At 33.5% G+C, this 123,134-nt stretch overlaps 9 protein-coding genes and 4 non-coding genes across 13 annotated transcripts; 6 read left to right on the forward strand and 7 right to left on the reverse strand.

Moving 5' to 3' along the window:
• The first annotated feature begins 25,979 nt into the window (after positions 1–25,979).
• On the forward strand, positions 25,980–26,086 carry LOC121206381 (small nucleolar RNA R71). The gene has a single exon (XR_005901444.1). It is a non-coding gene; the product is annotated as a small nucleolar RNA R71 (small nucleolar RNA).
• Positions 26,087–31,169: 5,083 nt separating this feature from the next.
• On the forward strand, positions 31,170–32,763 carry LOC107917012 (UDP-glycosyltransferase 73C6). The gene has a single exon (XM_016846398.2). It carries the CDS (start codon positions 31,206–31,208, stop codon positions 32,700–32,702), a length of 1,497 nt encoding a protein of 498 aa, XP_016701887.2. The 5' UTR covers positions 31,170–31,205; the 3' UTR covers positions 32,703–32,763.
• Positions 32,764–36,237: 3,474 nt separating this feature from the next.
• On the reverse strand, positions 36,238–39,005 carry LOC107917013 (probable serine/threonine-protein kinase PBL23). The gene is made up of 5 exons (XM_016846399.2): positions 38,459–39,005; positions 37,859–38,037; positions 37,574–37,766; positions 37,039–37,430; positions 36,238–36,952 (listed from the first exon to the last, which is right to left on the reverse strand). Exons 1-5 carry the CDS (start codon positions 38,604–38,606, stop codon positions 36,695–36,697), a joined length of 1,170 nt encoding a protein of 389 aa, XP_016701888.1. The 5' UTR covers positions 38,607–39,005; the 3' UTR covers positions 36,238–36,694.
• Positions 39,006–58,577: 19,572 nt separating this feature from the next.
• On the reverse strand, positions 58,578–58,654 carry LOC121207110 (small nucleolar RNA R21). The gene has a single exon (XR_005902269.1). It is a non-coding gene; the product is annotated as a small nucleolar RNA R21 (small nucleolar RNA).
• A 499-nt stretch (positions 58,655–59,153) lies between these two features.
• Positions 59,154–59,238, reverse strand: LOC121207121 (small nucleolar RNA R21). The gene has a single exon (XR_005902271.1). It is a non-coding gene; the product is annotated as a small nucleolar RNA R21 (small nucleolar RNA).
• Positions 59,239–72,984: 13,746 nt separating this feature from the next.
• On the forward strand, positions 72,985–75,211 carry LOC107916669 (uncharacterized). Its single transcript, XM_016845997.2, has 2 exons — positions 72,985–73,254; positions 74,718–75,211. The coding sequence occupies exons 1-2, from the start codon at positions 73,098–73,100 to the stop codon at positions 75,014–75,016; spliced, it is 456 nt and encodes a 151-aa protein (XP_016701486.1). The 5' UTR covers positions 72,985–73,097; the 3' UTR covers positions 75,017–75,211.
• Positions 75,212–75,770: 559 nt separating this feature from the next.
• TRNAM-CAU (transfer RNA methionine (anticodon CAU)) lies at positions 75,771–75,842 on the reverse strand. Its single transcript has one exon. It is a non-coding gene; the product is annotated as a tRNA-Met (tRNA).
• Positions 75,843–75,881: 39 nt separating this feature from the next.
• On the forward strand, positions 75,882–77,911 carry LOC107916747 (vacuolar protein sorting-associated protein 22 homolog 1). Its single transcript, XM_016846114.2, has 7 exons — positions 75,882–76,017; positions 76,141–76,251; positions 76,334–76,469; positions 76,834–76,988; positions 77,279–77,386; positions 77,468–77,557; positions 77,645–77,911. The coding sequence occupies exons 1-7, from the start codon at positions 75,967–75,969 to the stop codon at positions 77,741–77,743; spliced, it is 750 nt and encodes a 249-aa protein (XP_016701603.2). The 5' UTR covers positions 75,882–75,966; the 3' UTR covers positions 77,744–77,911.
• A 48-nt stretch (positions 77,912–77,959) lies between these two features.
• On the reverse strand, positions 77,960–78,962 carry LOC107916746 (fatty acid desaturase 4, chloroplastic). The gene has a single exon (XM_016846113.2). It carries the CDS (start codon positions 78,960–78,962, stop codon positions 78,027–78,029), a length of 936 nt encoding a protein of 311 aa, XP_016701602.2. The 3' UTR covers positions 77,960–78,026.
• Positions 78,963–85,030: 6,068 nt separating this feature from the next.
• LOC107918066 (uncharacterized) lies at positions 85,031–89,003 on the forward strand. The gene is made up of 7 exons (XM_016847570.2): positions 85,031–85,601; positions 86,090–86,230; positions 86,322–86,687; positions 86,903–87,148; positions 87,713–87,805; positions 88,073–88,273; positions 88,379–89,003. The coding sequence occupies exons 1-7, from the start codon at positions 85,266–85,268 to the stop codon at positions 88,592–88,594; spliced, it is 1,599 nt and encodes a 532-aa protein (XP_016703059.1). The 5' UTR covers positions 85,031–85,265; the 3' UTR covers positions 88,595–89,003.
• Positions 89,004–92,809: 3,806 nt separating this feature from the next.
• Positions 92,810–95,093, reverse strand: LOC107918223 (cytochrome P450 716B1). The gene is made up of 4 exons (XM_016847761.2): positions 94,394–95,093; positions 93,875–94,313; positions 93,574–93,761; positions 92,810–93,461 (listed from the first exon to the last, which is right to left on the reverse strand). The coding sequence occupies exons 1-4, from the start codon at positions 94,883–94,885 to the stop codon at positions 93,156–93,158; spliced, it is 1,425 nt and encodes a 474-aa protein (XP_016703250.2). The 5' UTR covers positions 94,886–95,093; the 3' UTR covers positions 92,810–93,155.
• Positions 95,094–95,337: 244 nt separating this feature from the next.
• On the reverse strand, positions 95,338–97,352 carry LOC107918224 (protein FATTY ACID EXPORT 5). Its single transcript, XM_016847762.2, has 3 exons — positions 96,905–97,352; positions 96,170–96,257; positions 95,338–95,650 (listed from the first exon to the last, which is right to left on the reverse strand). Exons 1-3 carry the CDS (start codon positions 97,020–97,022, stop codon positions 95,578–95,580), a joined length of 279 nt encoding a protein of 92 aa, XP_016703251.1. The 5' UTR covers positions 97,023–97,352; the 3' UTR covers positions 95,338–95,577.
• Positions 97,353–98,280: 928 nt separating this feature from the next.
• LOC107917799 (polyadenylate-binding protein RBP45C) lies at positions 98,281–102,489 on the forward strand. The gene is made up of 7 exons (XM_016847117.2): positions 98,281–98,714; positions 98,944–99,418; positions 101,352–101,407; positions 101,485–101,615; positions 101,698–101,794; positions 101,883–102,044; positions 102,219–102,489. Exons 1-7 carry the CDS (start codon positions 98,397–98,399, stop codon positions 102,219–102,221), a joined length of 1,242 nt encoding a protein of 413 aa, XP_016702606.1. The 5' UTR covers positions 98,281–98,396; the 3' UTR covers positions 102,222–102,489.
• The last annotated feature ends 20,645 nt before the right edge of the window (positions 102,490–123,134 follow it).

Here is a 123,134-nt window from a genome sequence, read left to right on the forward strand (position 1 = left end):
ACTAGTGTTTACCTATTATAATATGAGGCTTCAGATAAGGCATCAAAAAAGAATCAGCAGTGATGATATAAACGCTAGTTTTAATCCTATCAGCCTTGATCATATCTTTGAAGATGTTGATCCACTATCAGAATGGCTTCATGAGAAAGAGAATCCACTATTAGATAGTGAAAATATCGGTGTGTTGCCTGTGGATACCTCTGATGATGAAATAGATGTTGATCAATCTCAACCACAAAATTTGTCTCATTCAAGTTCTAGTTCAACGCCCAGTCAAAATGGCGATGGACTCGATGGTGTTGGTTTAAGTCCCATTGATGAGGATGATGGATATAGTGGTGATAGAGGTGAAATTAAGTCTTCTAGTCAGTATGGAGGAGAATATGGGGTTGGTACCGCTAGTGTACATTTCCATGATAGATTAGAGTTTGATGGAAATATGTTTCCTGAACCTAGGAGAGATAGAAGTGAACCTAGAGCTCCATCAAAAGGAAAAGGCAAGAAGCATACTTCTATAGGCTCTTCATCTGGTAGGAGATCGAGTTCTAGTAACCTTGGGTATAGTGATTCATCTACTAGCATACCTTCATATTTTCAACCTTCACATGGTTATCCACAACCATATGGTTCTTATCCACCATTTCCTAATTATGGTGTGCCATACCAGCCTCAAATGCATCCTCCACCACCAATGTATCACCCACCTCCATCTCTCATGTATCTGCCTCCTCAAATATGTCCTCCATATCAATTATATGAAAACCAAGGTGAAAATATTTATTTTTTTGGATATATTTTTAGACAAAGGCCAACAGAATTAAGTCAAGAACGCTCTCAAAGTGAAGGTGAAAGATCTGATCCTCCTCATCATTCCACTAATTGGTGAAAACTAAATCCTACCACTCGTCCACTACATTATTTGTAAGGTATGTTTTTTTTAAAGAAAACTTTTGTTAATGTTCTTAATTTTGATGATATTAAAACATTTAAAATATATCTTTATATAAATGAATGAAGTATATTTTATGAAAAGATAATTAAGAATCGAAGCATGTTAAACTATATATGAAAGTAGAATGAGAGTGAGAATAAGTGGTAGGAAATAGGAATAATTAATAAGAATCTATACATTTAACTTTTCTTTTTTTTTCCTTTTGCAGCCTAGAATGTTTATATCTTCACCATTTTCAAAGCTGTCAAGAAATATTAAAGACATCTCTTAGGTATGAATTTTCAATTATTTTATCTATAAAAACTTTCAAACTTATTAAATATGATAAATGTTTAATATTTCCTATTTTTTTACTTTGTTATTAGTCAATATAACATTATCAGAAAATTCGTAAATAAATATAAGAATAATTAATGATTATAAAAGTTGTGTTCTCATATCATATTAATAAAAGTTCATAAGTGTTAGAAAACACTCTAAAAATCATTAAAAGTGACTTTTTTTATAATTATAATTATAATTATAATTATTATGTTTTAAAATAAGTTGTGTGAATTTTAAAAAATTCACAACCGCGATACCTGTAGTGACCACAATAGCATCCATTATGTCCGTAACCGCGATAAACGCAACGCTACCGAAAACGTGACCGCAACCGCAATTTAAATCCCTGGTATGTTGAATGAAGTAGCAAAAGTGGGTATTTATAGGTGGAAGTGGCTGCTAAAAATAGAAAATAATTAGCAGCCATACACTCCCCTTGGCTGGCCACACATGGAGTAAATTTTGAATGTTTCAAACTTTGCTAAATTTAGCTAGGGCAAATCTTTAAAAGCACAAAAAGTGGAGGGGTTTGAATGGAGTTTAGGGAAACTTTGAGGGTTGTTCTGAATGGAGTTTAGGGAAACTTTGAGGGTTGTTCTGCAAGCATAAAAATTATAAAAAATCAACTGATTGGTTTAGCTTATTGGGCAGTTTTGGGCTGCCAATTTGCTTGGTGGATCAGTCTTCTCTTCTTAGCATACTAGGTCACTTTCTCCTTCAGACTTTGTAATAATTTTTAACCCAATTAACTGTGGATAAAAATTAAATATAAAGTATATAAAATAATCATAATTTGGACTGTCCTTGGCTAAAAAAAATATTCAGCATTGCTCTTGGTTCAGTCGAAGCAAAAATTTCTCCAACGGTTCAAGTCTTTCGAGGTATCTGCTGAACTAGTTTTCACCTTTTGTGCAAAACTGTTGAAAATAAACTAAATTTGTGAAATTTTATTATAAAAAAATTAAAATTCAATATGTTAATAATTTAAGTTCAAATTAATTATTTTATAATTAAAGTGTAAATTTTGACAAAATTTACTACGAAACTACATGAATTAGAGCTCAAAAGGTGCTGAAAAATCTATATATTTTTGTGTTTCCACACCCCCAAACTTAATTCATTGCTCGTCCCGAGTAATGCACAAATTAAAAAGAGGAAGTGCTTGAGATCATCATTGAAAAATGCCTTTAGAATACATCTCCCCCACAATTATGAGTTTAGTTATGCTCAAAAACAAGAATTTTGCAATTATGCAACTCAAGTATACATATAGTTCGAATTATTCTCAATTGTTATCATGGTAGCAAGAATAGACTAAATGTTTTCTTAATAAAGACATGCTAACTCTTACCACTTAATTTTTATTCCCTTACTTGAGACTAAATTGCAATCACTGAGTTTAACTTATGTATTCATATGTTGACCTTAGCAATTTTCTTTACTAATGTAGGCAGCATCGAAATTTGAATTGAAAAGTCTTTTAAATAGGTCGTAATGTGACTAGGCTAGAGGTAGGTAAAAGATAGATAAATCTAAGGTAAAAACCCTAGACTCATCTTGTATCGGACCTTCGGAATAAGTACCTTTAATACACCAACTCATTTTGCTTTCACATACTATTTTGTACATATGCTCTTTCTTCTTTTTCTTCTCATTTTTTTTCAATACGAGCATTTTATTATGATAAGTCGTAATTTATACATGTTTTTATCCCATGCTTAGCACATTTTTGGATGAATTATCATTAGATTTGTGAAATTCCATGCTCCTAATCCTTTAATTTCATGTTTTATTCTTAGGTGAACATAGAAGAGTAAAAAGAGCGAGAAACGGGCCAAAAATGGAGAAAATGGGTCAACGTGGGAAATCAACACGGCCTGGACTTCCCTACACAGGTAGACCGCACGCCCGTGTCTATTTAGCAGACTCTAACATGGCCTAAGCCACCCCACACGTGCATGTCACACGGGCGTGTCCCTGTTAGGCCCAAGCCTAGTTCTATTTGGAAAAAGCCACTTTTGAGGGTTTAGAAGCATTCTAAAGCCTATATAAACACCCAAGGGGGCACCTAGAGAAAACACACGAAGTAGGAGGCAAGGAATTACTCGAAGAAAGCCGATTGATCTATCTCAGAAGCCGAATTCTCCTTCAAGACTGAAGATCTCCTTTCAATTTCCTCCAGGGGTTTTTGGGATTCTTTATGTTTTGTTATTATTATTCTTCTGAGATGTTTTCTATTAGACATATGAACTAAATCCCCTAAAAATACCTAAGGGGAATGAAACCTAAGACAAGTCTTGTTACTATTTTCTGAATTATATGATAAATACTTGATTTGTTCTTAATTATGTGTTCTTAATTCTTGCTTTAATATTCCAGGATATTGATTCAAGTATTGATGTGCTTATTCAGAGGAGCAAAGTCACTGTCTAAGAGTAGATCTAGCATAATTAAGCGGAGTTGATTGCACCCCTAGACATAGGGCGACATAAATTTGCCGGATTTGGGTCAAACCTAATAAGGGACTCTATAGATCGAGTTAATGCAACACTAAGGGTTTTAATTAGAAAGAGATTTCAATTAATTAACCTAGGGTTAGACGTTGTTAGTCTCGAGAGGGATAATAATATACATTAGGGATTTTTACAGATCGAGTCAAGTGAATAAATCATCTAATTCAGAGTCAAATACCAAGTAAAGTCTAGGTGGATTCTTCCTTGGTTATTGTCTAAATCAATCAGTTTTTCCAAAAGTATTTTCCCAATTTACTTCCTGCGCGTTTGTAGTTTAGTTAATTAGTTTAGATAAAGGAAATCCCCTTATTTTTAGGCTAGATAATAAAAAGAAGGTTAATACTAGTACTTTTAGTTCCTGTGGGTTCGACATTCTGGTCTTGCTATAAGCTATACTACTGTTCGATAGGTGCGCTTGCCTTTATCGTGATAATAATTAGTCTTCAAATACGATCAATCATAATTATAAAACTTATCACGCACATCATATTATATGTACTATAATTTTTTTGAGCATTTGATGCTTCTTTTCAACTCCCCCAAACTTATTTTCAAAGAATATTCTGGATAGACTAAGTTTAGTGTTTGAGACAATTTAAATATAATTATGAGAGAAGTGATGGCTAAATATTGTAAAGGTTCAAATAAAATTAGGCCATATAGTCTTAAAGTTGGGTTTCAAGGGATAAATATTTATTAAAGTTGGCTTGAAAGGCTCAAACGGTCCAAACAAAAGTTTGCCTAAGTCATTTTTAAAATTCAATAAATTACTAAGTCAATTCTAGAGACTTGAACTTTCATGCATGTCTAGCTCTCCTAAATAATTAAAAATTTTATGGTATGATTTGTAAACTTTATTAAGAGTAACATTATGTCATAATTCAACTATCATAGCAATTATTAAAATAATAGAACTTTATTTATACTCAGAAGTTAGCATAATTGACAAAAATTCAAATTTTGGAACAAAATATAACTTAATCATAATTATAAGAATAATGTATCTTGAAAAAAATTTCAATTTTTGGACCTCCTACTTAAGATGTACAATATCCCCATTGTTAAAAACAATAGCGAGAATGGAAATATAGAAGTAAATAGATATTGTACACCAGGTAGGACCCTAGTAAAAGGAGGTGAGTCAAGTGTGACTGCTTAAATACTAAGCTTTTCCAAGGCAAATCCAATCCTAGGCATGTACATCTCTATTGATACACTTCTTATTTTGTATTTTGTTTAATTTTATTGACTATTTTCACCTCTTATTTTATTATGTGAGAAATAAAAATCCTAATAGAACCTAATCTTAAAACTTTAAATATCCTAAGAAAGAAATAAAATAAAGTAAAGATCTTCTATTTTTATTTATTTGTAAATCCCTCAAAATCCGATTCATCTTTTGCTTCATTGTCTTTGATTTTGCATGAATCGCTTAGTTCCCTCTTCGATGTTGGACTCCATGGTTCAAATATAAAATAAGGAAACTCAGGCACAAAAATAAACGGGTCATGAAATATTTTCGTAAAACTACTTCTCATTGAGTCATCTCGTATTTTTTTAATATCTCTAATAAACTTGTTGTTGCCACTGCATATGTTGCATTAGGTCCATCAACTTTGATAGCTCATCACGAAGATTTGGTCAAGGCGAATGAGTTCTAAACGTTGGGGTCGCCATGTTAGGTTCGGTCATTGGTTCAATTGGTTTTGCCTTATCAGGGATTTCAGCTGACTGCATTGGTTCGATCTTTATGGGATCTTCTTCTTCTTCTTCGGGATCCTTGCTCGATTCAACTTGTTGTTATAGAACAAAACCTCCAGCTACTCGGCAGAGGTCCCAATCTGTGATTGTGCCTTGGCTATAACCTGTTTTCTTTATGTTTGCAAGAATTTTAACTTCCAAGTACAAAATTGTTATTGTAAAGGGAAAGTATGTTGGGCCAGAACGATTAACGGCACGATTCTGAATTTCTCTCAGAATGATTTTTCCCACATCAATGGTGTTTGATGCTAAAATCAAGTATAACAAGACCATTTGCTCTAATGAAATTGTGGTCCCATGTGAAATAGGCATAAGGCTGAACCGAATGAAATAGAACCATACCTTCGCTAGTGGTGTCAAATATTCTCTGCGACAAGTGTGAGTCCCATGCTTTGACACAATCCACTTAGAACCTAAAACTATAAGTTCCTTAAGAATTTCTTGCAATTTTTCAGCCTCAATATTTTTCATTAAGGAAGAATATTCCTTGTCTTCAAAATCAGGTAAATCAAAAAATTCATTAATAGTACTTGAATTTATTGGTACGTTGATTCCTCAGATTGAGACTTCTGTTAATTCGCTTGAGGTCAAATTTGCATAAAATTCATGAACTAACTGTTCATCTGCACTTGGTCTTTTCTCACAAAACACTTTCCAATTTAAAGCTTCAACAACTTGTCGAATGCTTGCCATGAAATTAGCATAGTTGTTTTCTTTCAGTGTAAAGCCTTTTTTTGGAAGCATTTGTTGATTTTTGAAAATACTATTGTATCTCGCTTTGGCTTCTTCACAGTAGAATTTATTTTGTGATTCTTCAACTTGACAGAGGCACAAGTTCTTTTGCAAGGCATGATTTAACCTGAAAAAAAGATGGATCAAATATTTTCTGAAAAATTCAATTAGTATAAAATATTAATAATTCAATAAATTGAAAAATTAAATAATTAAATAGAATTGAAATTTAGGAAAAAAAATTTCTTACCATCTTTGTATAAAAATTAATAACTAAAAAATAAAATTAATATGAAGCTAATAGAGTTGGTTTAGGGTTGGTTGGAGGGTAATTGCTTGGTAGCTAGTTGTGATTGAGGTGTGGTGTTAAGGAGACAAGGGGTGTGCAGCTAGCAAGTGGAAACATCAATGTGCGATGGCTAGGGGTGTGAGCAGTAATGGCTTGCGGAATTAGCAATAGCAGCGCATGAGAAGGGGCTAGTGCGCAGGTCTCCAGGCGTGCGAGCGGTGCAGAAGCAGCTAGGTGATTCAGCTGCTGATAGGCACAGGGGGCAGTTGCCGATGCTGCTGTTGACAGCTTGGAGATGCGGCACTTGAAATGTGGAGCTGCTACTAGGGGTATGTGATGCTAGGAGATTTGGAGGGTGAGAGATGCTAGATTTGATGTAAAAGAAAGAGTATGTGAGTGTAGTATTTAAAGTGTGAGCATGGGAGAGTTCAACTTGAATTCTTAGAACAAATTAATAATAAAATATCCTAAGTCCTAATGTCATATAAAGTTAATAACAATTAATAAAAAATATAATATATATTAATGTATTATTTTTTATTACTTTATTTATTGAAATAAAATCTCTTAACTAAAATATGATAAAATTTAAACCAATTCTAATTCTATACAAAGTTGATAATAATTAATATACATTATAATAAATATAATTATATATTAGTTACTATCATCTTATTTATTAAAAATTAAATTAAAAACTTTTATTTTAGCTGCCTTTAAATATATTTACAAAAAGAGACAATTAATTTTAATATTTACAGAAAGAACAACCAATTAAAATTCAATTAAGTACCTAAACTTAAAGAAAATTTAAAAATTGAGTTGCAATTAAAACTTAGATCAAAATTAACCCTTTTATTTGAAAAACTAAAAATTTATTTTGCCATTTAGGGAATAATTTCTCGAAAGATTATGTTAAAATCAATTCCCAAGAAAGATTGGAGGGGTCACAAGCGGTTCCGCTTAAGTTCCAATCTCCTACACATAATTTATTTTAACATACTAATCCAGAAAATATACCTTAAGTCATTTATTTAAAAGAAAACAAGAAAAATTAAGTATCCGATAAAATGAACGAGACTTTATCCTGTTCAATTTTATCCTCAAAGTAATGTTTTAAGCGTTGAGCATTAACTTGAAAATTATCTCCCGTACCTTGAAGTTAGAAAACTCCATATGGAAAAACTTGGTGAATAGTAAATGGATCAGACCAACGTGATTTTACCTTACTTGGAAAAAACCTTAATCTGAATTGAACAATAAAACTTGTTGACTTGCTTCAAATTCTCAAACTCGGATGTGCTTATAATGCCATCTCTTTAATCTCTCATTGAATAACTGGCATTTTCATATGAGAAAGTGCGAAATTCTTCTAACTCGTTAAGTTGAAGTATTAGTTTCTCTTTGGCAAGCTTGGGATCCAAATTGAGCTGTTGGAGATCCCAGTAAGCTTTATGTTCTGACTCCAAGGGCAAATGTGAGGTTTTCCCAAAAACCAACCGATGAGGAGAAATCCCTAAATGTGTCTTTTATGCTATCCTGTAGGCCTATAAAGCATCATCTAGTCTTTTGGACCAGTCTCGTTGATTTGGACAAACTACCTTCTTGAGTATGCCTTTTATCTCTTTGTTTGCCAGTTCAGCTTGTCCATTCATTTACAGATGATAAGCTGTAGCAACTTTGTGCTTCACTCTGTGTTTATTGAGCAACTATTTCAACCATTTGTTCTCAAAATGGGACTCCTCATCACTAATGATAGCCTTAGGAGTTCCAAACCTTATGAAGACATGCTTCTGCAAAAATTTAATCAGGCCCTTGGCATCTTTTGTCGGATATGTCTCGACCTCAACCTACTTAGATACATAATCTACTGCTGCCAATATGTACTTGTGACCAAAAGACGGAGGGAATGGACCAAGGAAGTCAATACCCCAAACATCGAATAATTCAACCTCAATGATGTTTGTTCGGGGCATCTCATTTCTATTGGTGATGTTTCCAACACTCTAGCATCTTATAACTCTTTACGTAGGCGTACGCATCTTTGAATAGCGTTGGCCAAAAGAATTCGGCTAGCAAGACTTTGGCAATATTACGTGTACCTCTAAAGTGTCCTCCACTCGAAGCTGTGCAAAAATGATATAAAATCTTATGTACCTTATTTTCTTCCACACATCTCCTGATCATTTGACCTGTGCACTTTTTGAATAAGTATGGCTCTTCCCAGAAATAATACTTCATATCATGAAGAAACTTTTTCTTTTTGATATGTCTTATCAATCGACATCAAACCACAAGCTAAATAGTTAGCAAAATTAGCAAACTAAGGGGTATTATAGACATGATTTACCTTAAGTATGTGCTCGTTTGGAAATGTCTCCTGAATGGGTATAAGTGGATAATTTCCTTTTCGCAGCTCTAATTTGGATAAGTGATCTACTACTTGATTTTTTTACCCTTTTTCGATCTTGAATTTCTAGATCGAACTTTTAGAGTAGAAGTACCCATCGGATCAATCTCGGCTTGGCATTTTTTTGACAAATAAATATGTAATTGCCAAATGATCCGTATAAACAGTTACTTTGGTACCTACAAGATAAGATCAAAACTTTTTAAAAGTAAATACAATAGCAAGTAACTCTTTCTCTGTTACCGTATAATTCAATTGAGATCCAATCAGAGTCTGACTTGCATAGTAGATGCGATGAAGAACTTTGTTCCTTCGTTGGCCCATCACAGCTCCTATTGCAAAGTCACTTGCGTAACACATCAATTCAAATGGCAAATCTCAATCCGGTGTGAGGACAATGGGTGCTGAAACTAACCGATTCTTCAGATCATTAAATGCTTTCAAACATTCTTTATCAAAGTTAAATATCGTGTCCCTTTCCAATAATTTGCCTAAGGGTTTAGCAATTTTGGAGAAGTCCTTGATAAATCTTCTATAGAATCCGGCATGTCCCAAAAAACTCCTAACACCCTGTACAGATGTTAGACGTGGGAGTTTCTCGATAACATATATCTTTGCTTTATCTACCTAGACTCCATGTCTCGTTATTCGGTGCCCCAGAATAATACCTTCTCGTACCACGAAATGGCACTTTTCCCAGTTGAGTATGAGGTTTGTTTCTTTGCACCACCTTAGTACTTAGGCTAGATTGGCTAAGCAATCATCATAAGTGTCTCCAAACACTAAAAAATAGGCCATAAACACTTCCAAATACGTCTCAATCATGTCAGTAAAAATAGCCATCATATATCTTTGAAATGTAGTAGGTGCATTACATAAACCAAATGACATGCGTCTAAATGCAAATGTACTGTACGGGCATGAGAATGTTGTTTTGTGTTGATCCTCCTGTGCTACTGTGATCTGATTGTACCTTGAGTATCCATCGAGAAAACAACAATAGTCTCACCGCACGAGTCTATCCAACATCTGGTCTAAGAACGACAAAGGAAAATGATATTTCATAGTCGCCTTGTTCAACTTCCGGTAATCTATGCAAATTCTCCATCCTGTAACCATTCTGGTCGGTATTAATTCATTTCTTTCGTTTTCAATGATCGGGACTAAATAGGTAAAACGTTGAAGTATGCTTGGTTTTATTGTGAATTTTTGAAATTTAAGGGCTGTACCAAGATGGTTTAAAACTCGATTACATGGATATAGAATTTAATTGTGGAAATAAACTTGTTTCGGTTTAAGGATTAAATTGTATAATGTGTAAAAGTTTGAGGCAAATGTGTAAAAATTGTAAATAGGAAATTATATGTATTAAATTGAATAGAATGTGAAATTGAGGCTAATAATTGAAATAAATTATATTATAGATCAGGATCAAGTTGATAATCGTGGAAAAGGGAATATTGCTTATTAGTCTCTGAACTTTGGTTGTTTCTGCAGTTTAACACTAGTAAGTTTGTAGTCTGAAACTTAGTCTTTTTATTAATAATTTATTTAATTGATAATTAGATGTTTCTTAAATACTGGATATACAATCTTATGTTCATATTGGAAAGATAATATTAATTAATGAATGAGGAAATTGTGAAAATGAATAACTATTTATTCGTCGATTTATCCGTCTAGCGCTGGGCAGAAATATCGTTGGTAAATCCAACTAGAGCTGGAATTACTATTTATTCGTTGGTTAATCCGACTTGCGCTGGGTGCAACTTCCTTCAGTTTATCTGACTAGTACTGGGTACACATTTTTCGGTTCATCTGACTAGCACTGCAAACTCTTTCGCAGTTTATCCGCTAGACACTAGGTGTCGTGTATCAATTGGATTATACAACAAGGTTATATGAACCATTGAAAAGGTTGGTTATAGGTATTACTAAGGAAGAATTATATTTACTTATGTGTATATATATGTATTCATTAGGAGATATGATTTATTTCTTGAATTGGACTGTTAAAGTTGTCAATTAAATTCAAATGCTTTAGATATATTTATGGGTATTTGAATAAGTGAAACTTACTTAATGTGGATTGGTTTCCATGTTTACAGGTAGGTAAATAGTAGACTCAGACTCAACATCCTACAAAAATCCTGTACTCAATGTCATTGATGTTCTCTTTTGTGTTTTTGGCATGTACCTGGGGGTATTAGTTAACTAAAATCTTTTGATTATAGATAGTTTGTATAGGACGTTTTGTAGTGGTATCTTGTGAATATGTTAATGGAGTTTTGGTATATATATGTTTTGAAGTTTGTATTTGGTTTGGTGAACCATAACACTTCACTAAGTTATGTCATTTTGGTACGTTAAAATGTTTGTAAATGAAATACTCTTGGTATGTTGATGATAGTTTGGAAATGAGGCAATATTGGCATGTTTTGATAGTTGAAGTTTTAGTCCAATTGTGGTGCCTCTGAATGACATATTGGTTAGGTGATTTAGATTGTTTGAAATGGCATGTTTAAGTATGTTTGGATGATATTCGAACCCCTTGAAGATATACCCAAATTGTATGAATGGTTAGGTAGGATTTGGTTTTGGAATGGCTTGATTTTAAGTAAATTTTGAGTTCACACGGGCTGTCACACAGCTATGTGAGGCACACGGCCTAGTGACACAGGCGTGTGTCATCTGAGGATTTTCTTAAAGTTCAAGTCAGTGAGTTACACTGCCTTGGCACACGAGCGTGTGACACGGCTGTGTGACCCTACTCAGTGAGCTATACGGGTGAGGATACAAACTGAGACATGACCGTGTGTCTCTTATTCGGAAGTTACACGACCTGGGGCTATGTCACACGGTTGTGTGACCCATTTTTTGTAATTTTTGTATCCTTTTCTTAAACTTTCTGTTTTGTTTCAATTTAGTCCCGAACTGCTTCTATGATATTTTTAGGGCCTCAAAGGCTCGATCTAGGGAAAAAGTGCATGTGATTGGATGGATTATGATATGTTTAATCTATTTGAATAATATAATGTTAAATGTTTTAGATTGTACGAAAATGCTTCGTAACCTTAATCTGGCAATGGAAACAGGTTAGGGGTGTTACACTACTCATTTTGTAATCATTTGAATTCAACATGGTGAATTATCTTCTCATTTACCCGTGGTTTTTTTCTCAAAAGGGTTTCCACGTAAAAATCTGTGTGTTCTTTATTTTTCTTTCTCTTGTCTTTGCGATACATTGTCATTATTGACGTACTATTTTTCACAATTAAATATGAAATTGTTCCTATATTTCCATAACAACTTGTAGAGAATTACAAATTGGGTTGGCCAATTTCTACCATTCTCCAACAACACTGCATGGGATTCCAAATTGTTGGAAAGCTACAAATGCAAATCTGATGAGAAGAAAGAATTATATACCAAAATAGGAACCATTGGCTTCCACACTATCTTTGAAAAACCACAATCCCGAAGGGCATGCAAACTAGTCTCTAAAGGTTGCCCACATCGAACACAATGACCTTCATCATACATATGACGGCGAACCTGATCCCCATTAATCAGAATCCTATCATGCCACACTAACCCTTCTTCATCTTGAATGGCAATTGCGTTGAGTTGCTCCCTTGGGGTTAAATTTAGTGTTGTTTGGCAGGCTACCTTATGGTCGTTCGGAAATCAATTTGGTGAGCTGTCCAATCTGAGTTTCGAGCCCCTAGATTGATTCTTGCTGATTTTTGAATGCCGTCTCGGTATTTTGAAAATGAGTCTCTGACACTGAGATGAATTTGGTTAGCATCTCTTCAAGGTTCGGCTTTTTCTCCTGCTGGTATGGTGGTTGCTGAAATCCTAGAAGGGTGGTGGTTTTTGATTTCCTTAGCCTCCCCATTAAAAATTTGGGTGATTCATCCGCTATAAGGATTGTTTTGAGATCGAGGACAATTACCCATGCAATTTAACTGCTCGTTCTCCATATTGTGGCCATAAGGTGGGTATTCTGAATTGCTCGATCCACCTCCATTTACTTCGCATTACATTACTGGGTGAACCTGTGAAGAACTAAGAAAACCATCAATTTTTTTATTCAAGAGTTCTACCTCATTAGAGAGCATGGTGACCAAATCAATGTTATAAACACCAGCTGTTTTCGTTGGCTTTATCCTCATGACTTGCCATTGATAGTTATTCAGTAACATCTCCTCTATAAATTCATAGGCATCTTCAGGTGTTTTATTATTGATGGTTCTACCAGCAGCTGTGTCAACCGTTTGTCAAGTCGAAGAATTCAGGTCATTACGAAAAGTTTGAACCTGTAGCCAGAGTGGTAACCCATGGTAAGGGCATCTTCGCAAAAGGTCCTTATATCTCTCCCATGCATCATAGAGTATTTCTAAATCCAACTGTGTAAGAAATATCATTACGTAATTTAGCTGTTTTAGCTGGCAGAAAATATTTTAGTAAAAACTTTTTGGTCATTTGTTCCCAAGTAGTGATTGACCCCCGTGGTAACGAATTCAACCACTGTTTAGTTTTGTTTCTCAAAGAAAAAGGGAATAACCGAAAGCGGATGGCGTCATCAGAAACACCATTACTTTTAAATGTATCGCATAGTTATAAAAAGTTTGCTAAGTGAGTCTTAGGATCTTCGTCCTGCAAACCATCAAACTGAACAAATTGTTGTATCATTTGAATTGTGTTAGGTTTCAGTTCAAAAATATTTGCAGCTACAACAGGTCTAACTATGCTCAATTCAGTTCCTGTTAAATAAGGTTTAGCATAGTCATATATAGTGTGCAGAACAGGATTTTGATTAACAGCAATCGCAGGAGGTAGCAGATTTTCTTGGTTTTCAGTCATCTCCTCGGTGGTGGTTGAAGTATCTTCCTCTTGCTCTTCTGTGTAACGTAAGCTTCGCCTTATTTCTCTTCGGTTTCTACAAACTGTGTGATCGATCTCACTATCAAACAGTAATGGTCCTGATGGTTTTCTCCTGGTCATAAACTAGAAAAACCTGTCAGAAGAAAATAAATGAAGAGTTAGAAAAGAAAATAAAAATCTAAATTGTAATAGAAGTAAAATGGCTAAAGTAATAAAAAATGTGTGTTCCTAATATCTTAGCTCCCCGGCAACGGCGCCAAAAACTTGATACGTGATATTCGTGACAGGTTTTAGATATTTATAATGAATCGTTCTTGAAACTAACTATTATCACGATGAAGGCAAGTGTACCTATCGAACAGTAGTATAGTTTTAGCAAGACCAGATTATCGAATCTAAAAGAACTAAAAGTACTAGTATCAACTTTCTTTTTATTATCTAGCCTAAAAAAATAAAAGGGTTTTGTTTATCTAACTAATTAATTAAACTAAGAAATCACAGAAAAGAAATTTGGGGAAAACACTTTTTGGAAAACTCAATTGATTGAGACAATACCTAAGGAAAAATCCACCTAGACTTCACTTGTTATTTGACTTTGAATCGGACGATTTATTCATTCAACTTGTTTCGTAGAGATCCCTAAGTTATATTATTATCTCTCTCGAGACTAACAATGTCTAACCCTAAATTGAATAATTGAAATCTCTTTATAATTAACGCCCTAGGGTTGTATTAACTCGATCTATGGATCTCCTTATTAAGTTTCACCCTAATCCGAAAAAATCTTGTCACCCTATCTCTGGCGCGCAATCAACTCCGCTTAATTATGACAAAATTACTCTTAGACACGGTCTATTCCTCCTCTGAATAAGAGCTTAACTTGAATCAATATCCTGAAATATCAAAACAAGAATTAAGAACACATAATTAAGAACAAGTCAAATATTTATCATACAATTCAGATAATGATAACAAGATCCGTCTTAGGTTTCATTCCCCTTAGGTATTTCGGGGTTTTAGTTCATACTAATGAAAGAAAACATCTTAAAAGAACAAAAATAACAAAACATAAGAAAACCCAAAACTCCTGAGGGAATTTGAAGGGAGATCTTTAGTCTTGATGGTGAATCCGGCCTTTGAGATGGATCGATCAACTTTCCTTGAGCAATTCATTGCTTCCTCTAGTACGTCCCTCGTCTAAGTGCCTCCTCAGGTGTTTAAATAGGCTTTGGAATGCCTAAGACCCTTAAAATTGACCTTTTCCGAATTGGACTAAACCTGGGCTCGGTAGGGACACGCCAGTGTGCGATTGCTTAAGGCAGTGGTCAAGGCTGTTAAATAGGCACGCGTGTGTGATCTACCCGTGTAAATTGTGCTTTGACCTATCTAAAGGGACATGGTCGTATGACACGCCCGTGTGAGGAAGTCCAGGCCGTGTTGTTTTCTCATGTAGGTCCATTTTCTCCATTTTCGACCCGTTTCTCGCTCTTTTTATTCTCCTATGCTCACCTAAGTATAAAACATGAAATTAAAGGATTAGGAACATCGAATTCACCAATTCTAAGGAGAAACCATCCATAAAATGTGTTAAGCATGGGGTAAAAATATGTAAAAATTACGGTTTATCGGTGCCATGCTAAAATCTGCCTTATGGACTTCTTCCTCAGACACATCTCTTAATAAAACCTCTCAGTCAACAAAGGAGATTGGAGGAAACATACCGTAACAAGGAAAAGAACCTGCAGTCCTAGAGCCAACTGTATAATGATCCTAAAAAAATTCCACAGCATGTTGCTGTATCCTGCCATTCTCAAAGCACCAACCATCATCACTAATAATTAACCCTTCAATTCTATTGGTTTTCCTTCTAGCTCTCGTATGACTACGAAAATACTTGGTGTTCTGTTACCATTTTTCAACCAAACTGATCAATATTTCTGGAACCAAAGTAGTTCTTCATGTTTAAGAACAACATCAATTTCCTTCCGAATCTCAACTTCTCTAGAGCTCAAATGTGAAGAAGTTCGAAATTCTAAAATTCTCTGAACACAGTTCAGCTCCATAATAAGTTCCTTCTTCTTAACAAGAATATTCCCATAAACTTTTTTACTCCAGACTTGTAACACAGACTTCAAATTCTCCAAACTTGAAAATACCTCAAGATTCAGATTCCAATTTTTCTAAATAAGGTCCCTGAATTCCGTATGGAGTAGCCAGATAGCTAAAAAATGGAAGGGTCATTGGTTACTGTTGGAAAATTTTAGGCTAGACGCAATCAAAATTGGCCAATAATCTGATTTTAATCTGTGCAAATGTCTAACGGAATAGTTCAAGGTAGCTATCTCCCACATGGAATTATAGATAGCACGATTAAGTTTTTGAAAAAGCATGCCCTTGTTCCAAGTAAACAGTGGACTTGAAAAACACATATCTCGGAGACTAAACTTATAGATAAAGTTCTTAAACAACTCACAACCGAGGCCCCTTCTACTTGCCCCCATTGTCTCTCCGAACCATCTAATATGGAATTAAAATCACCTACTAGAATCCATGCTTCACAAACATAATAAGAAAAATCATAAAAAAACTTTCCATAATTCAAGCCTTTTTTGAAGGCTCGCACAAACTGCAGAACAAAGGAAGGCAGAAGAACCCTTAGTAATTCTCATATGGACAACCGGAAGGTGAAATTTAACAATATCAATGGTAATATTATCATTTCAAAGAAGCCAAATTCCCCACGAGAACCCTAAAACTTCCAATCTAAAAGAGTTTTGAAATCCTAATCTACCAAGAATTCCATCAGCTCTATATCTACTAATGCGAGTTTCAAATAGGCAAAATAAATCCGAAGAAAAATCTCTACTATACTCCCTTACAAAATTATGGAACCTAGGATGACCAACACATTGACAGTTCCAAAAGAACATTTTTAACTTTATAAGAAAATAAAAAGAGATTGTCAAACAGACCCAGAAAAAAAAACAAAACAGGTTAGCAATCCGCCTGAAAGACGCCCGTTACCTCCGCATCAACTCCCTCCATTTCCATAAAAATCCCATCTGACGAACACCCCAGTTCAGATTCCTGGTCAATAGTAGAGGCAATCCCTTTTATCACCTATTCTATTTCCACCAAATTCTGTTGTGAATGTCCATTTGCAAACTTCGTAGGTCGAAGCATTTCGAGGTCCTTCATCTCTGATGGTCGTTGACCAATATTTTCCTCAATAAAAAATGCACCATTTTCCTTACGAATACAGCTAGTACTACATTTCTCCATGACTTGTGTCTGTTTTTTCAACTAAAACTGTTTGACAGCTCTATGTTTGGTTTTATCCAAACCCCTTGAAATCTGAATTGATTGAAAGCAAAAAGGTTCTTCAACACCAACCCAACTCGACGGCCGATGACTGACCCATCATTAAAACTTTCAGACCTCCGTTCGTTACCTCTATTCACAGTCTTTAGAATATTAGTACTCTTTCTAGGCCCAGATCCAATTGCAACTCCTTTGCATTTGGTTTTCAACCTATTTCTCATCTGAGTTGTAGCTAATTTAAGGTTTTCCCTTTAACAGAGTCATTCAAATTTTCTTTGTCCACTGTAGAGTCACTTACCATGTTTAAGCTGATCTCCTCATATCCTCCTTGATTCACGCCCAGAGCTTCAAATCTGGAACCATTGTTCTCTGTTCCAAGTAAACATTGGACCTAAAAAACACATATCTCGGAGACCAAACTTATAGATAAATTTCTTAAACAACTTACAATCGAGGCCCTCGCTACTTGCCCCCTTGTCTCTCAGAACCATCCAATATGGAATTAAAATCACTTGCTAGAATCCATAGTTCAAAAACATAATAAGCAAAATCATCAAGAGCTTTCCACAGTTCACGCCTTTTTTGAACTTGAGGGCTCACATAAACTGCAGAACAAAAAAAGGCAGAAAAACCCTAAATAGTTCTCACATAGACAACCTGAGGGTGAACCTTAACAATATCAACAATAATATTATCATTCCAAAGAAGCCAAATTCCCCCCGAGAACCCCAAAGCTTCCAATCTAAAAGAGTTTTGAAATCATAATCTAGCAAGAATTCCATCTGCTCTATACCTGCAATGTGCGTTTCAAACAGATAAAATAAATCCGGAGAAGAATCTCTACTATACTCTCATACGAAATTATGGAATCTAGGATAACCAATACATTGACAGTTCCAAAAGCACATTTTTACCTTCATAAAAAATAAAAAAAGATTGACAAACAGACCTAGAAGAAACAAAATAGATTAGCAATCCGCCTGATAGATGCCTATTTCCTTCATATCAAATCCCTCAATTTCCATAAAAATCCCACCTGACGAACACCCCAGTTCAGATTCCTGGTCAACAGTAGAGACAATCCCTTTTATCGCCTATTCTATTTCCACCAAATTCTGTTGTGAATGTCCATTTGCATACTCCGTAGGTCGAAGCATTTTGAGGTCCTTCATCTTTGACAGTCGTTGGCCAGTATTTTCCCCAGTCAAAAACGCACCATCTTCCTTCCGAATACAGCTCGTACTACCTTTCTCCATAACTTGCATATGTTTTTTCAACTGAAACTGCTTGACAGCTCTATGTTTAGTTCTATCCAAACCCCTAGAAATCTGAATTGATTGAAAGCAAAAAGGTTTTTCAACGCCAACCTAACACTACGGCCCATGACTGAGCCATTGATACGTGATATTCGTGATAGGTTTTAAATATTTATAATGAATCGTTCTTGAAACTAATTATTATCACGATGAAGGTAAGTGTACCTATCAAACAGTAGTATAGCTTTAGCAAGATCGGATTATCGAACCCAAAAGAACTAAAAGTACTGGTATCAACTTTCTTTTTATTATCTAGCCTAAAAAATAAAAGGGTTTTGTTTATCTAACTAATTAATTAACTAAGAAATCACAGAAAAGAAATTTAGGGAAAATACTTTTTGGAAAACTCGATTGATTGAGACAATACCTAAGGAAAAATCCACCTTGACTTCACTTGTTATTTGACTCCGAATCGGATGATGTATTCATTCAACTTATTCTATAGAGATCTCTAAGTTATATTATTATCTCTCTCGAGACTAACAACGTCTAACCCGAGAATGAATAATTGAAATCCCTTTCTAATTAACACCCTAGGTTGCATTAACTCGATCTATGGATCCCCTTATTAGGTTTTACCTTAATCCGATAAAATCTTGTCACCCTATCTCAAGGCGCGCAATCAACTCCACTTAATTATGACAAATATACTTTAGAAAGGGTCTATTCCTCCTCTAAATAAGAGCTTAACTTGAATCAATATCCTGGAATATCAAAGTAAAAAATAAGAAGAAGTTAAATATTTATCATATAATTCAGATAATAATAACAAGATCCGTCTTAGGTTTCATTCCCCTTAGGTATTTAGGGGTTTTAGTTCATACTAATGAAAGAAAACATCTCAAAAGAATAAAAATAACAAAACATAAGAAAACCCAAAACTCCTGAAAGAATTTGAAGGGAGATCTTCAGTCTTGATGGTGAATCCAGTTTCTGAGATGGATCGATCGGCTTTCCTTGAGCAATTCATTGCTTTCTCCTGTGCGTCCCCTGTCTAAGTGCCTCCTCAGGTGTTTAAATAGGCTTTGGAATGCTTAAGAGCCCTCAAAATTGGCCTTTTCTGAAATAGACTAAACTTGGGCTCGGCAGGGACATGCCCGTGTGCGATTGCTTAAGGTCGTGGTCAAGGCTGTTAAATGGGCACGGGCGTGTGATTTGCCCGTGTAAATCGTGCTTTAACCTTGCCAAAGGGACACGGCCGTGTGGTCTGCCCGTGTGAGGAAATCTAGGCCGTGTTGATTTCGTACGTTGGCCCATGTTCTCCGTTTTTGGCCCGTTTCTTGTTCCTTTCACTCTCCTATGCTCACCTAAGTATAAAACATGAAATTAAGGCATTAGGAGCATCGAATTCACCAAATTTAAGGAAAAATCATCCATAAAATGCGCTAAGCATGGGATAGAAATATGTATAAATTACGGTTTATCAAATACCCCCACACTTAAGCATTTGCTTGTCCTCAAGCAAAATCCTCAACTCATAATCAAAATAAATTCTTCTCAACTTATAATTTCTATCGATAATATCTCAAAATAATCCATAGGTAATCATACATTGAAAATTCAACTGAAATAACATCAAAGTTTCAAACATTCCAAGTTGAGCATTTTATTATGAAAACATAGGTGTCTCCCCTCATCTAAGTAATTACCTTTGATTCAAAATATCACAGAGTTTCACATCCTCACTAAAGATTCACTCAAATCACTCGAGGTGTTTAAGTATAATAAATGAAGGCACTCAATAGTCAATAATGAAAAGTCATTACCATACGCTTGCATGAAAATCAAATCTCCTCCACTATAATTTGAGATGAAAAATCAATCAAAAGGTCTTTAGAGGGTTGTAACGTGGCTTTGGTTAGAGAGTGTAGTCACAAGCTGAAAGAAAATGTTAGAATCGAGATTGAATTGAAAAATTGCCTAACTAGAAAAATGACTAGTCATCAATTGCGTACAACAGAGCTTTTTCTCACAATATGGAATTTAACTTCTTTAGCTCAGAAGATCACTACTACTAATATGTACACATGTAATTTTTTTTAAGAACAAATAAAATTACAAAATAGAATAAAACATAACTAAGCAACTATTCCAACTCAGATCTCAACAAAAATAGGGATTAAATTAATTTAGGGGATTTTAACAATAATGGGTTAAAGGTTAATATTAAGGGTAATACAAGAAATGGCTTGTTAGGTTCAAAGGGGTTCAGTAGGGGTTAATTGTGGAGGTATGAGTAGGTTAATCCTAAGTGCCTTAATCATTTTGACATATCAAATCAAATGGTGTGGTCTCAACATGCATAATCAAGCAAGTTCTAGAATAACAGTTCAATACTGATGCACTCAAAGAAATAATAAAAATGAGCATGAAAGAATTAATAGATGCTCAAAAGGCTCAAAAATCTCACAAAAATTATGGCTTTTTTATGTTTAAAACATGTGAATCCCAACTCAAAGTAACACATAAACTTTAGGGAAACAACCTAAGATTTAAATTCTTAAAAATCAACTTATCATGCTTGATTCTCTAATGTCTTGAGGTTTAAACAATCAATGCATAAATGCCTATGTTTTAATTCAAGATATATCAATCAAAATCATAAATCAATCAAAATTTATCCTAAATATGATATGAGAGCTTTTTAAGAGAACAAGGCAGTCATTCAGATATTTTTCTGATAATAAATAAATACCCCCCACACTTAAGATGTACATTGCCCTCAATGTACAAAGATAGATATTAAAGTATAAAAATAAGATAGGGAGAGAAGTGAAACTTTCTGTATAATGAATTCCTCGAACTAGAGTTCTGGAGAGTAATCGGTTCGAGAGTAGAGGAGGATACTCCGGCGGTCGTAGAGGTTCATTAGGCCATAAGTCCTGCGCCAAAAGGATATTATCTCTATTGGTAGCTATGGTCGTGGGTGAACAGGATATGGTAGTCGTGGAGAACCTTTCCTAGTGGAGTTTTAGTTCCTATGTGAAGATGAGCTTAAGAGCTCTATATAACTGTGATAAAATTAGGAACTTTTTAGGGGATATTAGGAAGAATAATTACTCAAAAAGAAATAACCAAAATTAATAATTAAAAATAAAATTTCTAAAATCTAATAAAAATAAAAAGTAGTTTTAATAAAAATTAAAAACATAAAATAATAAATAAATATTTTTAAACATCTTCATCGCTGGATGGTTCGGGAGGTGGGACTGACGATGAGATGTGGAGGTGTTAACAAATCTGCTGTAGAGTAGCATCAATGTTCTCAAATCGTTGAAAACACTACTGCTCGAATCGAGTGAGGCACTCAGAGATGTCAGCATATGAAGCCACCGCATTCATCGTGTTGTGGGGGGACATCATCAGGAATGTCCTCGTAGGCCTCCTCCTCGGTAGATTGGGCGAGACGATACTGGGAAGGATAGGTTCCTCGGCAGCTCTCGATCATCCTCATGCTAAGCATGCTCGAGATGCCTTCTGGAGACATCTGGCCGATGAGGGTGAGGGATAATTCTTGGGCCGCGGTGTTGAAAACCCCGAAGTGTCGCGCCAGTCAAGTCACATAGGGGCCAATAGAGATGACCCCCTTCCGATGTCGCTCCGTCTGGTGCTGAATCGTTAGGGCAATGAAATAGGCAAGGTCGATAACGTGCCCATGAAACATGCACCATAAAAAGTAGGTGTCGTAAGTGTTGACGACGCCAGTGCTCTTTCGCCTCCCTATAATCGTGTGAGCCAAAATGGCGTGTAAGTACCTCAGGGATGGTGACAGAATTGATGCCTTGGAACGGCTAGGATTGTAGGAGGCTGCGCTAGGGGCTAAAGTATGCCAGAACTTCGAGGGAGAGAAATGTATGCAGCGAGTGAGAGTATCAAAGTCATTCTCTTCCTTGAACTCCTCTATATATAAACCTAATGCTGTACCGAATTCTGAGATGCTGAGCTGGCGGACTAATCTGCCTAAGCGAAATTGCACCGTGCTGAGATCATTGTAGTTCGTCATTACGGTCTGGAGATAGAACGTTAAGCATAGTTCCATTGTGAGCTCGAGGTATGTTGGTTCAATGATCCTAAAGAATAGCTCCTAAGGGTCGGTGGTTAAGAGGGCCCGAATCGCATCAACCAACTAAACTTATTCTACGGCGGCCCAATCGATGCAGCGGCCCACAATTAAAGGTCGAGCCTGAAGTATCTGGAAAAGTTCTTCCTGAGGCCCATTGGGAAACTTTAGGAGGGGGTGACGAATTTTCGCGGTTAGACCCACAGAAGATGACGTTCCCTTCCGTTTCTTGAAAGTAGGGACAACAGCCTTTTTACCACGTGAAGATGACATGGTACCTGCGATTAGAATCATCAAGTCATCTTGATGAGTGGTCAAAGTAAAACGAAGACAAATCTTAAAAATCATAATTTCAAGCCTCAACTACTAAAACTAACTAAAAACGATAAGTTTAATGGTATACTTTTGTGACACTAGCATGGTGATATAAGTAAAATGGCAAAGAATGGAATGCACATTACTATATGAATAAATAGAAATGTCAATACAAAAGGCATAATTATTTCAACTGTCCTAACCATGGATATTCATTTCTAACTAATTAAATGGAGTAGATAAATCATGTAATGAGTAGGAATTTGAACATGAAAAAGATGATGACTTGTATCATAAATGAAATTTGTGTGACAAAGAGATAAAAATGACATGAAAAATATAGACTACTAAGATAAATAGCATTATAAATGAGTATAATTAAAGGGAAAAGAGTAAACAAACGCTAGAAAGGAGAGAATGTACGTCAAAAATAAAGTTGGAGACGGCGCACGGGCGTGGCAGGGAGGCCGTGTGAACTTGCAGCAGCAAGGGTTAGGGTTTTTAAATGGGGAAGAAAGTGAATAGTGCAAGGTATTTATAGATTTTGGGCCACACGGCCATGGCACACGCCCGTGCTCCCCAATTTATGCCCGTGTGTTTCGCGTTTTTCCTATTTGGGCGCGTCTAAAATTCGCCCCACGCTCGTGTACCTTAGGTATGTGGGTTTACACGGTCTTGTCGCACGATCGTGTCTAGCTTTATTCACTTCTCTCACGCCCATGTGTGCACGCCCCACGCCGATGTTAATTTTACAGGTTCGACCACGGGTGTTAGACACGGGCGCGTCGCACGCCCGTACTAGTTTCTCAGTTTCAACCACGAGTCTTCCACATGGGTATGTCACATGCCCGTGTAGTTTTGATAGGCTTGACCATGGTCATGTCGCACAGTCGTGGCGTTTTATTGTAGCCCGTGTTTAGGGAATTCCTTGCCCTGTTTTCACACGGCCATAAACACGCCCGTGTGCTTGGCCATGTCTCTATGGAAAACTTATATTCAAGAGCTCCGTTAGTAAGTTAGGTGTTGAAGACTAAATTTTAAAAGAAATTAATACAGTTAGTGCTCGGGTTGCTTCCCGAAAAGCACTTATTATAGTCTAAGCTCGACTTACCTCTCCGTTGAATGATCATGGTGGTTCGAACAGTTTATACTCCTCATTCCTGCTATCAATCTTAAAATAAGGTTTTAACGGGTGTTGTTTACCTTAAAAGTGCAGAACTTGGGATGACTCACCTCCACTGTATCGAATGGAAAAATATTGAGTATCGTAAGAGGGATTTCTTCATTCGGTGTGGTAGTAACAATGTGGGGATCTGCGGCATCTAATAAGACTTTATCTCCAACTGTAAGTTGATTTGGAGAGGTATCAAGCTCGTTCTGGTGTAGTTTCGGTTTATCGTATGTTCTCGGTTTATGTGTTCGCCATTTATCTAGCTCATCTATTTTCAGCCTTCGTTCTTCTGGAATAGATCATTTACTATTGTTTGAGAGTGGTTCATGTACTTCCTTCAGACTTATCTCCTGCAAAGTGGGTTGTATCCTGTGGTCAGTTTTAATAGAATGGTTTCGACGATCACATTCAATTTCCAATGTGTTGTCAGAATTGCGAGCTTGAAGGGTGAGTGTTTCGTCTCCTACGCGAAGCGTGAGCTCACCTGTACCAACATCAATAATTGTTTTAGCAGTTGCTAAAAAGGGCCTTCCTAGATTTAAAGGACTGTTGCTATCCTCCTCTATGTCTAAAACAATAAAGTCAACGGGAAATATTAATTTATCGATTTTGACTAGCACATCTTCAATAATACCCTTAGGAAATCTTATAGTTTTATCTGCTAGTTGAATGCTCATCCTAGTCTGTTTAGGTTTCCCGAAACCTAGTTGCTTAAACATTTTATAAGGCATGACATTGATACTAGCCCCTAAATCAGCTAATGCATTATTAACATCTAAACTACCAATTAAGTAAGGAATCGTAAAACTCCCTGGATCTTTTAGTTTGTTCGGTAGCTTATTTTTTAGAATAGCTGAGCACACTGCGTTTAGCTCCACATGCGACGCCTCGTCCAACTTCCGCTTATTTACTAAAAGCTCATTTAAAAATTTCATTGCGTTTGGCATCTGCGATAAGGCTTCAATAAACGATAAGTTAATATGTAATTTTTTAAAAGTTTAAGGAATTTACCAAATTGTTCATCTGAGTGATCTTTCTTTGTCACGTTGAGGTATGGCATACAAGGTTTATATTCGACATTCACTGTTTTGTTTTTATTGTTATCTACCTCACCTTAACCTTTGCTTACCATAGTTTCTTGCCTCGGTTCTAGTTCAGGCTCAACAACTCCTTCTTCATCTTGAATATTAATTGCGTTGAGTTGCTCCCTTGGGTTAGGTTCAGTATTACTTGGCAAGCTACCTTGTAGTTGTTCGGAGATTAATTTGGAAAGCTGTCCTATTTGAGTTTTGAGCCCTTGGATCGACGCTTGTTGATTTTTAAGTGCTGTCTCGGTGTTCTGAAAACGAGTTTCTAACACAAACATAAAATTTGAGAGCATCTCTTCAAGGTTCGGCTTCTTTTCCTGTTGGTAGGGTGGTTGTTGGTAACCTGGAGGTGGTTGTGGTCTTTGATTTCCTTGACCGCTCCACGAGAAATTGGGGTGGTTCCTTCAACATGCATTGTAAGTGTTACTATATGGATTGTTTTGAGGTCGAGGATTACTACCCATGTAGTTTAATTGCTCGTTATCCATGTTGTGGCCATAAGGTTGGTATTTCGAATAGCTTGTTCCACCTACACTTGCTTCGCACTACATTACTGGGTGAACCTATGAAGAACTAAGAAAACCATCAATCTTTTTATTTAAAAGTTCTACCTGATTAGAGAGCATGGTGACCGAATCGACATTTTAAACGTGAGCTGTTTTCGTTGGCTTTGTCCTCATGACTTACCACTGATAGTTATTCAGTGACATCTCCTCAATAAACTCATAGGCATCTTCAGGTGTTTTATTATTGATGGTTCCGCCAACAGCTGCGTCATCCATTTGTTGAGTCGAAGGATTTAGACCATTGTGGAATGTTTGTACTTGGAGCCAAAGCGGTAACCCATGGTGAGGACACCTTCTCAAAAGGTCCTTGTATCTCTCCCATTCATCGTAGAGTGTTTCTAAATCCATCTGCACAAAAGAAGAGATATCATTACGTAATTTAGCCGTTTTAACCGACGGAAAATATTTTAGTAAAAAATTTTCGGTCATTTGTTCCCAAGTAGTAATTGACCCTCGTGGTAACGAGTTTAACCACTATTTAGCTTTGTTTCTCAATGAAAAAGAGAATAACTGAAGACGAATGACATCATCAGAAACACCATTAATTTTAAATGTATCACATAGTTCTAAGAAGTTGGCTAAATGAGAGTTGGGATCCTCATCCTACAAACCATCAAACTGAACAAACTGTTGTATAATTTGAATAGTGTTAGGTTTTAATTCAAAAGTATTTGCAGCTACAGCAGGTCTAACTATGCTCGATTCAGTTCCTCTTAAAAAAGGTTTAGCATAATCATACATAGTGTGTGGAGCAGGATTTTGATTAATCGCAATTGCAGGAGGTAGCTGATTGCCTTGGTTTTCAGCCATATCTTCGGTTGGGGGTTGAGTATCATCTTCTTACTCGTTCTCTGTGTTCGTAAGCTTCGCCTTTTTTCTCTTTGATTTCTGCGAACTGTACGATCGATTTCTTCGTCAAAAAGTAATAGTCCTGACGGGTTTCTTCTAGTCATAAACTATAAAAACCTTCCAAGAGAAGGAAAAAGTAAATTAATAAATAATAATAAAATTAAATTAAATTTCAAGAAAAATAAATGGCTAAAGTAATAAAAATTGAGCGTTCCTAATATCTTAGTTCCCCGGCAACGGCGCCAAAAACTTAATCGCGTGATTCCGTGATAGATTTTAAATATTTATAATTACTCATTCTTGAACTAACTATTATCGCGATGTAGGCAAATGTACCTATCGAACAGTAGTATAGTTTTAGCAAGACCGGATTGTCGAACCCAAAGGAACTAAAAGTACTAGTAATTACTGTCTTTTTTTATTATCTAGCCTAAGAATAAAGAGGTTTTGTTTTAATTAACTAATTATCTAAACTAAAAATGCATAGAGAATAGAATTGGGAATTGCTTTCGGGAAAATCGATTGAATGGAGACAATACCTAAGGAAAAATCCACCTAGACTGTACTTGTTATTCTCGCTCTGAATCGGACGATTTATTCATTTAACTTGTTCCGTAGAGATCCCTAAGTTATGTTATTATCCCTATTCAAGACTAATAACATCTAATCTCTAGATTGAATAACCGAGACTTTTCTCTAATTAACACTTTAGGGTTGCATTAACTCGATCTATGGATCCCCTTATTAGGTTTCACCTAATCTGGCAAAATCTTGTCACCCTATGTCTAGGCGCGCAATCAACTCCACTTAATTATGAAAAATGTACTCTTAGACAGGGTCTATTCCTCCTCTAAATAAGAGCTTATCTTGAATCAGTATCCTGGGATATCAAAACAAGATTTAAGAACACATAATTAAGAACAAGTTAAATATTTATCATACGATTCAGAAAATAATAACAAGATTCATCTTAGGTTTCATTCCCCTTAGGTATTTAGGGGATTTAGTTCATAACTAAATAAGAAAACATCTCAGAATAATAAAGAATACAAAACATAAAGAAAACTCAAAACTCCTGAAGGGGAATTGAGGAGAGTTCTTTAGTCTAGATGATGAATTCGACTTCTGAGAAGAATCAATCGACTTTCTTGGAGTAATTCCTTACCCCCTACTCCTTCTCTCCTTTTCGTCCTCCTCTAGGGTGTATTTATAGACTTTGGAATGCCTAAAAGCCCTCAAAATTAGCCATTTCCGAATTGGACTCAACTTGGGCTCCGCAGGGACACGCCCGTGTGACACGCCCACATGCGATTACTTCAGGCCATGCTCGAGCCTGCCAAATTGACACGACTGTGTGGTCTACCCGTGTGAGGAGGTCTAGGCCGTGTTGATTTCGTACTTTGGCCTATTTTCTCCGTTTTTGGCCCGTTTCTCGTTCCTTTTGCTCTCCTATACTCTCCTAAGTGTAAAACATGAAATTAAAGCATTAGGAGCATCGAATTCACCAATTCTAATGAAAAATCATCCATAAAATGCATTAAACATGGGGTAAAAATATGTATAAATTACGCTTTATCATTATTCTAACTAATGTTTTAAACATAAAATGCTATGCTAGAGTTGTGCTCTTATGGTTGAGCCACACTGGTAAGAAGGTTTTCAAAGAACTCTTTGCACATTAAATAAGACATGATAAAAATTTTGAAAATAGTAAAAACAAAATTAAGATGGTAAAAAAACCAAATTACAACCTGTTGTTGAATTGAAATAATTGCTTCTTGACATTGTGCTATTCAAATGTATTATGGGGTAAGGGACAGGACTGAGAACAAAAACCAATTTGCATAGTAATGTACAATTCTATTTCTTTTGGGTTATAATTGAATGTATAGAGCCATGTCCCTGGTATGATGCTTAGATTGTTTCCTTCTTGTATGTGAATAGTGAACCTGACCCGGTTTAGCTAAGGCATTAGAATGGTGGTATTAACTGATTTAAAGCTTTCTCTTTATAGGCGCTAATAACATAAAATATGCTGAATGCAAAATTCTTGGTTTTTTTTTCTTTTAATTGCAAATTCTATTTAAAGAAAGCATAACGACTGCCTTCTTAGATGATAATCATCTAATACAAAATGTTTTCTTCATTTTTATTTTTACTTACTTTTTTTTGTTGGGGGGCTTTTAGGATCTACTTGCAGCTGTGTAGAAGATCAACTCAAGTTTGAACAAGAAAGAAAAAAACAAAAGGTTATAATTACTTTTACCAAGATAAAATTGAAGCCCTGGGCTTAGGTAATGCACCGCATCCTACTATTTGTCTGTAGTTTGATTATATTTTATTATATTCCTACGGCTTTAGGTGTAACATTGAACATGGATTTCCGTCTGGCATGATATATTCAGTTTCTTTTTCAAGATTTTCATATACTTAGATGGGTTTTAAGAGGATCATGTCCAGATACGTGTCTTGGGAGGATTATTTACTTATACCCATATTTGAATATGCATTGGATGCATGTGCCAGATACAGATATTTCAAGAAAAATGTAAAGTTAGAAGCCACATAATCAGCATATTCCATTGGTTTAATCGGGGAACACTTATTGCACTGGCAAGTTATGTTGTTAGAAGTTAGAACAAAGCATGTCCTAGATTAATTATTTGCAATCCGGATATATCCTCAACCAAAGATGGCCAATTCATTATGTCTAAACGTCAAACATAGCATGTAAATGGTTAACATCTAAAACCCGAGTTGACAAGTTCTGATTGGTGCATACAGGGCCTAAAGGACGAGCTTACTTGCTGCGATTGATGCGCATGAATCATCTTATTGTGGAGACCACTAATGGGCGGATTTCTTACTGGGTGTTGTGAATTAGAACCAACCTGTTGTGAATTAGTTATTTTGTTAATAAAATTCATTGTTAAACAATGATGGGAGGTAATATTCAAGGTTCAATTAATTTTTATTTAAAAAAAAATTTAAATCTAATTTTTCATTTTATGGAAAAAATATTTTTAAAAACGATAAATGGGTAATTGAAAATATAAATTTTCAATCTTAATCATCATTTAATTCCACATTATTAAAAAAAAGCACAAATTGATGGAATATTTAATAAAAATATTAATTTTAACTTTTATTTATCTTATAAAGGTTAATTTGTACATTTTTTTAATATTAAATGTAAAATGCAATGTAGATTGTAATTATTAAATCGTTGGTAGTGATTTTGCACTTGAAGGAGTGACGCGACAGTGAGCACTTTTCTAACTCCAAATCTGAAAATTGAAAACACAAAAAACATAAGAATTGTTTACACAATTCGGTTTCTCTATGTTTGCGAAACTTAATTTAGTGAGAAATATTCACTCTCTCTAACAGTTACAACAAGTAAACCTAATCTATCACATATTTCGTGATAATTCTTCTCACTTTCGAATCTTGAAGAACAATACTTTCACCATTAAGTTTACCCCTGTGAATTCAACAAGTAAAATTACAACACAACCGATTTTACTAACAATTTGTGCTCTAAGAAAAGTTCCCTAACATAAATAAAATAAATGCTAAAAATTCTCAGCACAAAAACCTATACAAATCTCCCTTAAATAGATCTATGTTTGAAACTTACTAACGTAAAAGGTATATAACAATTCCATTTAAACAATAATATAATAATATATTTAGAATAATAGAGAATAAACTAAATATTGACTCTTGGTAACTAATCTCATAGTGTGTCAATTCAATCCAAATTTCTATATTACAAGAGATTGTCTCAGGAGATTTAATTCGATCTAATAATATTTTAGCATATTAAATATGTATTGCAGTTTAAAAATAATAAAGTAGATTATATATTTTTATAGTATTATATATTTTGATGTTTTTAATTCATATAATAATAATTATATTAAGAATGTTATTAAATTATATTTTTTATTAAATTATATTTAATACTAATTATGTTAAAATATGATTAAATTATTTATTATTTTTATTAAATTATTTTCAATAGTAATCTTATTAAAATTTAATAACAATAACAATAGTTATCTAACTAAAAAAATTTTGCTAAGGGTATTCTAATTATTTTAGTTTTTTGCCTTATGCTATTACAATATTATTCTATTCAACCAAACACAAGAATACTCTTACAGACAGTGAACCAAACGTAGCGCTATTTTTTAAATTTTACTTTTTAAAGAATTACTTTTTACTAGACAAACTAGGTCAAAAATTTAAAATTCCTGCCAAATAATTATTTTATAGTGTTGATTAATAAGCGAAAAAAGAAATAATTCTTGAATCCTTGAACTCCAAGTACTACCGGATCTTCCACCACTTGGACTCCAAGTAATATTAATTATTAAATATTCTATTTGGATCTTTGATTTTGATGTTTTGCCACTGCCCTTCTCTTTCACAAATAACTCTGAATGGACTTTACTTGATACCCACATAATTATATATGCTCTTTCCACAGAATAAACAAATCATATGCTTATGTATGCTCTTGCATCAGCAGCCTACTGTACCTTTCTCAAATGATCGGACTCCACACTTGGCTGTATATATAACAGATGTTGGTACGCTAGTCTTGCCATTCACTTCAGTTTTCCTTCTTTCTACTCATATTCCTATGGGTTCCCAAACCCAGCAGCCTCACTTTGTGCTGTTCCCTTCCATGGCCCAAGGCCACTTGATCCCCATGGTAGATATCGGTCGATTGTTAGCGCAGCGTAACGTGATTGTTACTGTAGTTACGACACCTCATAATGCAAGCAGAGTCCAGAAAACGATTGATCGAGCTGTTGAATCAGGCCTCGCTATCCGTTTAGTGCAGCTCCGTTTTCCAGGCAAAGAAGCAGGGTTACCAGACGGGGTTGAAAATATAGACATGATATCTTCAATGGAGGACTTGTTCAAATTCTTCACTGCAGCAAACAGTACGGACAAAGCAGTGCAGGAATTATTTGAGAAGCTAACACCACGCCCCATTTGTATTATTTCGGACATGTTTCTGCATTACACCCTCAAAATTGCTACCAAGTTTCAGGTCCCAAGGATATCGTTTCATGGAATTTGCTGCTTCTGTTATCTTTGTGTGCACAATCTGAAGTCCTCCAAGATACTAGACAACATAACATCTGATTATGAATGCTTCAAGGTGCCAGGCTTGGCTGAAAAGGTCGAATTTACTAAACCCCAGTTGCCGCTTAACCTTGATGAATCCTGGAAGGACATTTTTGATACAACAACAAAAGCTGACGAAGCATCATATGGAGTTGTCATAAATAGTTTCGAAGAGCTGGAATCACCATACGTGAAAGAGTACAGGAAGATAACAAAAGCTTGGTGCATTGGTCCAGTTTCTCTGAGCCACAAAAATGAGTTGGAGAAGGCTGAAAGAGGTAAGAAGGCTTCAATCAATGAGCAGCAATGTTTGAAGTGGCTTGATTCTCAAGAACCCAACTCTGTAATTTATGCTTGTCTTGGGAGCATGAGCACCATGAAATCTCCCGAACTGATAGAGTTGGGTTTGGGCTTGGAGGCCTCGAACAAACCATTCATTTGGATCTTAAGAGGAAATAATAACGCATCGAACCAAGTGATGAAGTGGATTGAAGAGGATGGATTTGAGGAAAGAATAAAAGGAAGAGGATTTGTAGTTGTGGGATGGGCTCCCCAAGTGCTCATTTTATCACATCCTGCAATAGGAGGTTTCCTAACTCATTGTGGATGGAATTCAACAATCGAAGGCATTTCTGCTGGCGTTCCATTATTAACATTGCCACTTTTTGCAGATCAGTTTACCAATGAGAGACTTGTAGTACAAATACTAAAAATCGGAGTGAGCGTTGGGGCCAATGAACCTACGGCCTGGGGAGTTGAAAAATCTGGGTTCATGTTGAAGAAAGAACATGTTAAAAACGCAATAGACCAATTGATGAATGAAGGAAACGAAAGCATAGAGAGAAGAAAACGAGCTAAAGAGTTCGGAGAGAAGGCAAATAAAGCTGTTGAAGTAGGTGGATCTTCTTATCTTAATATGACACTATTAATCCAAGATATAATCCAACAATCTTCACAGATGGGTGTGGATATGATTCCAACCTCAGATCCCCATGAGAATTAAGGAGATATAATAAGAGCGAGGCTCTATCTAATAAGAAAACCGAGATAACCTCAAAGAGTGATTTATTTAGTTGTAGTTTTTTTTTGTGTGTGTTTCCTATTATTATCATTTAGGGCTAGTTTGGATGGACGGTGTGTTTACCTCCGGTGAGGTTAAAAACAGCAGTGACGGTGAGATTAGTTACTGTAGCGGTGAGATTGGGTACTGTAGCGGTGAGATTAGAAACAATGGTGGAGTGTGTGTTTGGATTCAAACGTAGCTGTAGCGGTGAGGTAAGAATAAAAAATGACTATTAAGGACATTAGATTAGAATTGATATATAATAGAAGTTTTTTTAAATTATTTTACTTTTTTAAAATTATTAAAATATATGAATTTATAAATTAATTTAATAAAATATTAAAATGTATCTTTCAATATTTTAATGAATTATATAATTAATTTAAATTATTTATTAGATAAAATGATAATTATTTTTAATTTTTATATTAAATATTTTTTATAACAATGATAAATATTATTTTCACAAATAGTAACATTATACTTGGATCAAATTTTGAAGTATCTAAAATGATAATTTTTAATTAAAAAATATAATAACATAAGACATAACAAGTTTCATTATTACTAGAAATTAGGTTTTTAATTATATATTTATTCATATAAAATTATTTATTTTATTGTCAAATTTTAAAAAAGAAAATGATAATCTAATCGTATAAAAAAATAGGAAAGAGCGTTGATTAAAAGAAAAGAAAAGGAAAGGGTAAGAAAGAAAATTGAATTGTTAAACGCAGTTTTAAATCTCCACTAGCCCTTAAAGTAGCAGTGGGAAAAATGAACTGCGTTGTGATGAGATTTTTGCACCATTGTTATCCAAACAACGGGGAGAGCTGCGATTGCACGATTAACCGAGCAAATCTCACCGGAACGCAGGTGCGGTGGAATCCAAAGGCAGACTTAGTGTCTTGCAGAAAACCACCTTTTGGTTTAATGAAATAATTACGGTTTTTCAATTGTCATTACTTAACAGTATTGATTTTTTTTTTCTATTTTTTTTCTCCTTTTCTAAATTGATGGTCGACTCTCAATCATCGAACTCCTCATGATCCCAAACCCCAAATGTTAGGCATATTCATAGTGCCATAGTTTCCAACTGAACGTACTTTGCAAATGTGAAGATTAGCTTCTCCGTAGTGTCATAGTTGCCACCATTTCCCTTGAGAATCTTTTGTTAGAATTATAACACATTAATATAAACATAATAAATCATGATTTGTCTTGTCAGATCGTTAATAATAAAAACGAGATGCAAAAACATATATGAATCCGTCGATATGTTGTTATCTTTGAATCATGTAGTTTCGATCTTTCAAATTAATATACAAAAAGTGACTTTTTTTTTCTAAATATGGGATGTCAGAAAGTGTAATTTGGAGACTATAACACTAATATAAATTTTTTGCACATTCACCCCATCATTAATTAGAAATTAGTTACTAGATTATCTACACATATTTGATCAATACTTCATTTCATTCAATAACTTAATCCCAATAAGCCTTAACTGTAACAGTTCGATTTTCAACGGTGTTATAAAAAGCAATTTCAAAATCTCATTTTCATTAATTGAGTCCGTAAATATTAAATATGAATATTTACGGAGTTAGTATAAAAGAATATTAATGTTTGATCCTTCAATTTTGTCTATTAATTGTTTAATTAGGATATATTAACTAAATTATAAAAGTTTTTAATTAACCAAAGACTTAGGGACTTATATTACAATTAGTCAAAAGTCCAAAATGATAAATAAAAAATTTTATAATATGTAATAGTAGATGGTGATGTGAACTTCCACTCATTTTTATTAATGGTGATTCAGTTTAATTAGTTAAGGTGTAATTAAGTTAAATATAAGTAATTAAATATTTAATTAAATTATATGAGGCAAATTTTAGTGGGTTTTTTTTTATTTTTTTCATTTCACCTAACTGGACATGCTTTTAAAACCTAAGAACAATCATTTTTCAAGCTCACGCTATTGGTCCCTGATTGATCAAAAATTAGATCAAACTGAATATAAATGGGAAAAAGAAAAAATTGTCGATTAGTCCCTATTTGTTGTTTAGATCAGACAAGTTCATATGATATTTATTTATATAGGTTGTTGTATATTTGATTTGTAATTATATATGTGTTTAGTTGTGAATTGATTTAAAATGAAAGATTTGGACTAAATTGAAAAGTGATGATTATATGTGAAATTGATGCATGTGTGAACTTAGTAAAGGTTAGAATACGATTGGTATGCCAATAGGATTTTGTGCTCACTTGTATAGGATTAATTACAGATGTTACCAAGATTCAATATTTGTTGTTGATACTCAAATACATATGACAAAGATTTAGCTCAGACGAGTAACTTGATATCGTTTTAAAGGTTTAGCCTAAACGGGTAACTTAACACGAATATATTCAGCTCAGACGAGCAACTGGTGTGATATAGATACCTATGTATCCGAGTTCGTTTACTAGGGTTCATCAAGCAAAATACTTTATTTGAAACGAGAACTGGAAATGAGATTAAATGAATTTAAAGTTCAAATGAATGAATATTGAATGAATTAAGTATAACGCCTTTGATCATGTGTGTGAACATATTACTCTTGAATTGAGTGAGTTGTGTCACATTCTAAAAATTGGGTTAGAAGATATGAGGTTAGTAAAACTGAGAGTGATCACGTTCTGGATTTTCAGTTAAGGCTATGAAAATTATGTTAAGTGTGTTAATCTGGTTTAGTGGATAGATGTTGTGCTTATGTGTGTGAGGTTCTAAGTTTGAATCTTTTCTTTGAATTTTTGTTATTTATGCCTTTACTTCTATTTCTAATCCTCTAGCATAAATAATATTTTTGTTCAATTGATGACAAGAATGAGTTTGTTGATTCAATAGTAGAGTAATAATTTACTTTTTAGTTTTGTGTTTGAATCCTCACAAATGCAATTGGAAATAATTTTATGTCAATTTCGGTGTCGTCTCTGTGAACGAGTTTGGTTTTTATTAAAACTCCTTAAAGTTTAGTTAGTTAGAAATGGAATAAGATTTGAATTCTTTTGATTATAAATAAGTTTTTAATTATCTCAATGCCTTTTATTTTTTTTATTATATTACTAATTGATGTTAGAATAATATATTTTTATTATTAAAATTTAAATATTAAAAATTATTTTAATAAATCTTGAATTGCACTTTGTATTCAAGTTAAAAAACACTTTTACTATAATTTAAATTATTAAATGTTGAGTTATACTTTACTTATATTGCAAGATTTTCTTTCAAATAATAGTTAAAAGTTCTCAAAAAATTCAATTGTCATTATTATTTTTAGGCTAAAATTATGGGTTGAATTTTTATTATTATTATAATTTACTTTAAAAAATAATATATTTAAATTATATTCAATAATTTGAATAAAATTATGTCCCGTAAAAACAAATTATCTAATGAATTATAAAAAGGAAACACTTGAAATTATGTTATAATACAGGGAAGCTTTTGGTCATTTTAATATTGTCTAAATAAATTTCTTTCTGTCTAACCTGTTAAAAAAAACTAAAAATACTCGAGTTTCACAAATTTTCAGCACATGAAACCCCAAAGGAACAAAAACAAAGTTGAGTTGATGGATTGCACATTGTAAGCCTCGGCAGTAACATGGTTAAAGCTCCATGAAATTGAAAGATGTCATTGCCATGAGCTGAGCTTTTATCAGAGACTTTTTCTTTCCAAGTACCCTCTTAGAAAACAGGCCATGAAAGGACTCTAAAAGAAATGAGATTTTGAGTACTGAGTCCATGGCTTTGCAGCTCAGCTGCATCATGAAAATGCAAGAGTTTTGTCCAGATCCATTAACCCTCCTCATCTTCTTGTCCCTTCACCTTTCTTTAGAGGTTTCCGACGTCTTCACTGCCATGCCTACTTTAATTTCTCAACTACTCTTCTTTTTTTCTTCATCCTCTTCTTCTTCATCATCGTCTTCTTCTTCTCCTTCTGGTCCTCCGCCATTAGTTAAGTATTCTAGAGCGGTTACCACATCACTCATCGCAGGCCGAGCGGCTGCATCGTCTTGCAGACACATTGCTGCAACTGCAAGTGCTTGGTGGAGACCCTTACTGGGATAATTCCCTTTTAACAATGGATCAGCCATTAATTGGAAATTCCTTCTATCTTTGAACAAAGGTGTTGCCTGCATAAAGGGATACTCAGAAGTTAGAGATGTATTAAGTGACTGTTTCATGATTGTTTAGAACAAATAGAACATTGCAGACTTGCCCAATTGACAAGATTTTGTTCTTCTGTTGGTCTTGAATTGTCTATTACTCTTCTTCCCGTGATCATTTCCAGAAACACAACTCCGAAACTGTAAACATCGGATTTCGCAGTCAATTGGCCTGTAAGTGCATACTCGGGTGCACAATAGCCATAGGTTCCCATAACCCTGGTGGAGACATGCGACTTATCTCCAGTTGGACCAATCTTTGCAAGCCCAAAATCCGAGAGCTTTGGATTGAAATCTTGGTTCAACAATATGTTTGATGCTTTAAAGTCACGGTATATCACAGGGGGGTCAGCTGTTTCATGCAAGTATTCAAGGCCTTTAGCCGCACCTATTGCAACTTGTATCCTGGTATTCCAGTCCAATGGCTTCTTGTCTGGGGGTATATCTGAGGGCATAATTACAAACAACTGAATATATTCACCAAAACAAAATCCCATTTTACAAATGGAAATTCTACAACACTTCAAAAACTTCCTTTTTTTTCACTTCAAAAACTTCTAAAAGACAACTTAGATGTTAAAAGCATACCTAGAAGGTGACTCTCCAAGGAGCCATTAGCCATGTATTCATAGACCAAAATCCTTTGATCCCCATCGGCACAATATCCAACCAAAGTTACAAGGTTAGGATGGTTAAGTAAACTCAACATCAAGACCTCAACCAAGAATTCCCTGTTTCCTTGATATCCGTTCCTGTCAAGTTGCTTGATAGCAACAACTTGCTATAATGGAGCAACAATATGAAAATTACTCACTATATGTGAATATCATACGTACTGTAAATGAATGCAGATAAAATATGTTAAAATTTTACCAGATTTGGTTCAACCTGCCCTTTGTAGACCCTCCCAAAACCCCCTTCACCAAGCTGATTCTCCGGGTTGAAGTTGTTAGTGGCAGTGCATAGGTCACGGTAATTAAAAGTCTTTGCAGTTATATTGCTTTTACCCCTTTTCAGTATTTCCTCGCTTATGTATCTCTTTCTGCTTGCGTCTGCCAAAATAAGAATTTTTGTTTTAACATCAATCAATCAACCACCTTTAGGCCCTGTCTTTCAACTATGTTACTCCTCGTGTGTGAGTATCTAACACCAATATGTATATGATACGGATATTTCTTTATATATTTAGAAGATTATATTTCCATACTCATATCATAAATGTATTCGAATCAAAGAGGTGAATGACAGAGATGAGCATAGCTTGGCAAGGGCAACAATTAACATCTACTCCAAATACCCATTTCATCAATAGAAAATTGAACCACGCCATACATCCCATTCATGAATTGAATTTCAGAAGAACAGGGTCAACAACTATAAACATGATGCTGATGACAAAATAGAGAAATTATGCAAATTCTCAAATAAAGTCATGGTTTGTTTAAAGATTGAAATGCAGGATGAAAATTGTACCACTCTTGAAAGAAATATTGGCGAATGAAGGCATAGCCACAGTTTTGGCTTCATTGGCGTCGAATTCATTGGTACCGCTCTTCTCCAATGATGCCGACCTTTTGCTGTTTATTTTCTCTTCTGACATACAACACGAAAAGCAATTCATTGTTTGGTCTTCCCAGCTATGATATTAACAACAAAAAGATTTTCCCGGAAAACCCAACTTTGTAAAATGTAGGAGAAAAGTGAAAAGGTCTGTTCACAACAACAAATTCCTTAAATAAAATTTATAAGATGATCCAAGTAGGAAGAAAATTCACAGCTGAGCTGTGAATTTTCTTAAATTTTCTCAGGACCTTCAAGAGATCACACGGAATTGTTTTCTCATAACATTTGTTTTGCCTTCTGTTACTTTCCCAAATCCATTAACCCCATATTTGCCAAAAATGGGTTTGATTTTCTAAAAGAAGCTAACAAACAGCAGAAAATTTCTTAAAAACCATTCTGGTTTTCTATTATCAGCTGTTCTATTATAACCTCATCCAATATTTACAGAGTTTTTCTTGAAAGAAATGCATTGATAAATTGTGTTATATACCTTCCAAGATTATTTTAATACATAATTATTTTTTATTCTTTTCTATAATATGTTTTATTTAATAGCTATAAAAGGGAAATTGGGTGGGAAATTGGTTTTAATACATGAAATTGAATGAACCAATGAAGGGAAATGATAAGTTGAGTGGCAAAGAGAAATTTTATTTAGTCACGAAATTATATTATATTTTTTATAATAAAAATATAATTTTATAATTTTAATAGTTTATATCTTTATAATTTTTAAATAATTAAATTAATTTTTTATCATTACTAATTTAAAATTTTATAAATAATAAAAAACCCTAAATGAAAAACTTTTCATTAGGAGGCGGAGCCCATACCAACTTTCCTGACTTCGCCTCTGATCAAATTTTGTATAATATAACTTAGTGACAAAAGCTGAGAGATGCTTCAAATTATATATTAGATAAATACCTACAATTTACTTTAACTTGAATCGCTAATTTTTAATGAAAAATAAAGTAAAATAATTTAAAGGTTTAAATCGAAATCACATGAAAATTATATATAAATAAATTTATTAATGTGTCAAAATTTGTATTAAATATAATATATATGATTATGATTATTGACAAAAAAATTAATACGAAAAAAAATTATCACGAGAAATTTTGAGGTATTGCAATAATTTCAATTTTGCTATATTAATGTATTCATTTTTTTATACCATGTTTATATTTTTGTATTTGGTGTTTTTTTAAGAACATCATAAACATATCATTACATGGGGATAATTTGTTTTATATAGATTTTAATGTGGTTTTTTATGCAAGTCATGTTTATGTTATTTTTATTTTATAATGTATTTTGCATAGACTATTATAAATAATCTATTTAGAGAATAATTTATGTGTTCGTATTATATTGCTTCTAAATTTATTTTATATTTAGATAATTTTCAATAATGATTCAACTTAATGAAAATATATATATTTGTATTCTACTTGTGCTTTTTTTTTCATGTTAATGATTTTATATGTAAGCTCGAACATATTTGTTTGTATCGTTTTCATGTTATGTTGTGCTTTTAACTATTCTACGTTGTTTTCATAATATTTTTAAATTTATTTCATATTTTGTATAATTTATTATATTTAATTTTTGAGAAATAAATAATGCTTAGATGTTAAAAAGACATAATGGTAATTTTGGCTCTTAATATTTATTTTATTTGTCAATTTGATCGTTATTTTTTAGTTAAATTTGACCACTAACATTTCTGAAAGAGTCAAATAATTTCTTTATGAAAATGCTAATTAAAACATTGATTTTTTTAATAATGTTAATGTGATAACTTGCGTGGCAACCTACATGACATTATTTGTCTTATACGTCACATCAATAAATAATTTGAAATTTATAAAAATATTAAAAGAAATCATCATGAAGTACATATGTATTACCATGCAGACTATATGTTTAAAAATTTAAGATTTTAGTAAGTATTCCCTTAAAAAAATTAGACTCTTTTTAAAAAATTGATGATTAAAATTGAATTTTTTTTTAAGAAAAAAGTTAAAGGCCAAATTTAATTAAAAATAATAATAGTTAAAATAACAAAAAAATATAAATATTAAAAGTTAATTTTATTAGTATGACTATTAAAAAACCTTAAATTATAGTAGCTTATCTAAATAATTAATTTTAATTAATAGTTATTGTTTGATGACATAAATTTTAAATTGACAAAATTACATGTAAGCTATTTGTTTACTTGAATACACTCGTAAGTCCTTTTTGTACATAACAAACTCATAAATTAAAAGAAACAAAAAAATTTATTTTTTTGTTAACCTTAGTGTCTGGCCCATTCGCCAAGAATGTTCAACTCATGATCATTTTTTGGGTTCGAGTTGTGTGTATTGCATATCTGATAGTGATTTACTCTTAATTGTGAGTAAGTGTACCAAAATAAACTTTTATCCTTTTATTTTATTTTATCACAATTATATTGATTGTAAAAGATTTATTTGATCTTAGATTTCATATTGAATGTCAATTGCAAAGCCCAAAAGGTAGTGGTGTCGAAAAAATACGGTTTCCAGACCCTATTTTCGTAAATCAGACTCTAAATATTTACGAAGTTATATTATAGGTGAATTAAAATTTGTTATACGACTGTTACTCACTAAGTTCTATAGAACTTACAAATGGCATCCTTTATTGTAGGATAAAATTGTCACCCGAAAAATCAAATGGAGGGCTAAGCCAGACATCACCAAATTAAGTAAAAATGGGACAATAGTCATAATATACATATAGAGGGGCACTCCAAGAGGTTATATGTAACAGCCCGATTTCAGTAGTGTCGAAAACTGTGGTTTCGGGACCATAATTCCGATGAGTGAATAAATATTTTAATGTTTATTTAATATTTATAGAGTTACACTAGTGTCATATTAAATTTCAGTTAAGAAATTTTGAAGTTTAGATAGTTAATTAATTTAAAAGGATTAAATGGAAAAAGGTACAAAAGTTGATCTGTTTTGTTAAAAGGCTAATTGGATGTGAAATCTTTAATGAAGGGATTTAAATGGTAAAAATACCATAGATATGTGTGTTACTGGAATTTGGTGGCTTGGTGTTTGTGTAAAATTTTATATTTTTAAAGGCTAAAATGGTAAATAAATAATTATTAAATATAACAAAAGTTGATAAAATGTATCATCTTCTTAATTCCACCTCTTCCACTGATTTTCCTAGCCAAAGAACCCCATTTTCATGCTTTAAAGTTTGGGATATTCAAGGGCTTGCATGGTAAGGTTTTTGAGTTCCATTTTTAATGATTCTATGTTTTTAAGCTCGTTTTAGCTTAACCTAGCTTATCCCGAGGGTTAAATTGTAAAGTTGTAAAAATTTTAGGTTTTTTCATACATGAGTTAATAGTGTTTTTGGATTTGTTTGATAGATTATTAAGTTTAATTGTTAGGTAAACATGTTTTGTTAAATAATTTTTGATGAATTTAAAGTTTAAGGACTTAATGGTGAAAATAACAAAATTCATGGTTAATGTTATGATTTAGTGAAAGTTAGGGGCTGTATGGAACCTTAAGAATAGTTGAAATTATGATATTTTATTCTTATTGGTTAAATTATAAGATTTAAATTTAGGGGCTAAATGGTAAAAAAAATTAAAATGTTAGGGATAATTTTGTAATTTCACATTAATAAGAATTATAGGTTTGAATTGAATAATTGTAGTCAATTGAAATATTTAATTAAGTTAAATTATTATTTAGATCAAGAAAAGAATCATCCAAACTTGAATCGAGGAAAAGTGAAAGTCTCGGATTAGTTCTCGACTTTTGTTGATACAACCATTGTGGTTGAGGTAAGTTCGTATAGATTTTATGTTTATTAAATGTTATTTTGGTTGATTAATCATTAATTTTATGTTATTTATAATTGATTCAGTAATAAATCGATATTTGAATACTTAACGGCAAAAGCCTCATTTGAACCTAGAGAATGCTTAAGATACAAATGACATGTCATCAGGGGTTATATGTTTTAGGCACTGGTCTTGGATGTCCTACTGATGGCTGAGGTCCTGCATTTGTTGTGGATTCTCCACAACTCGTGTAAACAATATCGTGTAGCTAACGTCCCGACCCACAGCTTGTGTGAGCATGCCCATTTCACAACTCATGTGAGCATTATTGAAAAGGTTATGGTTCTATAAAAAGGTGTTCCCGAGTATCCAATGTTATTCTATACGGTTCAACGGGTAAGTAAAGGAATGGAAAAGCTTATATATGGAATTATGGATAACGATGACGTACGAAACAGAAAGGTGAGCTTTAGTAATGCATGGAAAAAGAGCACCAATCACATATGTGATGCAATATGAGTAATTTATAAACAATTCATGTTGTATACCATGTTCATAGAAGGTTTATTGTTAATCTATATACCAATCATGTGAATTGTGGTGTTAGGAAAGGCAAGTGCTATATGATTTAATGAGTCTGATTGTATGATTTAATGTTAAGGAACAGTAAGTTTAAGTTTCTTTATACGAACTTACTAAGCATTACATACTTACGTAGTTGTTGTTCATTTGTTTTGTAAATCATTGAAAAGCTCATTCAGTTGGAATCTTGTCAAAACCTTATCACACTCTCCATTGATCATTTTGGTAGTTTTGAACATTGTGGCTATGGTTATAAATGGCATGTATAAGGCTCATATGTAATAGGTGTCATAAATATATTACTTGGTCCACTTGGTTTGGTCATATATTTTGGCTCATATGTATAAGGCTCATACGTAATAGGTGTCATATATTTTGGAGTGGATTTGTAAAGCTTTGTAAATTAGTGTCTTTTGGTCACTTTGAGTGATATGTAAATGTATGTTTTAGACATGTTTATAAGTGTGGTTGAAACGGTTGAAATGTTTATGGTTGTAATGAAGTAAGCTTAGGCTATGGAGTGATAGAATTTTTTTTTTAAGTTGAGGTGCCTTTGAATGGCATATTGGTTAGAACCTATAAGTTGATTGATTTGTCATGTTTGTGTGTGTTCAAAGAGTGTTTTGAACCATTAAATGTATATGTAATAGGTGTGTTTGTATATGTTTGGATACTTATTACAAATGTTACATTTTAAGTTTGGTATAAGCTAAATTGTGTATGTATCTTTAATCTTGGTGTGAATATGTTCATATAAAAGTTATTTTGGTCATCTGATATAAACCTTATTTAAGTGTTTGAGTCATGGTATGAATGAATGTGAATGCTTAAAAAGAAATGATAAGTTTGGCATGAGTTTTATATATGAACTATTAAATTTTGAATGCAAATTAGTTGATGTGTCATGTGAATTGAGATTGATAATTAAATTGTGGAATTAATGAGGACACATTGGTTAAGAACTTAGGCTGATTGTTTTGGCATGTTTTGGGCTTGTTTAAATGTGCTTTTAAAGTATAGAAATGGTTGATTTTGATTTGGCGTGGAACCTAAGTGTTGGATGAAAGTTTGGAAGCTTTTTCAGGTGCACACGGCTTGGGCTATTCCACACGACCATATGTCTTATAAAATTTTAGGTGTAAGATTTTTCACACGGTCATAGTTAGTTATACGGTCTGGACATACGGGCATGTGAAGAAGCTACACAGCCATGTGTGAAGCCACACGACCTGGGCTATTCCACACGGCCATGTGACCTCTATTTTTAAAAGTTTTAAAATTTTGCATATTTTTCTATTTTAATTCAAATTAGTCCCGAATTGTTTCCAAACTATTTTTAGGGCCCCATAAGCTCAATTTAAGGCTCGTAAGCGTATTTTTACCCTAATTTTTATAAGTTATTGAATGTTATAATTTATTTTATATTTTTATTTCTGTTTGATGATAAATGTCTTGATTTGTACTATAACGCTCCGTAACCCCAATTCGATGATGGAGATGGATTAGGAATATTACATTTAGTGGTATTAGAGCTATGATTTAGTCAGCTTTTGGATTGAACATAGCATATATAGAGTATAGAATACATGTCATTTTATAACACGTGATAGTGTGACATCTCTTGAATCATATTGAATTATGTATTCTTATAAATAAAAATGTCTTCCAATCAAGCTATTTCTGATTAAGCAGAAAGTAATGTTCAAGCCTCTGCTTAAGGGGCAGTTAGAAACGAGTTCGTTCCTGAAGGTCAAGGAAGTGAGGCGCGAAAAGCCTCTTTCCAAATAATGTTAAAATGGTTTAGAAATTTCATTAAACAAAATTCTATGGCTCAACGACCTCCACCCCCTCTTGTACCTCAACCAACTCCCCTTATTCTACAAGGTTCGGAATAGGTACTTATAAATAAGCCTCCTGTCGATAAAATTTATAAGTACGAAGTAAAAGAATTTCGTGTTACAACGAAAGATGAACTAGAAAAAGCTAAATTTTCGTTAGAAAATACCATTTAGGTTTTTGATGAATTAACTTGTTCACCAATTGATGGTTTGAAATGTGCGATATCTCTATTAAAAGACTCGGCGTATCAATGGTGGAATACTTTAATTGTTGTAGTACCAAAAGATCATGTTAATTGAGATTTCTTCCAAATGGAATTCAGAAAGAAGTATGTAAACAATATCTCGATAAAAGGCGGAAAGAGTTTCTTCAGCTAAAATAAGGATGTAAAACTGTATCTGAATATGAAAGAGAATTTGTACAACTCAATAAATATGATTGGGAATGTATTCTGACTAAAGTTGTTATGTGTACTCGATTTGAATATATGTTGAAAGAAGATATCAGATTACTTGTTGGGATTCTCGAGTTAAAAGAATTTTTGGTTCTGGTAGATCAAAGCACAAGGTTGAAAAACTCAATAAAGCAAAAAGAAATACAAAATCTGAGACACGGAACACGGGTAAACGACCAATGGGAAAATCATTGTCTTCACCATCAAAGAAATTAAGAGAAAATCACAGTCGTATGTCTGCTCCATCTGGATTTTCAGGAAGAGATAGAGGAAAGCAACAAGCTAGTTCGAAACCCCAGACTATCTTGGTAGCGATGTGAGGAATGTTCGTAATAATAAGTCTCAGTGTCAGAAATGTAACAGAAGACATTTTGGAGAGTGTCGGTTGATGGATGAATCATGTTTTAAATGTGGTTCATATGATCATTTTCTTCATTATTGTCCTGAACAGTCTAATAAAGATAAGGCTTGGAATGTATGATCGGGTAACACACTTTCGAGAAGGAAACCATCCAAACAAAGTGGTAATGTGGGAAATAGTCGAAGTGGAACAAAAGATTCTATAGTTAAATTTGATGCTTTGGCACTAGCTAGGACTTATGCAATCCGAGATCGAGAGGAAGCTTTGGCACCTAATGTGATTATCGGTACATTTTCTATCTTTGATTTTAATGTTTATGCTTTGATTCACACGGGGTCAACGCACTCGTGCATATGCACAACGTTAGTGTCGGATAAGAAAATTGTAAGAGCCCATTTTTGCCCGGCTCGTCATAAACCAATAAATAAAACCAAAATAATTAAAACAGTCCAATTACAACTTAATATGGCCCAAAATAAAATTAAAAAAACCTAGAGCCTAAACAGCCCAAAACAGCCCAAAACCTAAACTAATTTTCAGCTAAAAAAAGAAATGGAGGAAACCCTAGCCGCATGCTTCCTTGCTTCCCCTTCACCTCCACCTCAGCCTCCGTACACAGCTGGCCTATAGCCTTCGTACCTGCAAAGAAGACAAACAACAGCATAGAGAAAATGCAAAATAGTAGCAAAAAATGTTGTAATATTTTCGGCTATAAAAAGGCCATTGCACAAGTTGTAATTTTTTACACATCCACGGATAACAATCAAAACAGAGAAAAATTTGAAAGGTTTTTTTATTATGTTCTTTTCATTTTCATTTCATTTGTTCTATTTTATTTTACTTTTTTTAAAGAAAAAAGAAAAGGGACCGAATCTCACATTTCTCATGTTTGGACCGCCGTGGGTGGCTGAAGAAACCATCTCCGATGATAGATGGTGTGAAATTGGGGTCGGGGAGTCGAAAAGCCAAAAAATAGTATTTTTTTTATTTTTCAGCCACAACGAATGGTGGCGCCATCGCCGGCGACCAGCGGCCGCCACGGTGGTCTGGCGCCGGAGCCATGAATGAAGAGGGGAGAGGTGAGAGAGTTTGAGAGCTCTCAATTTTTTTTTGGAAAATGAAAGAAGAATGATTTTTTTTTTGAATTTTTTTTAGTTTATATAGCAACACTAAAATGACGTCATTTTGGTGTTCAAATTCAAAGGCCAAAATGGCGTCATTTTGAGCCTTACCCGTCCGACCCGACCTGCTCCAACCTAGGATCCGCATGTTTTTAATCGGAAGGGCTAATTGCGCTTTTATCCCTTCCGTTTTTTTATTATTTTGCAATTAAGTTTTTATTTTTTTAATTTTTGCCTATTAGTTTATTTCGTTTTCAATTTAGTCCCCCATACAACTGTGTGTTTTGGATGGGAGAAATAATTTCCCGTTTAGTCTCTCTTTGTTATTCGCGCATGCAAATTGGTCCTTTTCTTTTTATATTTATTTTGGATTTGCCCTGAATTTCTGTTTTAAATTCAATTTAGTCCATTTTTTAGTTATTTTTCTATTTTATTATTAAAATTAATTAATTTATTATTACTATTATTATTATTTTTACTATTACTATTATTTTCTATTATTACTGTTATTGTTTTATTATTATTTATATTATTGTTGTTATTATTATTATTCTTTATTTTATTATTATTATTTTCTATTATTATTATTACTATTGTTATTATTGTCTTTACTATTATTATTATTATTTTATTATTATTATTATTATTATTATTTTTATTTCTATTACTATTATCATTATCATTATTATTACTATTATTTTTTTACTATTATTATTTCCTGTTTTTTTTTATTTTAAAATTTTATTAGCTTATTTATTTACTTTTTTAGTTTTATTTATTATTTTTCTTTTTACCAACTTATTGGTTTGTTTATTTTACTCTATCTTTGTTTTTATTATTGTCATTCATATTAATGCATCTATTGTTATTCTGTCACGTATATTAACATCACAATTTATTTTTAGATTTTACTACCAATTTGTATTACACTTTTACCTGATACATTTTAAAAAATGTTGTTTTTTAATAATTCGTGTTTTAAGAGTCGAGAGGTCGTACCCTAACTTAGGGGCTTCGATTTTCTCGATAAATCCAAACCAAGTAAACGTTTTTAAAATTTTTAATGTTCTCGGGAATTAAGAAAAGATCGTATTCTAACTTACGAAATATGATTTCTTTCTAAAATCGAGATAGTCAAATTTCTTTCAAAATAAACAAAATTTTCGGGGTTTATTCTCATTTCGAGGGTTTAAGACATTGTGTCCTAACTTACGGGACATAATTTTTTTTTCTTGATTAACGTGAAATACGCCTTTTTTTTCAAAAAAAATTCAGTTAAATAACTTTTTAACAAATGATCGTATTTTAAATCTCTTCAAAGTTCTCAATTTTCGACACTAAGACATTAATTAATCAATTAGGTACCAATTTTGGGCGTATCAAGGGTGCTAACCCTTCCTTGTGAGTAACTAACTCCCGAACCCGTTTTTTGGATTTTGTAGACCAAAAATTATCGTTTTAATAAATTTAATTTTTTGTTAAAATGATTGAATTACTAGGTGATCCGATCACACCTAAATAAAAAGGATTGGTGGCAACTCCTATGTTCGTTTTCAAAATCAAAGTTGGCCCTTTTTTAAAAAAATGGTTTCGACAAAAATACCTGTAGTGTAACAACCCAAATTTTAAGGTCATTGGAAAATTGAATTTTCGGGTCATTATTCCACAAAATGAGTTCGTAAATATTTATTAGAAATATTTACGAAGCTAGTAGTGTAGTTAATTAGACTTTGGTTAATTGAATTAGCTTGAATTAAGGCCAATTTAGTGAAAGGACTAGATTAGAATAGAGAAAATTTAAGGGATTAAATTAACAAATAAGCCTTATGTGACAAGTATGTGGTAAGTATAAATACATATGTATTATTTTAATTGGTGCAAATGTATGAATATATATATGTATTTACTTAATATTTAAGAAATAATAATTACAATTTAAAATATAATAATAATAATAATGATATAATATAATAGTTATAATAAATAAAAGAAATAAAAACATAAAGAAAAAGGAAAAATAAGGGCACGAACAGAACAGGGAAAGAAAGAAAGAAAAAGGGAAAGAAAAAAAGGAAAAATAGGGTTTTAAGGTTCAAGCTTTAAGTGGTAAGTAAATTTAATCCTTTTTCTTGTAATTTTGGTGTCTATAGAATCCTAGGAAGAAATACTATTTGAGTTATGTTGGAATTTAGAAAGTTACTAAATTTTTAGATGTTGATTAAGTTGAATGAATAGAAGAATTATTGGTTTAATTGATAGAAATTCAAGTTAGAAGTGGGAGAACGATTGAATTGTAAAGATTGATATAAGTTTTGTTATAGTAGGGATTAAATTTTTTAAATTGTAGAATTGATGTTTTATATTGAATATTAAGAGTTGAAACTTGTTTAAAGTAGGTATAAAATGAAATTTATAAGGTTATTTGAAGAAAAAGAATGGTTATAGTGGTAGGACCTAATTGGAAATATAGTAAAAGTTACATGAAAATTAAAGAGTGTGTTATTAAATAAAATATATTAATAATTTTAAATGTTAAATTTTATGTAGCCAGCGTAGCACCGGAAACATCATCGAAAAAGGGAAAGGAAAAAGTGAACGAGGATATCGAGTAAATGCGAGAATTTCGGTTTGTATTTCTATAAACTATGCTTAATGATTTAATACAACGTAATTGTTATTTTTAATAGTTAAAATGTATAATGAATGATATGATGGAAACTGTTACTACTTCTGTATTGAAATGAAACAATTTGAATACCCTATTAACATGTCGGGCTAGTCGGATACAATTGGCATGTCATAGGATTAGAAGTGTTCAGGGATATTCCGATTGTGTGTCGATGAGACACTATATGTGTTGACTACTGTGACTGTTCCGGATTCATTCCGAAGAGGTACTTCGTACCTAACTATGACTATTACTGTTACTGTTACTGTTACCCTACGGTGTATTCCAGTTTTGGCCAATGAAACACTGTATATTATCCTCGGTGTATGGGTTGGATCCGCGTATCCGTTTAGGTCTGAGTTATGTTAATAGGGGTAAATGAAAGTACTGAAGACTGTTTACTATTGATTATGTGACTATGACTGGTATACGAGGTTGAAAGATATCGAGTGATAAAAAATATATAAATATAAAGATATATATATGAATTGCTTAACTACATGAAAGAGTTATGAAATGAATGAATAAGGCTTTAAGTTACAATGAATATACATGGTTTATTATTGTTTTAAGTATTAGTTTATAGAAATATCATTGAGTGTATACTCAGCGTACGGTATGTTTCCGTGCATAGGACTAGGTAAGAAAGAAAGCTAAGGACTCAGCATCCAAGCCAATCCTGAACTCGAAGTGGTGAAGTACCTTTCTTTTGGTAAAATGACATGTACCTAGGCTAATAAGAATTTGTTTTGTAAATGATAAGAATAAGCATGAAAGATGTTGAAACATGGTATGAAATATGCACATTTTGGAAGTTAAACTTGCATGAGTTTGACTAGTATGATAATAAAGTATGATTATAATATGAATTGTAGTACTTAATCCTTAAGAGGTATTGAAGTGAATGAATGAATATTTGCTAAGTTTGAATGGCATAATGAATGATTTAAGAACTATTAGTAAATGTTTGGGCGTGAATTAGATGTGTTTAGCATGTGAAAATAGCTTAAAATGGTCAAAAATCATGTTTTTACACGGCCAAGTCACACGGGCATGTGCTCAGGCCGTGTGGCTCTCTATTTATGTCACACGGGCTGTTCTCACGACTGTGTGTGCAAGTCAGATTTGTCCACGGCTTGGCCCCACGGCCATGGGAACCTCATGGCCTGGCCACACGGCCATGTCCGAGGCCACACGGGCGTGTGCCCCTATTTTCAAGGTAAAATTTCCAAAGTTGTCGATTTAATCCCGAACCACTTCTAAAACATCGACAACTTTTAAAACATGTATTAGGCCCCGTAAGCCCATATTAGGGACTTTATGATGAAATTTGAAAAGAACTGATCTGGAATGTAAAATTTATAACTCGATTTTGTATAAATGCTAGTGTATATGTCCGGTAATGCCTTGTAACCCTATTTTGGTGATGGTTTGGGGTTAGGAGGTGTTACATGTAGAGTCCACTGAGTTTGTGGTCAAAATAACTAATTTGTTAGGCCAATATGTGCTAGTCGATAAAGTTTGTGTCCCCTGAAAATTTGAAATTGCAACTTTCCGACTGACTTGATATTATTACCATTTGATGAATTTGATATGATTCTCGGCATAGATTGGTTGACCTTGCACGATGCTGTTGTGAACTGTAGATGGAAACAGCTTGTTTTAAAATGTCAAAATGGTGAAATAGTCAAAGTTGAGTTAGATAAGAATGATTGTACAACTGATATTATTTCAGCATTATTAGCTCAGAAATGTGTCAGAAAAGGTTATGAGGCAATTTGACTTATATCTTAGATACTAGAGTTCGTGAATTTAAAATATGTATATGTTAATACAGGGTGTAGTGTATAATAAATTGTCATAATGAATTATTATTAAATTCATAAAAGTTAGTCAGTTATTTTGGTCTTGTATTCATTCGGGACCCGAACCTGGAGATCGGGTCGGGCCTAGGGTGTTACAAGCTCCCTCTTCATTTGTCTCACCAAAAAAACTGTTGTTATCTATAAAGAACAAATGTGTCAATGCTAGACCACTTTGCTGCACTCTTGCTCCTTGAATTACCCCTTCTTGTTTTGATAGTTTGAGCAAACTGGAGAGGCCCTCAGCACAAATTAAAAATAAATAGGGACTTAAGGGATCCTATTGTCACAATCCCCAAGAAGGTCAGAATACTATAACCCCAAAGCACTTAACCAACACACCATAACAAATTACTTGATACACTTAAACAACCAAACTTTAATAAATTTGGGGCGTTACATACTTCCTTACCTATAATATGCCAATACTTCTGAAAAATAAAGTTGGAAAACCATCCGTACCTGATGCTTTTAGTGGAGCCATACTTTTAACTGCAACTAACACTTCATCTTCCCTAAACTCAGCTAGTAGCTCTTCGTTCATACCCTCCAAGATGCAAGGTTGTATCCCCGACAATAAATGTTCACAGTTCCTTATTGTTGAAGTCGTGAATAACTCTTCGAAGTAATCTGTCTCAATTACAGTCATTTCCTTTTCCCCCATTATCCACACTCCATTCTTGTCCCTTAATCCCTTGATAGCATTCTTTCTCTTGCGATAGGATGCAAACTGATGAAAATAGGATGTATTTCAATCTCTAAATCTGAGTCAGTTTGCTCTTGCTCGTTGCTCCTAGAACAATTCTTCTTTATCTGCTTCTATGTTCAACGCAAACTTTATCTCAGTTAGCTCAACTAGATTGTCCTAATCAATATCAGTAAAACTCAGTTTTTCCCACTGGGCACTCAATTCAGAGAATCTTTGTTTCCAATTTGTTTGATTCACTTTCGCCCAACTACTTCCTTAGTTCTTAATTCTTCCAATTTTGTTGGCCTATCCATCCTCGATGACTCCGAAAGAATTTTAATTTGCGTCTCATATGTTTCTTCAAATACCTAGTTCGCATTAAAATGGAATTGGGAGTGTTTCCTTACCAGCTGGCCTCTTTCGTTGTCTATAGTATCAGTCAATACCAGGCAGTGATCAGAAAATGCATAAAGAAGATGTTTAATAGTATAACATGGAAAGAGCTCCCAACAAGCCGAATTTACCACCTCCCAATCTAGACATTCTCACACATTATTTTTCGATAATCGACCTCTCTCCCAAGTGAACCACTATCCTGAAAAGCCCAAGTTATTAAAGTCACATAATTTAATGATATTTAAGTATATGACACATAGCAAACATTTTTTTTAAATGTAATCTATGTTTTATTAAATTAATCAAAATCTTTCTCAAAATTAACATTCTATTTATGATAATATTTTAATTATGGTTATTTTACAATTGATTTTTTTTTTTGCAAAACTAAAACCAATCATTTTTCAAAATATTAGTAATATATGTTTCTAGTTAACAATTAATTTCTCTAATTAAAGGATAAAAATTAGGGTGTAACTGTTTGGAGGCAAGAAGTTTATGTTTGATTTAATGCGTTATTAATTCTATTTTCATTTCAACAGCAAGTAAATCAAATAAAAAAAATAGAGAAGAGAGAGAGAGATTAGTTTTTTTTTTCCCTCTTAAACTATATGGATTTCAAAGAGAAAAGGGAGGAAGAAAATGAGACTAAATTTGAGTAGGACAGTGACAACTGACAACGATTAGATTGGAGAAGAGATTTTGTCAAAATAATCCAAAGTCCAAACTGAGAGGGAAACGCATAATATTTTTTGTTTTGATCCTTTAATTTTAGCAGCTCAATAATATATTCTTTATTGCATTTCAAAAATGCTTTTTTGGAGCCATTTTCGTATAATAAGGGTCCTTTCGATAAAAATAATATTAAAAAATAATTAATAATAAAAATAGGGTGATAAACAAATTAATTAAAAAAATGGAGTGTTTGTTATTGCCTGCCACATTGGCTATGAACTTTTTTAAAAAATTTGATAGAAAAATAAAAAAAACTGAAAAAGTGGAAAAAATGTGTGATATTGCCTGATGACCGGTAAATTTTAAAAATAATTTTCATAGCAAAAAAAATAACTAGTTTATGGATCCAACACTATATAATAACTTTTTACTTACTTTTAATGTCTTACTGGTTTTTTCATTCATTTAATATTTTAATGTATTTTTTCTATGTTTAATATATTTTCTTTACATTTTTAATCCCTATATTAACAGTTTTTTTGTCAAAGGGTGTCGTCGGTATCAATTAAAAAAATATTTTTTTCACATTTTCTATTATTTTTCCTATCAAAATTTTTTAAAATTCATTGATGTCGCCAATGTATCAAGCGGTACTCGAAATTACTGTATCAAATACTCAATTTTCATAATTAATTTATTCTTTATCCTATTTTTTTTAATTAATTAATTAATTTTTTAATATTATTTTTATAAAAAAATCATAAAAATTTAATTTTAAAATCTAAAGTATTTTTGAAAGGCTAGTTTCAACTTAAATACAAAGTTAAAATTTATTGTATTTGCATTTAGGAAAAAATATTTTGAAGTTAAATTACATTTTTAATCTTCATTTATAATCCAATGAATGTTACTTAATATTTATATTATGTATACAATTATTTTTTTATTGAAATTTATTTCAAATATATGATATTATATATTTGAAATTGTTAATAATTTTTTTAATATTTAAAATATAATTTATATATTTAAATTAAATTTTACAAACAATTCATACTAATTACTTAAAAAATTTTAAAATTTATATTTCATAATATTAATAAACTTTAACATCATTTAAATGTATATTTTTACTTTATAATAGTTATATTCAAAATAAATATTTTATTTTTAAAAATTTATTTCAATTTTTTTAAAAGAATGCCGACCGTTCATCTAAAAGAAAAAGTAAAAAAGTACCTCGATAAAACAAACAAAACCAGCTGGCCACCAAAAACCATGCGCCAATAAAAATTTGTGATTTTGAAATTAGAAATTAGAAATTTGTAATTGTAATATATATTAATAAAAATATTTGTTTTATATATAAAAATTGAAAATACAACTTATAAAACAATCATCACTGATAGTGTTGCTTTCAGTTTTTGTTAGATTTTTCATGTTATCCACTGTCACCTTAGAAAAAAGAGAAATTGAAATTGTCCTAGTAATTGAGTAATGGTAATTGAAATTGTCCTAGTAATTGAGTAATGGTGTATTTAGTATTACTTTAAGAGAACATTTTTGGGATAAAAAAGTATTTTTAGATAAAAGTATTCTAAAATAAATTATTTTTTAGAGAAAAAATATTTTTTAAACTAAAAATTAGCTCAAAAATATTTTTTTAAAAGCTAAAAATTTTAATTTTTTCCCAAAAATATTTTTGAGAAGCATTCCTAAGCTAAGCTTAAATAGTTTAGTTGATCTTATACTTAATCAAGTATAAAGGAGAATTTTTTAGTTTTAAGGATTTTCGATTAATTATGATTTTAAGATTAGAAATTTGTTTTTTAAAGCTAAATATAATACAAATATTTCTTTAATATTAAAAATGCAACTAATAAAAGACTATAATAATTACTATCACTGTCAGTGATGCTTTCAATTATTGTTAGATTTTGCATGTTACGTTTGTCACTAGTAAAAAAAATTGAAATTGTCACTGATAATTAAGGGCGAGTAAAATGTTTACTTGGGTTTATTCAATTATTTAATTACAATTAATTAAATTAAAAATAATAATTTAAAGAAATTAATTTAATTTTAAGTTATTTTTTTATTTAGTGAAAAAATATATTTATTGTGAATAGTTATACATGTGATTCTCTTGTTTTATTGTTTTTATTCATTCTATAACAACAGTTTTATGTGCAGTGACATATATAATTAGGGATAAAATAATGTGTAATTAAGCTCTAGTTATTCGCCTATTAATTACAATCTAATCATGGAGTCATTATACTATAGTGTCATGATTAAACTCCCTCTTATGATCATGTCATAAATGTGTTGCTCTAATAGGATATCCTTATATCTTTGGATTAAATCTATTCATCAAATATGATCATATTTTATCTCTTTGTAACAATTATCTTCTTTCATGAAAAGTTAATTACTAACAATTAGTAATCAAATCATTTCGTGACCACATTTCTTTTTCAACAACTATGTAATGCCAATGAGATTATATCATTTAACCTTATAGGGCTATGATTCCATTATTGTGGAATGATACTACATCATGTAGAAGTCTTATACCCGACGAACAAGCTTTCAATTCCTTAATCATTTAAACTCACGATTTTAATACATCAAAATATACAAGTCACGCATACATAGTCCATCATTCACTCAAAATTAAGGTTTGTAACACTAAAAACATCACAAGTGAATAAATTCATAAATGGATTTAGGACAAATTCAACAAAACTTGGGTCCTGTCTGATATATTGTCAGTCCAAACAATCACATCTATATCTCAATCTTTTAACAGTCACCCCCTTCAATATTCAAGACAAGGCATCTCCTCAATTTGACTTAATAAACGACATAATAGTTTTTCAATCAATTTGCTCAATTTTTATTAGACTATGGACTTTTAGATTATCTATTAATATAAGTTGTCTTCTCATATTATAATTAGACCACATAGTGTAACTTAGTATTAATTAAACATTAGTGTTGAATAATATTCTCTTGTGTTGTATTAAGAGAAACACATTGAGTATTTATACACATTCCTACTGCTATTATTACAGCTCACAATAGGGCCCATTATTTTTTCTTGGCCTTCGGGCTAAGGGCACTAACATTATCTGGGCCCCTTTTGGTTTATTAGACGCTTTATGGCGATCCAAGGTTGGCTTTATGGCATGACGTGAAGTGCAAAGTGCAAGATGTGAGGTCAGTTCTAGACTCAAGCAAGGAACGGTTTGATTGGCGTCCTTACGTTAATGGTGGTAAGTTTTATGGAGATACAGCAACGTGGATATCAGTTGATTTGAGTTTAGACGATGAATTGCTGTCGTTTGCTCAATGCTTGAGGGCTTCGGAGCTGGTTGGACTAGAATGTATAGAGCAGTAGCTTCCGCATAGACTGGCATTGCAATTCGGAATGGATCAAGATATTCCCTGTAGTGTTCCCCGATCAAATGATAGTCCTGAGATCGCATGGTCCAATTACAATAATTCCGTTGGTGGTGGGAAGTTGTACATTCCTTCCAAGCTTTTCAAGGGAGGTGTCACTGCTAAATACTCGAATTGGTGGAAGCAATCGGTCTTGATTCTGCAAGAAGAAAGTATAGATGTGTTACTAAAGCAAAGAAGCTCCACAAACTTCAAAATGACACCAAATGGAACAATGGGAATTAATGAAACTGATATGTTCAAAGGTTTAAAATTGATTCCGAAGTGCTTGAAGCGGCCTAGAGAAGATGATACTTACAGTGGTTTTAAGACAATGCCAAAGAAGTTTAATGGAGTGGGAACCCATACGTCGTCCCTAACTCGACCTGGTAGCAGTGCCAGTTCTGATCATGGTTCTCCAATGATAAAATTTAAGCAGTTACCAATATATCCAAAACAGAAGAAGGAAGTTTGTAATGCAGGTTTTGTAGCTCGAAGCTCATCGATAACAATTGGCTCAGAAGTAGACACTGAAGTTAAGAATGAAAGTACTTCATCTAGCTCTCTGTCCAAGTTAAAGCCTGATTTTGTAATTCAGAAGGAACTTAATAATTCTTCATTTCCTCCTGGTTTTCCTCCCAAAGGAAATATGCTGTAATCCAATGGTTCTTTTAATGGAGATAAGCTGAATGTGGCTTTACCAGTTCCTCCTGGTTTTATCCCCAAAAGTTCTATTACTGAAGATAAAATTAACCCTCCATTTCCTCCTGGTTTTCCTTCCAAATGCAATATGGTGGAAGTAAGGGATATTGTTGATGCCAGAGATTTTGTTGAAGATAAAGTGACTGTAACAATGGGTGGGAATCATTCAGCAAGTCATCCTGGAAGTCTTTCTTTGGATTCCGACGATGAAGATCAACTTACAATATCAAAAATGTCGAAACCCAATAAGAAGTTTGGCAATATTGACAGAAGAGATACTTTAGAGAACTCATCAGGTCAATGTTCAGTTGCAGATAATGAGCTTCCAAGATGTGAGCTGATAACAACACTTGGAGCAGAGGAGGATGCACATGGCGCATCAATCGTACCTGCAATTTACGGTAATGCTTGTCCAAATGAACAATCATGGCTACATCTCGAAGCACGTATATGCAAACTGGAGACACTGCTTGGTAAAATGAAAGCAGCTAGGGAGGTTAAGTCATTAGTAACTAATGGTTGGGTTAATTTGGATTAATTAACCATTTGTTTTTGGCAAATATTTGATCATCCATTAGAAGTGAATTTAAGGATCAGTTGCCTAAGCAGAGACATTGAAATTGACATGCTTTTGATGCTACCCTTTTTGGTGAATTTAGTTAGTTCAACCATTTTATAGCAAGAAAGAAAAACAGCTTTTGTTGCTTATATAAGTTGCAAGATGACAAATTACAAAGTTAAAGCTTCTTGTACATTTGCTTCAACCAATATTCCTATTTCAGACTACGCATTTTAAAAAATCTTCATACATGGGAAAAAACTTCTCCAATCTCGGAGAACAGAAGCCATGGATCTTGAGCTCTGCTTTCTACTCTTTGGTTAATTCCAATTTCACTGCCACCATTCTTTCTCTTCAATTCTTCAGAGAATCAATACTCTTTGAGCAAAATCCAATATGTTTAAAGATTGTTTGTACCTACAGCCTGTTAGCAAAACACAGAGAACAAACTCATTCGAAATTAAGCTGATTAGACCTCAACATACAGCAGTAATCAACAGGCAAATAATAAAAAACCCCAATCCTCAATGCTAACAAGGTAATCATCAAAGCTTAAAGACCTTAAAGAACACACCTGCTATTGCAAATCAGCTAGGACTGAAAAGGCAGCACAATATTAAAGATCAATTACAGAAGAAATCTATTAAAAAGCACATAAAAAGACAGGCTAAGAACCAAGTACTTAATCCAAATACATTTTTTCACAGGTTTACAAACACAAACAGTTTCAAGGACATCAAGAAGATGTGAATCCAAGCTTTAAGCATGCAAACAATGGAAAGATATTGAATACCAAAATAGAAATTTTCCATTTTCTAATAAACTATGAGTATGCATCCCTCAGATTCATTGCTCATCAATGGATATCAGTCCACTACTTTTATTTCCTAATATTGTTCTTCATAAGGTTGCAAGTCAAATTTCAATAATTTAAAAAAAAAAATAATCTCCTCAAGAAGCATATTGCTAAATATAATTAGATTAAACTAATTAGAAAACGTAAGAAATGCTTGATTTAAAGAACAGAGCAAGAGAACACCAATAATCTTCAAAAAAAAAAAAAGGAGATGAAACTGAACGAAAAAAAGTCCCTCAAAAAGATCTATTCATCAAAGCTATTCAGGCCTATCAACTTTTAAGATCAAATAGAACTTCACCATTGGGATATTAAATTGATCAATGTAAAAAATTTTATTTTATTAAAGAAATTTTTTTAAAATGAAACTTTTTTAATCAATAAATGAAAGAAAACCCAGAAAAGGGTAAGCATGGGGCATCTATCAGAAACGGTATTATCATCAACATAATCAGGCTACTTTTAACATGAAAAATATCCATCATTTAGATGCAAAAATAAAATCTTACTTAGAATTTGCCAAAAAAAAGGAGAAAATCTGCAGAAGAAAAAAAAATCCCTCGGAATTGGATAGTCCTCAATGGAAATAAATTGGTCCACTATTAATTTATTTCTTCGGATTAATTCCTCATAGGGATAAGCAATAAATGCCCAAGAAAAACAAACAAAAACACAACATTGTTGATAAAGAAAATGATATTTATCCCATAATCAACGCATCTGAAAATTTCTGGAAAAAAAAAAAGAAGAAGAGGAAACAGGTGATGGCAACTGAGAATGCTACAATAAGGGTTTGGGAAATAAAAGATTAGGGCTTTTGGTTGCTTTAATAGAATAAGATGATAAGTTCAAATTGCCTAATTTGTCCTCAATATATAATCAAATTACAATCAGCCATGGCATGATGTATTTGGCTGGGCTTAGGTGGATGGAAGCCATTGTTAGCCTTTTCTAGCCCAACAAAACCTGGTTAGCATAGAAATTTTGGTACCAACCAAAGAAAAGCTTAAGGTAGGCAGCAAATGTTAGACCAATTAGTCCAAGTTGGACTCAATCCATATGATACTCATGGCTAATTTAGCAACGTTTTTAAAAAGTGTTTTTGAAAGTACTGTGAAAAAATATTTTGAGAACAAAATTTGATAGACATCAAAACTACCAAAAATAATTCCTACAAAAATAATTTTAAACTGTAGCAAAGAGTGGTAGTAGGGTTGAGTCCACAGGGATTAGATATCGTAATCAACTTTTGTATTCATTTATGAACAGAATATTCGTCGAGTCAAGTGTCGTGACAAAAGTCGTGCCCATGACTCCAAATGTACCTGCGAAAAATAAACAATTAAATCGGGAGAGTTTGAGAATATTTAAGAAAGTAAATAATTTAGTCAACTTAAACAAACGATTGACTACTATTAAAAATAAATGTAAACTGGAAATAAATTAAGACTTTTGTAAACAGATAAAATAAGCCTTAGCCTTAGACTCGATAAATTTCGTATCAAGAATCGATCCTTGAAAATTTATCTTCTCTTCCAAACGTTAAGTTGGTTATAGCAGCGTCCTATCCACCAATTCTTCCTCTTGTAGCTGGCTCCAGTATGACTTGCAAACCAACCCTTACCGATTATCTAACCGAGATACACGTGCTCCCGATTCAAGATCCTGGTGTAACATCTCGATTTTGGGCTTAGTCAGAACAGTGGTTTCGGGACCACAAATACGATGAGGAAAATTTAATTTTTATTATATTTTTATGGTCTACAATTTCGCGAAATGATTTTGTGAAAATTTCGTTTGAAAATTTCGACGTTTGGGCACTCAATTTAGTAAAAAGGACTAAATTGTAAAAAGTGCAAAAGTTGAGTTTTACATGTTAGAGGTGTCTAATTGTCATGAAATTTTAAATGGAAGGTGCTTAAATGATAATTAAACCATTGTATAACTTGTTGGACAAAAATGGCCTTGGTTGGGTCAAATTTGAAAGAATAGTAAAAAAGACATTTTGGTCATTTAGGGGTAAAATGAATTAAAAGACAAATTTTAAACTCCAAATGTGTACCTTTCTTCTTGTTACAACAGAATGTACCAATAGCAGCCATGGTTAGGGTTTGGTCAAGCTTCCAAGCTTAATAATCAAGGAAATTGTGATTTGGGCTTAAATCAAGAAAATACAATGTTATGGGCTAGAATGGTAAATTGCCATTTCTGGATCCGTGGTAAGTTCACGTGATTTAATAAGCCTATTATTCATGATATTATTGATATACATGAAATATAATTTGTTATAATTGTATTGAATTTGATGTTAATAGAAATTTGATGGGATATGATATTTAAAAGAAATTGGTGATTACCGAGAATATGAGATCTTGCATATGTTGCAATAAAGGTTGTCCCTAAAGGATAATCTTTTGATCTAATTATGAAAAGGAAATGTACGCCTTGTGTGTACAATGTGAAAAGTGGTAGCTTCGGCTACCTGATCAGTGAAAAGTGGTAGCTTCGGCTACCTGATTAGTGAAAAGTGGTAGCTCCAGCTACCTGATCAGTGAATAGTGATAGCTTCGGCTATCGAATGTGAAAAGGGATAGTTTTGGCTATCAAATGTAAAAAGGGATAGCTTCGGCTATCAAATTTGGAAAGGAAAGGTATACTTTGTGTATACTATTTGAAAATGTTAGGTATACTTTGTGTATACCATTTGAAAAAGAAATGTATACTTTGTGTATACCATTTGAAAAGGTTAGGTATACTTTGTGTATACCATATGAAAAAGGGAAGGTATACTTTGTGTATATCATATGAAAAGGAAAGTGATACTTTGTGTGTACCACTCGGAAAGAAACGTACACCTCGAGTGTACAACTGGAAAAGGAAAGGTCTATCGGAAATTCAACGGGTATCATAATGAATGATGCGATGAAAGTCCCGAGATGGACGTGGTGATAAAGGTAAAGTTAATTGATATGCTATGGATATGTATAGGTACGTACATTATACTCATAAGTGATGCCTTATTGAAATGTGATAAATGATGAGTAAGCGAATTCAGGCATATATATGTGTATACATGATAAACAAGTGAAAAGATTTGAAAGATGAATCATCCTCATGCTTATGATTATGAATTGTGTTCATGTTAACTTACATTGTGTAATTAAATATGAGATTTATGAAATAAGGAGTCCATGATCAATGTGACAATGGAATTATGATAGCTATTGTGATTTTTGCACCGAAACAATGTTGAACAACAACAGTAGCCTGAATTTGAAAAATCACCATAAATGGTGGAAGTCGAATTAGAGGCTGAATAATATATGAAATTAAATCTTAATGAGTCTATTTTCACATAAAAGAAACGGTGTAAGCAAAAGAATTTTATATTATGAGATACTTGAATTCTTGTGAAGTAGAGTCAGAATGAGTTTGAAATCCCCTGTTCTGACTTGGGAAAATCACTAGAAATTATACAAAAATAATTATGAGTTAGAAATCATATGAATAAAATCCTTAATGTGTCTACTTTCAGGAGAAAATATGGGAACTTTATCTGAGTCTCGTACTATTAGATAAATAAATTTTAGTGAAAAAAAGTAGAAGCTGTCGAACTGCAAAACAAGGGAGAATTTGAATAATAAACTGTACTTATTGGCTGGACCAAAAATTCTAAAAATTTTATGCTGGAAAGATATATGAGTCTAGTTTCTGGGAAAATTTACGGATATTAATTTAGAGTTCTATAACTCCAGATATAAATGATTTAGTGACTGTGACTCAAGAAAGCAGCTTAACTAGAACATGTGTAAATGTACAATTTGGTTAGTTTTACTATAGAAAGCGTGTTAGTAAATTGCTTATTATTATTTCATGCGAGCTTACTAAGCGTAAAGCTTACGCCCTCATTTTCATTTCTTTTAGTGTTGTTAGGTTAGTTCAGGGTTGGAGATCGTTGGAGGCAGCATCACACTATCAAGCCAACACCTTGAGAGTATAAACACATATGCTAGAATTATCAAGTGAGTGGCATGTATATGGATCTAGTTTTATAACATATGTTATTATAATTTGGCCAAATATATTGGTCTTTAGTGAGCTAATGATTCTGACTTATAAATCTAGCTATTCATGTTATGTCTGATATTGGTGATGTGCATATGCTTGTATGCTATGATGTTATGTGTTGTTGTAAGAATGCCATGCTTGTGTCTTGATTGTAAATATATAATTACTCAAATATGCCATGTCAATTGCTATGCAAATGTATAGGTGTATGTAGGTAATTAAGGGTGACAATTGGCTTAGAAAATAGCCTTGAAATTGTCCACACGAATAGATACACGGGCGTGTGACTAGGCCATGTGTGACACACGGCTTAAGCACACGGGCGTGTGCCTTGGCCGTGTGACCCTAACTTGTTCATGACCAAATGGACAAAGAGCTCCATGGGCATAGAACACGGGCGTATCCCAAACTACACGGACGTGTGTGACCACACGGCCCAATCCACACGGGCGTGTGACTCTCCGAAGTAAGAAAATTAGTTAAGTTGCCCATAGATTTTCAAAGTTCTTGGTTTACTCCAAAACCACCCCAATGTATGTTATAGGCTTCGAAGGCCTGTATAAGGGATGATGTGTATCTGTTTAAGATGTTTCAATTTTGGACAAAATTTTGTGGCCCGGTTTTGCGTGTTGTGATTGTTTAAGTCTGGTAACGCCTCGAACTCTGTCCCGACGTTGGATACGGGTGAGGGGTCTTACATATGGCATCCTTGCGTTCTGAAGAACTCAACTCGAATTAATGACCTCAACCGCATGGGTCGTTTAAATTCGATCACTTCTTTCTTGATTTGTTCTCAGAGATCTGAATACAGCACGACCGACTCGTTTCTCCAACTGTCAGCTAACATGACTTCAACCCAACATGCACTTTTTGACTTGTAATCAAGTTAACCTTAAGGGATGAGTTGTCAATCCCGATACTTAGGAAAAGAATAAATACCAATTGGACAGATTTTAGCATGAATTCATATCTCGCGATTCCCGACCGGAAAGAACACCAGCCTAAAGCTAAGATGAAATTTAGTTAAGCATGCAATTAATCATGCTTTGTATGTTTAGAAAGGTAGGTTGATGATAATTGAAAATTTTGGGGAATGAAAAGGACTTGGAAGGCAATTAGCCCAATTTTATAAAAGCAAGCAAAATTCAAATGAAAATGGTAGTAGCTCACGTCAACTTGAAAGAAAAGGGAAGAATAATTCTATTCCAATTTAAAGTAGGAATACAGAATTAATGGATGATTTCCTAAGAACATAAAGCCTTTATTTATATACATGAGGTTTACTAAATTTAGCCTAAACTAATTTAATATAAAATCAAAAATAAAATAAAAATAAATAAAATAAAATAAGATTTTCCTATTTTTGGTTTTTACAAAGTCAAAATATTTGATATGTCATTGGCTTCCTCCACCTTTTTGATTTGGCCCCATTTCAATGATTATCTTTCAAATTGGCCCTTTTTAGCTTGTTTTTGACTAATTGCATCCCTGACAAGATTAAATCATAAAGCACTTAATTAGCAGGGTTCAGTTCAAAAATAAACCAAATTAAACACAAAAAAATGCAAATTAATATGTTTATCAAATCCCCCTACTTAGCTCATGCTTGTCCTCAAGCATATTGTTCCTTCAAACATTAGAATTCATTCTATAATTTATTAAAAATTGAGCCTCTTTTCCGCATCCTCAATCAATGCAAACAACATAGGAAAAAATAAATGAATATCCAGAATATATCGTTTGATCAACAAGTGTTATAGAATTGAAATATGTGGACTAAACAATTTCATCAAATTGAGTTTGAATCTAATAATTTGTAAGGCATTGTTAATTGACTAAGCATTAGTAAAAAATTTTAGACATAGTCAAACCTTTTTATGCGAACTAGGATGACAACTCAACTACCCTATCCCAGTTACTTAGTTCAAACAGTCTTTATTATTATTCTTTTATCAACATTTATTTATTTAACTTTTAAAGGCTCGGTTAGCGGAATGTTTGTAAGTTACCGACTTGTCACTAGAACTTTTTTACACGAGATAAGATGACAACCCAAGCACCTTGACAACCCAAGCACCTTACCCCGATTACTAAATTCGGTCACATTTTCAAAAATTCACTCATAACTTGAGCCTTAAATTTTTTTATTTTATTAATTTATTTATGCACAAGAAAATATTTTTCCAAAAATCAATTTATACGAAAAATCTAGCTACATATATCAACCTTAAAACACAAATGTCGACTAATCTATACACTTGAACATTTAAAATAAAAAATTTACCCAATTGTCCAAATTGACTAAGTGTGAGATTAAAGGCTCAATGTCAAATAAACTATCGAATGAATTCAACGTAAGATTGAACACATACAAAAGAGAGACATGCAGCAAAAATCATGCATATTTACTTACCAATTCAACCCCCTACTTAATTTATGCTTGTCCTCAAGCATGTGTTATATGAAATAAAGGACAGTAACTTAAGCAACAAGCAAAGAGAAAGGTTAAGAATACTCCCCATGTGTTTCTAATGATGTTGTCAGCGTTGGGAAATAATTGTTAGCATTTAGCACGGTGCGCCCACGCCACCATCATTATCCGACTTTTGGAAAAATTCATAACCTTCATTTCGTTCTTGAAAATAGCAAATTCATTGGATTAAATAAAAATTTAATTATTTACACCCTAAATGTAACGCCTCAATTTTCGGGAATTCTGTGAATGTTGGCAAAATTTCATGCTTTAATTTTGTCATTTGTGAGTGAAATTATGAAATAGGACCTATGTGAAAATTTTGAAAATGCTATAGGCTAAATTGAAGTGGCCAAATAAATAGGAGTGCAAAATAGGAGGATTTGCATGACAAACCTCCCATTTTACATGAAGTGGCCAGCCATCATGTTGTTGTAGACAAAATGTGCACTTGATATCCATAATTTATGGTACAAATTGATACAAATTGATAATGGGTTAGGTAAATGTTCCATGATAATGAGTTAGGTAAATGTTTCATGATAATGGATTAGGTAAATGTTCCATGATTGAAATTTCATGTCTTTTGTATTAAAGAATTAAATGGATGAAATATGAAATTTTATTAAAAGAAAAAGGCATGAAAAGAACAAAGTTTTGTCCATCTTTGTTCATCATAGCCTAAAGTTAGAGAAGAGAAAGGAGAGGAGAAAGCTCTTGAATGTTTGGTCACTTGGGGAAGAAAATTGAAGGTAAGTTCATGGTAGTTTGCTTCTATCTTGATGTTCATGAGTTCTTCTTGATTCTACCTTAACTCTTGAAGCATATTTTGGTTTTTGGTTGTGTTGTGAGCATTTGGTCATGAATTAAAATGAGGGAAATGGTTGTTGTTTCATGTTCTTTTGATGAAAAATGGAAGATATGTGAAGTTGAGCCAAACAAATGAGCATGCATGTGCTTAGATGCTAAGGGGAAAAATCGGCTAATATGTTGTGCTTTAAAATGATGAAATGGAGATTATACTTAAGTAAAATCATAGATATGTGATGATTGATTGGTGATATACATGTTTAAAAAAAAAACATGCATGCAAGTTATGTGTGAAAGAGTGATTTGGTAATAAATCTGCTTGGGACAGCGGCAGTAACGTGACTTTGGAAAATCACCATAAATTGTGGGAGATGAGTTAGATGCTGCATAAATTATGTAATTAAAGCATAATGAGTCTAGTTTCAAATGGAATAAACGAGAACATATTTTGAATTCTTTACAATGAGAAATTTGATTCGTAATGAAGAGTGGTCAGGTTAGTCAAACAGTGAAACATGCGAAACTTTGAGAAAAATCTGGTATTGATTGGCGAAACCAAAAAATTTGAAAATTTTATGGATATAAGATATATGAGTCTATTTTTAGGGAAAATTAACGGCACTTGATTTGGAGTTTCGTAGCTCCAGTTATAAATGATTTAGTGACTGTTGCTCAGGAAGACAGCTTGCAGTGAAATTATGATTATGTGGTAAACATTGACAAAAATTTGTTAATGAGTTGCTTATTGATTTCTTATAAGCTTACTATGATCTGTAGGTGTGGTTGGCCGAATATTGTAAGGGGTTAATAAGTAGTTTGTATTTGAATAGTTAGATTAACGTGTTATTAATCCAATTGTAGGTGGTTCGTGTGTGGATCTCGTCAGTATATCGTCGCAAACAGGTGTGTAACTAACACCCTCTTTCTTAGTCTGGATCGGCAAAAGTCGAAAAGCCGAAATGCCGAAAACCGGTATTTTGTAGATTTGCGAGTGTGCGAATGCTCGTGAGGTAAATCGATTAATGTTTTTGGTAAATTGCAAAATTTGGACTGCAAAATTTGGACTGCAAAGTGTATGATTTCTGTGCCCTCGATATTTTTGGGCTTAATGGGCCAAAATTGGAATGATGGGCCAACGGGCCCAATTCGGTAAGAACACTCGGTACGTGATTCTGTTAGTACGTGAAAAGTACGAATATGCATGAAAAACCCTAAAATAGATAAATTACTGAAATACCTTTAAAAGTAGAAAATTTACAGTTTTACCCCTAGTAGATAAATTACCAAAATACCCCTAGGGTTAAATTGACCTAAATGCATGTTTGATTGTTGTTATTTACTGCATGCCATGTTGTTATTATCTGATGCATGGGATTGGGATATTGACGGAGGAAGTACTGAAAGTGGCTTGTCCACGTACTGGAGGCTTTGCCTCAATTTACTGTTAACTGAGCAGCAAGGCTGCAACTGTGGAGTGTTGGGTTGGGTGGGTTGAGCTATTCCCCACATGAAGTGTAGGGTTGGTACGGGTGGAGTGTAGTGGTTGGTGGGTTGAGTAGTCTCCCCAAATGGGTTTGCATATGTTATTGATGTTGCATGTATTTTGAAATGGGCCTATGGGCCATACTGTTATCTGAATAAGGGGCTAAGGCCCAGTTTATTGTAATATGAAAAGGGCTCTGGTCCAGTACCACTGTTACCTAAATGGGCTTAGGCCCAATAGGCTTAGCTGACTTGGGTTTTGAATGGGTTTTCCTTACACACTGAGTTTCCCCAAACTCACCCCTTTTATTTTCATCCACGTAGGTAATCCCCAACCATAGTGGGCTTGGAGCTGTGAGGGAATTCGGAGTGGCCACCCGTTCTGAAAGTTTGATTTTCTTCTGGTGAACTGGACATCCTTTTTTTTTATGTTTGAAGTTTTGGGTTTTTAAATGTAATAAGGCCGCTTAATTATTTTTGATGGTGTTAATATGTGTTACTAAGATAAGTATTACTTATTTTAACTGTTGAAGTTGGAAAGCTTTAGGGCGCGTTTTCAAAAACAACAATTGATTTCAAAATGTCACAATGACAAGCAAAGCTTCCGCAATGAAAGTATTTTCCAAAATTAATCACTTTTCCTAAAAAAGACTTAATCAAATCGATTTCCTAGAAATATACATGACGTTAAGGTGTGGCAATGGCGGTGTGCATGTCTAGGATTGGATCTGAAGGGAGCTTGGTACTTAAGCAGTCCGATGGACTCACCTCCTCTTTTCCGGTTTCCTACCTGGTGCACAACTTCCATCCACTTTAACCTATAATCATCTTTTAAAACACTAAGTAAGTTTTTCTGGATCAATAATATAAAATGTTTTGAATGCTTCGATGTGGCATGTCGGATCCGACCATAACGTCTGGGTCGGGTTTGGGGTGCTACACTAAATCTTACTAAAACTTAAAATTTAACAAATGAAAATAATTTTAGTTTGCCTCCCAAAAAGAGCTTTTGTTTAATGTTGTTAGTTCGATGACCATAAATGTTATTCGTTTGGCTCATTGAAAATTAATTTTTCCATCTTGTGCACTTGGATGTTCTTGTAGAAAAGTTTCAACCTTTGCCCACTATCCTTGAAGCCCTTCCCAGATTCCCCTATCATTAGTGGATTGAGGTGTCTTTGAGCTTCTCCGTTCAAGTTTGCATTATTCTCTGTCAGAATCCTTGTATGTTCTAAAAATGGTTTCAGATCTAATTTCGAGGCTTTCATGACAACTTCACATATTGGTTTTTGAATTATCGATAATTCCTCTTAATTAACATCAAGATCTACATTCCTGCAAGGTACGATTTGTAACTTATCATTGGGATGTGCCATATCCTCATAAACACTAAACCTAACCACTTTACCGTCAAATTCCATAGTGAGTGTTCCACTCCAAACATTAATTTTTGTTCACACGGTACTCAAGAATGGTCTCCCAAGAAGTATCTCAGACGAATTAGTCGAGTCGTCATCCTCCATGTCGATAATGTGGAAGTCTGCAGGAAATATTAGCTTGTTTACCTTAACAAGAACATCCTCCAGCACTCCTTCTGGATGCACTACGGATCTATCTGCAAGCTGAATAATCACACATGTTTCCTTTAAAGGACCCGCGTTAAGTAGTTTATAAATTGACAAAAGGCATAACATTAATTGATGCGCCTAAGTCACATGTTGTTTTTTTAATACCGACACTACCTATTTTACAATATATGAAAAACATATATTGGTCCTTACATTTGGGCAGTATTTTCCGTTACAAAACGTCGGAGACATTTTCTCCGACACTTACCTTTTCATTACCCATAAGTTTCCTTTTACTTTTGCATAACTCTTTTAGAAATTTTGTGTATCGTGGGATCTGCTTAATCGCATTGAGAAGAGGTATGTTGATTTCCACCTTTTGGAACGTGTCGAGGATCTCCTTCTTGTCTCACTCCTTCTTGCATTGGACAAGTCTTCTAAGAAACGGAGGTGGTACTGCAAATAACTTTTGTGGTGCTAACTCTATTAGAGCCTCTGTGTCAAGTTTCTTCTCATTTCGACCAGAGTAGTAGGCACGACTCGTGCCATGTATGGGCTCCAAAACCTTTCCGCTCCTTAATGTTATAGCACTTACATTGTGTCGAGGATTTAGCTCAGTTTGGGACGACAACTTACCTTAGGACTCCAAACGGCTAACCGTGAGCACAAGCTTGCTCACTTGCTTATTTAACTCCTGCAAATGCATTTCAGCTTTTAGCTGAAACTTCTCAATACTATTAGCTAGCCTTTCCACTATGGTTTCCAAAGATGACTTTGGGGGTGATATCTGTTGATTCTGTGACGGCCTTTGTTGGAACGGTTGATTGAACTGTGGATTCGACCCATAACTAAGATTTGGGTGATCTTTTCACCCCATATTATACGAGTTCGACTAGGGGTCATACCGCCTTTGAGGCGGTCCTAGAAAGTTCCCGACAGAATTTGCTTGTTCCGTCGAATCCTCATGTAAAATCGGACATGAATCCATCGGATGGCCTGGCTTAGCGCAAATTTCACACAACCGCACTGGGCTCGTCTTATCTGTAAGAAAAGTTTGAACAACATTAGTTAGCATATCAATTTTATCTTCTAAAGATAAAGAACTTAACTCATAAACCCGTCTTGTAGGTTTTGTGATCGATCGAAATTGTTGAGAGTTAGCAGCCTTTGTTGAAATCAACTCTCTCGCTCTTTGGGGCGTCATATTAACTAGTGCCCCTCCACTTGCAGCATTTATCATCTTCATTTTCATCGGGAGTAATCCATCATAGAAATACTGCAAGAGTGACTATTCAATCAGTCCATATTGTGGGCAACTTGTGCACAACTTTTTATATCGCTCCCAGTAATCATAGAGCAGTTCAGCGTCTTTTTGACATATTCCCACAATGCCCCTCCTTAGTTTGGCTGCTCGAGCTACAGGGAAGAACCTGTCAAGAAACAAACAAGACATGTCAGACCACGTGTTGACAGATCTCGGTGGTAAATAAAATAATCACTCTCTAGCAGAGTCGGCTAGTGAGAAAGGAAAAGCACAAAGTTTGATTTGGTCTCCCGTTACTCCCTGAGGCTTCATGCTTGTGCACACCATATGGAATTTTTTAAGGCGGGTGTGCGGATTCTCGTTTTGTAATCCACGGAAAGTGGGTAGTAAATGGATCAAACCAGACTTCAATTCAAACGGCGTTCCTCCTGTCGAATAGGTTAAAAACAAGGGTTGTTGTTCATCCGGTGCCACAGCGAGTTGGCGTATCATCTGTTCAGCCATCTCGTTTGTTTCGTCAAACGAGAAAATTTCTTCACTATATGATATAGTTTCGAATCCGAGATTTGGCCGTTTACCTCATCGAATGACTTCTTTCATCAGTTGTCAGGCCAATTTCTCAATTTCTGGTTCAAATTCTAAAGTTCCCGGTTCTGATCTGGTCATAAGGAAAACAAACAGAAATTAAAGGAATATCTCCAATCCTCGGTAACGGTGCCAAAATTTGATGGGCGCCGAAACCACCAAAAATAATTCCTACAAAAATAACTCTAAATTGTAGCAAAGAGTGGTAGTAGGGTCGAGCCCACAAGGATTGGATATCGCAACTTTTATGTCCACTTATGAACAAAATATTCGTCGCGTCAAGCGTCGTGTCAAGAGTTGTGCTCACGACTCTAAACGTACCTGCGAAAAATTAACAATTAAATCGGGGGGGGTTTGAGAATATTTAAGAAAGTAAATAATCTAGTCAACTTAAATAAATGATTGGCTACTATTAAAAATAAATGTAAACTGGAAATAAATTAAGACTTGTGTAAGCAGATAAAATAAGCCTTAGCCTTAGACTCGGTAAATTTCGTATCAAGAATCGATCCTTCAAAATTTATCTTTTCCTCCAAACGAGAAGTTGGTTATAGCAATTAAGAACATCCTAACAACCAATTCTTCCTATCGTGGCTGGTTCTGGTATGACCGACAAACTAACCCTTACCGATTATCTAATCGAGATACACGCGTTCCCGGTTCAAGATTCTGGCAACCTTGCGTTCCGAAGAATCCAACTCGAATTAACGGCTTCAACCGCGTGGGTTGTTTAAATTCGATCACTTCTTCCTTGATTTGTTCTTAGAGATCTGAATACAGCACGGCTGACTCGTTTCTCCAACTGTCAGCTAACACGACTCCAACCCAACGTGCACTTTTTGACTTGTAATCAAGTTAACCTTAAGGGATGAGTTGTCAATCCCGATACTTAGGAAAAGAATGAATACCAATTGGACAGATTTTAACGCGAATTCGTATCTCACGATTCCCGACCGGAAAGAACATCGGCCTAAAGCTTAGATGAAATTTAGTTAAGCATGCAATTAATCATGCTTTGTATGTTTAGAAAGGTCGGTCGATGATAATTGAGGAATTTGGGGAATGAAAAGGACTTGAAAGGCAATTAACCCAAATTTATAAAAGCAAGCAAAATTCTTATGAAAATGACAATAACTCACGCCAACTTGAAAGAAAAGGGAAAAATAATTATATTCCAATTTGCAGTAGGAATACAAAATTAATAGATGATTTCCTAAGAACATAAAGCCTTTATTTATGTATATGGGATTTACTAAATTTAGCCTAAACTAATTTAATATAAAATCAAAAATAAAATAAAATAAAAATAAAAATAAATAAAATAAGATTTTCTTATTTTTGGTTTTTACAAAGTTAAAATATTTGATGTGTCCTTAGCTTCCTCCACCTTTTTAATTTGTCCCCATTTTAATGATTATCTTTCAAATTGACCCTTTTTAGCTTGTTTTTGACTAATTGCATCTTTGACAAGATTAAATCATAAAAGCACTTAATTAGCAAGGTTTAGTTAAAAAATAAACCAAATTAAACACAAAAAAATATGCAAATTAACATGTTTATCAAGAAAACTTTTGAAAAATTTGGTTTAAGATTTGAGTGTTTAGTGTTACTGTTAAAAAGTAATTTTAAAAAATAAAATATCTATTTTAGACATGTTATTATTAAGTAACAAATATACATTTAAATAATATTAAAAATATTATTATATTTTAATAAAAATTAAAAGAATTATTATAACTTGCCGTTAATATTTAGATATAAGAAATATAAATTTTAAATATTTTTAAGCAATAAATATTAATTATTTATAAAATTTAATTAGAATATATAAACTATATTTTAAATATTAAAATATAACCATTAAATATTTGTAATTAGATATTAGCACATTTTTATTATTTTAAAAAATATTTTTTATTTTTAATTAATAATTTTCACATATTTATAATTAAGCACCAATAAAAAAACATACTTTATTCTATTTGCTTTTAAAAAACTAATTCAGCCAAAATCAATTTATTTTATTCTATTTGCTTTTAAAAAACTAATTCAGCCAAAATCAATTTATTATATTCTATTTATTTTTAAAATACTTTTAAACTCAAAATACATATTTTTTAAAGCAATACTAAACAAGTACTTATATTTTACTTATATTTTATTCTACAAAAATATGCGTGTTTGTAAACACTGGCAGGCTGCTGCTCTCATTTGTGCTTGTTAGCTCAATTGAAAAAAGAATCACCCCATGGGATCAAAGAGCAAGAATCTGGTTCTGGGTTTTGTTGTCTTAGCTGTATTCTTGATTTCAGGTGTAAAATCTTGGACTGGTGAGATTCACGGTAGAGTAGTCTGTGATGTTTGCGCTGATTCTTCCATTGGTCCTGAAGATCATATTTTAGAAGGTTGCTCTCTCTCTCTCTCTCTCTTGTTTTTCCTCCGTTCCTTTTTCCATTTATAATTTTGAATTGCAGTTGTTTGATTGGTTAAATTATGTTTCTTTAGCTGAAATTCGAATTGGTTTTTTTTTTTTGGTTGGAATTATAGTTCTTCCAATTTTGTCGGTGACAATGTTTGCTCCTTTTTTTTGGTTAATTATTGGTTTTGACATTGTTGAGCTTGCCTATACAACTTCATGGATGGGTTCAATTTATAATTCTTTTTTTTATTTAATGAGGGTTCAATTTATACTTGGATTGAGAAAAGAAATACTCAAAAAATTTACCTTTTGAGGGTTTGATAAGATCACTGTGTCTTGCAATTTGCCTATTTGAGTGCTTTCCCTGTGATTTACTTTGCTTCACTAAATTGCTTCTATGGTTGATGCTTACTCAATACTTTTACCTGTGTCTAATTGAGTTGCAAACAGCTATTATAGTGTGTTAGAAAGGGTCTCTGGGTTGACTGCGCTATTGTCTGAATGAATCCTTTTTGTGTAGGATGCATCCTCCAAAAGTCTGTGTAAGGAATTCTCTTATAGGCTTAAATTGTTGAATAGTGGGACTGGGATATATTCATGATCTTTGGTTTCATTTTCTTTCTTCTGTGGTTGAGATGGCTGACAAGTAAGCTTTCTTTGTTTAAGATGGAGTTCGTTTTAGAGAAAAAAATCACTGGATCTGCTCGTGAGAGCTTAGAATACTTTGATATCATATAGAATTTACTCAAAGGTTGTAAAATGAACTGTATCTTTATTATGAAAATGAGAGGTATTTATAAAGTAATAGCTCAACAAATATATATACATTGTAATCTCAGCAATAAAGAAGATAAAAGAGATAGCTAACAGTAATTCAAAACATAATAGAGATAGCTAAGCCAATTCAAAATACTAATAGAGATGGCTAAGTCCAGTTCAAAATACCTAATAAAATAACAGATAAATATCTAAAAAATTAAAAACCACTAAGAATAGCTGCATCACGTGAACGGTCAATAAGGACAGATATGGTTTGAATGTTGTAGAAATGCAACAACAATTTCACCAACTAATCTTTGGTCGGAACAATTCTTTTTTTGCTTGTTGAAGTAATTGGCAAAAGAATGGATGCTTGGTGTATGGTGTTTTATAAATAAATCCTTTGTTCATTTCTGTGTTTGATAAAGCTATTTGTCATTGATATATCTGTTCTCAATGATGAAGGTCAAACATTAGTGATGGTAGGATATTGTTTTAATCTTTCAAGCTGTACTATGGCATTGATGTTTTAAGGGGCATAATTAGATTCATTCATCTCAGTATAACCATACAAAATAGGGGGTTTTTCTGTAGAAGCCTTAATTAATCTTTTAAACCGAGCCTTGAAGTATATGAATCATGCATGAAAATTTTATCTTATATTTATGTGAAACAAATGTGTTGGTGTAGGTGCTGAGGTTGCTGTACTTTGTATTACAAAATCTGGTGAAGTAGTAAATTACCAGGCTTTCACAAACGCCAAGGGGATATACACCGTGGCCGAAACAATGCCTGAGAGTGACCGTTGGAATACATGCTTGGCACGACCGATCAGTAGTTTCCATGATCACTGCAACCATCTTGGGGATCGCAGCACCGGTATCAAGTTCACCTATAGTCGCCCATCAGGTCATTTCCACACTGTCAGACCATTTGTATATCAACCCTCTACTGCCCCATTCTACTGCACCGAAACTCTTAGTGAATAAGTATACTTTAGAAGCAATCATGAATGTCTTACACAGATGCAAACAAGAATGTTCTAATTTATAAATACCGAAAAAAAGTGCATGTTTCTTGTGGTTCACCTTGTTCTATCTTGTGGTCTACCTGAGACAAGCAATTAATAAAGAAATTGTAAGTACCTTTGTTGTAAGATGATATGAGGGCCATTTCTTTTCGCATGTAAGCTTTCTTCATGATTACAATTATTGTTCATTTGAACTGTTTTAGGTGGCATATGAGTTCTTCATCAACTTATTGTTTTGTCAATGAAGAATCTAATGATTTCTCGACTTTTTTAGGAGTTGTTAGGAACAGTGGTGAGTTATCTCAAAGTCAAACAAGTTTATTACAAATTTCATTGGTTTTTGGATTAAAACTTTGGTTGATGGATAATATAAACAAGGAACAGTGTCATCCATCATTCGAAGAAAGTTTGAGCGCCTCCATTTTTGCTATATCATATATATTTTAAAAATACCATTAACTTAAAAAGTTTGATGAAATTTATCACCTTTATTGTCAAGTTGGAAAGATGAAACATATTATCTTAGATATTATTGATATATATATCTATAAACAATCTAACAAAATAAAGTTTGTCCGAAAATATATATAACAAAAGAAAACGATCCTACGATAAACTTTCTTAATTCTTTTGATAATATAAAAACATAGTGAAAAGTTCATCCCCTACTTAATGAAAATGCCCAGTGTAATCACAAAATTATCGAAAACTTCTATCAGAGCCAGGTTTCGATCCTGGGACCTGTGGGTTATGGGCCCACCACGCTTCCGCTGCGCCACTCTGATTTGTTGATTCATAATTTACGTTTTTAGTTTTTCAAGATCAAGTAAAGTAATAAATTAGTTCTTATTTCACAACAAAAAACCAAAGAAAGGGAAAGAAAAATCAGAACTTCGAAGAAAAAGGAAAATGAGAAGACGACCTGGAATCGGAGGGCTCCAAACGGCTGCAGCTGCTAGGGTTTGTTTCGAATTTCAATTTAATCTTAATAATGATATTCAAATGAATCCCACAATTGCAACCAATCAAATCTACTCGTAATTATTTGCGTGTGGGTTTTTCTTTTTCTTTTTTTAATTTCAGGATCAATATCGAGCGTTGGGAGAAAATGTAGCCAAGTTAAGAACCGACCTTATGAAAGAGCAGCTTGCTACTTTTCGATCTCAACTCGAAGAATTCGCTCGAAAACACAAGGTAAACAAAAGTTCTTTGTCAATTTTTTTTCATTAATTTCAATTATTTTAGTTTTACTAATTTCTATATCTATTTTTCGCAGAATGATATTCGTAAAAACCCGTCTTTTAGGTCTCAATTTCACGAAATGTGTGCAAAAGTAGGAGTGGATCCTTTGGCTTCAAATAAGGGATTTTGGGCTGAGCTTTTAGGAATCGGTGATTTCTATTACGAACTTGGTTGGTATTGAAAATCATCCATTTTTTAGAAAGAAAAGTAATTGGAAAATTCCCTTTTGTTGTTAATTTTTAAAATTTTCTTTCCTGTAGTTTAAACTGATTTTACCTTATGATCCTTTATGCTTTTCTTTGTGTGTGTGTGTTTTGTATGCTTTATCCATTTTTGTTTCGAAGTTTTATAATTGTGAATTTATTAGATTATGTATAGTTCGCCTGCAAACTACTACTATGCTTTTTCAGCATGATACACAAGACCATGAGCTGTAAAATCTGTATTTTTAGAGGATTTTTATAAACTCAGTACTCTCTATTTCAAAGACTTGGTAGAGTGCTTATAATTTGGTTTTGATTATTGGCTAGACAGGAGTTCAAATTGTTGAGATTTGCTTGGCAACTAGGCCTCTTAATGGAGGTTTGATTGACCTGCAGGAACTCTGCAAATTGCTTCGTCAGAAACGAAAACATGATCGTGAGGCTGTATCCGAAGATGATTGTTTGCGTGCTATAAGTAAGCTGAAGGTATGGTAGTACAAAGCTAGTTCATGGTTGTTTTATACTGATTACTGAATGAGTTTGCCAGCATTCTCTTTTCAACTCTTAGGGTAAGTGAGATGAAGAGCATGAGAAAAGCTGATCAATTTTCCTTTGTTTTGGGTTACATTTTTTTTCAAATCATTGTTGAATAGTAGTTCCATTATTGCTGCTTGCTGGTCTGAAATCTGCATGGTCTGTAATGGAGTTATCTTGTACAACTTATTTTAGTTTTTGTGATGCCAATTTTAAATGCATGTACTGCTTGATTTCTCCAGACATTAGGTAGTGGATTTGAGGTGATTTCTGCTGGAAAGAAAAAGCTTGTTCGGTCTGTTCCAACTGAATTGAATAAAGATCATAATCAAATTCTGGAGCTGGCACAGGTTAGTGATACTTCTATTATGGTATGACAAACACCCATGCAAATAATTGCTTAGTCAATGTTCTGCTTGTTTCTCTTTCAGGCTCAAGGCTATGTGACCGTTGATGAGGTAGAGAGACGGCTTTCATGGACACATGGACGTGCTATTGATGCCCTTGATACCTTATTAGAGGTAAGTTCTTGCAGCAATAGGCATGTTTTATCATCATACTGTGACTTTAATTTATGGGGTTAACAAAACTCCTGTTGGTTGATGCAGGAAGGTCTTGCCATGATTGATGATGGTCACAGAGATGGGAAACGCTGTTATTGGTTCCCCTGTGTATCCTCCATCTCCTCATTCGGGGCTGACAATTAACATTAGTCTGTTTTTTCCTTCATCCTTTCTCTTTTTTCAAATTCAAGTATGTTGCAAGTTTCGAATTGTTTATGTTTGAATTTCTGGCAGAATTTTATAAATGGTAACTCAACCTGCCAAATGTTATTATGTCTTCCAAGTGTTTATTAATAACACTATGTTCTTGCAGCTGAAGCCCATTATTATACATACATCAAAGCTTGAACTCCACAAAAATAAATCATTGAAATATGTCATTTGAATGTTTGCTTATAGTTTTCATGTTACAGAAGTGGGAAAAAATTCAATGAACTGTAACTTGAGATTGAGCTTCATCCATCTCTTCTATCCATTCAGCACCAGGCTCACTCCAAGACCTGGGTCTCACCTCAAGCTTGAAAAATATAATCATCTCTAGTGCCTCAAAAACCTTGTTTTTGTCTAGAAACTCATTGCAGACTCCGCTCACGATGCAGTAGTTGCTATTATATGGAGGCCTATGGTGAGCCGAATGTTGAGACCGGGAGACTAGTACGCCGGCATCTTGTAGTGCCACCACCAGTGGTGGGAGCCTGCTCTTGGTGCCATGAGACCAGGCATGAAATTGTTGGCTGAACATGATGCAACCAGCACAAACGGTGACAAATCCTTGAATAACAGGGTCATTGCAAAGAATTTCTATAGGAAGCACTGTGAGAGTTATGCTACGAGCCAATGCATGTAAGTTGTTAGCAAACTGGCGCCTGGTGATAGTCCAGGGCCATTTGTGGTGCCCCTGGAATCCTTCAATTTGTGAACCAAAAATCGGAGTCGTTGCATCACCATAATTGTCGATGCCCCAATGGTAAACCCCAGACAAAAGGTCAGCTAAAACATACCCAACATAGCCTGCTACTATAGGTTCGAACCACATGTGTGTATCAGCTGCACCCGTTACAGTCTTGGCTAGGGAAAAGAAAAGCGTGGTGCAACCACTGGCCACCCATGCTCGGTGAGACCATGTTGATTGTAAACTTGGATCATTGGACAAGGGAGGGCCAACACTAGGGATAATGGGAGTGATAGAGTCTGGTTTTGTCTCAAGCCGTGGCTCGATAACCAACTGGTTCTGACTGGACTTAGGCTTGGTTGTGGTGGTAGTTGCCGAACATGTCAAACGTGCAACAAGGTGCAGCCGTGGGCTAGTAGGAATATGAGTTAGAGACCTCGACGGGCACCTATGTTGTTTTAAGATAGACATTGAAAAGGTTTTGCCCAAGAAAAACTAAAAGTTGATTGCAATGAAAGAGCAATATTTAAAAAGGCAAAGAGCATGAAATAGTGGCTATGGAGTAAAGGCCATGATCCAAATGAGACTGTGCCATAGAATCGACGTTGTGGTGTGCAGTGAGGGTGCGTGGGGATATTGAAGTCGCTAATGTCTTCCACATAAACATGTGCTCACAATTTGTTTCAACTGCTTGCCTTTAGAATAAGTGAATCTCCGTCACACAAGTGGATTAAAACGTCGTCGCTTTCATTTTTCTTCAGCAATAGCAAGTTGTGTTTCGATTATATTCAAGTTTTATGATACGTAAAAGATGAATCAATTGAATTCTTGGGCTAAGGATTGAGACGCAATATTTTAAAAAAAAAAATTATCAGTAAACTACTATAATGAACGTAATTTTTAAAAAATAATAATTAAATATTTTTTTATGCGTCTATATATTAATTGATTAATTGAGTTGGTATTATTCATCAACTAGGTTTTAACTTAGGAAATTATCAAATATTCAATTATTTATAAATATCAAATGTAACTTTGATTTAACGTGTAATTCTATTCACGAGCTCTAATTTTGTGAATTTTATACATAAAATTTTGATTTGATTTAATTCTTACAAACTAATCATACAATTTTGATATATCATCATTTTATGTTTGTATATTGCATACATAAATAATTATATTTATCCAATAAAAATTTAAACTTATATATTTATTTCTTTAAATATGTATAATTAAATCAAAATTAAAGTTTTAGGTATACATTTGAACCTTAGTCAAAATTTCATGTATACAATTATACCATATCAAAGTTCATGTATGAAATTATATATTAAATCAAAATTCATGTATAATTTTAAGATTTATTTCGTAAATGACAGAGATTTAAGGTTAAAATATAACAATCTTCTATGTTTAAATTTTATCATTTTAATTAATATCTTATTATGTAAATCATTTATAAATATATTTATTAGATAAAAGATATTTCACCATTAATTGAATTCATGGGCTAACCATAGAGATTAGAAACGCAATACTTGCGGTTGTAACGGGGATAATAATGGATTGTCCTTTTTGGTTTTTCTTGTTCTTTTTGTTTACATTTGAAACTTCAATTGAAGCTTCCAAGTAGGCCAAAGATAGGGGTAAACATAAGAATATTGAAGTATCGTCAAGCATATTCTCAATATATAAATATCATCAAGCATATTCATTCTGTGAGATGCCAACTTTACAATATTATAATATTTTACATGAAAACTTGAAATAATAAAGCTTGAATATTAAATATTAAAAATTATAATTTTTTAGAGTCAAATCAGTCCGTGTTTTTTTTTAAATTTTTTTATGTTTTAAATATAAAAATTTTAATTTTTTTTAAAAATAATATTACTTTTTTTATAAAGCAATAGTATTTAATCATTATCAAATTAAGTTAATGTTTACTTGATTCGTGATATTAATTTAATCAATGATTTAATATATAGAATAAATATATTTTAATTAAAACTCATTTTAGTTTAATTATACATATTTTTGAAGAAAATTAAAGGTGTTGTAATCATGACATATATCTCTTAAAATAAATTCTAAAATATAAATAACAGAGGCCTATGTCACCTTTCTAATTCTTGCTTTTGTTGTTTTTTTTTTTACTATACCTTAATTGAGACACAAGTCACATTTAGAACTTAATTTTTTAGAATTTAAAAACTTCATTGTACTAAATAAATTTTCAAATCATATTGAATTTTTATTAAAAAAATTATAAATACAATTACAAAAACAAAACCAAATTCTTTTGTTAGGGTTAATGTTTTTGGGGGCGATGTGTGAATTTACTCTTGTATTTCATTATAATTTCATAATTTTTGAAGGAATTTTAAGTACAAATTTATTTTATAAAATGATATTTTTTATCTAATTTAAAGGTGGATTTGGATGAACGATGCGTTAATTGTGATTAGTGTAAAAACAGTGGTGGCAATGAGATTAAATATTATAGCGTAAGACAAAATGTAAGCTAAACACACTGTACCGCACTCAATCGTCCATCCAAACCAACCCTAAGAATATCAAACTCCAAAATACTCCTCGAAAACAGGGGCATGGTGAGGCAGATTTTTTTTGAAGGTGTGGTTCTAAATATTATTTGTTCCACCTATTGCACCAAATGTATAAAAATGTCATTCTACCGTTATATATAACTATCAAAATAGTATAAATGTAAAATTGTATCATAAAATTAAGGTTTATATATCAAAAAAGTCCTCATAAAATGATTAAAAAAATTAATTAAACTCCTAAAAAAACAACATCCAATTGAATCATTCGAATTATGAATTGCACTCAATTAAGCTCATGATATATATTTTTTCTTTAAAGCCTTCTCATATTGAAAGTGATGACATTGCTATTGATATGAAAAATGATTATGTGAATTATTTTACAAATTCTTAATTAATTTTTTTAAAATTTCTTAATTATGAGGAGTTTTTTAGCATTCAATCATAAAATCATTGAGATATTAAAAAAATTATAAATTTTATAGAAAAATAATAAAAATACAAAAAAAAGTATTATCGATGTAATAAACATTATAACAAATGTTTAAAAAATTAAAGATTAAAATTATAGAAAAGTTATGAAATACTGTAAAAAAAAGTTGTAGAAAATTTTATAGATATTATTAAAATAATAAAAAATTATAAAATTTAACAAAAACTATTTAAAAAAGTAAAAAAAAAACTATAGAATTATTTTTGTTATTTTTCAAGTCAAGAGATTTTCATTTTGGTATAAGAAATGGAGAGCTTGAAGTGTGATGATGATAGAACTTGTATAAGGTGCCGGGTGAGGAGTTTTAATATTGATGAGTTTAGTTCTTGGTAGCTTAAGGTGAATAATGGATAATAATTTTGGTTGAGGAATAGTGATGTGATAAAAGTTTATAAGGATAGACTGAGATATGGTGTATTACAATGTAGAATAAAACACAAAGGAGTAGTAAATTTTTTTATTTTTTTTATAACTATTTTCTATATTTCTTATAAATTTTTTTACAATTTTCTATAAGTTTCTAAATTTTTGTATTTAAATCCTTAATTTTTTTTTTCTATTTTTATAATATTTTAATAAATTTTAATCATTTCTAATAACTTTTCAATCATTTTTAAAATTATTCAATAATTGTTAATAACATTTAAATAATATTTAATGTTTTTATAATACTTATTATGATTTTTAATAATTTGTATAATTTTAAAAAATATTAGAATTTTTAAAATATTTTTTATGTCAATCACCATGTCATTACTTAATGGCCCATCAAGAATTTTGACGGAAAGCTATATTTTAAAAGGGTCAAGCATAATAAATTTTAAACATTTAATTTTACCATTTCAACTAAAGATTAATTTGAATTTGACAAACTTTTAATAAATACATATGTTACATGAATTTTTCACCCACGTTATGAGTTTGTTATAATCTAATACTATTATAATATGCTTGATTGAGTTGATGTAACTATCAGTCGGGTCCCAATTCAATTTATGAAATTATCAAAAGTTCATTCATTTTACAAAGCAACAAATTATTATGTTAGGGGTATTCATGCCGTTTTATATTTTGATAAATTTAGAAAGTACGCATACATTATGAGAATAATAAAACATTATAATTTTTATAATCTCAATTTTATCATTTCAACTAAAGTTATATTTAGTTTTATATCAATTTTTTAATAAAATTTATACATAAATTTTTTTCACTCAAAGTGTGAGTGTGCCGTAATCTAGTGACTATTAAACGAGTAATATTACCATTTTGCTTTTTATATAATGTATTTATTGTATAAAATTGTGTATTATATATTCCTTTAAAAAAAATAGAGGAGGGCAAAGTAGCATAATCCACGAGATATATGTATTCAATATCCATAAAATGTGATAGTGGTTTTTAAGATTCCACACTTATAGTAAGGGTCGATAAGAATGGATGTATTCGATGTTCATGAAAGCGATAATGATTTTCAAGATTACACATATATAATGAGGCGGTGCGGATGACAAAGCAGAAAATATCAATTGTAAAGTAGTGATTGATTTAACAATATATTCTCTCACCCGACTCCCTCACCATTTTACTTACTCCATTGACATTTTTCCTAATTATATTCTCAATTAATATAATCTAAATAATTATAATTAAAATCAAACACCGTAATATATATAATTGGATTAAACCAAAAAAAAATTGTAAAAACTTAAAACTAATTTTAAATATTGAGTTGTACGTAATTACTCTATTATCATGATATTAATAATTTCTTGGTAGAATAAAAAAAACTATAATTACAAACAAATCATTCCAAAATAATCATTGTGCAGTAATTAGAGGACCAAAAACTAAACCTTCAAAGTAGTACTTAGCGAATAAATATGTCAAAATTTTTTAAACATAAATAAGAGATGTAAAAGATAATGTAATTATATTTATATATTTTAATTACATCATTTGTTTGAAAATCGCCCATATAATATTTATCATAGAACTCCTTTCATAGTGGAAGTTCCTTCCAATGATCTTCTTCCTCCAAAGTTTCACCCACTTTCTATTGGTTTTATTGGTAAAGTAGTCCCTAGTATGTACCTTTTTCTCATATTAGTACCTAAAGCTTTTTTTTGTCAAAGTGACACCTAAATTATTAGTTTTGTTCCATTTTACTTCAAACTGTACACTTTTCAGGTTTGAGGCAAAATGGGACAAAACTTTTAAGTTTAAATATCACTTCTCACAGAAAAAAAAAAGAGAGAGTATCAATATGAGAAAAATGGTAAAGTTTCCGAGCTAATTTGGCTATTAAGCCATTATTATTGCTTTTGCTCTTTTGGTATAATTATTGGAAACAAAGTAGTGTTCCAATGATAAATTGGTAATCCCCACTTTGTTGAAATGAAGTCAAAAAGCCAGAAGTTTCCTCCTGCTTTCTTTCTTTCTCTTTTCAAAATTTATGTTTTGTCTCTACTTCTCTCAAGTATAATTTTTGGTTCCGACAATCAATGTTCATTGAATATTTTTTTTTCTACTTTTAGTTGGATATATTTTTTTGATAATTTTAAGAATTTTTTTTCACATTAATTTAACATATTGAACTTTTCATATAATTAAGAATAAAATATCAATTAGTATAACAATATTTATTCTTTGAGAGTATAATTTTGGTATTGAAGTATCAAAATCAAATAATTTGGGTTTTTTTTTCTGACCAACTGAAAAAGTATGGATGGAATTTTATTTTTTTTAAAAAAACATCTGAGCATTTTTTTTTTGGGTTTTTGTCGATCTTTAAATAGTTTAGTGTCATTTAGGATCAATTTAGGATCAATTTAGTATTATTTTTAAGATGTACTTTTAAGAAAAAAAATATTTTTGAAATAAAAATATTACTAAACAAAATGCTTTTAAGACAATTTTTTTTAAGTAAAAAATATAAGCAAAAATTTTAACTTTTGTTTAAAAGTTTTTTTCTCAAAAATACTTCTTAAAAGTAACGCTAAACTAAGCATTAACGGACATTAACGGACTTTAAAGTAAATCAAGAGCTATAAAATTGTTGAAATGGATAAACAAAATATTTATTTTAAATATAACATTTTTTTTTAAATATTTTTGAGTTTTTGTCAAGTTTTAATTGATTTAGTGTCACTTAATTAATATCATAGATGAAACAGATAAACAAAATATTTATTTTTTAGAGGAATTATTGTATTATTACTAGTGAATTTTTTTATTCAAATCCTAATTTTAAGTATATTAAGAAAATGAAATATATGATTGTTTCTTCATCATTCAAAAGAATGCATTCACAAAATATCTTAAATTCATATAAAAAATTATGTTCCAGTTTAACTATAATCATTAGATTTATAAATAAAATAAAATAAAACCAAGCATAAAGGAAACCAAACAAAATCTCATCATCTTTCCTAATTGATTTGTAGAGAGTAACATAATGCCATTTTCATTGTCCTTTTTCAAGTCACAATTTTGAAAAGGAAATTTATCAATTACAGTATTTATACAAGAAACCAAAATAATTACAATCCATCCGAAAATCATAACAGTAAAAGTTTTCAGTATTTTATGAAGTTGTTTATGTAATAAACATTTTAAAACTAAAATAAAAATCTTATGTTTGGTTTTTCTTTTTACTTTTTAGTTGTGTCAGAAGAGAAATAGAAACTAAAACAAGTGTTTTTCTTCTTCATGTTCTCGATCATGGCTTCTTCTTCTTCTTCTTTCTTTGTTAGGTGTTTCCCTTTACTTTTCTTCTTCTTCTTCTTCTTCTTCTCACATGTCCAAGCAGTGAAATCACCAATTCATCCTCGTGATGTTCTACCTTTATTGCCGAGACAGGTTTCTTGGCCAATCCTCAATTCACTTAACAGTGCCATCGACCTTTTACCAGCCTTTGTCGGTTCTGTTTCGTCCCAAAACCACATCGTGAGCTGGAAAGGTGCGTGCTTTTATGAGAACACCGCTTGGATGGAGTTCCATAACAAGAGTGGCAGTGAGTTCGGTGGTGGAACTCTCCATATCAAGGTAATAACTTTGGCCTTCCTTCTCTTGATATTTTTGAGTGTTTTGCAATCTGGGTATTGCTTTGTCTGAGTTGGAAGTGCTTAAATTCTGAAATTTTTTCAAGTTTTCGGAGTGTTATTGTTTCTAGGTATTGCTTTATTTGAGCTAAAAGTGCTTAAAGTGTGAATTCTTTAGTTTCAAAGGATTTTTATTGAGCTGGTTTCCCCCCCTTCGTTCTGCACTTAATTGTCGATTTTTTTTTTGTGGGGGAGGGGGGTGGATTTCATTTGTTTCTTATTTTTCCTGGTTCTACAGCCATATATGCAAAAGCAACTACTTTGAGCTATAGTATTTTGGTGAAGTTAGGGGGCAGTTCTTAATAGATTTTATAACATGGAATATTTGCATAACTTAGGTTCATAATGATGCAAAAATGTCTTACATGGTAGAATTGGTTAGAGTTCTTCATCATATAATGATGTGAAAATGGTATCTATGTACTTATCCAGGTTAGCAAAGCCCATAGTTGGACGTGTCTGGATCTTTATCTCTTTGCAACTCCATATCGTGTAACTTGGGATTATTATTTTCTATCTCGGGAGCATACCCTCGAGATTGACAAGTGGGAAGACAGAGCTGAGTATGAATATGTAAGTTGTCTTTCTCTGTTAGCTTGAGTTACAGTAAGTGTTAAGTTTCCTGCAAACTCATATGTGGTTTTCGATGATACATTTAAATTAGGTGAAAAACAAGGGGATTTCTATTTTCCTGATGCAAGCAGGGATGCTTGGAACACTTGAAGCTTTATGGGAAGTCTTCCCATTATTTACTAACACTGGATGGGGTGAGAGTGCCAACCTCGGGTTTCTCAAGAAACACATGGGGGCTTCTTTCGAATCACGGCCTCAGCCCTGGTACACCAACATTAGTGTTGATGATATACATTCGGGAGATTTCCTTGTAATATCGAAAATTCGTGGGCGTTGGGGCGGTTTTGAGACTCTTGAGAAGTGGGTTACTGGTTCTTATGCTGGTCATAGTGCTGTTTTCTTAAAGGATTTTGAAGGGAAGTTATGGGTTGGTGAATCAGGACATGAAAATGAGAAGGTAATGTTTTATCCAGCTATGCTTTATGTCCTTGTAAATAGATTCTCTTTGGCTTTGCTGTGCTTGTAATAAGTTTGATATTGCAGTAAAAACTTTCTTTCTTCCATTCAGTATTATGACCGAGTGTAGTAACATATGAGGTACAAGTATTTATTGGATTATTCTACAGGTACTTATTAATGATGCTAAGTTATTATATCTGTCATGCGATGTAGGGAGAAGACATCATTGCAGTTATTCCATGGGATGAATGGTGGGATTTGGAGCTGAACAAGGACGACTCTAATCCCCAAATCGCATTGCTTCCTCTGCATCCTGATGTTCGAGCCAAGTTCAATGAGACTGCTGCTTGGGAGTATGCACTAAGCATGGCAGGCAAACCATATGGCTACCATAACATGCTATTTAGTTGGATAGACACCATAGATGGGAATTATCCTCCTCCATTGGATGCTCACCTGGTATTTAGATATTTACATTGAATAGTGAATACCTTATGTTATGATTATGGCGTATGCAGCTAAGTTTCTGCGTCTACTTCTTTCTCAATTTCTCTCCTCATACATTTGTTTTTCTAATTATTCCTGCAGCTTTTGATAATTTGGTAGGTCATTTTTTTTACTATGTTGTAGTAGATATTTTGTAGGTTTTGTTCTTCCTCTTTTTGTTTGTTTTTCTTTCTAGCATACAATAAGCTACGAGTCATATGGAATTAAAACTTGATTGTTTGTATGTATTGTAATTTTCAATGGTAGAATATTTTGGTATAGGTGTGGAAATGAGTTTATGTTGACAAAAATGGTGTGTTACATCATTTTTAGTACTATTAACAAAACCTCCAAGGGAGGTAAATAAGCGCACAAATATAGGATGATTAGAAAATCCTAATCTGTTTCTTTGTCATTGCATTAACAAATAACAATGTTGTTAATGCATACAACTCTTTTCACTCTCTCCTTTGCTGTCTCTCACTTTGTCAATGTTGCAGTTCATAGGAACTGAATGTTTCCCTTGCAATCATACAGGTGGCTTCTGCTATGACAGTTTGGAGTAAAATGCAGCCTGAATATGCTGCTAACTTGTGGAACGAGGCTTTAAACAAGCGGCTTGGAACTAAGGTAGGTATATCTTTCTTGATCGATCAACTTATAGTGGTTTGTTCACTACAATCTGAATTGTTCGGGATTTATGTCTTGAACGTAACATGCGACTTGCTTAATAATTATTCATATAGCTTAGCCTAGATGCTTCTAAAATTGATTAGACCTAAAGGTCTTCAAAAATATTGAATATATAAGCTATTTTTTGTTCTTGTTCAGAAGGGGGGAAAAAAATCAATGTGACACGTTATCTTTTTTTTTTTCTTATTATGGTGTCTACTGCAGGGTCTTGATCTTTCTGATATACTGGTGGAAATCGAAAAGCACGGTTCCTCGTTTGATCAACTGCTGACCATTCCTGAACAAGATGATTGGTTATATAGTGATGGGAAGTCAACCTCATGCATTGCGTTTGTCCTCGAAATGTACAAGGAGGCAGGACTTTTTGATCCCATTGCTGACTTGATTCAAGTCACTGAGTTCACGGTGAGCTTATTTTGAGTAAAGTCTTTGTCGAAGTTCATCTTTCATTTATTCATACTGCAATCCTGTTGCTGACTCTTGTTGATTGAATTAATTCCGAAAACACAGATAAAAGATGTGTATACTCTAAGGTTTTTTGAGAATAATTCTAGCCGGCTGCCAAAGTGGTGCAATGATGCAGACAATGTAAAGCTTCCTTATTGTCAGATTCTGGGGAAGTACCGAATGGAACTACCTGGATTTAATTCCATGGACCCATACCCCCATATGAATGAACGGTGTCCGTCTAAGCCTCCAAAGTACTCCAGGCCACCAAACTGCTAGACAGCCTCGCTTTTGCTGTTTGTCATTTTGTCATTATGCTTGTAGTCACTGTTAGTTCATCAATTGTTCGGGTCAATTGTATGCGAGATGCCACAAGAAATTGTGTAGCAGTATCAGTTGCAAATATGGTAATCAGACAAGGAGTGGAGATTTCAGGTATAAACTATTATAGATATCATAGAAAATGGAACATTGATGCTGATAAAACTATGAAAGCCATTCTTTTAGTCAAATATTAGTTTTATCCATGGAGCTGTAGTGTCTGCTTATTAGTGACATACATTTGATGCGAGTATTTGTGGGAAAATTCTAGTGATTCGGACATTGTCGGGAAACATTTTCAGTAGTGAAATGTCATTCCGACCAATGATATGTTGAAATATGTATATATTTTAAATTTATTTAGGTAGATAAATCTTATTTAGGTAGATAAGTTTTATTCATATTCTAGGGAATATTTTATTTTATGTTTATTAGAATAAGCGAATTATTTTCCCAATTAGGATTAGAACTCTTTTCTCTATTTAAATTTAGTTCTTTAGTTAATAATGATAGAACAGTTTTATTAAAAACTCTTTTTAAAACTTTCATGGCACCTGAGCTAGGTTATCTCTAGTACCATTATAGTTAAAACAGTTTTCATTGGAAATAAAAGATTCAACAATCAAACAGAGGAAGAAAGTTTTACCGTTGAAACAACTAATGAAAATTATAATGGCCAAAGTTTTCTAGAAGGTTCTCCATTCAGTAAGAAATAATTAGAGCATCTACACAAGCTTTTTCAATCGCCACAATTTCGGATGAATTCTTATCTTCCTGACTCATCCAATAATCCTTCTTCCTCCTTTGCCCAATCAGGTACTGATTTTTCCATTTTTTTCAGTGCCAAGCCTTGTAAAACAAACATGTGGATCGTTGATTTTGGAGCTAGTGATTACATGACTAGAAGTCATTTTTTTTTTCAACTTACACACCTTGTGTAGGAAACAAAAAAATCAAAGTAGTAGATGGGTCGTTCTCGGCAATAGCCGGGAAAGGTACTGCTAAAATTTCGCCTTCCTTAGTTTTACATGATGTTTTACATGTGCCAAATCTAGCTTGTAATCTCATATCAGTCAATGAATTATCCCAGTCCTCGAATTGTCATGTTATATTTGACTCCACTATATGTAAATTTCAAGATATAGTCTCAGGGAGGATTATTGGCAATGCTAAAGAATATAGTGGAATTTACTTTCTTGATGACGACCATCTGAGTCAACCAACAACTACTTTATGTTTAAATTCTGGTTTTATTTTTGATAAGGTTATGATTTGGCATTATAGGTTTGAACATCCTAATTTTTATTATTTAGGATATTTGTTACCTGACCTATTTAAAAATAAATCATTCTTCATATCACTGTGAATTTTGTGAATTGGCTAAATATCATCGATTATTCTTCCCACCTCAAAAATATAAAGCTTCCAAACTTTTTTCGTTAATTCATAGTGATGTTTGGGGACGTTCAAGAGTCTCAAATTTTTCAGGAAAACGTTGGTTTGTCGCATTTATTGATGATCATACTCGTATTTGTTGGGTGTTTTTATTAAAAGATAAGTCTGAAGTTAAAAATGTGTTTCAGTCTTTTTCTGCTATGGTAAAAACACAATTTGGTGTGAGAATAGAAGTAATTTGGAGTGACAATGGTGAGAAATTTTTTAGTGACCAATTAGGTGTTTTCTTAATCAAACATGGTATAGTCCACCAAAGCTCTTGTACAAATACACACAACAAAATGGGGTTGCAGAAAGAAAAATCCAACATCTTTTGGAAGTAACTAGAGCCTTGATGTTCACTAGTCAGGTATCAAATTATCTTTTGGGCGAAACCTTGGTATCAGCTACATATCTTATTAATAGAATGCCTAATAAAACTCTAAACTATAAAACTCCTTTCAGTCTCTTTAAAGATAACTTTTTTAACTCTAAATTGATCACAGATTTATCCCTTCAAGTTTTTGGGTGTAGTGTTTTTGTTTATTTTCACAACCAAGGTAAACTAGATCCTAAAGCAAAAAAATGCTTCTTTGTTTCTATGCTTCTAATAAAAAGGATTACAAATGTTACGATCCAATTGATAGGAAGATTATTGTTACCATGAATGTCACATTTGTTGAAACATAATTTTACTTTGATTCTAATCTTCAGGGAGGGAATTATATTAAGGAAGATTCTATAATTGATCAAGAAAACACTAGGAATATACAACATAGGGGCTCTAATAATAGGGAAAGCGAATTTATGATTAACACAAAAATTAATGATGTTAATGTTGTTAATGAAAAGGACTATGAAGATGTAGAGTCTGATCATGAGAATAAAGAACAAACAAAGGAGTTAATTGTTTACTCAAGAAGAAATTGAAATCAAGAAAGTGGAATCCACCCGATTCATCACTAAGAATTCAACCCGCAAGATCTTCTCAAAAGTCTAGGTAAAGCTCATAATCCAACAAATGAATTTTCTAATTTAGATATTCCAATTGCTAAAAGAAAATGTGTTAAAAATGTTGTAAAATATCCCATGTCTAACTTTGTATCCTATAAAGCCTTGTCTTCGACATTCTCAACCTTCGTTTCGTGTCTCGATACTGTGAAAATACCCAAAAATATGAAAGATGCTTTACAAGTTCCTGAGTGGAAGAAGGCTATTTTAGAGGAAATGCGCGCTCTTGAAAAAACAGATACATGGGAAACAGTGGAATTACCTGTAGGGAAAAAAATTGTGGGCTGTAAATGGGTGTGTACAACCAAATTCAAATCAGATGGATTTTTAGATAGATACAAAGCCCGACTGGTGGCTAAAGGGTACATTCAAACATACGGGATAGATTATCTTGAACATTTGCTCTAGTAGCCAAATTAAATTCTGTTAGAGTTCTTTTATCAGTTGCTATTAATCTTGATTGGTCCTTACAGTAGCTAGATGTGAAGAATGCTTTTCTAAATGGGAAACTTGAAGAAGAAGTTTACATGGATCCTTCTCCAGGTTTTGAAGAAAAATTTGGAACTCGAGTATGTAAACTCAGGAAATCTTTGTATGGTCTAAAGCAGTCTCCTTGAGCTTAGTTTGAACGGTTCACTCAAGTTGTTAAAAAATAAGGTTACTTATAAGGGTAAGCTGATCACACAATGTTCTATCAACACTCACAAAAAGGTAGAATAGCAGTTATTATAGTTTGTGTCGATGATATCATTCGTACAGGAGATGATGTGGATGAAATAAGGTGTCTCAAGGAGCATCTAGCATTGGAGTTTAAGATCAAAGACTTGGGTCCTTTGAAATACTTTCTTGGAATGGAAGTTGCTCGATCAAAGAAGGGTCTTGTGGTCTCTAAAAAAAATATGTAATTGATCTTTTAAAAGAAGCTGAGATGAGTGGTTGTCGTCCAGCTGACACATCAATTGATCAAAATGTAAAATTCGAAAATAAAAAAGGTCGATTAGTTGATAGAGGGCAATACCAAAGATTAGTTGGTAAGTTAATTTACTTATCACATACAAGGCCAGCCATAGCTTTTGCAGTGAGCTTAGTGAGTCAATTTATGCACTCCCCAAAGGAGGACTATGAAGAAGCAGAGTTTCGAATTCTAAGATACTTGAAGAGTTCACCTGAAAAGGGTTTATTCTTCAAGAAATCCGAACAAAGAAGAATTGAAGCTTATACGGATGCAGATTGGATAGGCTCAATAACAGATAGAAGATCTACATCAGGATACTATACATTTGGTTGAGGAAACCTTGTGACTTGGCGAAGCAAAAAACAAAGTGTTGTAGCAAGAAGTAGTACAGAGGTTGAGTTTAGATCAATGGCTCAAGAAATTTGTGAAATGATGTGGTTAAAAAGAATTATGCAAGAGTTGGGGAAACTAATAACTTCTCCAATGAAGTTATACTGTGTTAGTAAAGCTGCTATTAGTATTGCTCACAATCCAGTCCAGCATGACAGAACTAAACATATTGAGATTGATAGACACTTTATCAAGGAGAAGATTGAAGAAGGCCAAGTGTGCATGCCATTTGTTCTTTCAAAATAACAGATTGCTGACATACTCACCAAATAACTCTCTAAGACGAACTTTGATTGTCTTGTAAGCAAGTTGGGCATAATTGATATATATGCACCAACCTTGAGGGAGGGTGTTGAAATATGTATATATTTTAAATTTATTTAGGTAGGTAAATCTTATTTAGGTAGATAAGTTTTATTTATATTCTAGGGAATATTTTATTTTATCTTTTAGTTTATTAGAATAAGGAAACTATTTTCCGTTTATGTTCTAGTAATTTATTAGAATAAGGGAATTATTTTACCAATTAGAATTAGGACTCTATTTAAATTTAGTTCTTTATTTAATAATGATAGAACAGTTTTATTAAATGTTGTCATGTAAACTTTCATGATATGATTCCGAGATTCCTACTGTGTTTTACTGGCCTACCTAAATATGTGAATAAAATGAAGCTCATTTGCTCTGCAGCAGGAATCTTGTAAGTTAAGCTACCAAGAGAGTAAAATATTAGGGCAATTTTCTAGGACTGATTTGAACTGGTAATCCTTTAGTTGGGACAGGCATTGGATCCCTGCTGAAAGAGTTGTCTAAACATAGTAACTTCCAAGTGAACCGAGTAACCAGACAATGAATTGAAACAAGGGTTTCAATCCTTGCAAACTCGTATCCTGGACATATCCGAGGTCCCCCACCGAATGGAATGAAGCAGTAAGGTGGAAGTGAAGCTGGATTCTCGAATCTCGATGGATTGAACTTTGACGGTTCCGGAAATATAGTATCATCCATTTGTGTTATGCCGGTAACCCAGAAAATCTTCATACAAATGAGTAAATTATATCAGTGACAGTGAGATACCATATACCAGAGAAATGGATCAATCTGAAATGCTGAAAGGACGTAGAATGGAAAGTATGGTTCTACATACCAGCCAGTCCTTTGGAATGAGATATCCACCGTACTCAATATCTTTTACAACTTTCCGGAAACCACCAAAGATTGGTGGGAACATTCTTAGAGTTTCCATGGCTACTTTCCATGTGTATTTCATCTTGGCAAGGTCTTCCCATGTCAGAAGCTCCCCGTTAGGCTTCCTCCTTGCTATTTCATCTTGTTCTGCAACCACAAATCAAGATGCACCCTATATCATCATTCCCTTTTCTGCAACATTGCAACTGGATCGAGTTTGGTCATAAAGTTATGGCACTTAAGATCATGTTGATAAATACCTTGAAGAACAGCTGCATATATGGCAGGATCATTAGCGAAAAGGCGCAGCAAAAACGTGAGAAGAACAGACGAAGTATCATATCCTGCAACCATGATGAGCATAACATTGTGAATAATCTCTTTCTCGGATATGACTTGTTCATCCTTCTCGTTGCGAATGCTAAGCAAACAAGTGATGAGGTCTTGGCGAGGTGAAGCACCCTTCTCTAGATCTACTCTCTTCTCACCAATGAGAACTTTCAACAACTTCTGGGCTCTTGCACTCGCCTGCAAGCTCCGGTTGTAGCGTGTGAAAGGCAGATTAACCGGTACCGACCACATTCCTTCTATCATATATCGAAAATCATTGGCAAGTTTATCTCTTCTTGTTCCTCTTTCGACTCCGAATAGAAGAGAACAGATTATGTTGAATGTAAGGGTCTTCATCAATGGTAAAACCTGTCAGAATAGGAAAAAGAACACATCATATCTAATTTTCCCAGGTTAGACACTACAGTTTTCAATGTTTTATAAAATACCGTGACTTGTTGCTTGCCATGCCAATGCATCTTAAGGTGGTTCCTGACTTCTTCATCCATCTTCCCAACATACTGTTTCAATGATTCAGGTTTCAAGAATGAAACAAGAGCATCTCTAACTCGCTTATGATCTTCTCCGGTCAATTCCAAGATACATCGATCTCCCAGAATCGAACTAACTGACTTGACTTGCTGGTTAACAATGTTGCTGCTGTCACTGGCGAATACAAACTTGTTTGCAGCCTGACCATAGATGAAAACTGCTGGTTTCCCAAATAATCTCATCTTCGATATTGGACCATATTTCCTTATCCTCTTCTGAAGCCATTCTTCTGCCGTGTTGCTTCGCATGGCCCTGAGAAGGCCAAGGCTTTGACCTATGAGCGGTAGTCCAAGTGAACCTGGAGGAACCCTTTGCGGTGATCTTTTTCTCCTGGTTAGGAGAAGGAAAACTGGGATCAGAAACAGGAGAACTGTGATGATGGTGTTCATGGTAGTGTAATAGAGAAACTGAGCTGATGGCAAAGGGGATTAAATAGAAGATATCCACGGAGAGGCTATTGTTGATCTTCTTTTGTTGGTTTTTGTAATGGAATCTCTTCACTGTAGTGACCTTAATATTCCATTATTTGGTAAAAGACAAGCCATCCATTTTTTAAACAAGATTGATTCTATTTTCTAATAAACAAGATTCTTAGCTTTTAACGCTTTGTTTGATCCTCCAATCAGGTTCCATTGCTTTTTCAAAGTGACATTAGCATCTTATTTTTAAATCCTGATGATGGATTGCACCAAAGTTAAAAACAAAAACAAAACTGCAAAATCTATGTCAAGCCAAGCAGTTCCTGTTCCAAGGTGAACCTTTGAATTTCTGCAAATTCATACACGTTTGGATTTGCATCTTTATAAACCACAACTCATCAGGGAATTTAAGTCATTCCAAGAACAAAAAGAAATTTAATCTTCACTATGAGAAAATTGCATAGACACAAACACAATTTTGATCACAAACCAGGGTTTCTTTCACAAATAACACAACTTTTTGTCTTTTTCCCTTTCATACACACATAAGAGTAGAGTACAGCATACGTGATACAATTAAAAATTTTCTACTATAACCATCTGAGCTTCAATGATCTTGTCAGATCTGTTAAAATTGGTAAAAGTCAACGTGCTCAACATCGTCATTCGGCCTTGGCTGGAATATGGTTGCCACCGGTAGCTAATTTGTACAAGTAAAACCCAGTCATAAGAAAACTGCGATGAAATGACACGAGTTAGTAGCTCCCAAATTTTGATGAATGTCAAATTAACATAGCAACCTAAATTAAACCCTTCTCTCCAAGTTTAGGGTTCTATACAGAGGATTTAGGTTTAGGTCCTAAAACTTTTGTATCAGAAATGTAAATAACATGGGCCAATGATCCGAGAAGCAGTTTGTGGTTGCGAATGTCGATAGATAAATGAACTTAAACATCACGAAAGAATAAAAAATAAATCCAGAGACTTGCATGAAAGGTAACGAAATACAGCATGCATTCACTATGCAATTGGTATATAATGACCAGACATGGAGGTTTCATAGTTGGCAGCATTGAAAGGAGCTCTGTTGTAAGGCACACAACTGGGAACTTGTAAATTTGTGATGCATTTATATGTATATGAGCTCTGTTAGCTTTTAACTGATATAAGGATCAATATTAACCAGTAGAATTATCAAGACTCATGATATAATATGATATGCATTTAAAGCATTGGAATAGCAGATCAACATACCTGATCCCGGCAACAATTCCGGCTGGCATAATCTTAGATGTTTGGTAGTAACGTTGTCCCATGACCCATGTTAGCACAGCAGCAATAACTGGTTTAAAGGTGTATAAATCAGTAAAAAGAACAAACATTTTGTTTGTCATTGAAAGGGATGAAAACAAGCAAACATAGACAAATAAAAAAGCCTCCTTCCAAGAATAAAACCCATAGTGAAAATCAGCTTTATCTTTGATGATGATAAATTTATTTACCAAATGGTATATTAAGACACCCTGAAATACTATATTACAAAATCTGACAATTATATTGAATTTGATATAATGAAAGCTTCTTAACAATACTGCATTAGAGAGCTTTGAAGACAATCAAAGATATGATCTTTGAAAGAACGCATTTTAAAAGGTAAAACAAAGATTATTTTCTCACAGTTTTTGCAAGAGAAATAGCTAATAGCACCGCACTGGATCTACAATGTCCAAACTGATTCTTAAATTCCACAATGCAACTCCAGAAATCCAAAAGAAGAAAAAGAGAAACAACCAGATCAAGTTTATCAATACAAAGTTCCATGGCAGCATTAAATCTATGATCCATAATCCAAAAAAGTCAACTTTTCAATCTCCAAATTTTGAACAAACAATTTATAAAAATCCCAGATCGAATTTCACTTAAAAAATTTATAAAAACTAAAGGAGAAGACAGAACTGTGAAAGAAAGCTGAGATTTTGAAAACATTACCAGTCTCAAGTACCAAAGCAAAATATGAGTTCTTTCTCTTCTCAAAAGCTTTAAGGCTCAAATTTGCAGCAAGAATGAGAATCAATCCAGTGCCTACACCCCCACCAAGTGATGCCATGCTACCTTTCTTCAAATACCCAATAACTCCTCCAGCCACAAGAATCAATCCATAAGGGATTGTGAAGCAAAATCATGCATTTTGGGAAATTTTTTCTTTGGGTTTTTTTCCCTCTTCCTTCAAATGGGTATTTGTTTCTTGAGAAATTCTAAGGGTAAAATTGAGTTGAACAGATCAAAGGGGAAGAAATGGGAAATCAGAAATGGCTTTTGTGAAGTTTTGTTGGCTCAACAATGGAGACATTTTTCTGGCGTGTGGAATTTTCAGTTGGTCAAAGGCTCCAATGTTTTAACTAATTTTATTTTGTAAGAACCCTTCAATTTTTGCCCAAGGACTTAACATTTACATATTTTATCAATTTAGTTCTTACTTTTTAAACTAAATTTTACTAAATTGAATCGAATTTGAAAAATTTAGTTCTTTTTTGATTTTTAATGAAATTTTTAAGTTTGAAATATTTATTTTTAAATATTTTAATAAATTTTAAATTATTTGTTGACCTGACATATTAGACAAATAATATCGTGACATATTTAAGGGGTAGAGACCTTAGTCCCAAAAATAAAAATATTGATATTTTAGTCCCTTCATAGATAGTGAAACTATAAATTAATATATGGCAAAACTGCATTTTGACCCCCCAAAATGAAAAATTGCTACTTCAGTCCTAAAATTATAAATTAATGCATGGTGAAACTATACTTTGACTCCCTAAAAAAAATTTAACCCCTTAAAAATGATAAAATTATAAATTAATAAATAATAAAACTATATTTTGACTTCTAAAAAAATCATATTTAATTTTCACCTTGCCTAAAAGATTTTCAAAATTCGTCCTTACTCCCTAGCCATGTCAGCATACAATACACATGAACTGTCTATATGAATTATCATGCCAATATAGTAAAAATTAATATTTTAGTCTCACATTTTTATTAAATAAAAATGATTTGAATATTTTTCAAAGATTAATAACTAAATTTAATTAAAAACGAATAAAAATCAAATTAACAAAAAAAAATATAAAACATTAAAAAGCTAAATTCACATTATATATTTCAAAAATTCAGCCCAAACTATACATTTTATCGTTATAGTTCAAGGTGAATTTTTATTTTAAGAGAATTAGCCCAAACACAAATCAGGCCCAACAGCCATTTCTCTAACAAAACCTGAAACCCGTCAACTCCAACTATCCACGTGTCACTTTTGTAGTCGTCATCTATATCCAACCCATAGAAAACGCAAAATCCCCTCTTTTTCAAAGCCCAACAAATTTCGACTCCCGAGTAAAATTGAATATAAAAATAAATTCCCCCCTTAGGGTTTTTCCTCTTTGAGATCTTCCACATCTCTTCTCCTCGTCTATCGAATATGATGCAACAACCACCAGCAGGAGGTGTAGCTCCGCCGCCGTCCATGGCAGCCGATCCGTCTCAAACCCAGCAGTACCAGAAACAACAGCAGTCGCAGCCGTGGATGATGATGTCTCAACAGCAGCAGGCGGGTCAGCCAGTTCCTCCACCTGCAGGTTGGAATCCGCAACCCGTCCCTCCGCCCTCTCAGATGCAGCAGTACTCCGCTGGTTCCGCGACCGTCGGATCTGGCGAAATTCGGTCTCTTTGGATCGGTGATCTTCAACCGTGGATTGATGAGAATTACCTCATGAGTATCTTCGCTCAAACTGGAGAGGTAACTTGATTAGGACAAAATTAGCTTTTTTTTTTAATAAAAAAAGAAACAAAGTCGAGAACCATATTTAATTAAATGGAGATATTACTTGCAGAGTTGATATTTTATTTTTAATAATTAAAACGATTGTTCCTTTCCTATTGAAATGAATGTCCTTTTAATAATTAAAACGATTGTTCCTTTCCTAAATATCTAATTGAACAAAGCTTAATCTTTTGGGTTATTTTAGGTGGTTTCAGCTAAGGTGATTAGAAATAAGCAAACGGCACTGCCAGAGGGATATGGGTTTATCGAGTTTGTATCACGTGCCGCAGCCGAGAGGGTTTTGCAGTTGTATAATGGGGTACCAATGCCAAATTCTGAGCAGAATTTTAGGTTGAATTGGGCGGCTCTTGGATATGGAGAAAAGAGGCAAGAAGAGGGTCCCGATTACACAATCTTTGTTGGGGATTTAGCTGCAGATGTTTCTGATTACATGTTACAAGAGACTTTTAAAGCTGTTTACCCGTCTGTTAAGAGTGCCAAAGTGGTTACTGATAGGACTACAGGCCGGTCTAAAGGTTACGGCTTTGTGAAGTTTGGTGATGAAACTGAACAAATTCGTGCAATGACTGAAATGAATGGGATTTATTGTTCAACTAGGGCAATGCGGATTGGACCCGCTGCTAATAAGAAGCCTGTCACTGATCAGCAGTATCAGAAAGGTAGACTCTTGTGGTTTATTTCAAGTTATACTTTATCTTGATTTGCCTTATGAAGTTTGCTTGGTTGCGTATAGTTTTTATTTGCAATGATTTATGCCTGAGTGCTTTGACTTGACAAGTTGACTGCTAGTTGGTTATTGTGTTTTTATTTATTGGTTTTAATTTTCTGAGGTGGATCTGTTACAGTCTTCTTAAAATTCAAGTTCTTTCAGTTATGCACTTGAAGATATGGCGGAATTTATACAAAGTCGTTTCCTTCCAGTTTGCCTATGTAAACTTGGACGCTTTTAATTATATTAAAAATTAAAACATGCAAAAACTTATATAAAACTCATGTTTTCTTAAAGCAGGACATCAAGAGGCTCTCATTTTGGGGGGCCTGGAACTTATATCAGCTGAAATGATTCCACTTTAATCCGTGGCCTCATTTTAGGTCAGTTACTTTGTTTATGTCAAAAGCTTTCTTTTCTCGTGGCAATATTTGCGCTACGTCTCGCAAATTTCTTTTCCAGTTCCTTATTAAGTATTCCAGTCAAGTACATTTGTTCCATTTTTCCAACATGTTTCCTTTAAATCTTTATATATTTTTTACAAGTCCAGAAACTTTGTTTTATTCATTGTGGATTAATTCCTTTTGATGCTTGCATACATGTATGCACTCCTTTTCCCATCCTTTATGTTCAAGTTTTAATACTCAAAAGTAGGTGAAGCAGCTTTGGTGAGGTTGTTGTGCGTGTTGTCATACACTGTTCTGTTAATGAACCTTGGGGCTAGTTTTGTTCTATTGCTTTTAAAATCTTCGCTTCTTTTTAAAATATGGTATCTGCTTTGTCCTCATTCTTTTCTCTGCTGCACATGAGGACAAACTGAGGTTGGCAAGAAACCTAGAATTTGTAGTTAAAGGCATTGTCAGTTGATACATTTAAGTTAAATCAAGATGGAAGTGAGTCACTTGCCCTTCTTTATTGCCTAAGATGGAGTAATGGATACCTAGCTGCAGATGGATCTGTCCATATTTATCTTGCATTTTGAAGAAAATTTCTTTTATTCTTGTCATTTGAGGTTGTAAGGCACTTCAAATTTAAGATTTCCTTAGTTTTCTAAATATGTGCTTTGTCTTATGTGCATTCTGAGAAATTTAAAGTGTTACTCGAAGTTAATTTAGCAGATAGGTTCTTTCTACTTGTGGGGAACCTTTGAAGTTAAACTTATAAATCATACAGTTTAAGAAACGGCAACTCCTCCCTTCCCCCTTACAACAAATTTGCAGACAACTATAATACTAGCACACAAACACACACCATGTCAAGTGAGGAGAAAAGATTGGCTTTTGTTTCAATTTTCCTTTTCCCCTTTTCGCCCTATTATAAGGGATCAATAAAATAAGAGAGCCTTTACTGATTCCTTGAGTTTAATGTAATTAATGATTTCTTTTGTGGCTACTATTGAAGTTTATTTGATTTGATACTTTTGGCTTTGCCTGGTAGCGGTAAGCCTTGATGTAACCCAAAAGCTGTTTTGTGATTGTAGTTGTAACCGTTGAGTGATTTATAGCAGGCAGTTCTATGGTTTTGTTCTTTTCATGCCATAGACAGAATTATTTCTACCTGCTTATTTTGAAATGTTATATTATATATGTTAGCTTTTGTAGGTGTCTGTGTATATGATCTTAATGTTACAATGTTTCAATTTGAGTTTAGAGGAACAATAATGCTATACCTGGAAATCTATTACACGATCTTTGTAAACATATTTGTAGTTTCCATGGTTAACATGGAAATATTTACTTTTGGCAGATGTAATACTGAATTAGTTTCAAGTTTTTGTAACAAACTTAATATCCGGGGATGGCGCAAGTGGGGCTTTTCTTGTTGTTTTTAATATCTTATTAGCTTCTATTCAACATTAGTTTACATGTATTTGTAATTTGCAGCTGCTTACCCGAATACTCAAGGAAATTCTGGAGAGAACGATCCGAATAATACCACAGTGGGTAGCTTTTCTTTTATACTGTTATACCCAATTTCATGGTACAGCCAACTGAATTCTTACAAGCTTAATTGCAGATTTTTGTTGGTGGTTTGGATCCTAGTGTTTCTGAAGACCAACTAAAACAAATATTTAGCCAGCTTGGTGAGGTAGTTCATGTAAAAATTCCGGCTAACAAGCATTGTGGTTTTGTTCAATATGCTAACAGGTAACTCTTAAACACCTGTGTTTTTTGGCACGCAAAATATTATTCCATGATATTAATGCATTCTGCAATACGATGCATTCAGGGCCAGTGCGGAACAATCTTTATCTGTTTTGAATGGTACTGTTTTAGGAGGAAGAAATGTTAGGCTTTCATGGGGACGTAGTCCTTCAAGCAAACAGGTTTTGTTTTTAAAGCCATAGTTTTCTGTAATTAAAGCCTTGCTACCTATATTCCTGTAAACTAAGAGGGAATCTATTGGAGTGTCAGGTTCAACCTGAACAGGCCCAATGGAATACTGGATATTATGGATATGCTCAAGGATATGAAGCATATGGATATGCACCTCCTCCCCAAGATCCTAACATGTACTATGGGGGCTATCCTGGATATGGAAATTACCAGCAGCCAGGGGCCTATCAACAACAACAGGTAAAAGTAATTTTATGAATGATTCTTGTATCCCAAAAATCAATGAATGATTCTTTGTAGGCTCTATTCATCACTCTTGGAGAAAGAAGATGCAAGCATGCTGAATTTCATTTTTCTTTGAATTATATATACATTTGTGCGTAATGTTTTCCTTTTTTCTTTTGTGTTTTGCAGTAAGTTGCGGTTGCTTTACTGTCGCTTAAGACTCATTCTCTCTGATCCAGAGCACTTCAGGTGTTGGTTTGCTCCGACATGTTTTAAGGTTGTGGATTTTCATTGATTGCTGTACCATTTGTGGGTTTCGGTTTTTGGAGAGGTTCATGTTTCATGTTTTCTTATGGTTTCGCCTTCTTGGCTTCTTATCTTGCCCATCTCTCTCAACCTTCACTCTATTGTAATTTACACTCTTATATGCTATAATAGTTGTTTTAGATTGATGCTTTTCTATGGTTCTTAACTTATTATTGTGTTTCTTATTTGGCAATATCCTTCACAATTTTCAATGGCTATCGTTCTAAGAAGATAAACCTTGAGTTAGAAAGTGTTCTAACATTGATTGCTGAAAGCTATCAGATATCAAGAAGAGGAGCAAATGCTGGTGTTGGTTTGGTTTAACCCAAAACCACCTTAAAATGCTACTTTTGTTTCAGTCATCACCTCCTTTTGTCTTTCCATAGCAATGGTGCCTCGTTGAAGTACTTGAAAGCCTAGTTGCTTTCTCAAGTATTGAATATGATACGGTAGATATAGAAACAGAAGAGGAAGGAGATTAGAGAAGAAAAAAAAAGAATTGAGAGAGGGGAAACCAATTCCTGTGCAATTTCATAACGGTAGCAGCCAAAGCATACTGCGTATAAGAAGGGAGAGAAAACCAAAGCAGTTGAACAGTCCGTATTTACCGGACTCTTAGGTCAGCTCCTCTACGTAGTGTTTCATTAAAACATTTGGTGAAATGCATTGTTTAAGCACAACAAATAACAGAAATAAAATAAACAAAAATAACAAGACTTAAAATCCAAAATAGTTGCTGCATAAATCGTTCCATATCAACTACCCCTGCCCAAATAAGATCCTTGTCCTCAAGGATCTAAGGTTGGAAGATGCTGTCACATATCTAGTAGGTCCTCCCAGGTAGAATCCCTCGAACATGTATTTGTCCATTGGACCAGCACTTGAGTCACAACTTGTGAGCCCTTCTTAAACATCCTTCAGTTCAAAACACGGACTGGCTTTAGTAGGTCTATACGAGAATATCCGGCTACATAAGGTAGATGGTTCGAGGGAACTTGTCTGTACAAGGCCTCATATGGGGTTGTGTCGATAGCCGAGTGGTGAGAAATATTGTACCACCACTTCGCTAATGGAAGCCAGAGTGACTAGTCACTAGGTCGTTCGCTGGTCATGCACCTCAAGTAGCTCTCCAGGTAGTGGTTGAGCACCTCTGATTGGCCATCAGTTTTCGGATGGTAGGCCATTAAAAGATGAAGTCGTGTACCCAACTTACTGAAAAGTTCTTGCCAAAACTTGCTGATGAATATTTTATCTCTATAAAAAATTATGGACTCTTACGCACCATGAAGGTTGTAGATTTGGGATAAATAGGCTTGAGCCACTATCAAAGTCATGAATGGATGAGATATGTAATGACCCAAATTTTTAGGTCATCGGAAAAGTGAGTTTTTGGGTCTTCGATTCTGAAAATTAGATTCGTAAATATTTATTAGAAATATTTACGAAGTTAAGTGAGAGGTTAATTAGATTTTAATTAAGAAAATTTAGCTTAATCAAGACTAATTTAGTGAAAGGACTAGATTGAATAGTGTAAAATTTTAATTATAAACTATAGAAAAGTCAAGGGACTAAATTAGCAAATAAGCCTTAGGAGACAAGTGTGTGGTATGTATGAATACATTTGTATTATTTTAATTGGTACAAATGTATGTATAAATATGTATTGACTTATTTTATAAGAAAATAATAATAATGATTAAAGTTTATTATTATAATATAATATAATAAAGTAATTAAATAAAACAAATAAAATAAAAGAAAGAATGAAAACGAAACAGAGTAGGGGAAGAAAGAAAGAAAAAGGGAAAGAAAAAGAAAAGGAAAATTTAAGGTTTTGGAGTTCTAAGCTTGATTGGTAAGTTAATTTGATCCATTTTCTTATAATTTTGATGTCTATGAAATCCTAGGAAAGAATACTCCTTCAGTTATGTTGAAATTTAGAAAGTTATTGAATTTTTAGATGTTGATTAAGTTGAATAAATGGAAGAATTAAATATTAATTTGATGGAAATTCAAGTTAGAAGTGGGAGAAGGATTAAATTGTGAAAGAAAATATAGGTCTTGCAATAATAGGGATTGAATTGAGAAGATGTTATAATTAAAGTTTTATGCTGTAAATTTAAGAGTTGGAATAGTTTAAAATGATAATTGAATGAAAATACAGGATTTATTTTGAAGAAAAAGAATAGTTATGGTGGAAGGACTAAATTGGAATTTAAGTAAAAGATACATGAAAATATAAGAGTGTGTTATTAAATAATATATATATTGATAATTTTAAATGTTAAATTTTATGTAGCTAACGTAGCACCGGAAACGTCATCGAAAAAGGGAAAGGAGAAAGTGAACGAGGATATCGAGTAAACTCGAGAATTTTGGTTTGTATTTCTATAAACTATGCTTAATGTTTTAATACAATGTAAATGATATTTTTAATAGTTAGAATGTATAATGAATGATATGATGGAAACTATTATTGTTTCTGTATTATAATGATATGATTTGAATACCCTATTAACAGTGTCGGGCTAGTCGGATATAATTGGCATGCCATAGGATTGAAGTGTTCAGGGATATTCCGACTGTGTGTCGATGAGACACTATATGTGTCGACTACTGTGACTATTCCAGATTTGTTCCGAAGAGGTACTCTGTACCTAACTGTGACTATTACTGTTACTGTTACCCTACGGTGTATTTCGGTTTCGGCCGAAGAAACACTGTACATTATACCCGGAGTGTGGGTTGGATCTGTGTATCCGTTCAGGTCCGAGTCATGTTAATAGGGGTAAATATAAGTCCTGAAGACTGACTGTTATTGTTTATGTGACTGAGACTGAAATACGATGTTGAAAGACAGTAAATGATATGTAAAAGATATAAATTGAATGTAAGAGATGAAACTATTAAGAATTATGAAAGTAAAAAAGTTTAAGTTACAATGTATATACATAGCTTATTATTTGTTTGAGTATTAGTTTATAGAAATACCACTGAGTGTATACTCAGCGTACGGTATGATTCTGTGCGCAGGACTAGGTACGAAAGGAAACTAAGGACTCAGCATCCAAGCCAATCCCGAACTCAAAGTGGTGAAGTTATTTTCTTTTGGGTATAATGGCATGTATCTAGGCTGAATATGATTTTATTTTGTAATTGAAAAGAATTAGTAAGAAAGATGTTGAAACATGGTATGAAATATGTATATTTTGGAAGTTAAACTTACATGAGTTTGACTAGTATGATAACTTAGTATAATTTCGATATGAACTGAGGTATTGATGTGAAAGAATGAATATTTGCTAAGTTTGAATGGCATAATGAATGATATTTTATTTAAAAACTATTAGTAAATGTTTGGGCATGAAATAGATGTGTTTAGCATGTGAAAATAGCTTAAAAATGGTCAAAAATCATGTTTTCACACGGCCAAGTCACATGGGAGTGTGCCCAGGCCGTGTGAATAAGTCAGAATCTGCCCATGGTCTGGCCCCATGGCCATGTCCCAAGCCACACGGGCATGTCCCAGGCCACACGGGCGTGTGCCCCTATCTTCAAGGAAAAATTTCTAAAGTTGCCAGTTTAGTCCCGAATCACTTCTAAAACATATATTGGGCCCCATAGGCTCATATTAGGGACTTTATGATGAAGTTTGATGAATATTGATCTGGAATGTAAAGTTTATGACTCGATTTTGTATAAATGTTAGTGTATAAGTCTGGTAATACCTCGTAGCCCTATTCCGGTAACAGCTTGGGGTTAGGGGGTGTTACAAGATAGGGAAATGAAGTGACCGAATTGCGGATCACGCGCGGTCAGGTATGGGTAATGGTTGCAATAATCCCAGATGTGCAACATTGTCTCCCTTACATCGCTGACACATAACACATTCCCTGACCCATTGCCGAATGTCATTAGAAAGACCCTTCCAATAAAACAGCCCTCCAATGTGACACATCGTAGCATAGATACTAGAATGACCCCCAAGTGCCCCTTTCATAAAAATGATTGAACAAGTCTTTCTTCAAAGTACCAAAGTTGCCTACCATCACCTCTCCTTTTCTCCTCAAGATTCTACCATCCCACCCATACTTGGGATGGACTGTGGTTGCTGTTGCACTTTCTCACACATCTGCCTCAATATGGGATCAATTTTCCAAGAGTCAACAATTTGAACCCACAAATCCGACCAAGGGGTGTTAATCGTATATTGCATTAGCTAACCTTCCTTTGTTTGTGGCCTTCGAGACAAGGCATCAGCCATAGTATTGTGAGCCCCTTTCTTATAGCTGACCACAAAGTCGTAACCAAGCATCTTGGGCAACCATTTTTTCTAAAATGGTGTAATGGTCTACTGTTCAATCAAAAATTTCAAACTCTGATGGTCCGTTCGAATATCGAACCTTCTTCCCACAAGGTAAGCATGCCATTTTTTTATCATTAGAAGCACCGCCAACATCTCCTTATCATAAATGAATAAGGTGTAATAGCCCATTTTCACTTAAATTGGAACAGTGGTTTTGGGACCACAAATCCGAAGTTAGAAGAAAATTTATTTTAATATTATTTTATGGTCTACAGTATGATATAAATATCATATGAAATTCTTGTTAAGAAATTTTACCGTTTGCATGCCTAGCTTGATAAAAAGGACTAAATTGCATAAAGTGCAAAAGTTGAATTCTAATAGCTAAAGGCATCAAATAGCTGTAGAATTTAAAATTTGAGGTTATTATATGGAAAATAAACCATTTAGAGGAGTTAGTAGATAAGGATGATTATTCATCATTAGAAATTGAAGAAAATATTAAGGTTAATTTTGAAATGATGATAAAATAATGATGAAAAATGAAATAATTTCGGTAAAGCTTCGTAACCCTATTCTAACGACGGATTCGGGTTAGGGGTGTTACATAAGGCATGGTACTTTACTCCCAAAGCTTTGCTAAAGAAAGCTATAGGTTACCGTTACTGTTGTAACACCGCCCCTACCTCTTGTCCACAAGCATTAGTATCAATATAGAATTCAAGCTTGAAATCAGATAAAGAAAGGGCTGGAGCTTGACAAATTGCATGTTTAAGCTGTTGGAATGCCTCAGTAGCTTCCTTTGACCACTCTTATACCTTGTCCTTCTTGAGCAATGTTGTCTAAGGCTTGGTCATCACTCTATAAAGTCGAATAAACCTCTTGTAGTAGCCAGATAAGCCTAAGAAACCCCTAAGTTCTTTAACTAATGTAGGAGTAGGCCATTGTAAAACACTGTCTATCTTAGAAACATCCATGACAACTCTCGAAATAGCCTCACACCCCTGTGTGCCAGGCCATTTGCTAGGCCATGTAACTAACTGACTTACCTTAAGCACTAAACAGGTGACACACGGCCGTGTCGCCAAGCCTTGTGTCTCACACAACTAAGTCACACGCCCGTGCCTTTGGTCGTGTGGAGCTAAAATGTACCTTAAATGACAAGTTTAACATTTCAAGCTTGCTTGGGTCTTAAGCAACTCAAATACCAATCATTTAACTTATTCAAAATACGATTAACATATTCAAAACATGCCAAAACAATCGTCCTAAGTGCCTAACCAATGTACCCTTATTGGTACAACATTTTATATCATCAAAAGATATCAACAATGTGTCATTCAAATCAAGATTTTAAGCATGCCAAAATCACTCAATTTAGCCTAACATATATCGACTTAAGGCATCAAGTTTAAAGTTCACACGCATACCAAACTTATGGCTTCAAATACAAACATATACCTATATACCCGAACCAACATTGTACTTATAACTCAATTTACATCCCATTCACAAAATGACTAACAACCAAGACATCCTAGATACATGCCATTATAGAATTAAACATTGCCACACTTGAGATCGAGATTGTTATTGGATGTTGAGTTGGCGATCAAAAGAAAAGTACCTAACCTGCGCACAAAAAACAAAGCCGCAAGCTGAGTAAAACTCAGTGATATTTCTATAATCCGAACACTTAAAGACATAACGATACATGAATGCTCAAATTGAATTATACAATCATACTACTATCTAAGCATGCAATTACAAGATATCACCATTTCAATTTCATGCCATACTCAATTTTCACATGTATTCATACTTAATTGGTTTTAACAAATATCTCATTTCACATCACTTGCGCTATAATTAGCTTTTCATAGATCAATCAACAATTCCTTTGTTCAATAACATAAACTAATCCATATTCAATTCATGAGTGCATCACCCATGTATTTCATTTATGTTCAAAACATAATTCACATTTCATTTTTCAATCCACTTTCTCATTTCCAATTCACATACTTTGTCATTTCAATATCAGTTACATAACTTTATTATTTAATTACCCCTATTAACACGACTCGGACTTGGACAGATGCCGGATCCAACCAACACACCAGTTTGGCACCCAGTGCCTCATTGGATGAATCTGAAGTAACAACTACGCCCAACGCTATATAAATTGACACCCAATGGCTCATCGGTTAAACCGAAGCAAATTGACACCCAGTGCCTTATCAACTTGAAGTCGAAGAAATCCTTGAACTTTTCCTATCCTATGACATGCCATCTATATCCGACTTAACCCGAAATACTTAATAGATTCCATATCACTTACAAATACATCCAATATCCAATTCTTATATTTGAACATTATCACATTTAAACATATATTCATTTCAATTTCCATATGCTCAATACATTCATAATATTTACCAGATCAATCCAATTCAATCAACTATAAATTCAATTCAATCTCAAGGTACTAAATTACTCACCTCAACTACTTACCATATGCAATAATTCAAAATACAATAATTAACAACTCAATTTGGATTATAGAAACACAAACCGTGAATTCTGAGCTATTCGACGTCGATTTTATCATTCCCCTTTTTAGTCGAGGATTCTAGTACGATGTTAGCTACAGAATTCAAATAATTAAAATACATTAATACTACACAATTCAATTCCACATTGAATATTTCAATTTTTACTCAATATTTGTTGAAATTTCAATTTAGTCCTTAAACCGAGACTAATTTTTAATCTTCACATTTAATTCCATATTTTCATACTCATTTCACTTTAAACTAAATTTAACTCCTTATTTTCAATTATACCCTTAAATTTTGAATTTTTTTACAATTTAGTCCCTATTACTCAAAATTTATAATTTGTTCTACAATTTAATCATTTTCTATTTCTAACTTAAAAATCTATCTATTTAATCCTTAATACTAAAACTATTCAACAATAACAACATCTAAAATCTTAATCAATGCTAAAATTTCAATATGAGTCGGATAGTTCTAAACACCAAAATTTAAAAAATATAAAAATTATAAGAAAAAAAGACTAAATTGACTAACCAATTGAAATTAAAAAGTTGAAAACCCTTATGGCCGTGCATTAACCGTACTTCTTTTCTTTCTCCTTTCCCAATTTTGTTTTACATGTTAACATTTCATTCCTTTCCACTATCTTTTATTTTTTTCTTTTTATTTTGTTTTATAAAATAACATACATATATACACATTTCATATTGTTATTATTATTATTATTATACAACTTAAATATATATATATAATAATAATAAGTTAACATATAAATGCAATATAAACCATTAATGCCGTCCACTACTAAGACTAAATGTATATTTGATATTTTAGTCCCTTTAATAAATTTTAATCTATAATTCAACTTTTAACCTTTACACGATTTAATCCTTATACTTTAATAACTCTTAATTTCACAAAATTCACTTAATCAAAATCTAATTCACTACTAAACTAAACTTGTAAATATTAATTAAAAATTTTTACGAGTTCGTTTTACGAAAATATAGTCCAAAACTTCATTTTTCGACACCCAAACTATCAGGTCGTTGAAAAGGGATTAAGACATTGAAAAGGGATTGGTCAATCATTTATGACATGCTCAGTGTGTAGTAGGCCAATTTTGGCCCACTAATACCAAACCCCATACCCCCACTACAACAGCCCCATACCTCCACTACAACAGTCCCATACCGTCTGACACCCCCACCACCAACACCGGCCATACCCTGCAAACACAAACAACAAAAAAGGCAGCCACAACAGAGGAATAAGAGCATTTTTTATTGTTATTGTAATCGATTATAAAACCGAAGGGAGAAATTTTGAAAAGGAGGACGGATTGTATTTTGGAAAAGGGGGGTTTTTATTTTTTTACAAAAAGAAAGATTGTAACACAGGTATTAGAAATCAAAACGCACACAAGCAAATCTAAGAAAGATTGGAAACTAAAAGGTGATCTTGGTTCTTTTTTTATTTTTATTTAGTTTTTTCTTTTGTATTTTCTTTTATTTTTTATTTCTCTTCGCGAATCTGTTTAAGCAAAAACTAAAAGGAAGGAAAATGGCTCACCTGAATCCCTTTGAGCTCGCGTCGGAGTGATTTCTCCGTCGTTGTAATCGAGTTCGGCAAAGGGACAAAGAACTCTTTTTTTTCTCGTTCTTTGTTTGCTGAAAGTTTAGCCTTCAAAAGAGGCTTTGAAGACAGAGCGTAAAAGCTCATTCTCCGCAACATCGGTCACCGGCCATGGCAGCGTGCAGGCGAGCAGGGAATGGCCTTGTCGGCTGAAAAGAAGGAGAAGAAATAGAGGAGTCTGAAAGTGCTAGGTTTAGAAAAGAAAATAAAAAAAAAGGAAATAAAGGCATGGATGGTTTCAAAATAAAAGTATGATTTAAATAATAAAACTAAAACAATACCGTTTGGGTAAAGGAAAAGAGCCTATGCGCCTAAAATGGGTTATTTATGTGGCCAATCCTTCTCTTTTGCGCTGCTATTGGATTAGGCCCCTGTTCTTCTTTTTATTGTTTTTAATTTGGCCGGATAATTTTCTCCTAATTACATTTGAGTCCCTGTTGAAATAATGCGCATAAAGGTTAGGATTATTTCCCTTTTAGTCCCTCCATGTTATTCACGTGTTCTAGTAGGTCCTCCCCTTTCCTTTTTTTTGTTTCGAATCTATCCCCTAACTCTTGTTTTAAATTCAATTTGGCCCCATTTCTTTTTTTTTTATTTTATTATTTTCGCCTCAAATTTCTGTCTCGAGTTCAAATTAGCCCCTTTTCGTCCTTTTCTTTTGTATTTTCTTTTATTATTTAACATTATGGTATTATAATTGTATTTTATTTTCTTGCATATTATTTACTATTATTATTATCACTTTCATTCCATTATTATTATTGCTATTGCTATTTTTTTGTTGTTTATATTTTTATTTATATTATTGTTAGTATCATTATTATTATTATTATCTCCATTACTATTATTATTATTATTATTATTATTATTCTCTTGTTATATTACTATTCTTGTTATATTATCACTATTTTTCTTACTATTATTATTACTACAACTATTATTACTATGATTATATTTCTTTTTATACCCATTTGCTTATTACCTCATTGATTTTATATCATTACTATTATAATAATTATTATCATTACTTTTCATCGTTATATATATTTTTTTTCTTTTCTCTGTTTATTACTATTATTAATATCATTATTAATATTATTTTTATTTCTATTTTTATTTTTATTAACACATTTTTACCATATTATTATTTCCTTTTTTTATACATATCATTATTGATATTAACATATACTATTATTATTAATTTACTATTATTTTCTATTTATTACTATTATATTTATTACTATTATTAATATATATTTTTTTCTTTAGTGCTATCACTATTATTATATTATTTGTCTTATTAATGTACTGTTACTATTTCCCACTTAGCTATTATTACTATTATTATTTTTACTATTATAATTATTATTATTCTTTATTATTCTCTTACATTGCTTGTTTGTCTTACTCCTCTATTTCTGATCTCATCATTCTTATTATGCATTTATTTTTATTCTGTTATGTCCATTGATATCGAAATTCATATTTGTTTGCTCATTTTTCGCTATTCCACTTTACCACGAATTTATATTAATTACCCAACGAAAATAATTCTTTCGTAAAAGCAATATTTCACGTTTGGAAAGTTCGAGAAAACGTGCCCTAACGTGCTGGGTTTCGATTCCTCGTTCGACCAAATGGCCAAATACCCTTTTAAACTTTCAATAATAAAGGTAATATTTCGTATTTAGAAAAATCGAGAAAACGTGCCCTAACGTGCTGGGTTTCGATTTCTCGTTCGACTAAATAGCCAAATATCCTCTTAAATCTTCAAAGTATGGTTTCATTAAACTATAAGATGATCTTGGTTTCGATGGTTTAGAGTATCGTGTCCTAACGTGCTGGATGTGATATTCCTTCGGAACAAGAGAATCTTATATTTCAATTCACGTTATCAGAGTTTCTTTAAGGATCGTATTTTTTTAAACTCTTCAAATTTTCAATTTTCGACACTAAGACACTAATTAATCAACTAGGTACCAATTTTGGGCGCATCGAGGGTGCTAATCCTTCCTCGTGCGTAACCGACTCCCGAACCCATTTTTCTGAATTTCGTAGACAAAAATCGTTGTTTTAATAAAATCTAAATCGTTTATTAAAAACAACCGTTTTACGAGGTGACCCGATCACACCTCATCAAAAAAGATTGGTGGCGACTCCCATTTTTCGTTTTATTTTCAAAATCTAAGTCGACCCCGTTTTCATCCAAAAAAATGGTGTCAACAGCTTGGCGACTCCACTGGGGAAAATAAGAGAGTCAAGCCACGTGTTGATTATTTCTTGTCTTTTTGTTGAAAGTGGAAAATTCGATTTAAATTTACGATCCTCTCATTGCATCTATTTTGTTTTGAGTTATATTTTTTTATCGTGTTCTGTATTTTATTTTATACCTCTGCACATTGCATTGCATGACCGCTGGTCATACCCTTTTAAGTGGGAGTGAGAAACTACGCCTTCGTGAGGTTTTCACCTCCGCATGGGATAGTGAATCGCTTCCGGGATACATCCGTACCTATGTCTTCGTGAGATTTTCATCTCCGCATGGCTATAGGGAAATGTATTCCCCTGAACTGAACTCGGTCCATATGAGCCTATAATGGGTGAGGATCGAGGAATCTGCTGGTTCAGGTACCCTTACTTTAGAACCAAACCCCATGTAGTGAACCTTAGGAGCCCACCCTAGGTAGAACCACTTCGAACCCCTAGTATTCACCCAAATAGGTGTTCTATTTATTCTTGCTTGCTTTTGCTTTGTACTAACATGTTTTCTTTTTGTTATGATTGCATTGCATTTTCATCATAAAAGAGGTGTTGATTCACGTTCAATTGCTAAATAGAGAACTTGTCATAAGAAAATGGGTTTCTTGATAAAGTGGATGACGATACGGTTGTCCTAATACGGTCCGAGAAGATATAACAAAAGAAGGATGATAGTTCAGTAGAGGACTATACGACTTTGCCTCGTTGCCTGAAGACTCAAGATGATAAAGATTATTCGAGAACCGCTAAACTTTTTAAAGAGAAGCCAACGAGCATCACAAGGATGAATGAGTAACGAGTCGCGGCCCAGATGAAGAAAAAAGAGATAGAAGGGATGTCCCTTTTGAAGAGTTCGGGAGATTTATCTTAACGCTCGAATGAAGAAGAGGATCGAATGTCCCCGCCTATGACGGCAAAGCCGTATATATATCTGCTTTATGTAAATAGATTTGTTTTCTATTCCAGTTGTTCTAATAGAATTGAACCAAGAATCAACGTTTCTTTTGGCATTCATTTCATGCATTTGCATTACATTGCATCATATGCATTAGACTTTCACGAAGTGACCCTAACAAGGTAAAATTATTTCAGTTACCCTGGAAACCAACAAAAATCTAATCAAATATCACTACGGTACTCGTCGCCAAACGAAAGCAATGGATCAAAGGTTGGAAAGATTGGAACAGTTGCAACAAGAGATGCAAGATCAGATGCACGAACGACTGGAAAAAATCCAGCAAGACATGTTAGAATCCCAGAACACTGTGATGAACCAATTAAAGCAGTTATTGACTGGAAGGAATGACAAAGGAAAAGGCCCTTTAGTTGATGCTAGGGATGATCACGATGACCCTGCCTATCCTCCAGGTTTCACCCCAACTAACATCCAAGCGCAACCAGAGGTGTACCCGCAGAGGGCACCTGTTACCATTAGATCCCAATACCAGGTCGGTGCCCCGGTATCGATGAAATTTCCAATAGGCTCGGGTTCTAATCCCGGTGATAATCCTACCAACCCCGTGTTTTCTGATCTCGATAACATGGCAGAGATGGAGAAAGCGAAAACGGACTTGTCAAAACAACTTGAGGACCGATGTAGATGGCTAGAGGAGAAATTTAGAGCCATGGAGAACACCGACTACCATTGTGGAGTCGACGCCAAGGACTTGAGTTTGGTACCTGATCTAGTACTCCCTCCCAAATTCAAAATGCCGGAGTTTGAAAAGTACAACGGGACTAGTTGTCCTGAAGCTCATATAACTATGTTCTGTCGAAGAATGACAGGATACATCAACAATGATCAACTGTTGATCCACTGCTTCCAGGACAGTCTGATCGGGTCTGCAGCTAAGTGGTACAACCAGTTAAGTCGCGTCAACATCCATTCATGGAAGGACTTAGCACAGGCTTTCATAAAGCAGTACAACCATGTGACAGATATGACACCCGATAGAATCACATTGCAGAACATGGAAAAGAAGCAAAGTGAGAGCCTTAGGCAATATGCCCAAAAATGGAGAGAGGTCGCGACACAGGTCCAGCCACCTCTTTTAGAGAAAGAAACCACGATGCTTTTCATCAACACTCTGAAAGCACCGTTCATTAACCACATGTTAGGAAGTGCTACCATGAGCTTCTCAGATGTAGTGATGTCTGGTGAAATGATTGAAAATGCAGTAAGAAGTGGGAAGATAGATGCGGAAGAAGGCATCAAGAGATCAACCCCAAAGAACAAAGACAATGAGGTGAACAACACGAGTACATATAGCAAGGGTTATTCAAAACCAATTACGGTGAATCAGCCAAGAAAAATGGTCGCTAACCAACAAGGCTCATTGAGACAAGAACCTAGAGTGAAACCAGGTACTGAGAAGCTCCAGTTTACGCCAATTCCGATGTCATATGAAGAGCTATATCAAAATTTATTCAATGCGCATGTTGTTTCCCCTTCCTATTCAAAACCCCCACAACCTCCATATCCAAAGTGGTATGATGCGAACACACAATGTGACTACCATGCAGGAATTACAGGGCACTCAATAGAGAATTGCATCACCTTTAAAAAACTAGTTGAAAAACTCATCAACATGGGTATTGTCAAGTTGGGTGACTCATCTACTGTAGAAAATCTGCTACCCAATCATGATTGACAATAAGGTGAATACGATGTATGAATAGATATTGGGAAGTGTTCACATCAATGACATGCATGAAGACACAACTGAAGAGGGAACTTTGTCAGATGTCTGCCCTCATAAACTTGGAAGTGTTCTAAATAAATCAGACTGTAAAAGAAGTCTCTGTAGTATTTAGAGCCTACTTAGAGTAATATTCAGAACAAACTTGTTGCTTTTAGCCTAAAGCAATATGAATTTTTTTTTGTGAAATAGGCTCATGTCTGAACGTCGTTATTTTAATGAAATGCATCTTTGCGATCATTTTTGAGCTAATATTCTTTCATTCTTTATGAATAATTATTTTTAAATCTTTCATTCTTTCTCCAAAATCATTCATTCATTCATAATTATACTGTACAGATAATTATTCTTAAATTCATACATTCTTTGTATATTCTTTTGCACCAACAACAGGTCCCTGAATATCAACGACATGAATGACACTACTACAGACTCAGAATCTCCTTTTGAGCGAGACATATGTTTAGAGGAATATCATGACTTCGAAGATGACATAGATTGTGGCCTATCTTCGTACTTATTAAGGAGGGTAGAACAAGGTGAAAGCAGATTCCACCTTACGAAAAATCAATGGAATCCATGTGGGGCATGAAGGTTGTTAGGTCGATCTCGCCAAAAAAAAAGTCTGGCGGTCATCAGTTTATCTTCACGGGAAGAAGCTGCTTCGTATGCCAATGTCACGAAGTCGACAGTAAATTTTTTGAAAAAATCACGTCAGCTTGAAAAGTCGAAAAGGATCATATTTGACAATGCACTAAATTTGAACATGAGCACAATATCAGAAGTTTGCAGTCTGTTCAAGATTAACACCATATCGCCAAAAAAAAACACTCTCAGGGCAACGCCCTCATTTTGGGCTTATCGCGGTTTCACCTATTGAGGTCGAGATTTCCTTCTCTTTGAGTCTTTGGATCCAATCCTGGTTGAAGAGGAATGTTCAAAATATCTATCATGGTCAAATGTACCAAAAGCAAATGGTATGAGTTCACCAAAACAAGGTTTGCTCCAGAGAATTCCACAAAGGGGACCCGATATCAAAGAAGATCCTTCCCATACAAAGGGGACTTCAGAAGAAAGTGGATGCCAAGCCAGAAGGACCTTATATGGAAGGCTTTATCTGGGAGAGTGTAGGTATTGACCAAGATAGATGGCAAGAACTTGCCTAATCTTGAGAATTTTGATTCAAGGAACAAATACTTCACTTAAAAAAAAGAAGAGAAAATTAATGAAAAAGAAGAAAAGAAAAATGAGTGAAAAAGGAGACGCCAAGGTGAAAACCCGCAAAGGGCGCCTTGAGACCAAAGGGGCTTGAGTTGAAAACCCAAAAAAAAAGGGCGACTCAAATTTTGGATCAAATTGGGGCATGAGGCGATCATAGCAGCTCAAATTTTGATCAAATCGGGGCATGTAATGATCTTGCTATACCTGATTCAACCGGAAAGGTAGGTAGCATCTTGGGGCATCGACAAAGTCTTGTAGATCTCCTAAACACATGTCAAACACAAGATGGTCTTTCAAAGAGTTGGTACAGAGAAGTTCAAGCTACGATATCTGGGGCATCTTGTCCTCATACTATTTTTTTTCTTGGAATACTTCATTCTTTTTCAAGATACGTGTTCCCAATTAATTCCCCTTTTATTCTTGCTATCCTTGATAGTTTATTCATTTTGAGCTATGCTCTCAAATCAATTCTATTTTATCTATCGTTATGATCTTTTGCAAGCATGTTGCATTGGAATAATGATTAATGGACTAATAAAACTTTCACGAAGGAAGTTTTGCATATTACTCTGGAAAGTTTCTAAATAATATAGGAGCCTGAAGCAGGACAATTGTTTAGAACACTCCAAATTTAAAGGTTGGAAATTTGGGAAGGAACAGTCTAAATTTAGACTTTCTCTTTGGATTTTTGTTGTCAAATGCGTTGATTGACAAGACGCCATGTTGGTGACAAAGCTTGAATAAACAAGAAAGTGATGATCTTCAGGCAATAGGAAGAGGTTACCTCGGGAAGGAGAGCCCTTGTTTGCGCATGAGTCTTTGGTACGACACCTTGGGAACGATGTAAGGGACCAGAAGGATTTAAATCTTATACCCTTGAATTACGATAGGAGAAGATTAAAAAAAAAGCCATATCTTTCTACCCTTGGGTTACAATAGGAGATTGATGGTACAAATTTTATGTCACAATGGATTGAACTACGATGTTCACAGTGGGGGCAATCAGATTACGTGTTTTTTTGGAAATGCCGGCTGGTCAAGAAGGCGTTGCGACACGTTAGTGACATAAGCTTTTGAGCGATGATAACCTAAGCATTAAGGAATCATTTTCATGACATTCTGCATTCATTCAAATACCATTCACACATGTCTAGTTAGGAGTATTTGATTTATTTTGATCATGCCATCCTAATCATTAGGCATAATTAGGTTCATTATACAGGTCATGTTCCCTAGAGAACAGATCAGTAAAAATTGAAGATAAACCTTGCCTCTCTCATTTGTAGCAGAGCTGGTTGAAGATATCAGATCTTGCCTTCCTGTATTTGGCAGCGAAGCAGATCGAAGATGGTAGATTTTACCTCCCTGACTACAGTGGAGTACATTGAAGCCGATAACTCTATCTCCCTGTATCTGGCAGTGGAATAGATTGAAGATTGCAGATCTTGCCTTCCTGTATTTGGCAGCGAAGCAGATCGAAGATGGCAGATTTTACCTCCCTGACTACAGTGGAGTATATTTAAGCCGATAACTCTATCTCCCTGTATCTGGCAGTGGAATAGATTGAAGATTGCAGATCTTGCCTTCCTGTATTTGGCAGCGAAGCAGATTGAAGATGGCAGATTTTACCTCCCTGACTACAGTGGAGTACATTGAAGCCGATAACTCTATCTCCCTGTATCTGGTAGTGGAATAGATTGAATATTGCAGATCTTGCCTTCCTGTATTCGGCAGCGAAGCAGATCGAAGATGGCAGATTTTACCTCCCTGACTACAGTGGAGTACATTGAAGCCGATAACTCTATCTCCCTGTATCTGGCAGTGGAATAGATTGAAGATTGCAGATCTTGCCTTCCTGTATTTGGCAGCGAAGCAGATCGAAGATGGCAGATTTTACCTCCCTGACTACAGTGGAGTACATTGAAGCCGATAACTCTATCTCCCTGTATTTAGCAGTGGAATAGATTGCGGGTCGAAGACGGCAGACTTTACCTCACTGACTACAGTGGAGTACGTTGAAGCCGATAACTCTATCTCCCTGTATTGGGCAGTGGAATAGATTGAAGATTGCAGATCTTGCCTTCCTGTATTCGGCAACGAAATAGATCGAAGATAGCAGATCCTGCCTCCCTATATTGGTAGGAAGTGGATTGAAAAACAGACTCTATCTCCCTGTATTTGGCAGTGGAACAGATTGAAGATCAAAGATGGCAGATTTTACCTCCCTGACTACAATGGAGTACATTGAAGCCGATGACTCTATCTCCCTGCATTTGGCAGTGGAATAGATTGAAGATTTCAGTCTTATCTCCCTAAATAGTAGTGGAGCAGACTAAAAACACAAATCTCACCCCCATGGAGTCGTAACAGAGTAGATTGAAGCTACAAGGCGTATCTGAAGTTGCAGTAGAGGGGATCGAAGCAACAAGACGCGGCAGGTTGGAATAAAGCTACTTGAAGAAGATGAGCACCAAAAAGTCAAGACTCGGCAAGACCGGGCAAAATTGGCCTTTTTGATGTCTTTGCTCTATTCTCGTTACACGAAAATGAGCAAAGAGAGGCAGCTGTAGTAGGCCAATTTTGGCCCACTAATACCAAACCCCATACCCCCACTACAACAGCCCCATACCTCCACTACAACAGTCCCATACCGTCTGACACCCCCACCACCAACACCGGCCATACCCTGCAAACACAAACAACAAAAAAGGCAGCCACAACAGAGGAATAAGAGCATTTTTTATTGTTATTGTAATCGATTATAAAACCGAAGGGAGAAATTTGAAAAGGAGGACGGATTGTATTTTGGAAAATGGGGGTTTTTATTTTTTTACAAAAGAAAGATTGTAACACAGGTATTAGAAATCAAAACGCACACAAGCAAATCTAAGAAAGATTGGAAACTAAAAGGTGTTCTTGGTTCTTTTTTTATTTTATTTAGTTTTTTCTTTTGTATTTTCTTTTATTTTTTTCTTTCTCTTCGCGAATCTGTTTAAGCAAAAACTAAAGGAAGGAAAATGGCTCACCTGAATCCCTTTGAGCTCGCGTCGGAGTGATTTCTCCGTCGTTGTAATCGAGTTCGGCAAAGGGACAAAGAACTCTTTTTTTTCTCGTTCTTTGTTTGCTGAAAGTTTAGCCTTCAAAAGAGGCTTTGAAGACAGAGCGTAAAAGCTCATTCTCCGCAACATCGGTCACCGGCCATGGCAGCGTGCAGGCGAGCAGGGAATGGCCTTGTCGGCTGAAAAGAAGGAGAAGAGATAGAGGAGTCTAAAAGTGCTAGGTTTAGAAAAAAATAAAAAAAGGAAATAAAGGCATGGATGGTTTCAAAATAAAAGTATGATTTAAATAATAAAACTAAAACAATACCGTTTGGGTAAAGGAAAAGAGCCTATGTGCCTAAAATGGGTTATTTATGTGGCCAATCCTTCTCTTTTGCGCTACTATTGGATTAGGCCCCTGTTCTTCTTTTTATTGTTTTTAATTTGGCCGCATAATTTTCTCCTAATTACATTTGAGTCCCTGTTGAAATAATGCGCATAAAGGTTGGGATTATTTCCCTTTTAGTCCCTCCATGTTATTCACGTGTTCTAGTAGGTCCTCCCCTTTCCTTTTTTTTTGTTTCGAATCTATCCCCTAACTCTTGTTTTAAATTCAATTTGGCCCCATTTCTTTTTTTTTATTTTATTATTTTCGCCTCAAATTTCTGTCTAGAGTTCAAATTAGCCCATTTTCGTCCTTTTCTTTTGTATTTTCTTTTATTATTTAACATTATGGTATTATAATTGTATTTTATTTTCTTGCATATTATTTACTATTATTATTATCACTTTCATTCCATTATTATTATTGCTATTGCTATTTTTTTGTTGTTTATATTTTATTTATATTATTGTTAGTATCATTATTATTATTATTATCTCCATTACTATTATTATTATTATTATTATTATTATTCTCTTGTTATATTACTATTCTTGTTATATTATCACTATTTTTCTTACTATTATTATTACTACAACTATTATTACTATGATTATATTTTCTTTTTATACCCATTTGCTTATTACCTCATTGATTTTATATCATTACTATTATAATAATTATTATCATTACTTTTCATCGTTATATATATATTTTTCTTTTCTCTGTTTTATTACTATTATTAATATCATTATTAATATTATTTTTATTTCTATTTTATTTTTATTAACACATTTTTTACCATATTATTATTTCCTTTTTTTTATACATATCATTATTGATATTAACATATACTATTATTATTAATGTACTATTATTTTCTATTTATTACTATTATATTTATTACTATTATTAATATATTTTTTTTCTTTAGTGCTATCACTATTATTATATTATTTGTCTTATTAATGTACTGTTACTATTTCCCACTTAGCTATTATTACTATTATTATTTTTACTATTATAATTATTATTATTCTTTTATTATTCTCTTACATTGTTTGTTTGTCTTACTCCTCTATTTCTGATCTCATCATTCTTATTATGCATTTATTTTTATTCTGTTATGTTCATTGATATCGAAATTAATATTTGTTTGCTCATTTTTCGCTATTCCACTTTACCACGAATTTATATTAATTACCCAACGAAAATAATTCTTTCGTAAAAGCAATATTTCACGTTTGGAAAGTTCGAGAAAACGTGCCTTAACGTGCTGGGTTTCGATTCCTCGTTCGACCAAATGGCCAAATACCCTTTTAAACTTTCAATAATAAAGGTAATATTTCGTATTTAGAAAAATCGAGAAAACGTGCCCTAACGTGCTGGGTTTCGATTTCTCGTTCGACTAAATAGCCAAATATCCTCTTAAATCTTCAAAGTATGGTTTCATTAAACTATAAGATGATCTTGGTTTCGATGGTTTAGAGTATCGTGTCCTAACGTGCTGGATGTGATATTCCTTCGGAACAAGAGAATCTTATATTTCAATTCACGTTATCAGAGTTTCTTTTAAGGATCGTATTTTTTTTAAACTCTTCAAATTTTCAATTTTCGACACTAAGACACTAATTAATCAACTAGGTACCAATTTTGGGCGCATCGAGGGTGCTAATCCTTCCTCGTGCGTAACCGACTCCCGAACCAATTTTTCTGAATTTCGTAGACAAAAATCGTTGTTTTAATAAAATCTAAATCGTTTATTAAAACAACCGTTTTACGAGGTGACCCGATCACACCTCATCAAAAAAGATTGGTGGCGACTCCCATTTTTCGTTTTATTTTCAAAATCTAAGTCGACCCCGTTTTCATCCAAAAAAATGGTGTCAACACAATGAATAAGACAATAGCAGCTTTGGTTGGGACGAGTACATGCAGCTTGTTGTTGCTGAAGATGTTGTGTGGAACTCATATATAAGTTATATTTAATATGGATTTCTCCTTTTTTTATAGAGTCATAAAGAACTCTGTCAATTCAGACATTGTAATTTCCCTTATTATGTAACACCTCTAACCCGTATCAGTCGCCAGATTGGGGTTACAAGGTATTACTTGAACTAAATATCATTTTTTTTGTTTTAACATTAATACATGCACACACTTGGACTAACTTTTAAATCAAACTATTATTAATATCACATAGCCAATTGTAACTTTGACACAATCTAGTATAATATTAAAACATATAAACTTTATAAGTCAATATCTATATATATGTATTCAAAAACATGAATTACCCATATCAAGCCGTGAACATTTTAAAATAAACATATACATGTTCGGTTATAACTAAACTACTTTCAATGCCAGATCACATATAACTCATTAACCTATACAACAATCAAAATTCAAATAATCCATTCAATATGCAAAGCAAAAATAGAACCAATCCACTTCATACATTCAAAACATTAAACAAATTTGATACTCATAAAAAATATATATATACCACTCCACCATAACACATTGCCAATTAACCACAAAGAGCTTAATCATAATCCAACAAAATCGAATTGAAGTATGTAAGTTAAGCCATTTTCTCATGGCCTTTATGTACAATGCTATCAAAACAACAAAGTCTCCCAAAATATTATCCTATACATGCCATAATGTTAACTTAGGATTAACTAAGAAGGGG

This window comes from Gossypium hirsutum, chromosome A01 (assembly GCF_007990345.1).
Source record: "Gossypium hirsutum isolate 1008001.06 chromosome A01, Gossypium_hirsutum_v2.1, whole genome shotgun sequence".
NCBI lineage: Eukaryota > Viridiplantae > Streptophyta > Magnoliopsida > Malvales > Malvaceae > Gossypium > Gossypium hirsutum.

Excerpts from the sequence above, each read along its gene's own strand:
- LOC107917012 (XM_016846398.2), top strand. The coding sequence starts at position 31,206 with ATGGGTTCCCAAACCCAGCAGCCTCACTTTGTGCTGTTCCCTTCCATG.
- LOC107917013 (XM_016846399.2), bottom strand. The coding sequence starts at position 38,606 with ATGAATTGCTTTTCGTGTTGTATGTCAGAAGAGAAAATAAACAGCAAA. Across the intron at positions 37,431-37,573 it reads CTTGGAGAGTCACCTTCTAG|ATATACCCCCAGACAAGAAG; the intron begins GTATGCTTTTAA and ends TTATGCCCTCAG. Across the intron at positions 36,953-37,038 it reads AACAAAATCTTGTCAATTGG|GCAACACCTTTGTTCAAAGA; the intron begins GCAAGTCTGCAA and ends CCCTTTATGCAG.
- LOC107916669 (XM_016845997.2), top strand. The coding sequence starts at position 73,098 with ATGGGATCAAAGAGCAAGAATCTGGTTCTGGGTTTTGTTGTCTTAGCT. Across the intron at positions 73,255-74,717 it reads TGAAGATCATATTTTAGAAG|GTGCTGAGGTTGCTGTACTT; the intron begins GTTGCTCTCTCT and ends GTGTTGGTGTAG.
- LOC107916747 (XM_016846114.2), top strand. The coding sequence starts at position 75,967 with ATGAGAAGACGACCTGGAATCGGAGGGCTCCAAACGGCTGCAGCTGCT. Across the intron at positions 76,018-76,140 it reads AAACGGCTGCAGCTGCTAGG|GATCAATATCGAGCGTTGGG; the intron begins GTTTGTTTCGAA and ends TTTTAATTTCAG. Across the intron at positions 76,470-76,833 it reads TGATTTCTATTACGAACTTG|GAGTTCAAATTGTTGAGATT; the intron begins GTTGGTATTGAA and ends TTGGCTAGACAG.
- LOC107916746 (XM_016846113.2), bottom strand. The coding sequence starts at position 78,962 with ATGTCTATCTTAAAACAACATAGGTGCCCGTCGAGGTCTCTAACTCAT.
- LOC107918066 (XM_016847570.2), top strand. The coding sequence starts at position 85,266 with ATGTTCTCGATCATGGCTTCTTCTTCTTCTTCTTTCTTTGTTAGGTGT. Across the intron at positions 87,149-87,712 it reads CTCCATTGGATGCTCACCTG|GTGGCTTCTGCTATGACAGT; the intron begins GTATTTAGATAT and ends GCAATCATACAG. Across the intron at positions 88,274-88,378 it reads TTCAAGTCACTGAGTTCACG|ATAAAAGATGTGTATACTCT; the intron begins GTGAGCTTATTT and ends CCGAAAACACAG.
- LOC107918223 (XM_016847761.2), bottom strand. The coding sequence starts at position 94,885 with ATGAACACCATCATCACAGTTCTCCTGTTTCTGATCCCAGTTTTCCTT. Across the intron at positions 94,314-94,393 it reads ATGGCAAGCAACAAGTCACG|GTTTTACCATTGATGAAGAC; the intron begins GTATTTTATAAA and ends CTATTCTGACAG. Across the intron at positions 93,462-93,573 it reads TCATTCCAAAGGACTGGCTG|ATTTTCTGGGTTACCGGCAT; the intron begins GTATGTAGAACC and ends ATTTGTATGAAG.
- LOC107918224 (XM_016847762.2), bottom strand. The coding sequence starts at position 97,022 with ATGGCATCACTTGGTGGGGGTGTAGGCACTGGATTGATTCTCATTCTT. Across the intron at positions 96,258-96,904 it reads TGCTTTGGTACTTGAGACTG|TTATTGCTGCTGTGCTAACA; the intron begins GTAATGTTTTCA and ends CCTTTAAACCAG. Across the intron at positions 95,651-96,169 it reads GGAATTGTTGCCGGGATCAG|TTTTCTTATGACTGGGTTTT; the intron begins GTATGTTGATCT and ends ATTTCATCGCAG.
- LOC107917799 (XM_016847117.2), top strand. The coding sequence starts at position 98,397 with ATGATGCAACAACCACCAGCAGGAGGTGTAGCTCCGCCGCCGTCCATG. Across the intron at positions 98,715-98,943 it reads TCTTCGCTCAAACTGGAGAG|GTGGTTTCAGCTAAGGTGAT; the intron begins GTAACTTGATTA and ends GGGTTATTTTAG. Across the intron at positions 99,419-101,351 it reads TGATCAGCAGTATCAGAAAG|CTGCTTACCCGAATACTCAA; the intron begins GTAGACTCTTGT and ends TGTAATTTGCAG.